Source organism: Hoplias malabaricus, chromosome 8, assembly GCF_029633855.1.
Source record: "Hoplias malabaricus isolate fHopMal1 chromosome 8, fHopMal1.hap1, whole genome shotgun sequence".
Taxonomy (NCBI): domain Eukaryota; kingdom Metazoa; phylum Chordata; class Actinopteri; order Characiformes; family Erythrinidae; genus Hoplias; species Hoplias malabaricus.
This window is the reverse complement of record NC_089807.1, coordinates 9028120-9172298: the sequence shown is the minus strand read 5'-3', so window position 1 is coordinate 9172298 and position 144179 is coordinate 9028120. Positions and strand designations below refer to the sequence as shown.

The 144179-nt window shown below is 38.3% G+C and overlaps 7 protein-coding genes across 10 annotated transcripts; 5 read left to right on the top strand and 2 right to left on the bottom strand.

The window, feature by feature from the left end:
• Positions 1-1715: 1715 nt before the first annotated feature.
• map3k9 (mitogen-activated protein kinase kinase kinase 9) lies at positions 1716-25282 on the top strand. Its single transcript, XM_066678913.1, has 11 exons — positions 1716-1943; positions 6072-6485; positions 9712-9892; positions 11222-11370; positions 11645-11820; positions 11988-12228; positions 14714-14833; positions 15229-15364; positions 15530-15642; positions 18076-18954; positions 22205-25282. Exons 1-11 carry the CDS (start codon positions 1817-1819, stop codon positions 22612-22614), a joined length of 2946 nt encoding a protein of 981 aa, XP_066535010.1. The 5' UTR covers positions 1716-1816; the 3' UTR covers positions 22615-25282.
• A 4557-nt stretch (positions 25283-29839) lies between these two features.
• LOC136705591 (tetratricopeptide repeat protein 9A) lies at positions 29840-35375 on the bottom strand. Its single transcript, XM_066679235.1, has 3 exons — positions 34991-35375; positions 31882-32064; positions 29840-30709 (listed from the first exon to the last, which is right to left on the bottom strand). Exons 1-3 carry the CDS (start codon positions 35301-35303, stop codon positions 30627-30629), a joined length of 579 nt encoding a protein of 192 aa, XP_066535332.1. The 5' UTR covers positions 35304-35375; the 3' UTR covers positions 29840-30626.
• Positions 35376-37917: 2542 nt separating this feature from the next.
• med6 (mediator complex subunit 6) lies at positions 37918-44150 on the top strand. 2 transcript variants are annotated; one of them, XM_066679189.1, is made up of 8 exons: positions 37918-37950; positions 39022-39181; positions 39519-39610; positions 39876-39958; positions 40394-40502; positions 40706-40821; positions 41247-41274; positions 41673-44150. In XM_066679189.1, the coding sequence occupies exons 1-8, from the start codon at positions 37929-37931 to the stop codon at positions 41801-41803; spliced, it is 741 nt and encodes a 246-aa protein (XP_066535286.1). In that variant the 5' UTR covers positions 37918-37928; the 3' UTR covers positions 41804-44150. The 2 variants fall into 2 exon arrangements, with proteins under 2 accessions (XP_066535286.1, XP_066535285.1); XM_066679188.1 differs by having other exon boundaries at positions 40703-40821.
• Positions 44151-46249: 2099 nt separating this feature from the next.
• On the top strand, positions 46250-85279 carry pcnx1 (pecanex 1). Of its 3 annotated transcripts, none has more exons than XM_066678505.1 (38): positions 46250-46502; positions 50774-50985; positions 55279-55384; positions 56210-56246; positions 57364-57432; positions 57712-58707; positions 59247-59810; positions 62200-62329; positions 64572-64765; positions 66092-66185; positions 66408-66465; positions 67278-67504; positions 67947-68100; positions 68777-68809; positions 69154-69328; positions 69995-70105; positions 70297-70388; positions 70819-70928; positions 71454-71559; positions 71932-72024; positions 72172-72322; positions 72464-72599; positions 72753-72930; positions 73585-73693; positions 73988-74117; positions 75420-75478; positions 76115-76330; positions 76835-77088; positions 77338-77568; positions 79097-79197; positions 79556-79706; positions 80546-80776; positions 81759-82033; positions 82263-82453; positions 82609-82935; positions 83152-83273; positions 83929-84069; positions 84283-85279. In XM_066678505.1, exons 1-38 carry the CDS (start codon positions 46350-46352, stop codon positions 84421-84423), a joined length of 6858 nt encoding a protein of 2285 aa, XP_066534602.1. In that variant the 5' UTR covers positions 46250-46349; the 3' UTR covers positions 84424-85279. The 3 variants fall into 3 exon arrangements, with proteins under 3 accessions (XP_066534602.1, XP_066534601.1, XP_066534603.1); XM_066678504.1 differs by having other exon boundaries at positions 67263-67504; XM_066678506.1 differs by lacking the exon at positions 82609-82935 and having other exon boundaries at positions 67263-67504; positions 82263-82363.
• A 5376-nt stretch (positions 85280-90655) lies between these two features.
• Positions 90656-102265, top strand: lgmn (legumain). The gene is made up of 14 exons (XM_066678896.1): positions 90656-90708; positions 92689-92856; positions 94363-94460; positions 95673-95754; positions 95892-95974; positions 96450-96525; positions 96941-97003; positions 97675-97741; positions 98675-98793; positions 98903-98992; positions 99194-99403; positions 99764-99934; positions 100509-100576; positions 100818-102265. The coding sequence occupies exons 2-14, from the start codon at positions 92716-92718 to the stop codon at positions 100858-100860; spliced, it is 1311 nt and encodes a 436-aa protein (XP_066534993.1). The 5' UTR covers positions 90656-90708; positions 92689-92715; the 3' UTR covers positions 100861-102265.
• A 688-nt stretch (positions 102266-102953) lies between these two features.
• LOC136705551 (syncoilin-like) lies at positions 102954-105905 on the bottom strand. The gene is made up of 5 exons (XM_066679186.1): positions 105213-105905; positions 104286-104488; positions 103702-103909; positions 103094-103218; positions 102954-103023 (listed from the first exon to the last, which is right to left on the bottom strand). The coding sequence occupies exons 1-5, from the start codon at positions 105903-105905 to the stop codon at positions 102954-102956; spliced, it is 1299 nt and encodes a 432-aa protein (XP_066535283.1).
• Positions 105906-107487: 1582 nt separating this feature from the next.
• si:dkey-157l19.2 (NHS-like protein 3) lies at positions 107488-139150 on the top strand. Its single transcript, XM_066679898.1, has 8 exons — positions 107488-107654; positions 119659-119904; positions 132805-132936; positions 133031-133074; positions 133747-133888; positions 134091-134201; positions 134301-137655; positions 137848-139150. Exons 2-7 carry the CDS (start codon positions 119667-119669, stop codon positions 137651-137653), a joined length of 4020 nt encoding a protein of 1339 aa, XP_066535995.1. The 5' UTR covers positions 107488-107654; positions 119659-119666; the 3' UTR covers positions 137654-137655; positions 137848-139150.
• Positions 139151-144179: the final 5029 nt, after the last annotated feature.

Genomic DNA, 144179 nt, shown 5'->3' with positions numbered 1-144179 from the left:
AGGATCTTGTTTGAAAAAGAACTACAATTATCTGTGTCTCTTTGTGGTGAGTTGTTATTTGTTGAGTACTCTTTTTATTATCATCCATTCATTGTCGGTAACCACTTATCCAGTTCAGGGTCGTGGTGGCAACACAATCACTCACACACTCACGCCTGTGGACACTTCTGAGCAGCCAACTCACCAGCGTGTGTTTTTGGACCATGGGAGGACACCGGAGTACCTGAAAGAAACCCACATGGACACGTAGAGCACACCAAGCTCTTCAGAGCTCTCTGTGGCCTGACCCTCTGTTCGTGCTTGGACTGTTGATGGTTTTCTGTTTGCATATATTTGCATAAGTCTATATTGAGGTTGATTCATATAAATCTCTTCATAGGGTCATCATAAATCTCATCATCCATCCATCCATCCATCCATCCACTCATTATCTGTAACCGCTTATCCAGTTCAGGGTCGTGGTGGGTCCAGAGCCTACCTGGAATCATTGGGCGCAAAGCGGGAACACACCCTGGAGGGGGCGCCAGTCCTTCACAGGGCAACACAGACACACACATACACATTCACTCACACCTACGGACACTTTTGAGTCGCAAATCCACCTACCAACGTGTGTTTTTGGGCTGTGGGAGGAAACCAGAGCCCCCGGAGTAAACCCACATGGACACAGGGAGAACACACCAACTCCTCACAGACAGTCACCTGGAGCGGGACTCGAACCCACAATCTCCACAATCTCCCTGGAGCTGTGTGACTGCGACACTACCTGCTGCTCCACCGTGCCGCCCTAAATCTCATCATATTTATCATATTAACCATTATTATGAGATGTTATGAAAAGCAAAGTCATTATTGGGTGGCACAGTGGTGCCATAGCTGTCGCTGTCACAGAGCTCCAGGGTTGTGGGTTCAAACCCCCCACTTCAGGTGTGAGGGTGTAATGCCCTGTGATGGACTTGTGCCCTGTCTGGTGCACCCAATGATTCTGGAATCATTATAATGAGATGCCAATTATAAGATGCAAAGTCATTACTGAGATATGCTACATCATTATGAGCAAAGCAGAATAAAACAAGATTCCACACACCTCTACAAACATATAATATAGAATATTATATATTGAAATAGAAAGTTACATTCATACTTAAAACAGTTTGCGAAACAGATAAATAAAAAACACAAAAGTAAAAACAATGTTTTAAGCTCGATCTTGGGGAATCCTCCAGTTGTAGTCAGGCAGTGCAGGTGTGTTCTGGGGCATGACTTTGGATGGAGGACTGAAGCAGATCCAGGTCTCTGGGTTGACGACTGATTCCGAGTCAGATTTTTCTGTTGGTTTCAAACACTTGCTGATTTCTACAAAAATCCCCACTTCAGCTTTAAAGGTGTTTTAATTCATAATATGACACTGATATGTTTAGTCAGTGTAAAGTTAGCCTCCAAAATCTTATATCGGGAAAAATAAGTCCCTGTAATTCGGAATTGAAAGCTTTTATTTTGACCTCTCTTTCTGAAGACATAAGCTGCAAAAGCGTGAGTTTGATTGACGCTTAGCTGCACCTATCAAATTGCAGATCGCTGTTGAAGCCCCGCCCTTTTAGCACTACACAAACGCACACACAACACAAGCACGCGCATCTGAGTCGCTGGCTGCAGTGCGCGTGCGCGTTCAGGTCGCCGCTGAAGGTGCTGCGCGTTCGGCACGGAGCGCCAGCCTCTGCGGCCTGGGCGTCACGGGGCGCGCGCCCCAATCGTGGGGTAAACACGGAGTCGGTTTTCACCTCGTGCCCCCCCGCAGGGTGTGGACTCATCCTCCATGGAGGCATCTGAGCGCGCGGGGGGGTTCCCCAATGCACAAGCACACGTCATCCTGGAGCACGAGGAGGCTGAGGAGGATGAAGGGGAGCACGAGGAGGACGAAGATGACGAGGCGCGAGTACATGGTATGTGACTGCAGCACAACCTCATTCGGCTTTAAACACCGAGCTCGAGACAATTACACAGGCCGGTTGGTTCCTCCTGCGCGCCTTACCGTGACCGAGGCCACACACACACATATGCATGAAAATGTACATATGCATGCATAAGTATGTAAATGCATGTATATTATTGTGTATACACACTCACGCATGCATATGTATTCATATGCATTCACATAAATGTGCTCGCATACATACACTCACACATACACACATGCTAAACACTGAATTCCACTGCATGCTTTTCTGGAGACATTACACAAACAGAGCAAAATGTGCATCTTAAAGTAGCAGAGTAGCACTCGTTATTAGAGGCATCCACTCACATGGACATAAGGACACAGTGTTTTCAGTGAACTAGCCCATAAACATTGGGCAGGCTTTCGAGGCTTTAGTGCTGCAGAGACTGTGTTAGAGAACCGGCACATCAGCAGAAATCCCCTTAGACATAAACACAGGGTGGGATTTTTATTTTCTTGATGTTGCAGTGCTGTGATTTCACTTTTATTGGACAAAATAAAATATAATTTGGGCAAATATATTTATGCTTTAGAGGAAATAAATAAAACAGGAGATTTGAAATGTGCCATGTGTTTTGTGCAGGCCACATTCTATGTAGTGCAGAAGTATTTTCCCCTACTGAGAATGTTTTCACTTATATTCAGTCAGTACATGGGCATCTGGACATGTCTCTTCACACTGGCCCTTTTTAAAATGTCCAGTATTTTCTTGGTCTGTAAACATTCATTTATTTTTAGCTAGCCTTGCCATCAGTGTGTGTGTGAGCCGTCATTTCCAAATGTGTGTCCCATATTTTATTGTTTTTATTGCTTAAAACTTGTAGATGGCACAGGAGACTTAATCAAACACAGGTTACATGATGCACCTCTGTCCAGTTAATAATAATTAAAAGTTATCTACAGCTTTAAAATGGAGAAGCACTGCTGAGAATCTCTGAGAGTTCTTGCATAGGTTCAGCTGCAGATAAACAGGACTGTTATTATCGTAGCAATTCTGAGCTGAGTGTGAAATGTTACTGAGATCTCCACTATTCTAGAAGAGACAATAGAACTGAAGTGGAGACACAGGTGAGATTTCTGGGCCCTTAGCAAACTGTAGCCCACCATGCTGAACTTAAGTCAGTAAGTCAGTATTTTCCAGCATTAACCACAGATTATTCACTGGAGATTGTCTCTATTTTTTGTGAGGATGCACTGAATGATGGCTGTGTAGAACTGGATCGTCAGACTCTGTGGCAGTGAGAATTTCTTAAGCTGTCTGAGGGAGAACATCCTTTGCTGTGATTTCTTGGTAATGGAGACAGTGTTTCTCTTCCACTTCAGATCTCTGGATATTGTCTGGCTGTTCTACTCTGTACTACCACTTATGCTTGCTCATAGTTTCAGTCTCAAGCCCAGTCCAAAATGGTCATTGTCACTGTCCAGCTAGAAGACAGGCATCTTCAAAACAGCAACTTAACTGTGTTTTGTATTGGTTCATTCATCATGAAATATTCACACAAAGTGAAGGACAGCTGCTGTGTTCCAGTGAAATAGATACTTGTTCTTCCTTTAACAGCAACGATATGTGGTCTGTCCCATTTCTCATATTGCCAACCAAAAGGTTGTTCATGATTGCTGTCCATGAGCCCTTAATGTAGTATTTGGTGAGAACTGCAAGGGTGTGGGTTCAGCAGAGTGTTATTACCCAGAATCCCTTTAGATACTTATGAGGACCAATCAGAATGAACAGGGTTTTTATATGGCTGTCTGATCAACATGGAGGGGAGAAAGGTAGAAAGATATATATATGAAGGCATTTGTTTCTTTATTACCTAGTCAGTACAATGCATTATACCTGTATTCTGAATTGAGCCAGTGTGAATTACATGTAGAGTCCATGTCTCATAAGAAATCTTAGTTTGTAACTAATATGTGACTGTCAAAATATGTTTTTGACAACACCCAATTGTAGACTTTGAGGTAAAATTAGTTCTCTCTTTGGGAAAGGGCTTCAGATTCTCTGCATCTTGCCATAATTCTTTCCAATATTCGTCCATGGTTCTGCCCCAGGCAGGTATTCTCACTCCTACAAAACCAGATTCCTATATTTTTGACTTTCGCTTCTGTGTTTACCTTTGTGTGAATGTAGTTTAGTACATGTTTATAGATGACAATGTGTGTCAATGATGTCTTTCAGAAATTACTGAACCACACACAGTCTGAGGAGAGCTGAGGAGTTAGCGGTTGTTAGCATTTGTTCCTTCTTAGCTAAATTAGGCTCCAGTGTAAAACTAAACCAAAATACCAAATATGTCTCAGCTGATTGAGTGCTTAATAGTTAGGATCCTAATAAAAACGAAAGAGAAGTGCACAGGTTGTTATTTCTTTTTATTATTTTTATATTATATTATTTATATTTTTATTACATTTTCTTCTTCTGTTTATTATTGTTATCCTGAAACTCTCATTGTCAGGCTATTAGGACTGTCTGCATTATCTTCTACATAGTTAAATGTTAATTAAACTATACTGTGGGCGGCACAGTGGCGCAACACCTAGTGTTGTTGTCACACAGCTCCCCGTGTCCGCATGTGTTTCCTCCGGGTGGACTGGCTACTCAAGTGTCCATAGGTATGAATGAGTGAGTATTGTGTCACCCTGCGAAGGACTGAAGCCCCCTCCAGGGTGTGTTCCCGCCTTGTGACAAGTGATTCCAGGTAGGCTCTGGACCCATCGGAGCCCTGAATTTGATACGTGGTTACAGACAATGAGTGAGTGAGTGAGTGCTATACTGTGGGACTGAAGCCTTGTACAGAGCTGTGTTTAAGCCTCATTAATGACTCCCGGAGCTCTGCTGCATGTGGTTTAGCTTCAGTTAGCTTCAGTTATTATTTGTTCGGTCACACACTGTTGTTGCATGATTAGTTCTACAACACCACCGTCTCTAGAGAAAAGCAAGAAAGCTCCAAGAACTTTATAGTGGAGCTGTGTCCTCTGGATTGATGAATAGCTGTTGTTTATTCTCAGTATTGTGAAGAAGATGCTGAAAAAGACTTCTACACTGACACCATTCTTTCATTGCAAAATAATCTGGTTTATTACAATAAAAAGCATAGCATGCATATGGTAAATGGTATGGCTTTTGTTTACTTAATTTCCTGTTCTGGTAAAGAAATATAACTTGTAAGGACATTCTGTCCTGCTACCTTCAAGGACGAAGCTTACCCCAACATCCCATTCTCTCAGAGACAAAAACCCCTATATAGGCACAAATTTAGAATAATTACATGTGTCACATATGAATATATTCAATATAATACACTTCATAGCCAATATGTGTGGGATGATTTGGGAACCAGAGTTTATCATCCCACATCTGTATCTGGCCTCACTAATGCTCTTGTGGCCGAATGCCATCAGACATTCACAGGAATGTTCTAACTTCTAATATAAGCCAGTCCAGAAGAGTATAGACGGTAAAGGAAAAAAACACCCTATAAATACCATTCATGTCATTAGAAACATTAGAGGAGCAGGTGTTGACGAATGTTGGCCATATGATGTGTGTGTGTGTGTGTGTGTGTGTTCTTGGTGGCTGCTGGCCTACTTTTGAATCCAGAGGTTCCTCCCAGTTGAAATATTAATTAGAGTGGCAGTCAGATTCAGGCACTCAGTCACGCTGTGACTGCCCTGTTATACATATTATACACTCTACATAGCTGTCTAGATTAATTGACCAAAAATTAATTGTAAAAAAAAATAAATAAATCCTTTATGCATTAAATGGAAATAGCAATAATAATACAGCTTGGTTTTATATATGATACAATAATATTTTAAAAGTATAACAGTACATTGGCAACATCTTTGTATAGGATAGCAGACAGAAATATTCTAGCAACACCTGCGTTCTTAAGACTTAAGTTACCTAGCTTTGTGAAATTCTTTCTGGGTACATTTCTGACTGTGCTGGGGCTTTTATACCTCTAGGTCTCACTTGGCACTGTGAGCTGTGGGCAAGTGGAACTGTGTCAGGAGAGCAGATAAAATATAATCTTTATTAATATAAACATTGTTATTGTTGTTGCAGTGTTGGAGATAAACTTCAGCGAGCTGGTTCTGGAGGAACTGATTGGAGTGGGTGGATTCGGGAAGGTGTACCGTGCTGTGTGGAGGGGTGAGGACGTGGCTGTTAAAGCGGCGCGGAGAGATCCGGACGAGGATGCATCTGAAACATTGAGGAGTGTGTGGCGGGAGGCTCGTCTCTTCTCCATGCTCAGACACCCAAACATCATGGCCCTGCTCGGCGTGTGTGTTCAGGAGCCTAACCTCTGCCTGGTTATGGAGTATGCACGCGGTGGTGCACTGAATCGAGCCCTTGCTGGAAAACGGATCCCTCCAAACACACTGGTCAACTGGGCCGTTCAAATCGCCAGGGCCATGCACTACCTGCACTGCCAAGCTATCGTCCCCATAATACACAGAGATTTGAAATCCAGCAACGGTGAGTATATTATATATATATATATACACATTCAAAGCTCTCCGTAATACACTGACAAATCTAGGCAACACTGTACATGTATACACACAATCCCACGTTTCCCACACTGAGACCTGTACTGTATTTTACTCAGAGCAACAGTAAGTGAGCACACACACACACACACACACACACACACACACACACACATGTCCCCAAAATACACAAGACCTTAAATCTGGTGTGTGTGTGTGTGTGTGTGTTGGGGTGTTAATCCTGCGTTTCTCAGTATGTTTGCTCTGTCAGAGCCGTTAAACCCCAAGCTCATTAGCTGGGATTTACCCTTGTCTTCACTTCCCTCTTTCCTATTGGTTGTTGAGAACAGGCAATCATTTTATATTGGTCAGAACTGTGTCGATTTGTTTGGGACCTTGTGTCTGATTGGCTGGTGTGGTGCTATGCTATGGCTTTGTGATTTCCCTTTTTTCCCCAACTGTGGCACAGACAGGGATATGGCATTGCTTACAGTGGCAGTTTACTGAATAGCACATTTTAACCACTTCATTTTGGACATATACACTCTATGTTCAAAAGTTTGTGGATCTTAGCTCATCCAGCTTCTGAAATAAGGGTAATTAGTATCAAGCTTGTTCCCCATTGTTTCAATAACTTACTCCTCTGGGAAGATGTAGTGGAAACTTGTTGCAAGTATTTTATTATTTTTTGGTGTGGTCATGCACTGATGTTGACTGACTAGGTTTGAAAAGACACCTCAACAGAAGCATTAAATGAAATGGGATGCTCTGGAGCAGCTGCACATGATTACACTGCCCAATGCCAAGAGTCTGCCAGAGGGTTATAATACACAGTATAATTTGTCTGTGTGGAAAATGAAGATTCATCCGATAAATTTGGTATGATTTGCTGTAGTGTTTTTGAATCAAAAGTAATCATACAACACAAGGCTCACCATTGTTTATGTGGCTGAATGCCTGCAAACACTAACAGCAGTGTTCCACCATTTATTGTGAAGACTTCCCAGAGAATCAGAGACTCTAACCAGGGGGGACAAACTCTTTATTAATGTCCTTCCTGTCTGAAGAAATGCTGCATAAGCAGGTATAAGAGTCCTTTCCAAAAAAAAAAAAGTTAATACAGTGTCTAAAAAAGCAACCAAACTTAATGAATTCATTAATTACATTGGACCGTAATTTAACTGAAAAAAGGACAAAGAAAAGATATTCATTGTTTTAAGTGACAATCTTAAAGGAGCAATCTATAATCATGACATCAAGCCTTTAACATTTGAACTGTAATAGAGTTTCAAAACAGTGGAGAGGACTGTCTGCCTCCTCCCCAGATGTGAAGCTTGTCCAGGTTGATCGTTTGAGGAAAACTGAACATATGACTAGTTTAAGAACTAAACTTAAAGAACTAATAGATCAAAAGAATGTACCATAATCAACTGTGCCTACAGCATCTACCAATGCTAGAGAAAAGCAAATAATTGAATGAATGGCTGCCATTAAATATTTAGACAAGACAATCTCTATAATCTTTAACTAGATCATCTATCATGACACATATCCTGGACATGTCATAACTGAGTGCAGTAAATATATTACAAATTGAAAGTGAAATGCAAAAATGGAAACATCTGTCGTAACTTTTCCTGCATTTACAAGCCTTTACCGTCTACTTTCACCTTAAATATGTAATAATGCGGGTGTGTAGAGTAAGGGAAGGAGGTAAGTGCAGGAGGTTTTATTACAATAACTTAAAGGAAACTAGACAAAGGGACGCCAAACAAAAGGGCAAAACACAGAAGCTAAGGAGCTAAACAAAAGGGCTAAATACAGAGGCTAAGGAGCTAAACACAAAAGACTAGGCTAAAATATAAACAGAGCTAAACACAAAACAAGGCTCAATGCTAAACACTAAACACAACTAAACGCTAAACACAGCTAAACAGGAAATCTAAACGTAAAACACAAGAGCTAAACAAGAAGGCTAAACACAAAGCAAGACAAGACAGAATTAAACATAGAACAAGGCTAAACATAGAACAAGGCTAAACATAGAACAATGCTAAGGAACATACATACAAACAATGAAACACTGACAAGGACTATATAAAGACAACACCAACAAGAAACACCTGGGCACTAATTAAGACACATGACACTAGAAACACAAGGGAAGGGTATCACATGACCAGGGAACAAGCAGGAAGCAGACACAAGACGGGGGAAACAGTCACATGACAAGGGGAGCGCAGAACAGAAACAATATAAAACAGAACACAAAACAGCACGTTAGAAAATATGTAGACTAGACAAGGCTGGTGTTATTTTCCCTTCAACCATAAATGTAAATATGTAGGAGACAGATCCATGCTTCTTACTTCACAATTTTCATATTCAACAATTTAGTTCCACCTTAAATTGGTCAGTTTGATTATTATTGGCGCTATTCTCCTGAATACTCTGTTCCGCATTAAATAGACAACTATGCAAAGCTCAAGATGGAGCTAGTCAGTGCTGGATGGCCAGTCAGGATGGTCTTTTCTTTTCCTGTAGGATCTGACAAAGTATAATTTCCAAAAATATGGACTTGTCTGACCACAAAACACTGCCTTATTTTATAATTTTGGACCCAGGGAACTCACCAGCATTTTTCAAACATATTATATGGCTTTTTCTTTGCATTATAAATTTCGTGTTGCATTTCTTGATGCAGTTGAGGACTGTGTTAAGTGACAGTCCTTTTCCAAAGTACTTTCCAAAGTTCCAAAGTTCATATGTCCACCACTGTAAAAATCAAATTAAAAAACATTTTGTACTTTTATCAGTTAAAAATGCACAAGCAATTATTTCTGGGATGTTTTGATTGAATTTTTTTGAATGTGTTTTTTTGGAAATGAGGTTTGAAATATGTAGCGGTAGGTCTCACACTAACTGAATTCTGTACTACTTACAACTAGTTGGTGAAAAGTAACATATTTAACAGTTAGTACATGCTTAATGTCTTATTCTTTTCTTTTCCTTCTGATCGGACTAACATCTTTCCTTCCTTCCTTTTCTCTTTCCCTTTTCTGTCATGTTTACATCCCTTCTATCCTTTGCTCTTTTTGTTTTCCTGCTTGAATCACCTTCTCCTTTTCTATTCTATTCTATTCTATTCTATTCTATTCTATTCTATTCTATTTAACCCTGTGTCCTTTTGTAAAACACCCTCATTGCTCTAGTCCTGATCCTGGAGCGAGTGGAGAGGGAAGATCTAAGTAATAAAACTCTGAAGGTGACAGATTTCGGGTTGGCACGAGAGTGGCACTGTACCACCAAGATGAGCGCAGCGGGCACCTACGCTTGGATGGCCCCTGAGGTCATCCGCTCCTCCACCTTCTCCAAAGGAAGTGATGTCTGGAGGTGGGCTACTCATTTCCTCTTGTATATGAGTCCCTTCCAAAGGTTCACAACCACACAGTACAACATGCAACATTGCTGGTGATAGTGATGCCAGAAGTGTGTGTAATGCCAAATGCTTACATTGGAAACGTAAGTGGTAAATTTGAAGGCGGTAAGGCAGTACATTTTAAAGAAATATAGGGAAGCTACCAAATAAGATAAAATATAAAAAAAATATTAGTAACTAGTAATAAATAAGTTAATAATAAGATGTAAAATAATATATAAATACATGAATACAGCTTATAGCGAGGCTAATATAGAAAACATTTGTAATTTTAGTGTTAACAACTTTCAGTGGACTAAAAATGTGTACATTTTAATATGTTCCTGATTACAGACTAATGTAGATAGTAGTTTTCTTAGGGAAAATGAAAAAGGAATAGGAATAAGGACGCTTTTTTTGTAGATAAATTAGAAGATGTACTGAGTTTGTGAGGAAAAACATTTGTATTACTAGGTTTGTTTAGTGTGTGCTGCTTTGCATCACTGCATTTTTGAAAATTTTCTACCTTTGCCTTCCCTATTGCTGTTTGTTTGTGTGTGTGTGTGCTCTCTACACAAGTGCTTGTCTATTTGTGTCTGAGCTCAGGGGTTTCCCATACAGGGATTACACAGAGATGACTTAGAGAGATACACACCGTCCTTCACTATCACAGCCTCTTAGTGTGTGTGTGTGTGTGTGTGTGTGTGTGTGTGTGTGTTTACCCAGCTGGACCAAAAATATAAAATTTATTTGTCCAAAAGTATAGGACACTTTATGACACTCCTTATAATGAGTGACTTAAGATAAACTTTTAGTTGTGCACGGTTTAAAAAAAATAAAAATAGGCTGAACTGAAATAGGATGCTTGGGGACAGGTCACCATGCCTGATACCAGCTGGGTATCTCTACCATCTCCCCATGATTGGCTTTGGAGCAGTAGAACTGTGTTCTGTGGCATGATTAAGCACCATCCATGATGATCTGAGTAATGATCCACAGCTAATCCTCAAACATAATTTTGTGATCATGGCTGCTATCAAATCCTCACACCTATCAAGTCACCACATACATGTTAGTAATCCACCACTGCAGTACCAGTTCCAAGTGTTATTTCAATACATAATTCCCTAAAACCTTATTTCAGCCCTGCATATTTATATTTCATCTGTTCTCTCTCTCTCTCTCTCTTTCTCTCTCTTTCTCTCTTTCATTCTCCCTCTTTCATTCTCTCTCTCTCTCTCTCTCTCTCTCTCTCTCTCTCTCTCTCTCTCTCTCTCTCTCTCTCTCTTTCTCTCTCTGTGTAGTTATGGGGTGTTATTGTGGGAGTTATTAACTGGAGAGGTTCCGTTTCGTGGGATTGATGGACTGGCTGTAGCATATGGTGTGGCCATGAATAAACTGGCGCTACCCATCCCATCCACATGTCCGGAGCCCTTTACTCGCCTCATGGAAGGTAAAACAATGGCATTTACTCTTTGAGGGTGAGGCATACAGCAGTAATATACCATCATGCTACACTTTGACATTGTTTATGACAGTATATTAAATGATACCATGTTCTGTTGTTTGATTAGTTGGAACATACAGTGCCCCCATTATAAATGGCCTATAACCTGTGTTCTCATTTATAATACTTTGATTTTCTTGACATTTTCCCATATATATGAGCTGCCTGTTTTCTTGTTGTTGTTGTTTATTTTTGTTGTTTTACTCTTTGTGATGGGCAGATTGTTGGAGTGCAGACCCACACTCTCGTCCGTCTTTCTCCTCGATACTGGACCAGCTGACTTGTATTGAGGAGTCAGGTTTTTTTGAGATGCCGGACGAGTCGTTCCACTCCCTGCAGGATGACTGGAAGCTGGAGATTCAGGAAATGTTTGACCAACTCAGAGCCAAAGAAAAGGTCAGAACTCCACAGGCAGGGAGCACAGGCTTCTTCTGAGTTTTCTCATCTCCACATTCTTTTAAACAGCTTCAAATACAGCATCACTGGGGCTCAAGTGTCAGGATGTGTTGAGTTTACCTATCTGATAATATAGTATTTATTTTAATATTATTGTCTCTCTGTAGGAGTTGAGGTCATGGGAGGAGGAGTTATCAAAAGCAGCAATGCAGCAGAAGAGCCAGCAGGAGGCGCTGCGCCGTCGTGAGCAGGAGCTGGCTGAGCGAGAAATCCACATCCTGGAGCGGGAGCTCAACGTCATCATCCAACAGCTTTACCTCGAAAAACCTCGTCTAGAACCTCGCCACGGCATATTCCGCCGCAGCCGCAATAAACTCCGGCCCGGAGACCGCATCAGCCTCCCCTCCGGTAGTACAACAAACGGCATTTCACTGCACCAGGGTCATGCAAACTCCTTTTTAAAAAAAATAAAAATAAAAATAAATAAATAAACTATGTACTGTGTATATGATATATACATTGAATTACATATACATATAATAGCTGGAAAAGCATTCATAAAAACATCCATTTATTTATTTGGTAGCATTTTAGAATAAGACTACACTTATAAAATTTTATTAATGATTTACCATCTGTTTATTAATGGTCAATAATTAGGATGTAAATGCTTTAAAAGCCATTAAAAATCATTTATAAATATTGGACATTAAGTCTGTCATCGTTAGCAAATATTTTATAATACGTTTAACCCTTTCACCAACAAGTTTAATCAATTAACTTCTAATAGATCGTCTTTGAAGACACTGATGATAATGAGGTGTGAGCATTGACAAGTGAAATGACTAAATTCCCTTTCTAAAGTTTTAGCTTATTCTTTACCTGACGCTTTCCCTATGAGACAAAAAAGAGGTCACTCTTTCCCTTTTTATCTCTTGTGTTACAAATGATTATTAACAACTTTTAAGGTGTTTACAACCTAATTAATAACCATGTATGAAGCCATTTATAAACCTGTATAACCGTAGTCGTATTTTAAGGTGGTACCATGATCAGTAAGACATTTCAAATAGATAAAATAAAAACAAAACAAAACACACAGGTAATAATTCCTGTTTGGGTTCAGGCCGAGCCTACACCATCAGACCAGCCAGGCGTTTGAGGTGGTCTAGGGGCATGGGGAATCTCTTGTTCTGTAGAATTGCCATCTCACTTTTTGGCAACAGTTGCAATGACAAATTTTAACCAACCTTTGTTTCTTGAATTATTTCAGACTACAATAAAAAAAACTCACGATGGATAATGATATAGTTGTAGGTAAATGAAATGTCACTTAAATGAAACTACAATTTATGGCCTACAGGTATTCACAACATATTGTCACAAGTACATGTGTCTCTTTTGTTCTTCATAGATCAGCCGTGTTTTTATTTATTTATTTATTTATTTATTTTTATGAAGCCTGTCCTTCTTAGCAACTTTACTTAAAAATGCCAACAATATGTATATACATAAGATTTTGATTTAGCAATTCTATTCAAAATTACTCAGAAAAGCTTTTTCATTGATCTGATGATTTGTCTGTACTTAGGCTGTATGTGGTCCTAGAAAGACCTCCAGTTTAGGCTAAATTTCAACCAGATAAGATTGACCAAACATAGCCCAAGTTTCAAAATGTATTATTGTGCTAAAATAAAAGCCCATGAAAGGTCATTATATGACCTTCTGCTAATGGATGTCACACTACAGCACTATAATCTCAGGTCAAACAAACACTTCATATTCAGCTATAGCCCCCTGCTCTTGTTGAGCAGAGGAGGACAGTCAGTGCAACAACAAATCATGCCTACGTCAGCCAGTCAGTCATGAAAACAGACATGAAACATTATTTGACCATCAAGTTTCACATCAAGGAAAGGAAATGCCAGTTCAGACTCATGTTTGAGGGCTTTAGCAGCTCTTAACGTGCTTTCCCACCTGCTTTATTCAGTCCATACCAAAATGCATTGTACAATATGTGAAAACTTAATATGTTCATAATAATAAAATATGTTCATAAGTCAACAGTGAACATTAATTTATATCAAATTTTCTCAGTGGTTCTACGTGTTTTATGTGTTTTAGATGTCTCACACATCCATTGTCTTGATTTTTATGCTGTGTAACTGTAGTAAACATAAGTAAATTTAATCAAATGCACATTAATTCCAAACTGCACAGTAGCACACTACATAGGGTCATTATCAAAAGGACACTCAGTAGTCTACATAGTAAAATTTAAGCAGGTGTGATATGGGACACACCAGGAGTTCAGCCTATTAAATTGGAACCAATACAACGACTTTGACCGTTTAAACCTTTGACTTTGACCTTTGGAACCAATGTAATGAGTTCACCCATTTAAGGTGAACAGAAAATGCAAAGAATAAACTAACTAACTAATTAAATAAATAAATAAATGTAAATAAATATTCCACAACATGTTTCTCTACTCAGGACTCCTTTACTCTACTGTATCTTTGCAATACATTAGTTGTTTTCTGCTCTTTTAATTATTAAAATGTTAGATATTACATTTAAGGACTACCACTACCACTACTACTACCACTACCACTACACACTAAAAAGACATCGTAAAACTGGAATCTTCTGCACAACACAAAAACTTTGTTTATTGTCAGAGATAAAATTCTTTGGCAGCTTTTGTCTACAGTTTGAGGAGCTGCTGTTTGTTTACAATAGTGTTAAAGTTTAATAGTAAATTGCCTTTAAGTGTCATGTCCATGTGTAATATACACAGAACAGGAAGCATTTTATTTCTGTCACAGAGAGAGGCCTAAAATGGGCCTGGCACCTAATAATGAATGGTGGTTTATATTTGTTTGTGTGTCAGATTTTCAGCATAAGATTACAGTGCAGGCATCACCTTCTTTGGATCGAAAGCGCAGTGTTTTTGGAAGCTCCACCCCCCCAACCAGCCCCCCAATACTGCCCCGCCTCCGAGCTATACAGCGTAAGCATTCATTAGATTTATGCTAGTTCAGCAAAACATCCTTCCTTAGGCCAAATCATAGATGTTTGTAGACTTCATAGAGGTACACAAAGTGATAATAACCACACAATAATTATAATGAAACTGTACTATATTAATTATTAGCTACATTGTTTTATGGAAATAATAATAAATAAAAAACACCATTATTTCTAACACTGTTATTATAGATATGTGGTTTTATTTCAGACAGTGCTGATTTTTTTGTTTATTTTTTTGTCGTCACTGTCATGATGAAACCTCATATCTTAGATTGTAGTTTTATAGAAGAATGTAAAAAATAAATATTCATTATTTTAATAAGATTTTATTTTAAATAATTATTGAGTGTGTTTATTTCTGCTTTTTGACCTCAGTGACCCCTGCAGACAGTCAGAGCTGGAACAGGAATGCAGCCTTTCAGCTGGATGAAGAAGAGGAGAGGAAGAGTTCCCGAAAGAAAGGGAGAACACGTGGAAACGGAACGCACAGAGAACATAGTGCGGATGAGAGGTGTGTGTGTGTGTGTGTGTGTGTTTTGTTCAAATTCAAGCCAAAAAATCCCTGCAATGCCCTGGGGCACTGCAGAGTTGACAGGCTTTAAAGACTTTTGGAATAACATATTTACCTTGTACAATTTGACAAAATGTTATTTTTATCCTGTGTTTCCTTGGTCAGTTTGCAGAGTCCAAAACAGGGCAGTAGACAGCGTTCCTGCAGCGCTCCAAATCTGCGACGTTCCCCCAGACATAGCCCTGCGCTCCCTGCTGTACCCAGTGTTCCTGAGAATGGTAAGACACACACCTTCACATAAAAGTGCATGGTTACATTCGCTTATGCTGTAATTGCTGCCATCAAATTCACATAGAAATAGCCCAAATTCCAGTGTAAATGTTTTCCAGAAGAGTAAAGCCTCTCACTGCGGGTCAGGTCAGGTTCCCTATTAATGGCCCTTATTTAAGAAGAAATATTGGACAAGCAAGTGTCCACAAAACTTTGGGCACATGTGTATAGTGAGTCAGGTGGTTTTCTGTTGTTTTTTTAAGTGTGTAATGGACTGTACATTACCAATACAGCAATAGAAAAAAAACGAAGTAGTCCTTTAATCTGTGCCTGCTGTAGCTGGCAGATTCACCAAGAACAAAATGTTACCGTCTGCAGACTTCAGATCGGCTGCTGCGTTGCTTAGGAACAGCAGAAAAGAAATTCTACCTTCCTCTCGCCCCAATCTCAAAACCTCTACTGGACTCAAGAACAGAAAGGATTTAACTGGACCCCTGTTTTAAACTCGTGTAATTCACTGCATAACACATAATGCCATTAAACATAAACATAAATACGGTAAGTAACAAATTCCAGCTGCTAAACTTTGTACCTGTAGCCACACAATACCCAAAAGTTTGGATACCTCTTTTTCTAAGTACTTTTTTTCAGTAACAGCTTCTACAATGGTGCCACATCAATGTCAAAACTAGAGGGTGTGAAAACACCAGGTGAAAATATAAAGCTGCGGGTTTTATGTGTCTAAATATCCCTCTCGAGTATGAAGGTGAAATTTCCAGTCACAGAGAGAGGATCTGTGTGCTATTCATCGTAATATCTCTCTCACATTGTGTTTTTTTTTTCCTCTTTAATGTTTGTCCCCACTCGATTTTAAAGTGTCCTCAAGTGCTAAGGTCATTGCCCTCGGCTGGGCTTGAGGGGAGTTTCTGTTCTCAGGGTTTGGAATGGGTGGGTTTTGACAGTTTTGTAGGGGGCTCAGGCTGTTTCTATCAGTGAATACGTTGGATGTCTCCTCACCTTCTCATTGTTGTGATCAGGGGCGTCGCTACATTAAGGGCCGGTGATAAGCCTGGCCCCATCAGACGTTATAGTTTTAATAACTAACACTCCCAATACATCCCAATTAATACTACCTAATACACATAAAATATCCTCCTGTACCCATTCGCATTAAGCCCAGCGTGGGGATGGTCCCTCAGAGCTGGTTTATATGAGTGAGCTGAATATTCAACATGCACACATTCAACGTTTTTCCGAAATGAACTGTGGGGCACGATCCTGCTGACCCCACGTTGAGAGCAGCCAATAAGAACTGAAAGATTTACACATGTTAAGCCATTAAGTGAATGTTGTTTAGGGTGTCTGCATTGATCTGCAATTTATCGTAAGATGAACAGAGTCACACAGAGCACCCTAAGGCTCTACACAAGTCACTGGATAATCCACCATTATTAAACTAGATTATGTTTCTGTTTCATTCACATTCTCTCTTCCATTTCCTCTTTAAATCCATTTTAGTCCTCCACACCCAGCACTGAAACAGTGTCAGAAACTACTTCAACATTGTGCATTGTGTACTACATACGCAAATCTTACATTTACTTTTTTAGAGATGTAAAACGTCACTGAAACATGAGGTGAGTTATATTGTGTGAAATTTCATTCAGATGCTGCCCCTACAGATTTTACTCTAGCTCACAATGCATTTCATATCAGACGATATGATGGCAGCCAAAAGAGCATTAATGAGGTCAGGAACTAATGTTGAATGATTAATTCTGGAATCAAAAATACAACTCGAACTTATCCCAGTAGTATATTATAGAGCCAGATTACCTTTTTGATGGGCTTTGCAAGAAGTTCTACTTCACACAGTATAATTAACAGTACATATCTGAGCTTCAACTTTTGTTCTTCTAATCAATTTAGAATGCTTTTACCAGACACTGTGTTAATGACACTTTAAAGTCCTCTGATTTTGCGATTTCTCCTTCCTTTGGTTAGGATCAATTCACTAAAACAGCTGTGTGATAAATGAAACAGCTCATTTTTAATGAATGGTATTCCACTTAACTTTAAATTGCCTGGATAAAAGCCTGGATTTAAAATCTAATTGAGCACCATGCATTGTTATTGGGCAGTCTGAAAGGGGTGATGCAACAATTAGAAATATCTCTCTCTCTCTCTCTCTCTCTCTCTCTCTCTCAAACACACACACACATACACACACAGAGGCAACAACAATCATTAAAACGTTAACAGTTAGTGGACTCTCTTTTTAACCCTTATTAGATGAGAATCTCACTGTTATTAAAGAACTAATAACACTAACAAATATAACTAAATAAAAAATCAGGTATATCAAAAAACAAAGTAGTTTGGGGGGAAAAAAATAATGAATTATAAATATATCATTGTCTTTTTTCTCTTTCTCTCTGCAGATAATGAAGACTGTTGCTGTCCATCTGAGCCCCTGGACTCTCCTGGTCAATCATATCTTTGCATCCCCTTCCACAGGGAGGGTTCAGTTTCTGACGAGTGCGGCTCTGAGAGCACTGTGATTGGCCAAAGTGTTGACTCTTCCCCTGGTTGTTCAAGACGGAGCCCCAGCAGTGGTCGTAGGTCAGATTTGGCACTGTTGGGCTGCGGCACTGTGTTAGCAGCTGTAGGACTTGGCTTTGATTTGCTGGACTTCAGCACTCGCCCAAAGTGTGAGGGGCTTCTCCAGAGAGTGGGTGTTGGCCAGAGGAGGAGTTCCAGTTCCCCTACACGGAAACTGTTTAAACGAGACAGCCCCCTTCGGCCACCGCCCCTCACGCTCTTCTCTCTGTGTTCTGTTTCGGACAGTAACTCAACCCGTTTTCTCCTTCGCTTGGACAGTGAAGAACTATTGATGCTTCACCCACCATCACCTCCCCCCCTGATGCCCCGCCCACTCTCACCCATTCCACCGGTGCCCCACACAATCTCTCCTCATTCAATGCTGCCCCACACCTTTTCCCCACCTCTAGGAATGCCCCACACACCTTCACCCACTCCTCAGGTGCCCCTCCCACTTACCCCCCCTGCTCAGTCGCTGCTGAGGCCACCGCCCTCCAACCCTCTTGTGAATACACACTTGGAGAGTTTTAAGCGTAACCCTCGGCAGTCATTGACGCCCACACATGCCCCTGCAGCGTCCAGCGCTACCCGCAGGCCAAACCGAACACTTCGCCGTACGCCATCTGACGGAGCCATAAAGAACAGTGCAGCAACAAACAACAACAACACACAACACAGTGCTCAACCAACTCCGGCAAAAATGGCACAGGAACAGGCAGGTCAGACACGTGTGTTATACTTCATAAAGATGAATGATTTGTAGAAAATATGTATTTGTTTATTTAATATTGTTTAAGCCTCAGGGTGTTTGGTTGTTTCTGATCTCATTGATTTTATGGTTTAGCACATCTGTAGATGTTTACAAGTTTATTGGGTAAAATCCTAACTTACATTGATCAAATAGAATATCATAATATAATTAAACTGTAGCGAATGTGTGAGTGTGTGTTGCCCTGCAAAGGACAGGCTTCCCTCCAGTATGTGTTCCTGCCTTGCACCCAATGATTCCAGGTAGGCTCTGGACCCACCGCGACCCTGAACTGGACAAGGGTTACAGACAATGAATGAATGAACTAATTAATAAAACTGTAGCTTTTGCATATGACAGTTGCAATATGAAATGTTTAATATTTCAACACTAATTATATACAATGAGTTGCTAGTGTATAAATGTGCTCTTGTGGTAGGTACAATAGCAAATACATAAGCTATGCTAGGTGTAACTTATAAACTAGCAACTCAGTGTATGTAGTTTAACTGCTAACTGGAAGCTACTGATTCCATGAAAAACACTGTATTGTCATTTCTCATACTCGTTATATTCTGTTGTATTTCATAAAAAAACATGTTCTCTAACTCACTCTTCTCTTTTCTCTCTCATTCTTTAACTTTGCTCTCACTCTTCACTCCTCTCTCCCTCTCACTCCACTTACTCCCCACACTCCTCTCTCCCTCTCACTCCTCTTTAAACTTCCATTTCGTTCTCACTCCTTGCTCTTCAATTCTCCCTCTCACACTTCAGATTTCGCTCTCATTCCTCGCTCTTCAATTCTCCCTCTCACACTTCAGATTTCGCTCTCACTCCTCGCTCTTCAATTCTCCCTCTCACTCTTCAGATTTCGCTCTCACTCCTCATTCTTCAATTCTCCCTCTCACTTTTCAGATTTCGCTCTCACTCCTGGCTCTTCAATTCTCCCTCTCACTCTTCAGATTGTGCTCTCACTCCTCGCTCTTCAATTCTCCCTCTCACTCTTCAGATTTTGCTCTCACTCCTCATTCTTCAATTCTCCTTCTCACTCTTCAAATTTCGCTCTCACTCTTCGTTCTTCAATTCTCCCTCTCACTCTTCAGATTTCGCTCTCATTCCTTGCTCTTCAATTCTCCATCTCACACTTCAGATTTCGCTCTCACTCCTCATTCTTCAATTCTCCTTCTCACTCTTCAGATTTCGCTCTCACTCTTCGTTCTTCAATTCTCCTTCTCACTCTTCAGATTTCGCTCTCACTCCTCGTTCTTCAGTTCTCCTTCTCACTCTTCAGATTGTGCTCTCACTCCTCGCTCTTCAATTCTCCCTCTCACTCTTCAGATTTCGCTCTCACTCCTCATTCTTCAATTCTCCTTCTCACTCTTCAGATTTCGCTCTCACTCTTCGTTCTTCAATTCTCCTTCTCACTCTTCAGATTTCGCTCTCACTCCTCGTTCTTCAGTTCTCCTTCTCACTCTTCAGATTTTGCTCTCACTCCTCGTTCTTCAATTTTCCCTCTCACCCTTCAGATTTCGCTCTCATTCCTTGCTCTTCAATTCTCCCTCTCACACTTCAGATTTCGCTCTCACTCTTCAGATTTCGCTCTCACTCCTCATTCTTCAATTCTCCCTCTCACTTTTCAGATTTCGCTCTTACTCCTGGCTCTTCAATTCTCCCTCTCACTCTTCAAATTGCGCTCTCACTCCTCGCTCTTCATTTCTCCCTCTCACTCTTCAGATTTCGCTCTCATACCTCATTCTTCAATTCTCCTTCTCACTCTTCAGATTTCGCTCTCACTCTTCGTTCTTCAATTCTCCTTCTCACTCTTCAGATTTCGCTCTCACTCCTCGTTCTTCAGTTCTCCTTCTCACTCTTCAGATTTCGCTCTCACTCCTCGTTCTTCAATTTTCCCTCTCACCCTTCAGATTTCGCTCTCATTCCTTGCTCTTCAATTCTCCCTCTCACTCTTCAGATTTCACACTCACTCCTCGCTCTTCAATTCTCCCTCTCACTCTTCAGATTTCGCTCTCACTCCTGGCTCTTCAATTCTCCCTCTCACTCTTCAGATTTCGCTCTCACTCCTTGTTCTTCAATTCTCCTTCTCACTCTTCAGATTTCGCTCTCACTCCTCGTTCTTCAATTCTTCCTCTCACTCTTCAGATTTCGCTCTCACTCCTCGTAATTAAATTCTCTCTCTCACTCTTCAGATTTCACTCTCACTCCTCATTCTTCAATTCTCCCTCTCACTCTTCAGATTTTGCTCTCACTCCTTGCTCTTCAATTCTCCTTCTCATGCTTCAGATTTCACTCTCATTCCTCGCTCTTCAATTATCCCTCTCATGCTTCAGATTTCGCTCTCACTCCTCGCTCTTCAATTCTCCCTCTCATGCTTCAGATTTCGCTCTCACACCTCGCTCTTCTCTCTCCCTCTCACGCTTCAGATTTCGCTCTCATTCCTTGCTCTTCTCTCCCCCTCTCATGGTTCAGATTTCGCTCTCACTCCTCGTTCTTCTCTCTCCTTCTCACGCTTCAGATTTTGCTCTCACTTCTCACTCTTCTCTCTCCTTCTTACTTATCACTGTTCCCTTTCTCTCACTCCACTTCATACTTCTTGCTCCATTTCACTCCTCTTCAAGCTTTTCTCTCCCTCTCACTCCTCATTTTTCTCTCCCTCACACTTTTCACTCATTTATGATTCTCCCAAATGTTTTCAAACACCCATGCCTTACACACAAGCGCATGCAAATGCTCGCACACACACACACACACACACACACACACACTTCAGTTTTTTCTAAAGCACTATATATTACCTCCAGGAAAGGTAACTTACGTTGATGATGCTCCACACCCCATACCTCTTCTAACTGATGCTCAACATTGGTATGGTGAATTTAGACACATGCAGCTGTTCCAGAGAATCTTATTTAATGGTTTTCGATATAAGATTATTCATTAGCAGCTGGTTTATTTTAAAGTCCCTGAATTCACTCTTCATAGGGTTTCGATTATGATCAGAATGTGATTAGTTGGTTCAAAATTATGTAAGTACAATGTTTAAAATTGTCCTGATTTAGCATGTACACACAGGCTAATATGTTAACAAAGTTGTCACAATCTACAATAATACTTAGCATGATACAATACAGTATGATGATGTGCTGTAGTGTTAATTAACTAATATAACCAATGGTTTCTGTGTTGGTGTTTACTGTGTCCTGCAGTGAGTCCGTGGACTATAAAAAACGATCTGTTTGAAATTCCTCGTCTTCCTGATCCTAACCTTGTTTACCCACCCACTCCACGCCGGCGCTGCCAACCCGAACGCCCAAAGACTCTGGATTTCCTGTCAAGGCCACGCCCCTCACCCAGAGCCCGCTGTGAGAGCCAATGGGGAGACTCTCCAGCTCGCACATCCAGCACAGACACTCCGCCAACAGCTGAGTCTGGAGGAGGAGTGGCGGTCCTGCCTACTCCAATGGAACAGCCAACCCCATGCACACCTTGGGTGAATGACAGTCTTCTGGACCAATCAGATGAAGGCCAGGGCAGGGATGGAACGAGACCACTGAATTTAGAGCCCATTCTTCCCAGAAACTCACCTTATAGAACGAGGCCTGGATTCTGGTCCTGACTTCCATTAATGGAATTCAAAGCAATTGTTTTCCCCAATGTAGACTATCAGCCAAGACAAGTGAAACAATTAACAAATCATTGTGCATGGCTAAAAGCAGTAATACAAATATTTAAATCTAAAAACAGATTGGCTTGGCTATGTTTGAGATGGCTGTGAAATACTGAATGTAAATACAGGTAAGAGCACAAATTTACGTTTTGATTGATTATTAAACACCCTTGTAATTTTCATGACTTAATGTTTGACTGCAGTCTTGCTTGGCAACAATATTTTACTATTAACAATATTAAACAAATGATAATATGTAAAATAACTTAATGGATAGCTGTATGTAATACATTGGCAAAAACTATTAGTAATTTATCAACTATTTCACCTGATTTGAGACAAGCATATGTTGTGTTTAGCATAATGCTAATGATAATTCATGGGGCATACACTTTTGATGCTTATTACTCTTATTAACCCCGTAGTTCCTGTTTAAAACTAAAGAAGCTACCTTCAGACTTTAAACATGTCTTGGCTGATGAACTACATTTTGGATAAGTGGAGAAAACTGGGTACATTTAACTTTCGATCAAACTATGGCTTTAATCCAAGTCTTGTCTCAGCCCATTTTATTTAAAACAGAAGAGGTTCTCAGAGCAAAAGTTGAAGCTAAATTCAAAATATGAACCAGATTTTACAGAAACAGACTATATCCTGGACCTTTGTTTTAACCCATAGGAGTGACTGTTGATAGCAAAGGCCTGCTGAAATGTAATATTATCTAGTTCAGTCTGGGTCATGGCTCTTCTTTTCATTATAGATGAAAAGCAATGCATTGCCTCATCAGCATCTTTTATTTAAAATGGACATGAACTTTTTCATAGATGAAACTGCAGTGTAAACTGGAAATAATGATGCGTTATTCTTACAACTGGATTATGGAATCATTGTCACCTACAATGTGCTTAACTCTGTAATTAGCATTTCAATTCCAGACCAGAATGAAAGGAATATTCCTAGATTTCTAAATGAGAAAGTGACTACTGTGTGTCATTAAATCCAGATTTTTCTCATTTAAACTGCCGAGAAAGGTTTGGGACAGCAGACCACCTCATTTCACACTTGCACATGAGGACCATGCAACTAGTGCTGAAGTACGTAGTCTTCTTCCTTTAAAGTGATAGTTTGACCCCAAATCAAATATTCTTAAACCCCAAATGGAAACCCCTCTTTGAGGATTTTATTTAAGCCACAAAAGCTGTATTAAGGAAAGTAGTAGATGGAGCTTCAGACAGTTCCACTGCATCACAGGCCAGTGCTGGGTGGGGCTTGGTACCCCACAAGTCCACACTTGGCACTGAGCATAAAACACCTTGGCTTATGTGCAACTGCTTCAGAGTATCCTGTTTCATTTTATGATTTTGTACAATGGGTGCATCTTAAAGTAGCTGTAATTCACTCATTATTAAGGAACATAAACACAATTTCTTGAACATTTAGTGTAAAAAAAAAAACATGGACTAAAGTATGTTGTGATGGTAATTAACATACATTCGCTTTCTTTAATTGCTATACAAGCCTTGTACAATTAAACATGTCTTGGCTGATTGACTACATTTGAGATAAGTAGAAGACCTGGGGAAATTTGACCTTTTGCCGAACTACTGCTTTAAGAATTGTAAAAATCCCTATGCATCATATTACACTATAAGCTATTGATTGATAACGAGGATTGATCCTCAGAAATGTATCTTTCTGTGTTGTTTAAACTTAATCATCTTTGTCATATTTTTGAATTTGAGTTAAAGCTTTAATCCTGTGTGTTGTATCTCACTCATGTTTATGTGGCTGAACGCAGTCAAATCCACACAGAAATGTTCTGACGTAGTATACAGCTTTTTCTTCGAAGGGCACAGGTGGTTGACACCTGCTCCTCCAGTGTTTATTTTTTAAATTAAGGTTACTAATAGGTAGTTTGTTCCACATTCGATGCAATAACACTCTTTAATGCTCGGGGAAGACTAGAATATTGCTGTGAGTATTTGATGGCATTCAGCAATGGATTTCCTGGTCCTGGATTGGAATTATCATTTTAATCTTTTATATTATATAAAGCTAATTCCTGTATGTTTTCCCCCTATAAGCACTGGTGCTGAATATACACTGCACTGCATGTACTGGCTTTGGTTCAGTAACGGTCAAAAGTTTGGAGCAACCTCAATACATGTATATATTTTCATCCTCCTAAATGATCCTTATGAAACAGAAACTTAAAGTCTTTAAATTACTGTGTGAACATTGTCAAGAGTTTAGAACATTTAGAAGTGCTCATCCCCAGTCCCAAGCCCATTTTGAATGTACTCTTTTGTGAAGTCGAATAATGCCAATGCATTAAAATACGTCCATCTACTCTGACTACATCAGTTTAGTCTTGCCTACTCACTGAAGACGTAGGGATAGTTTTACCATGAGCTGCTTTTTGAACAATGGTCTAAGCAGTCAGAACTGTTGTTAAAAAATACTTCATTAACTGTAGAAATAATCTGGACTGTTTTCGGTAAATCAACCTAAGTGTATTTATTTTCAAGGAAGGAGAAGTAATCAAAGCATTTTGCTGCTAGTTGTACCATGTATGACTATGTATGTGACAAACTTTTACTATATTTCAAAAGTAAGAAAAAAAGCTACTTGAGTGTAGATGATTTTCATGATCTAGAAATCAATTTATCATATACAGAAGGGGTAACATTGTAATTTTGCTCACCTTAATGCACTACTTCCTGCATTCTCTCTTAATTATTTCATGCCTTTTAATACCCTAAAATGTGGAAAAATATTATGTCCAAACTTTTGATTGTTACTGAATATATCCAACCTGAACATTTTCCCTAAAAACAGCAGGTCAATTTAACGTGAAACCTACTGTTGAGCACTTTTTGACTTTTTTATTTCAATTTCAACCACTGGAGTCATTCTGTAGCGAGTGTAATGTCCTTTTTAGGAACTCTGGGTCTACACTGATTGCTCTATGATAGAAATGAATCCCTTTATTTCTGTCATAGAGAAATCCACTTAAAACCAAGAATTCCTCAAATGGACAAGACAACAAACTTCAGTGGTCTATGTCTATGGACAGGATGGTGCATATTTTAAAGTGCATTTTTTGTCAGCCTCATGAATGTAAAGCTGATTTATTTATTATTATTATTATTTGTTTTTTAGAAGTTATGCCTTTTAAGGAAGGTGATATGAACTGTTTGTATTGGCCACAGTAGCATGAATGTTGCACTGATTTTTTTCCCCCTCTACATTGTTTCACTGGCCTATAGCCATATTCATAGTGTAAAATAAAAATGTAATGCACTTTTATAATTATTAATATCTATGCTTGTATTGTTTTGTGAATGATTTATAACATATTTCAATTGTGATTAATTGTATTCAAAGAATGAGGGACAATAACTTTATTATAAGCATCCCTTGCTACGTCTGAGATCTGTGCACAGTTGAGGTTTAATATGAAGGTACTGTTATAAAACATGTCATTATTTTTTGTCCTCTGCCTCAAATCAGGTTCGTCTGGAAAACTGACCAAACTGTAACCAAGACCCGTTTCCATGGAGTGTCACCATGGCAACCAGAAGTAATCAGGGATATTGACTATCCAGCAGTAAAGCACTCAAACACATTCAACCTAACATCGTAAATCAACAGTCAGTCAATAGTAATCTGAGTAAATCTGCTCCTTACTAATCAGTGCTAAAAAAAATTGTTGCAGTTGTATAGAGGACACCTGCGCACAGGACTGCCATGTCTACTGGAACATTCTAGATATATTTGGATATATTAGAAAGGAAAGAGATAATCGCAAGGCTTATCTTATATATTTTAATTATACATTTTCCATAATATGCTAAATTATGAAAATACAAATTCAGTGCTACAAGTTTCAATATATTGTAGATATGCAGACAAATATCTATACTTAACACACCTTGTAGACTTTTGTGGTCGTTGTCAGTTCCGCTTATTGCCAAGTTCCCCTCCTTAAACACACAATACAAACTGGGAGAGTGAAGTCTAGGATGATTATTTAAGCTTCACATCTTTTTAAACTGCAGCTAACATTACCGAAGATCAACAGACTTGGAGAATAATACTAATAACCAATAATATTTTTTTAGTTAACATAACTTCAGTACTATCATCATGCAAAGTATAATCGCACAGAAACATTGTTGCATTGCTACACAATTAGCAACACAATGCAAATGCATAACAATGAGGACAGTGTTTCAAATATCAATAGTTTGGCATTGTTTTGCCTCTGCTTAGTAAAACAGTAAAAATGCCTTGCAAAAAAGTGACATTATTGTAACACATTTGTACAATTATACGATTCCATTTACAGTATTTTAGTATAATAATGTAACTCTAAAGAACACACACACACAAAAAATATACCAATAAACACAAACTTTATTTTTCACTCAATATTACAATAGATATTCCACATTTAATTTAGGAAAATGAAATCTTTCCAGCATTTTCAGCCCAGCTCTGTGCTTTCAAATAATTCTGACTTGTTGCTTCCATTTTTTTTGCCAGAGTAGAAAAAAAAATTAAATAATGCATCAAAGTGAGTGGCACAGTGTTTTTTTTTTTTTTGACCTAAGTTTCCCTCTCGTCTCACAGATCACAGATAGCTCTTTAGTTGTATCTGTACACTGGAAAATATGCACTCATATTTTCACTATATTTTTTTCAAAGATGAGTTGGTATACAAATACAAGACGTGTGTTTTGTGAGGCTTACACACATAAACAGTTTTATATTTAATGATGGGGTGGTACACATTAATGTGAGATTATGTGAGAAGTACATCGCTGGGTGATAAACCTGAATGTTATCTGGATTATGTAATTTGTAATAGTAAAATTACTTTTGAAAATACGAGCAAGACATCTTTGAAAATATGCATAATAAGATCACAGTTATCTTCAGGGAATATTTATTTGCCTATTTTATTTATTTTTTATTTTATTATTATTTTTTTTTTTGTAGGGTTTCTGTTTTGGGTGTGTATCATGAAGAATCAGTCTATATATTTTTTTTTATTTATTTTACTGGTTTATAACAGTGCCATACTTGGTTTCGTTACGTTTCCTGCTTTGTGTTTATTCTGTTCCCAGTTCTGTTCACTGTTTTGTTTTCCTATCCAAGTGCCTCATCTCTTTCACATATGTTTGCAGTGTGCTCTTTTTGTCATGCACTTGTGCCTTTCGCTATAAAAATAAATGTGCTACAAAGGGTTCTTTACACGATGCCATGGAAGAACCACTTTTGGTTCCATAAAGAAACATTTTGGTTTAAGAAATGCATGAGTGTGAAGAACCTTTTTAAAAGTTTAAAAATTCATCTCTCAGTCTTAAAGTTCTTTTTTTTTTCAACACATTAGCAAAACTGGTTCTTTATGGAAACTAAAGTGGTTCTTCTATGGCATTTTATAGCACCTTTATTTTTAAGAGTGTATACCCTGTCACTTGTCCTTCTGTTTACTTTCCAGTGTCTCCAGTCCTAATGTGTCAGTTATTATATGTTATATTATAGTATTATAAAATTCCTGTGTTCCACGTGCTGTGCTTATGTTCCATGGTCTATATTTGTGTTCTCTGTGTAGATTCTAGGTGGTGTTTACGCTTTGATTGGAGGATCCCTTTTTTCTTGTTCCTGTGTTCATTTTTTGTCTATGAATGTATCAAAACTCACCATCCTTTGCTTGCACCCATACATTACAAACCGTTACACTGTATGTTCAATAATTTATCTAGCCTTTGGCCCATCTTTGCTGCAGTAGTGGGATGTACTCTTCTAGGAAGTTGGATAATTGCTGAGAAGATCTCTTTACAGCCACAAAGGTTTTTGAGGACGGGGCTGATGTTAGTTGATGTGTTCATGAACACAACTGAAACTCCATCTCATCTTAAAGTGGATGAAGCTTCACTCCAGAAAACAGTCTGACAGCTCCACACCCCTCTACTAGGGGCTTTATACCCTTCTGATATACTCTTGGCACTGGGCATAGCGACCTCATCGACCTTTCTATTGGTTAATGCTTTTCTGCAAAGTTTATAAAAGCTGTGTGCAAAACTGAATGTCTGCGTCCACAGTAAGCCCACCTTAAAGTAGCTGAATTTACTCATTATCAGGAGTGTCTACAAACATTTGGACATACACTGTAAGTAAACATGCATAATACATTGTGTGCAATCTGCCAAAAACTGGAGATGTGGTTTAATTTTGGCAACATTTGACACAATCTAGTTAACTGCAAATTGTGTGGGTCACAGTTTACATCTGACTCTAACTTGACATCTGCCAAACAGCCACACAACAGTTTGTGTGTGTAAACAAATTGAGCACACAGTTGACGAGGTTTAAAACAGTGATGAATGTTTAGCTTTTGAATGGAGTTCAAGTCATGTCATTAGAAAATTATTATTTAAAAGCAATATGAAATCTGAATGATTTTAATTTTGTTATACTGCAATGAATGTATTTTAAGGAGTGGTGACCTGAAAAATAATTTTAGAATTTGTGGTGTAAAATTGATGTACAAACAAATTTCAAATAGAGTAAAATAGATTAATAATTGAATATAGATTAAATACATTAATTATTAAACTAAATATTCATTTAGAGAAGGTTTTCAGCTGCTTTTGCTTGTAATATACAAATATAATTTTGAATGTGTCTGAAAGTTCTGTTCAGTTCTGAAATTTCAGTTCTAGATTTTATATCACTCTCTTACACACCATATAATTCAAATTAAGTGGATTTTAATGGCATGATCCTGACTCCATATTTTTGGCCCTAACAAACTATTCACACTTTACGGCTTGCCCAGGGGTCCCTGAACTATGTGGCACTATATTATGAAATTGATTAGCTTTAGTTTTATTTTATTCATTAGTTTTGTTTTATTATTATTAATCAAGTGTTAGATCGGTGCAAAATTATTTAGTTGTTAGATGTCACTTATCTTAAATGTTACTGAAATACAGTAAACTAAATGTTAAAAAATATATTTTAAAATAATGTCCATTTCTAGCAAGATTTGTAACAGTGTATATGTATGTGAACAGACTAACAGGTAGTGGAATGAACAAATGTGTCCCCACAGTGTGTGCAGTGCAGTTATCAACCATGCTAATGCTAACAATGTTTTTAACAATGTTTTAGCGCTTGGGATGGACAACAGCAAGTAAGATAAGAAGCAAGATAAACTCTGGCAGTAGAATGACTTACTGAATAGCTCAGTGATGTGGCATTGACTTTGATTGTCACTTTTGGAAATCAGTTGTTAGAAATAAAGTTAGAAATAACAATCAACTCACTGCAAAGTTCCATCTAACTCTGAAAGCATTATCAGCACAAGAACCGTGCATTAGGAACTTCATAAAATGGGTTCCAGCTTCCCGCTGCACACAAGCCTAAGATCACTTTGTGCAATACCAAGTGACAATTAGAATGGTTTGTCACATTTGGTCTGGGAGGAAAAACAGTGTTTTACACAGAGCCCTGACCTCAACACAGTTAAAAGGTTTGGGATGAATTGGAGCATCAGGTGTGAGCCAGGACTTTATTACCTGAGCTCACTATGTGGCTAAATGCTCGCAATTCCTCACAGCACAATCCAACATCTAGAGTAATGCGTTCCCAGAAGAGTAGCGAGAACTGTTACTGCAACAAAGGGAGTATAAACTCCATTATAATGCCCTTCATTTCGTAACAAACACGGGAGGGGCAGGTATCCACAAACATTTGACCTTATAGTGTAAATGTGATCATGAAAAAGACTTAGAACTAATGTAGTAATGTAAGAAACTATTTTTAGGTGGAAACATCAGATTTGGCTGTAGAGATATTTCAGTACTGATCAACTCTGTCCAGGTTGGCGACCAGTGTATGAAGACGTGAGTAGGAACATCAGCCAATATTAAGCAGCAGGATAAAAAAGACTATGCTGAATCATTCTTCTCTCTCTGCGCCAGGCGACGGATCTTCATCTCAGTTAACTGGATGTACCGGATCACATTGGTATCTGTTATACACAAACACGGAGATAAATTTGCAGCTTCACCGCAGAAAACCGTGGTCAGAAAACAAGTGCGTCTATTCTGTGTATATTAACATCAGTGCATAGCAACCCATTTGTACTGCATAGCAGCATTTTGTTCTAAAGCAAGGCTGATTTACATGTTTGTCTATACATTGATATGCACAACATTGTTATTATAGCTTAACATTGACATTGAGTATGAAAATAATATATGGCGTATATTATTAATATACTACAGCATATAGAAAAGGTGCAGTAACAGAGTGGCAAATGTAGGTTTGTAAACAGTAATTAGAGTTATGCTGTAGTCTTGCATACTTTGACATTGGAATTGTTAAGTTTTACAGTGGCAGCATAATGACATCAAATAAGACAGTGGCGCAAGATGACGTAGTGTCTTTATAGCAACCCATTGTCATGGCGTAGTAAAAATTGGCACATGTCCACCCAAACTGGAACAAGGCCCACCCACTCAGCCATAGATAATTCGCTGGCACAGACACACTCTCCTTCCTGAATGTTCTGTGCACATTTCACTTGGAGCTGGAGCACAACAGGATGTGAGGGGGCTCAGGACACATCAGACGCTTCCGCTACTATTGGTGAACTCTGTGGTTTACAGCAACACAGTGGCACTAAATACAATAACACCTCATAGCAACCCAGTGGCACTAAATAGCAACACAGCAGCTTATAGCAATACAGCAGCCCTAAGTATCAACACAGTGCTGTAAGCAACACAGTGGCTCCTTGCTACACAAATGCACTACATAGCTGCACAATTGCTTACAGCAACACAATAGCACTTCTTACTAAGATAGTGTCATACAGCAGTAGTGGCACTGAATGACTATAAAGGGACTTTATCATCACTGTTGGAACAAAACCTTGCATATTTAGAAACTTTAGAGGAGATGGAAAATCTTTCTAAACCTTTAATGTAAGTTAATTTAAGAAGATTTAATTTAATTTGGGTCATTCCTAATGGTCCATTTCTCATTAAACCTCTGATGGTGTAAGTGGCCAATTGTATTTATAAATTATGTTAGAAAGGGAATATTAAAAAAAGAAGGTTTTTTTATTGCACCATAGTGGCCACAAAACAAACCATCAGAATGGAATGTAAATACCCCACAGATGTAATCGGCTTGTACCTGACGGCTGTTGTTTGTGTGACTCCTGTAGATAGTGCAGGGCCTTGTGATAATCTCCCAGGTGATAATATGCCACTCCTGAGCGATAGAGAGCTTTAAAATTCTCCCCTTCTTTCCTCAGGACTTTCAGGCAGTACTCTTTCACCCGCTCGTAATTCACCAGCTCCATCTGTAACAGACATGCTACACACACACACACATGCCATAAAAAATATCCACACCTTCAATTACAAAGCCCAGTTTCAAAAAACCTGAGACACTATGTAAAATACTGGAAAAGAAAGCAGTGAGAAGTAAATACCATTTAAAAAACACTTGATATTTTACCTTATTGTCTTATTGCAAAGTATTTTAAGGAATATAAAAAGCATTCTGAAATAATTTAATTTTAAAAGGATTTTATTCATTCAAAGTAATTTTCAGACATTGTTATGGCTCAAATCGGGCTGGTATTTTTAATAATGTAAAAAAATAAAAGTGATATAAAATGGTGATATACATAGTGTAAAATCTTTTAAAACCATTTAATGGTTACAGTATTTGGCAGCACTTCTTTATGTGTATGCTTTTTTAGGTAATTATATTGAGGCTCAGTAGTGTATCGTGACTGAACACACATCTGGTTTAGATGACGTCATGCTGCATGACTGACTCAGAGTGTGTTTACTGACTGCAGCTTTTTTAGTTCAAACCCAATGATTCCATGCTTTACACTAAAGCCTGTGTGATATATTGTTTGTTAAATGTGCAAATGAGTCTTTCAAAATGATCAGTTTAGTTTTACACAGATGGTCTAAATGAGAGTCCAGAATATATCAAGGCATTAGCATCGAATAATTTAGCATGAAATAATGCAGACCATATGTTTGTGTTACAAGGTACACTATACATTCGAAAGGTTATAGACACTAAAGATGGGGTACTTTAAACTGCACCTTTGTGGACACAGTTGTCCTACTGCACTCTCTCTCTCACTCTCTCTCTTTCTCTCTCTCTCACTCACACACACACACACACACACAAAGCTTGTACAATCTCCATAGAAAGCCATGGACTTAATTTGACATGATGCACATGAATCACCATGCTTCATACCAAGCATCCACCAAAGGTGTATACGGCCCCAGCACGGCCTGTGGAGCAGAGGAGATTTGTTCACATCAGTGAACTCCATCCAGCACCATTGAGATAATTTTGGATCCAGAATTGATCATCCAACATCAAAAACCAATCACATTAATACTTATGTGGCTGAATGCCATCATCTTCTCACAGCAATGTTCCAACATGTATTCTAAATAGTATTAGTGCAGCGAGTACAAAAACCCAGATCAATACATTTCATTTCACATGTAATGTTGGATGAGCAGGTGTTTGAACACTTTTGTACATATAGTACATGTAGTTTTTTGAAAATGTGATGCAAATTAATACTGTATTACCATTGTTATCCATACACTCTCAGAAAAAACTATGGTAGAGGTACGTTATTGATCACTAATAGTACAAACAATGTAAATGTACATTTAAATGCACAACAGTGGTGTTTAAATCTAGTTTGGTTCCTTAAAGGTACATTAGATTCTCATCTTCTTGAGGAGAGGTGAATATTTGTAATATTTTAATATAAAACTATGTAAAATAATAATAATATAAGTCCTGGAGATGAAATTTGGCACATGACATCAACACAATTTTAAAATCTACAATTATAACAGAATTAGGTACTCTTATGGTCCATGATATACACACTTGAGCGTACCACCACAGTGATATTTATGTGAATTATTACATAAATATTTCACTGTTGTAGCACCCTGTGTGTTAGTAAATATGTGCAAAACTTATCAAAACTATGACATTTATTGAAATCATATTGATATATGACCCCATTTCTGAAACATTTGGTCATATTTAAAAATGCAGTAAATCTGTAATCTGTGACTTGAGAATTCTCTTTAACCTTAACATAGCTGGACATTGACACAAGAAATATTTTTCTAATGGTGTCACTAACAAACTTGATTGTATTGTGTAAATGACAAAATCCACTGGAATTAAAATTAAAATTTAAAATTTGACACCTGCAACACATTCAAAGATGTTTTGGCAGAGGTCTTTCCTTTTAATTACAAATTTTAAAATTTCCTTTTAATTACAGATTTTCAACTGGGATCTGAGGATATTAGTCGTTGCAGTGTACATGTGGTATTTTTGACTACACAAGCACTTGCACTCTGTCTGTATTTTTTATGTGTTGAGAATGAACATATCACAGTTGTTTGTTTTTGTTACGTTTTACAAAATATCCAGAATACTCTGGAAATGGGGTTCATAATTTGTACCCACACCCCAGGGCCCTAGATTCAACTGAGCTATGAGCACCATATGAATAATCAATAATGAGGGGTTGACTACATTTTTGTTGTATCTCCCATTTTTTCTATGGAACAATAGAACTGTGTTTCTGCAGCGATGAAGCAGGAGTCTGTGCTTTTGGGATGAGCTGTAGTAGAGTTCAAAGAGATCCAAAACTAATCGTCCAGCATGAGTATCCGGCTTCATTTATGCCCTCGTGTCTGAATGTCATCAAATCTTCACATTCATTCCTTCATACATTATCTTTAACCGCTTATCCAGTTCAGGGTCGTGGAAGTCCTCACATATGTTTTTATATGTTTTTACTACGTGGAGGGAGTTTAGGAAATCCTATTGATTTTCAGTTCATTTCTGAAGAAACCCTGGATGAGCAGATGTCTACAAACCTGTGGCCATATTGTGTCTACTGCTACAGTTATATTGTATCTCTAAGCTGTATACTGAACAAAATGCATGATGCACGATGTATTGTGTGTGTGTGTGTGTGTGTGTGCGCGTGCGTGAGAGAGAGTGTGTGTGTTTGGACCAGGAATATATCACATTTTGGGGACCATACCTGTTTACACACTCTCATTGTGGTGGCTTGTTTTCCATGTGGGCACCAGCTGGTGGTACCTTTACATTTTAATGATATCTCTCCAGAAAATGTAGCAGTACTATGAAATGTCCTTACAATTCACAGTCACGGGATTTGTCTGTGTGTGTGTGTGTGTGTGTGTGTGTTATGTACCCGCGAGGCTGTTGTAGCACTCGAGCTCCGCGCTCTCCACCGCGCCCTTCTGCTCCTCCGTCAGGTTGCACGGGCTCCTCGCAGACGCCGCGGTCCTCGCGCCCACATCCGGGTCCCCGAGCGTGCGCCACAGGCCCTTCATCTCCAGTAGTGCGCGGTGGTACTTGCCGATGGCCTCGCGGTACTTCTTGTCCCTGTAACATTGTGTGCCCTGCGTTTTGAAATCGAGCGCGCGCCGCACAGCGTCGGCCTCGCGCTGATGATGCTGCTGCGGCTGCTGCCTCATGAGCCCTCCGCCGCGGTCCGCGCTCATCGCCTTCTGCTTTACAGTCGACGGCGAGCAGCACGCATCCCCGCAGCGCGCACAGCCCTCTCACTACGCGCGAGAACGTGAGCGTGAGAGCGAGCGTGCGTGTGTGTGTCGAGTGAGAGAGACGGAGATGGAGGTGGGCGCGCGCTCGCAGAGGGAGGGGAGAATGCTTGCACGCATCCCCATACACACCATCTGAAAATGACTGCTCGTAATTGATGTTAATGATTTTTCTAATAAAGTCAGAAATAAGGATTTTGAAATGATTAAAATTATAATGTGATTATAAGAGTTGATTATTGTCATTATGATGGTGATGATAACTGTGGTGAAAATGATGATTAAGGTGATGGTACGAGTGGTGAATATTATAGTGACTTTTCTGATAAATGTAGAAATAAGGACTATGGAATTATGAAAATTGTAATGTGATTATAACAGTTGATTATTGTCATTGTGGTGGTGATGATAACAGTTGTGAAGATAAAGGTGATAGTGTTGGTGATGATAACACTGGTTATGGTGAATATGTTGACAATAATGGTGAAGAAAACGGTGGCGATTATGTTGTTTGTGATAGTGATTGTGATCATGATATTATTGGTGATCATGTTGGTGATTATTATTATGGTGATAATAATGGGGATGATAACAGTGGTGAGGATGATGGTGATTATTATTATGATGAAAACAGCACCATCATGGTGATTATGGATATTATGTTGATTGTGATGTTAGTGTTAAATGTGGTGAGTATGATGATAATGGTGGAGTTAATAGTTATTTATGATTATGATGGTGATGTTGGTGGGAATGATGATGATAGTGATGAAGATGACATAAATGTGATGATTGCAACTAATGATTATAATGGTGATGGGGATTATAAGATAAACGTGAGGGTGATTATAGTGAGGATGATGTGGTACCACTGCAGTGGTAGTTGGTGATGATGATGAACATTACAGTAATTTATGGATATATATGATAATTGCGAATGGCTTTAATAGCAATAGTAGTCTTAACAATAGAAATTATAATAATATGTTATTTTAATGTTGGTAATGATGGTAAAGATAATAAACCTAATCATAGCGATGGTAATGAAACTGAAGGACAATCATGGTGATATAGCAGTGGCAATAATAATGATAATGACAGCAATACCAACTGTGATAAGAGTGGTAATGGTCTTAATAAAAGTGATATCAGAGATGGTGATATGGAAAAAGCTATGGTATGAATGTTAAAGACAATAATCGTGATGTTAATAGCAATGGCAATGATGGTGATCATGACAATAATAGTAATGATGATATTAATGATATGATTGGGTCATAGTAAAGATAATCATACTACTATTCTAAAAAATCTAAAAGTCAACTTATTTAATTCATTTGTCAAACAGCTGAGACAGAATTTGTTATAGTTCAACACTATAATGCATATATGGTACAGAGGTGGTTTTAAGGGTGATGAAAGTCTTAATACAAGTCTGAACTTGTTCCATGAATCCAGACAAGCTCTCTCTCTCTCTCTCTCTCTCTCTCTCTCTCTCTCTCTCTCTCTCTCTCTCTCTCTCTCTCTCCTGTGTGTGTGTGTGTGTGTGTGTGTGTGTGTGTGTGTGTGTGTGTGTGTGAGTGAGTCTGTGGGCGTGCGAGCAGATGGCAGTGTTTTGATGTTTTGGTTTTTGAGCCATACACCACTCCACCCTGTTTCTAATTTTGAAAGCACAAACCACTTACGCACTCAATCACTCACAATTCACTCCCTCATTTATTGATTAACCCACTCACACGATTTTTATCATTTTCATTTTCTCAATCACTCATTCATTATCACTCATAGATTTACTCATTTATTTACTGACTGACTGTTTTTCTCTCTCTCATTTTATTATTTATTTCTCATTCATTCACTTACACACTCAATGTTTATTTATTCATAGACTGGTTACTTGTTCATATATTCATTCACTCATTCTTTAACCCACTTGCTATATATATATGACATCACTGAACTTAACTAAAACAGAGGGGATTAACCTAAGTGTGTTTGTATGTGTATGTGTGTGTGTGTTATTTTTGTGGTGTTTATACTCCATCACATAAACCTTGCTTCAACACAAATAATAACAGTTATACATATTATGAATGTAATATTTAAAAATCTGACCAATTATAATTGTGACTATAGTAATTCACATAGTGATAAACATGAAGTTTAGTAAATGTCTCAGGATAATATTGATATTCTTCTAAAAATATATCAGATTTGTAATTAATATAATTTTGTAAAAATAAATATACGAATATGAAAGGTATACATTTAATTATTAAACAAATTATTTGAATATGTTTTATAAATATAATTAATACAATTCATTATAATTTAAATTAGCGTTAATATGAATTTGATTATATAGTCGACCATATTGGTAAATAAATGATATTTTTACAATATATTCGTGCATAACTGGCTTAATGTAATATCTGAATATGATTATGAACTTGAGTTTAAATGTAGCTATGAGGGAAATTAAAGAAATAAGATCGTAGTTCAAAATGTAAAAAATATAAACGTGGGACTTTTATTATATACACTCCCGTCACCCGATTCCCGGGGAAGATGGCGGCCGCTGATCTGAGAGGTAAATTGTGTGAATTAAACGGGTTTTTCAGTTTTAAAAAAGCGGTACATGCTGTTGTTATCTTAACAAAATTTCACATTATACCGTAAATAAGTGTCTTATCAATCTGGAATCAGGGTAATTGGCTATAATAATTCTAATTCAGTTAATTGTCTCATGAGCTAAATGTGCAGTGGATCAGTGAGAACACGGGGAAATATTTTTTCTTGTTTGTGTTATATATGTGGATATGAAAAGGGCATTGATACCCGCCGTGCTGAAGTGTAACTACAGTTACTGTCTACATATGTAAATGTTTTCCTCAGCAATTTTTTAGTGAAGTACCCGATTGTGTTTATGTAAAATGTGCAATACGAATAGTTAATTTACAATAAAAATAATAGAATGTTCTGGGAAAGCCTTAAAGTGTTCTGAACAAACCTGTCGGAAAATGGTTTAATTGTTAAAATCCCCCTTCAGTCATCAATTTAACCCTGCAACACTTATCTCTGTTCTCCAAGAATTACAGAGTTAGATGTCATTTCCATGAAAAATCCCATAATTTGAAAGTTTAAAAAACACCACGCGAGTTTATGACATAAGAAACCCTGGGAACTACTGGATATAGCCATGGCATCGACTGTTTAGTTTGTTCATGATACATCCAGGAAATAAATAACACTTTAGTTTTTAAAAAGTAGATTTCCACTAGAGAGGTTTGTTAATTAAGGTATGTATTGATTAAATCTGCAGTTTTGTTATTCTAGACTTTTGCCTTTGATGTAGGCATATTGCCTTTTGTTTACCAGTTATAAGTATTATACATTTTTGGCATTTGTTTTATTTTGATTATTTTTATCATTCAGTTTTTCTCCCTCTAAAGCATTTTCAAGCTTTTCAAAATTGTGTTGCATCGATTAAGTGTATTATTTATTACTGTTAATGTTTTTATTAGTAGGTGATGTGGAATTTTACATTTCTATTGTTTTTAAAGAATCACAAATGTAATTATCTTTTTTCGGGCTGGGATTTTCTGTAAAATGTTCTGCCTGCTAAAAATGGAGATCTTTTTCATTGTTGCTTGTTTTGCAGATAATTTGCTGGGTATTTCGTGGGTGGACAGTGGGTGGGTGCCTATCCTAAACCCAGGCAATGTTCTTGACTACTTCTCTGAACGCAGCAACCCATTTTATGACAGAACATGTAACAACGAAGTAGTGAAGATGCAGAGGCTTACTCTGGACCACCTGAAGTAGGTGTATTTTTTTATAGAGCTATAAATAATTTTTTTTTTTTTCATTAAAGTTGCAATCAGTATTCATTAAATATGTTTACTGTGTACGCAAGTAAAGAAGATTAAGAAACAAATTGCTTTGCAGTTCCTGAATGAATTAGTTTGCATCCCACAGTGGATCTTCCATAGCCATGTTAAAAACATCTGTTTATATCACTTTGGTGGTTCTCAGAAATGTATATTCATGTTGTCACATTTGCTTTGTGTGGATATATTTATTTATTAGTATTATTATTTATTATTATGTGTTTGTTTTTTTTTTTTTTTTTTTTTTTTTTTTTTGTTTTTTTTTTAGTCAGATGGTTGGAGTGGAGTATATTCTGCTCCATGCTCAAGAGCCCATCCTTTACATCATCAGAAAACAACAAAGGCAGTCACCCACACAAGGTAAACAAAAATCATTATAATAAGCAAAATCAGAGAGCAGTCTCTTGCATGAGTTATTAGCATGGTGCTAAACTTGACATTTACAATTCAAAATTTGATAAAAAAAAATTGATTAAAAAAATTATTCTTGCAGACATTTAAAGCCTGAATTTTGTACATATGCTTGTTCCTATTTACAGATGACAGTATCAGAAACAATAACATGAAGTCTAAGATAGCTAAGGCAGGATTTATGGTGCTGTAATGTGTTTGCATTTGTGTGCAGTTATTCCCCTTGCTGATTATTACATTATCGCTGGAGTGGTTTATCAGGCCCCAGACCTGGGCTCAGTCATCAGCTCAAGAGTGGTGAGTGATTTATTTATTTATTTTTTATTTTTTTGTAAAATAAACACACACCTACACAGAATTGACTTAAATGCTGGCGTGTTCTGGATCTCTCATTGAATGGAGCTTCATCATTCCAGAGAATGTAGTTCCACTGCTCCAAAATCCAGTGCTGTAAGGCTTAATACTTGTTTAGCTGACATTTGGCATTGACCATAGAGGCGTTTGGCTCATTTGTAGCTGTTCAGGGGAATCCCATATCATTTTATTTCTATGTTTATTATACCAACTGGAAATCAATGGTTTTATCTTAAGGTAGCTATATTCACTTATTAATAGGGTGTTTGTCTATTAATAGAATTGTTTGTGTATATTAATAGAATTGAACTAGCTTTACTATTCTGTATGCCTGTGTGGAAAAATCATGACAGTAAATGTGAATTGTGTGCTGTTTAGTTATCTGCGGTGCATGGCATCCAGTCTGCATTTGACGAGGCCATGTCCTTCTGTCGTTATCATCCGTCTAAAGGCTACTGGTGGCATTTTAAAGACCAGGAGGAACGAGGTGATCATGCTATTCACTATAAACGCTTATAATATAAACAATAAATTTATTAATAATTTTTTTGGTCTAAAAACTTCATAAATATTAGTTAACATGAGTTAGCACATTATCAGTTGTTTTTACTGAATAATAAATCTTAAGATTTTTAAGCAAATTAAAACACAAGGTTGAACACTCTTTTCTGTCTATTTCTGTCTAAGCAGAGAAAGTGAAGCCCAAATCTAAGAAAAAAGAGGAGCCTAGTTCTCTTTTTCAGAGGCAGCGCGTGGATGCATTACTCTTGGATTTACGAAACAAATTCCCGCCAATGTTTTATCAGGTAAAAGCACAAACACACGTACACACACACCCCATCTTATACACAGGGCTAGAGTTGAGGAGTCAGAAAAATATGACAAAGGTTGATATATGTTGTCATAGTGTTATAATACAGGTGTTTTTTTGAGTTATGACTTTGATGTCAAAGCACATGGGGGAACTTAATCATAAATGTTATGCTAAAACCTGTTAAAACCATATGGTTGAAGTCTGCTTGAATATATGAATATATATATATATAATGTGTGCTTGTGTGTGTGTGTATTTATACAATTTTTGGGCAATTTGATTGCAGTTTCTAAACAATGAATCTTTTCAATCCAATGAAGCAAAAAAACGTAACCTATTTCTCTGGGCGACATGTTTTAGTAATTTATTTATTTAATTATTTATTTCCCCCCCTCTGTTGTTTTGTTTTATTTTTAGCCCAAACCAGGGGAGAAGCCCATTCCAGGTAATTTTTTAAAACTACTTTTCTATATTGCTGATCAGCCATGACATTATGACCAGCTCCACTGACCATACACTAGCACTTTGCAGTTCTACAGTTACAAATTTTCCCATACGTTGTCCTGTATACCCCCTCCCCCTTTTCATCTTGTTCTTCTGTAGTCAGAACCAACACAAAGCAGGTATTTGGCTGTTGGATCTTCTAGTCCCAAGCCCACTTTTCTAAACATTCAACCACTGTTTCTGATAAGTCAATTAATATCAAGAACCACAGTGTTATATTCACATTTGAAACAAAACACTTTTTTATTTCAAGTGGTTAAGGATGATTATTTATGTATTTAGTTATTTATTTTTTATAATAATTGAAAATTCTCTGTTTTGCTCTTGGTCTCTCTGTAGTGGAGGTAAAGAAAGAACCTGAGCTGCCAGCTGAAGCTGCTAAACAAGAAGAGCGTGAAACGGCCACAAAAACTCCAGCACCATCTGCACCCAGCAAACCACCACCTGAGAAAAGAGCCCGGCTTCAATAACACACACACACACACACACACACACTAGTAATACCAACAATATTTTTTTTTTGGTGACATGGCCCACAACTCACAACCTTCTGATGATAGAGCAAACCATAAACAGCTACATCACTACAGCAGCTCAGTATGTTTCACTCTGAATAGAGGTGGGCATTTGGTACTTAATACTTCAATCCATCATAAAAGTCCACTTCAGTCCAGCCATAAAACACAAACCTGCCTACCTACCAGACAAAACTGTGGACTCCTGGAGCTGATTGTGATGGATTAGCACATACACCCATCCTACATCTACCTATCGGACAATAACTGTGACACACAAACATAGACAACCTAACCGTGGACTCTTGGAGCTGTTTGTGATGGAAGTGTCTGCAGCCTCAATCTTAATTACAAAGACTCATTAATGATCATTGTATGGGGTTTATGATCCCAAAACAACATTTATATACTGTTCCTTTTTTGTTTAGATTTTTTGTTTTTACCTGAAGAGAGGTACATTGACCCTGCTCAAAATGAGTTGATTTTCTAAGTAAAAATAAGTGAACACATCCTCTAGAAAGAATACATATTATAACTTAAAGCAACACGTACTCTTTGCATAGGCCATAATTTGAGTTGATTTGTTGTGAGAAAGTCTCCACGTGGTTTAGGAACTGCCCAAATGAGGGAGCAATTTAGTGCTTTGCATCAAGACAATTTATGACATTAATACTATACAATTTATGAAAATCAATACATGCCACTTGGCAAGGGGTGTCAAATTGTAATTATTATTTAGCATGTATATCATGTAAATATGTAGTAATGTTTGTTTTTCATTTAGTCCAATGTGATTGATACATTTCAGTATATAAAATATATAAAAAAATTTAGAAAAAGGTGAATTAATTGTATAATTGAACATGAATGTATATCTACTGTATGACTCAATCTCAGAGACATTTGGGTTTCAGCAATGTTCCCTGCTTAGGGGCTGTCCCAGGATTTGCCTTAAAACCCTGATGTCACTTTGAAGTGCACACTTTTATGATATTGTCAAAGGGAGACTAGCAGGGGCACAAGTGTTTGAAGCGACCAAAGACTTGATTGGGGACATGATTTCTTTAACTTTGTGAGTGAAGTCTATTATAGCCTAAGAGCTCCTTTTTTTTTTTACTGTTTTCAAATATGTGACCATCAAAGACATTTGTACTCAGTCTTGAAAAAGACCCTGGCTCTGATCCCATTAGCCCTAATATAAAGTACATACTTTCATGTTTTCTCAGTGGCATTCAAAGTATCATGCACTTATCTTTTCAACAAAAGCGTGACAGCGTGTCTTTTGTGCTGATATTGCTAGGCTTGTATTAATATAGTATACAATGTAACACCATTTTATATTTCATTCTTATTGTCTTATCCAGTGGTTAAGAAGCTCTGAATAGCTCACTATTGTTGGCATAGAACCTTGAAAGCCAATAGTCACAGAGTGTACTATGTGTAGGGAGGAGGCCAGCTTTTGGGCTTGAGCCATCATTACTGTGGAAGCAGCAGATTTTTTTTCTGCTCTTCAGCTCCGTCTTGTGGTCAAAAGGGGAAGCCTTAGATTTCCAGCTGGGGGTTATTTGCCGTGTAACTGAGTCTGCACTATAATTAGAGTACAAGTTATAATTAGTGCGCTGGTTATAATTTTTGTGCTAAAATTAAGGGCCCTGACCTTAAATTATATCATGGCTGAAGAAAGGAGTAAAGTTCAGAAAATCTTTGTGTGAAAGAGGATAAGTTTTTTTTATTTAATTATAGTTTTACTTAAAATGGCTAAAGTCTTGTTCTTGCAATCACTGATTATAAATATGTCAACCCTGCTAAATACAATAATAACAATGTATAGAAATCCCACGTAATTTACTGCATGTACTCACATTTCTACTGCCATTATAATAAACATAGCTGCATTAGAATCCACTACAATTGCATTATAATTAGATGCAGTAACATGTCACTGAATAGTCATGTTTAGAATTTGACTACTGAACGGATGCCTATAAAAAATATAAAGGCACAATTTAAGGTTTTGGAGTGAAAGGGTAATGAGTGACCTACTAAAGAAATAGGGCAGTATTTGGAGATGTTGCTGCAGGTGTTTATTGTACAGTAAAAACCTGCTTCACCCTCCACTGGAGGAGCAAACGAGCTCAGAACTCAGAATCATTATAAACGATTCATTAACCTGATCCGATTCTGTTATTCCTTTGCACTAATCTGAATCGATTCCTTCACTCGTTGATCCCTTTTGCTCCATATCTGGTCGGGGGATTAGCATACATTGTGTGTGTGTGTGTATGTAAATGTAATTGTGTGCATAGCCATATACAGTGTACAGTCGAAATTCATTGACTGAATTTAATTTTAAATAAAAAACAATTAAACCAATTTAAGTATATATACAAATATTCTTATTTGTACATTTGTGAAAAAAGCTTCTTATTGATCTTTTTTAGGTTGATACTGACGATGGTAGAGTGCCTAAGCCCATCAAGGTCACATGTCGTAGTGGACTGTGTACATGCTGGTCATTTTAAATGGTGCTAGCCTATTGTTTATGTTAGAAGTTGTATACAATTTCTATTGTAATATTGGTAAAATTATATAGAAATTGGTACTTCTACAACCCCCTGAGTTTACTACATAGATCTCTCACTTATATTGTTTTATAAATTTATTTTTACTTTCCTTAAAATATTATAGAATTAATAACCCTTATGAAGTACAACATCTTCCTGAATCTTATAGATTATATTCATTCATTCATTCATTATCTGTAACTGTTTATCCAGTTCAGGGTCACAGTGGGCCCAGAGCCTACCTGGAATCATTGGGCGTAAGGCAGGAATACACTCTGGAGGGGGCGCCAGTCCTTCACAGGGCAACACACACATATTCACTCACACCTACAGACACTTTTGAGTCACCAATCCACCTACCAACATGTGTTTTTGGACTGTGGGAGGAAACCGGAGCACCCGGAGGAAACCCACGCAGACATGGGAAGAACACACCCACTCCTCACAGACAGTCACCCGGAGTGGGAATCAAACACACAACCCATCGAACCCAATCCCTGGAGCTGTGTGACACTACTTGCTGCGCCACCGTGCCGCCCTTATAGATTATAATATAGTTTTAATTTTCTTGTTTTCTTCCTATAATAGGTTTTCTTCATGTTAAAGATTTCGATTTTTCATGCATTGTGAGTGTTATGTGGTAAAGTTTGCAATTTATCAATTCAGCGCACAATGAGAAAATTAATAGTAGCTTTAAAATAAAATACAAACCTCATGTCTAGAAAATTTGGTAGACAATCTAAAAATGCAATAAAAACAGAAATCTGTAATTTGTTAATTTTGTCTCAACAAAAGCACCAAGAACATTTTTCCAGTGTTTTTAATGACAAACGATTGTTTGTTAAATATATGTAAAATTACAATCGAAAAAGCTGCAACAGAGACGTGTTTACCACTGGGTAACATCACCTTTCTTTTTAATTTTACTTTTTCATTGTTTATTTTGTGTGTATTTTTCCTGTTCTTGCTCTAGACTTGAGCTAAGTGAATGGAACACTCTGGTTGCCATTGTCTGATTCTCCTCCTCATGATGTACCATGTATTTTCAGAAGGAGACAGATCTGGATGCAAACAGGCCAGTCAAGCACACACATTCTATGTCCACAAAGCCATTGTAGACACATTGCTGTGACTTGTACAAAATTATGACTGACATTTTCCTGCTGAAATAGACATTGCCTTGACGGCAACATGTGTTTTTCCAAAACATCAGTATAAGCTTCTGCATCAATGGCACATTCACATATATGCAGATCACAAAGGCCATGGGGACTGATGTACACAGATGCTGGTTTTTGCACTTTTTTTTTTATTGATAACAGTTTTAATGGCCTTTTTCACCATTTGACCGTAGAAATATGATTTTTAGCTTTTAAATTACAATTTAAAACAGTTTTTAACAGTATCCAAAGTTCTGGAAACTGGGTTTTCAATATAATATTTTGCACGTATTAGCTTGTATTAGCTTACACTGTAGATATTTTAGAGGTGAAATACTGTTTGATTCGTACAGACTGAAAAACCTCTGTTCATTTAATCTGTTCATTGCTTTGCCTCAAACAACAATAAAATAATAATACTAAAATAAAGGGAATTACTATAGAAGTTACAAACCAATAACATAACTGTATGATCATAATATTACATAATAATACATAATACATCGAAGCATATATTTTAGAGGTATATCAAAAATCATTGAAAACGGGGGCGTGTCAGTGAGCAGCCAATCTACGCGGCCGTTTTATTTGCATAAGTGGGAGGGGCGACGACGGTTCATTTCAATGATTCATTTGAACCGGTACAATCTGAAGATTCATTTAAAACAGAGAAAAGGGATTCAGTTGGTAGTTGCATATCGCTTTAAAAGGCGAAATGGTGAAAGAGAGGAAAAGAGATTCATAATCTCGTTTTTTGGGATTATTCTAGAGGCAAAAATGGGCTCCCAAACCCTTCAGATCCTCAGACAAGGAGTATGGGCTTCTATTACCGGAGGATGGTACTACGACCCCCATCAAAACACATTTGTCAACGCTCTTCATCTGTATATCTGGCTCTTTTTGCTCTGTTTTCCCTTCACCCTTTACATGGTGAGTGTTTTTAGTAGTCATACTTTAATACGGTACCTTTTGGTGAGCTTTTTCCAAGTCCGTTATTCATTTTCCTCTTCTTCTCGTTTGAATTTTCGGTTCCACCTTAAATGGTGCAGCAGTTACAGACGTCTCAGGCGCCTGAATGTAACCACTGCACCATTTAAGGTGGAATGGACAGTTCCAATGGAAAGCCAGTGTTGTTCGCAGCTGGCCTCATTTTCCAGAGCCACCATCCTTTGTTTACATTTATACTCATATTTTAGAAATTGTACGAGGAATTAACGTTCATTTTCTTATTTTTTTCCCCACATTTTTTCTCATGTTTTTCTTTTCTTTATAAATACTAGCTGTTCATTCAGGGATGACAGCCACAGGCCTTGACCTAGTGTACAAGTGTTGATGTGACCCAGACTTTATAAAAAAAAAATATCATCATCATTAAAATCTGTGCAAACATACACACTTAACGACCTCATACCCTGCATTATCTGTGCGTCTGTGTGAGATTATACATCAAAACAACCACAATTCAACTCTACACAACCATTTTTCTAACCTCTTTATCCTTCACACTTTAACAGTCCGTGACTTTAAGACTTGGGTATGTAAATAGACTCCGTTATGATTGGGCGTATATATTCCAATAGTCTCCGCAATTAAAACACTCCAAATTCCAGTCTTTGAAATGGTGTAATATAACAAACTTTTCTGTCCATGGAAAGTGAAGAAAATTAAGTTTTCTTTCTTATATATCATTTAATTATTAATAGAATGTTGGTCTCTGAACTGAGTGAACATTTGGATAAATAATTACTGTAAGACTAAATTGGAATAAACTTTTTGTTATTGTGGAGTAGATGATCTTTAGATTTCATTGTTGGAATACTGATTTTTTTTTTTTTTTTTTTTTTTTTAACATGGTTTAAAATCACCCAGTGCCTGAAATCTACTCAGGACCACTATTTTATGATGAATGCACCAATAAATACAGTCTAAAATTAGGTGGAAAATAATCTCATTATATTAACCTATAAAAATTAAGATAGAATTATTTATTTTTTAAAATTCTAATTTTAATAGTGTGTCTAGTCCAAATCAGACGATATTCCTTTTGGATTTGTGTTCACCCAGTAAGAATTACCATATCAGTTTAATACATCACAATAGCATCCCTTAGATTTATAATAATGGCGTTTTGCTACATTCGTGTTACATGACAGTTAAATAAGTACTTCCATAATTAAAGATATGGATATGCAGTGAAATGTTAACAAGAAAATAACTCACCTGTGACTGAAACATACATAATATTGTGTAATAATTTGTAACCGTTTCTGGATGTAGGCAAAATCAGTCACATTTGTAGCCCTGTTAAAGCGAGAAAATTGATGGAAATTATATGTTCCGGTTGTCTAGAGCTCAGTTTGGGCATTGTGGTTCAAATTTACTGTCAACCAAAGGACCAATTTCCACATAATTAAAACACCCCTTTACCATCACAGAGCCTCCTCTAGCTTGAACCACACCTTGCACACAGTCCTTATTGAAGCCTTCATGAGGTCTACATCATTCACATACAGGCAGAATTGAGATTAATCTGACCAGCTAACATGTTTTCGGTCTTAAAACGTCCATTTTTTTTGTCTCTTAGCCCACTGTAACACAGCAACTTCATGAGCAGAAGTGAACAAAGACTCCTTGCATGCCATTCTGCTCCATGTTCATGGTATACAGTTCCTTGCAGAGGTCTCTTTCAAAGACTGGTAGTGAAGGACCTGCGTTGACTTCTAGAAGCAATACTTGCTTCTAGAATCAGCTGTGAATCACACTGACAGTCTCTGTCTTTTGGTCACAACACAGAGGAAAGTTTCTTGTAGACAGGAATTTTAGCCATAGCTGGTTAACCTAAATGATCTTATCCTTCGATACACTGTATGGCCTTTGGCACACACAAATGCAGTCACTCCTTTTCTGCCAATTATTAACATCTGCTTTGCAACACATTTGCACACTTCGATTGAGACATTCCCTGCACTGTACCACCACTTCTAAGTCTATGGATCCTGCCACACACCTTGCAATATATAGCCCAATCATCCTCATGCATCCTTGTGAGAATTGTTTTGTTCAGGGAACTTATTTATGCCCTTGGCCTTGAGTGTTCAAAAATCTCATCTGTGGTATTCAATGTAGGTATAGCATGTCCTAAATTTGTTCTCTCTTAAAAGTATTGATAAAAGTAAGAGTAAATTCCCAGGAGAATATAGGCCCTCACTTGAGAAGAAGGACAAAAGTAACAGCAAAAATCTATGCACTGAGACGTACTACTACTAAATTGTACTTTAGTACAGGTACTGAAGAGTTTAGCACTGTATTTCTCCATTTTATCATTTTTGTTTAGTCTAAAACAAAGTTCTGAAGTCAGTGCTGATCCATCACAAACGTAGGTTGAAAATGAAATGAAAGGGTATACCAGATTTTAAACTATTCACTTGACAGCGAAAAGTTGTTAGCTAAGCTACAAAAAATAAAACGCAGATGGTCTACCTTAACAGTTTCTGCGATGTCATAAATCCCAAACACGTTACATATACTCATATAGATAATTCCTACATATCCTACGCCAGTTTGGCCCCACCAATTCAGGCTGAAATTAAAAGGAGTGTTTCAGCTTCGACTGATTCACTTCCTGCATGATCCAATCAGAGCCCATTTACATAAATCAGCTGCCTTCATATCAGGTTGAAGAGAACTGGTCCATTCTTGGAGGTATTGACTGCGTGTCAGGTGGCAGCGTCTGCTGCAGCTGACTTTTTCCCCAGTTGTCCCTTTGCTCTAAATCTGGAGCGGAAGCTCACAGTCTATTTTCAGTGTCTATGTATATGTATTTATACTGTATGTCCAAAGGTTTGTGGACACAGTGTTTCTTTTAAAATGAAAGGAATTATTCAGGAGTTTGTTACCCCTTTGCAGCAGTAGGAATCCGCACTCCTTTGTGAATACTTTGCACCACTTTTCGAAACATCAATGTAAGAATTTCATGGCATTTAGCCTTAAGGGCATCAGTGAGGTCAGGTGCTAATATTGGATGATTCGTTTTCACAAACACCCCTCCAACTCATCCCAAAAGTACTGGCTGACCTCTATCAGGCCATATGATAAAGTTATATGGCTCCAGATGGAAATGTCTACAAACATCTGGTCATAGTGTGTAGATCCAATAGCTGGTTTTAGTGAAATATCAAGGCCTAAGCCACTGGCGTATATGGCGTGTACAGAAACACAAACCCCAGAAATGTTTCTCTGAAGGCTTCAAATCCTGCCTGTTTGGGTTTATTAGACCAGACTTAAAAAGCCACAAAGTGTGTTTTATATCCCTTGATCCAGAAAGTGATCAAATGGCCTCTTACATGTGGCTTAACTTCTGTTTGATCCGACTGGAATAGTCCCTCCTCTGCCAGAGCAGCCTGTGTACAACAGAGAGCAAAATAAAAGGAACCCTCACCAGGAAATAAATGTAAATGCCCTTCTCACGCTACATTTAATTGATCAGTCAAGACATGTTTGGAGTGTGAAGGCTGCTTGCTTGTGGTGCTGAAGTTACAAGGATATTATGGTAAAAAGGGATATGAGTTTTGTCAATGTAAACATGTGCAGAAAATACAGACATCCATCTGATGAAGTAATTCAGTCCCAATAGCTTTCCACAAAAGTGCAAGATAATACAGCATTAGACCACAGTGTGTCACACAATAAGACTACATGTTTGGTAAGAGTAGAAACTGAGTAAAGCATCTATGAACTTAAAGCTTTTAAAGCAGAAATAAATGTTGCCATCTCTCTGTGTTAATGTGGATATGAGTAATGTGTCTCTCTCTCTCTCTCTCTCTCTCTCTCTCAACCTTGTCCTTGAAAACTCCACTCATTCCAGTGCACCTTTTGAACAGTTCAAATCACAATTTAATTTTTAAAACCATGTTTTTAAATGTCATTCATGAAATTATGTCAAAATTATATTTATCACTTATCTCTCTTTCACTCTTTTGTCTATTTCAAATGTGTTCTTTAGTTTCTATTTATTTTTCTTTAAATTTATCTCTCTACTTTTTTGTTAGTATCTTACATGTCCTATATTTGTCACTCAGATGTTGACAGTTTTCTTCCATGTGTAATATACTTGGCATCTGATTGATTTAGATTCAGTTCTAATTCTGATTGTGTTCTGATTTCAGTTCTAATTATGTTTCTAATTGTGTTTCTTTTTGAAGGCCCTTCCTCCCTCTATGGTGATAGTGGGTGTTTACTGTGGGGTGATAGCAGCGATGTTTGTTTTGCTGAAGGCAGTAAATTATCGTCTGCATACAGCGCTGGATGAGGGTGAGGTCATTGAGCTTCGGGCCAAGGGGGAACCAGGCAGAGTGGCTGCTGGGGAACGACACAGAGACACACACCCTCAACAGGAGGACTCTAATGGACCAGGGTATGACTAAGATATATATATATATATATATATATATATATATATATATAATCAAGTAGTGCTGTCGCAATGACCACAGTATAGTAATACCGCTCTATTGACCAGCCAACTGCAGGGAATAGCAAGCTCCCATCACAACTGTTATGTACAAATTTTTCACTTTTTTTGCAAGTTCTTTATTTTGTGTTTATTCATTCATTATCTGTAACCGCTTATCCAATTCAGGGTCGCGGTGGGTCCAGAGCCTACCTGGAATCATTGGGCGCAAGGAGGGAATACACCCTGGAGGGGGCGCCAGTCCTTCACAGGGCAACACAGACACACACACACACACACACATACACTCACACCTACGGACACTTTTGAGTCGCCAATTCACCTACCAATGTGTGTTTTTGGACTGTGGGAGGAAACCGGAGCACCCGGAGGAAACCCACGCGGACACGGGGAGAACACACCAACTCCTCACAGACAGTCACCTGGAGCAGGAATCGAACCCACAACCTCCAGGCCCCTGGAGCTGTGTCACTGCGACACTACCTGCTGTGCCACCGTGCCGCCCTATTTTGTGTTTAATGCATGTTAAATAAATTAAAAAAAAAAGGCAGAGCCAGCCAATTTAGACAAGGAACTATACAAAATCTGTGCCATAAAAGTCACTGTGAAACAGGGAAATACATCATATTTGGCATCTCATAGCTACCCATCATCCTGCTATCAAAGCCAAACTGCCTTCACCTGCACCCAAAAAAAGTTGTGGAGCACTCAAAAAAGAATAGCGCAAGCTGGTTGGACCATTCCAATTGATCATTTCATCGTGATTTGTGTACGTTTATGGCAGTGGTACTCAGTAAGCAGACTCTGGTGCAGTTCTGGACCTAAGCACAGGTTATTACACACCAACATTAAGACACTGGAGAGGGAATTGCATCTGTCTGATTTGTGAATGAGCCTCTTTCATTTCTTGCGCTCCAGTCATGGAGCTTGTAAAACATTTTCAATGATAATGACATCTTTCAGCAGGCAGTTAATTTTTCCACTTGTGTTAATCAAAACAGTGCTGGAACTACACTTTTAAACAGTTATTTTTAGCATATAGAAAAAATGCAAAAGGGGCGGCACGGTGGTGCAGCAGGTAGTGTCGCAGTCACACAGCTCCAGGGACCTGGAGGTTGTGGGTTTGATTCCCGCTCCGAGTGACTGTGAGGAGTTTGGTGTGTTCTCCCCTGTGTCCACGTTGGTTTCCTCCCATAGCCCAAAAACACACGTTGGTAGGTGAATTGGCGACTCAAAATTGTCTGTAGGTGTTTGTGTGAGTGTGTGAGTGAATGTGTGTGTGTTGCCCTGTGAAGGACTGGCACCCCCTCCAGGGTGTATTTCCGCCTTGCGCCCAATGATTCCAGGTAGGCTCTGGACCCACCGCGACCCTGAACTGGATAAGCGGTTACAGATAATGAATGAATGAAAAAATGCAAAAGAAATGTGAGAAATTTATAGACGTGTTCAAGTCTGTGCTAGCGACTGTGCACTGTTAGGCGTGTGACCCAATTACAGCTGTATCACAGTCACAATCACTGCCTCCTTATACCTCATTAGCAATGGCCAGCTTTCAGATCTGTTAACAAATCAACATAAGTAGGCTAATATTGTATCAACAAATTAAAATGACATCTTAAAATTAAAATGGCAAGGCAAAGTGGATAGTGAAAAGCTTTCATTTAGGGAGAAACTGACTAAAAAATATTTAATAAAGATTTGGTGCTGACCTCTTAGATTTATATTTGAGAACCCCCCTAACTAGGGTTAAAAATGTGCCAGCCACAATATGCAATATACAAAATACTTATGTAGTCATTTGTAATATTTAAATGTGTGTATTGGAATATAATCTTGTGCGCGCACACACACACACACAAATGCCTGAACACCCAGAAAACATACTTTTAATGTGCCTTGGTAAGAAGAAATGTGACTGTAGAAATATTTCTAATTTGGTTACTTGATGACATTTAGAATTTCTTATAGCTTCATGTTACTGAGTTTAAAATTATGCATGGCCCCTGAGATCTGTGTTAGGACACTGGGTGAAATATAAAAATAATTACTTCAATGCTTAAATTCAAGCAATAAACTTTCGCAGTCACACGTGTAAATTTGGGACTATGGATTTAATTCATTAGTAAATGAGCGTATTTGATCTACTTTAGTTGGTGATGGTTGTGGGTGATGTAACAGGGTGAGTGTTGGATTAGTACTGTTGTTAAATCCCTGATATGACAATGGTAGGGTCTCCATCAAAAGCAGAAAATGCCCTACTGCATTTTGACCCTCATTTATATTAAATATAATTTGTGGCTGAAATGAATCTGACTGAGAAACAGTACTAATACTGCTGTTGAGTCTCAGACTAGTCTTAATTTGATAAGTATATAAGAGGGTAAAAGCAAACACGGTCTTCCTTCAAGGCACATGAGGACAGTCCCCCGCTTACAACAGCTAAAACCACTTTGTCTAGAAATATCACATTAGTTGACATATGCCCTTACTAGCTAGCATGGTGGTCAGAGATGGAGAGAGAGGGCCATTCTACTCACCTTGAAAGTAAGGCCCATGGTGCTCTTCTAGAATTTCTAAAAACACACAGCTAAGATTTAGCCTCAGATTTTCACCTAGGGATTAAGGCTAAATCTAGACTAAAAAAGATTTAGATTTCTGCATTTTAAGTGGAATCAGAATGCTAAATTATGGTTTCTTCTGCATATTTAAAAGACGATGTTTGAAAAACATTCATGTAAACAAAGAACAAAGACCATCTCTTGGGTTTTGATATTTTTGATGCAATTGATTTATGCATTGTGCTGTATTTGATGAATAATTAACTCTAAGACATGCTCAGCAGTTTCTGTTTTTAGTATTTAATCAGTAAAAACAAACTCCTCTGGGGTTGTGTAATCCAGCTGTGATGGTGATTTATTTATTATTTACAACAATAAACCAGCAGCACCGTGTATTTTGACTATAATTCTTGCATGATGAGATGAGACATAAAGTGAAACACAATTAAATCACTGGCATCCAGCCATCAGTTGCTTAATGCATTTATAGAATAGCAAAAGCCAAAATAATGTACAGTATAGTGATGTTGTATAAAGAATATCGATAAACTGAGATTAATGATCTTTAGTAGCTTGGTACAGTTTGTCCACAGCCAATTAGAAATATTATTTGAATTGTAATGCTTATGTTTTTAGTTTATAGTCCATGGACTCAGGAATGTACAGAAAGTGTTCTGAGATCCCATTTAATGTTAAAGGGAATCAGAAAAAGAACCCCATTAATTACATTGCTAAAGCACCAAAAAAACCTGAGGTCATTTGTCACTGGTTCATTTCTACGTTTATTTTCACAGAACTGAGTTTGGTTCTTTCAGAAAAGAGTGTACAGGAAAACATTTGTTATAATATCTCTTCTTGTAAGTATAAAATGATCCAAATTCATCTTAACCAGATATAGAATTTTACCTTTTTCAGTTTTATCATTAGAGTTATGAGAATAATGTAAGCTAATGTGAAAAAGCTTGCTTTACCATCAGCATTTATATGTGAATCATAACACACCTGTCTCAGCAATCTCTAATCAACTTGTTTGATTTCTGACACTGTATTACACTCTGTTCTCTACTGTGTTAGTACAAACACATTTTCTGTGCACACCTTTGTCAGTTTCTTTAAATGGAAACAGCATTAAAGCACATTTAGAGCTGGAAATGTGAGCCAGTTCCACATTCCTGTACTTTCTGGAATGGTGGTGGGTTTGGGGATCTGGTCAGTGAGCAGTTTGGCTCAGAAATAAAAGACTAGATACAGAGACACACACATTGCATTTTTTTCCTGGTTTGGGCGTGTATGTGGTGAGACGGTTGTGATTGTGCAACAGATTTCTGTGGAACTTTTTTCTTTTTCTTTTTTTTGGTCAGTCTTGGAGCTCATATGAAAGCAGAATTTTGTTCAAACAGATAGTTTACACACAGTGGTCAGGCACCAATGCTTGAGTGTTATTTCTGAATCACAAACACCATTCTAGACACAAGCTGTCTATCTATCCATGTCTGTATCCCACCATGCATCCTTCATTCTTCTATATTATTTGTATGTGTGTGTGTGTATTTTGCAGGAAGATAAATGGTATCATTAACTCCCTCTTCTTAAAGAAGGCTAGTTTGTGTAGTTGCTAGGTAACCATAACCATATGCCTGTGTGTTTGGTCATGTGTGTTTGTGTGTGGATGTTGCAGCGATCCTGGAGGGGGAATAGAGATGGCTGATTTTGTTAGAGAGGAAACTCCACCAGTTGACTGCAGCTCACGGAACTCCTACACAGGAATGGACTCCAACCACCAGGTGAGAGGGAGCGAGCAAGAGAGAGAGAGAAAGAGACAGATGAAGAGATAAAGGAAAGGCAATGAATTAGAAAGACTGATAGAGGGACAGATGCTGGAAAAGAAAAAGAATGAAAAGAGACCCTTCCCTACAGTGGTTTTGCTCTGCCCATTCTTGCTAGAGTAGAGTGAAGTTTCTGCAGACAATTGTTTGCAGAGTTCTTGGACAAAGGTGCGGAAAAAGGAATAATACATTGTTTTTTTTCTGGGTGTCAGAATAGAGACAGATTACTGCAATATTTCAAAGGATTCACAGCATCAGAAACTATACTTTTTCACCACACCTAGATGATTTCAGCCTAAATATACTTTAGTTTGTTCCATATTTTAGTTCTGTCTACAGTAAGGCAAGATTGTTGCAGTCTCAGTAGTCATAATGAGGAAGGATGACGATGCCCTCTCAACTCTCTCTCCACACTGCTGTTCTGTCTCTTCAGTGTTTAAATCTGGAGCCTGTGCTTTTTACTGAGGCCATTTTAATGGCCCTGATCTCAGGAGTGCTGTGTTCTAGGCCACTGTATCTGCAGCAGTGTGTGTATGGGGGGGTGTATGTGCTGTGATCCCTCTGCTGGAGAACAGAGCAATTTTAGCTATCAAAATACACACACACACCTATCAGAACCAAAGTCTCTGAGCAAAATGAAAAATGTAGTCATCCACTGTATATATAATATAAATACTCTTCAGCAGTTTGAGAGTGTGTCTAGAGTGTGTTTTTTCAGATTAAAAAACAGAAAACATCCCTTTTGATGATGTCTCTCTCTCCCTCTTTGTTACACTGTTGCAGATTGCTTCTTCTCGTGGGGGTCCTGATGCAGCCAAAGGTGAGATTAACACATGACACACAGCTAAATTGAGTGGCACTTTTTAAACACTCTACCTATTAGGACTAGCACATGCATATAATTCTGTCAAGCTTCCTCTGAGGTATCAGTTCTTTTCAGTCCTTGACTAAGGCCCTGTTCACACTTGGCTTTTGTCAGCGAATTTTCACATGAGAAATTCCATGAATTTCAGTGAGTTTTGCAGCAACAGGCAAATTTAATATGTTAGGTTTTGCGTCTAATTCAACTTTGGTGAACTTCCACAGGCGAATTAATCTCCTTGACCAATAGCTTTGGTTGCTGTGTGAACTAGGAGGCCTTCTGTACCATCTCTGCTTTGTCTGAGCCATCATGGAGAAAGTGCTTACTGCTGTTGTGGTTTCAAAACAGGAGATTTTATACAACGCATTTTTGTGGATTATAAGAGACAACACAAGTGATAGTAAAACAGAAACTAAACAAACTCCTCTTTGAGAGCTCTTGATGTTCGCCGCTGTTGATACAATACTAGCATTCTTCAGATGTGAAGCGGCTGAGAGGAGTTTCTTTCTGAGTTGGGGTTATTCACATCAGTCTCTCTCTGTGCAGTGTTTACTAAATGTTTGACTGTTGAGCCTGTGGAATGTGTGTGAACAAATAAAATGATGTTGACTACAGGATAAAAGATATTGCTCATAACTGTAACACTGGTGGTACTCTAGCCATTCAAATACAGCAACGGACAGAATAATTGATCAGACATGGCAAATCAGATGAACTCCAAATATACGTAACACGCCTCTCACTGCTGAGACATTTGAAACACAGTTTGAATGGCTCTGATTGAGCAGTAGGGCTGTATTAATTGTAGGAAACTGGAGAAGATGATGTAAGAAGTAGTATTTAGAATAACAATGTTGTACTTTCTAAGCACTACAATTACAAATAGAGCCAACATAATTAAACTGAAAAGATGTTAAGTTATATGCAATTAAAATTAAACCTGATTCATGTGTTATTTAAATTTTATAAGACTGATGAAGCAGCGTCAGCCTGTATGTGGGTGTGTGAGGTAGAGGTTAAATAAATAATGAAATCTCACCTTCCTCCTCTTTCTCTTTTTTCCCTCTTTTTCCAGGTGATATAGGGAAGACTTCTGATGACCTCAGTTTGAGTCTGGCTCAGAGCTGCTGTAGTCAGGACCAAGGTGAGAATGATTTTATTTAGTTTTTTTTTTTTTTTCTTAAATTTTGTTTAAACATTATGTTTAATATATTTCCATGTTAAATAATTTTCTCCATCATACACATTAAACTAAAGCTTTTCTATGGGCTTATTTCATTTTTTAATATTGGTCCTATTAAAAATTAAATGAGCAAGTCAGTAGTGTAATATGTATTGAAATAATTCTTTTTTCCAGGAAACTAAATGGTCAAATTTGTTTTTACATTCTCTGCATTTTGTTTTTTTTCCTCCTCATCCCCAGATTTGATGTCAGACCCAAAGATGTACTGCCTCATATCCAATGGTTCATTTGCATCCATGCAGCCCTCCACTTCACTGGCTCAGGATCTTTACAGTTCCACCCCTCATCCGTTCAGCCAATCGCTGTCCTCCTGTGACACTGAAATCACTGCCCATGTCCCTGCCCACTCTCAATCCTTCCGTAAGGACCCATCTCGTCCTCGTGGTCTCCCTCGGACCTCCAGTTCTGCCGGCTCTGCATTTCCAGACTCTTCTGTGCCAGAGTTCAGCCTGTATCCCCCTCCACGGAGGGGGGGGCTGGATCCTGTGTGTGAATTGGACACCTCCAAACCACAGAGGAAGCTAGAGGGTAGGGAACAACAGCAAGATTCACCCATGCCATCTACGTCAGGGACAGAATGCTATAAACATAATAAACGAGAACGGCGAAAATTGGCACGGTCTATTTCCAGAGAGACGGGGGAAGGGGAATATGAGGTTGGAAGTGGGGCTGGACTGTACCAAGGTGAGAGTTTTCGAGGGAGGGGTTCAGGAAGCACCGTTTTAAGGGAAAAAGGAGGAGAACCAAGCATGGACAGTCTGAGGAGTTTGAGCACTCGGAGCAGCGGCTCGACGGAAAGCTACTGCAGTGGAACAGACAGAGACACTAACAGCACGTTGAGTAGTTTACACAGTGAGCAAACAAGCTCAACACATGTTGAAAGCCTCCTCTCACTTTCAGGTGATGAAAGAGGGGCATCAGGACCCAGTGTAGCCTCGGGGGAGGCCAATAAAAACCCCCATGCCAATGAACTCAGCACCAAACCAGCCACTGACGAACCTTCCACTCCTGCAAATGCATCACACACCAGCCAAGAAGGGGTGGAGCCTCATAGTGAAGGAGGAGGGACCAAGACTAATGACCCCTCCCAGGAGAGAGACGACGTTCAGCCCAAATCGTCTGATCTTGTCCAGCGGGCAGCATCATCCGCAGGCCGGAGTGGACGTCGTCGTAATGGTAATAAAGTCTTATACAGTTGTCAAAATTAAACATGTTTTCCAATACCTTTCTCATGCAGGTTATGTAAGGATTAATTAGGATTCTGTCAGCTGAATATTTATAATTGTTTATTTGTCATGTATTTCTTGTAAATGCAATTTTATATTTTATTGTACCCTAATAATTAACAGTAATTCTCTATCAATTGATGATAAAATTTTGACCAGCCCAAAATTAGAACAGTTCATAAGCAAGAATTTTGTTGTGCTCTAAAATTATCGAGTGTAATTATTTTTACTAACATTACAAATGTATTGCAGTTTATTTGACTCCTTCAAATTTGAGCCATTATTAAACATTTGGTATTTGATACATTTGGTATATGGTAAGACAACCTCAACATATCATTATCAATTTCAGTATAAATATTCTTGATTTTCAAACATTACAAGAAAAATCTGCATTTAGACTGCGTTGAATTTGCAATGTTATATTCGTCTTAAGTGCAGTTATCAATTTTGAACGACATAATGTGAATAGACTTATGTTTTTCCCAGCCCTAGGTAAGAAGCGTGCAAACAGTTTTGACGCTAGCCGTCACCGTGACTACGCGAACCTGCGGGGGTTAGCAAAGCCTCGCTCTGCTGTCTTTGTTAAAGGAGACGAGGACTCCAGTGACCAGAGTGAACTGAGCCATGCTTCCAGCCTCCGTTCTGCACACCAGCTGAGCACAGACTCATCAACCTGCCCTTCACCACCTGGTGCCCCTTGCTGTTCTCTCCAGGCCAAGGCCCGTGGTGAGAGGGCAAAAGATAGGGACAAGGACCGGGCAAAGAGACGCTCGTCCAGGCGTACAGCTAGTGCTAAAACCCATGCTCGTGTCCTCAGCTTAGACAGCAGCACGGTCACCACAGACCCCCATCACCTAGGGGCTCCTTCCTGCCCTCGCCCACCACTCACCACCTCAAAATCCGATCTGGAGGCCAAGGAAGGAGAGGTTCTGGATGCAGCATCACTGCTGGGCCGGGCTTGCCACCTAGAGTCTGTCACTCGCTCCCGAAACAGCCTCCCCTGCCCCATAATGCTCAGCGACACTCATGACAACAATGCTACTGCCAGAGGTGAGTGTGCACATTTTTATTTATATATCCCATTTCACATCTTAGCCCTACCACTTAGTCTTACTCCTCAGTTTAGGGGGTCTCACTTCTTGTTGGGAAAGATGAGGAGAGGGAGGGCTGTGTACACCTTCAGGGGCACACTTTAAACAAAGGACTATGAATTCCTTGTGAATTGCTGGTAAGATGGTGGTGCAAGTGACCAAAGAAAGCCAAAAATATTAGTACATTTTCTGTTTTAAAAGCTATAATAACTTGTTTTATTCTTAGATTTAGTGTAGTTTCAATGGATGATCAATCCCATCAGTCAATCAAGAATTTTATATATAGCGCTTTTTACAACTAAAGTTGTCACAAAGCAGCTTTACATAAATAGTATCAGAACAGATATCATTCATAACAAGCATAAAACATCTTGTTATAATAGTTTGCAGCTATTTCAGAATTTCCAGTTCCACCTTAAATGGTGACAATTATGTTCTATGGCATGTGCCTACTCTAAAATCTAAGGTGGAACTGGATGTTTTGAACAGAAATGCCTCAGAATAAGCAGCTGAATTCAGCTTCTCATCACAGAGAGTTGGAGTGTTTGATAATATATGATTGTGGAACACTTTTGAAGGTCTGATGCCCTAAATTTAACTACATTAATGTCCAGAAGCTCTGATATCACTTTTTTACATTCTGAATATGTATCTGTCATACTGTTTCATAGGATTTTAACGACTACACATTATAACTCATTTCCAAGGGGCAAGAAAACACTTGAAAATTAGGGGTAGGGGTAAACTTAAATGGGATTCATCTATAACATGATTTTTGCCTTCCATTAAACTTTTTCTGATGAACTTACTCAGTTAGTCACCAGTCAACTTTGAAATCTTGGTTTCAAGTTTCTCTCTCTTTCTCTCTCTTTCTCTCTCTCTCTCTCTCACACACACACACACACTCACGCTCATCACATGTTGTTTATGCATTTTTCAAGTGCATTTGGAATGTTAGGATGTTTGTTATAGGTTGGGTGTTTTTATTTGTCCCCCCCCCCCCCCCCCACTTTATAGCTTTTCTAGAAAAGGTTTGTGGACTTTATTTGTGGGTAAACACCCTCGATACTATAATGGAAACCCCTCTTGCTGATTAAAGGCTGTAGCTGGTGTGATTTTTGGACAGTATGTTATGTCCATCCTCTAGCTCTAAAACACATGCGCAACAAAGTGCAGTGTCAGTGTCACTGCTGATCCACCACACCAATAATAGCAGGACAACAGTGGATGTGTGGTCAGAGACTGTCTAGTAATGATATGTTTGTGGTGTTATTTCTGTTCTCTCTCTAGATGATAATGATGGATGTTTATTTAGGACATCAGGCCGAGGAAGCATTTTTGTGTGTGCTTGTGTGTGTGCGTGTGTAAGAGAGAGAAAGAAAGAGATTGTAACTGTGTGTGTGCATAGTCTCTTAGAATTTAATTACAAAACTATATGCTGAGGGAGTAGTTCTTGTTTTTGTGTTTTGAAGCACATTTCTCTTTTCCTCTGTCAAAGATGTTGAAAAGACTCAGACACACACACTGTCATTTTTGTTTTTCATAACCCAGAATTATCAGGGGAAGATTTTGAACTTAATTTGATGGATCATACAAACTAACACATCACCTCATTAACCCAATGTTCCACTGTGGTCATGTGATCACCCTTAGCCCCTCATAATATTAGTCCCCTATAGTTATATATCATGTGTCACACTATAACATCTAGCTGCAGAGAGGAGAGATCAAGCCCCCTCTCTAGCCACTGCTTAGATGAGTATAAACTGTACCGTTAAAATAAAAGACTTATCGTTACAGTTAGCTGTCTCAGCAAGCACATTAGAAATATTACTCGTTCACTTTGACTTGGAAAAGATATCTAGAAGCATTTTCTTGAGGTTTCCTTAGGTCAACAGCAGGTTGAGATAATGGTGATGATTGTTGATTTCTTGACGATTGGTGAGGGGAGGTGGGAGGAAAAATGCTGTGATATTATTAGTTCATTGATTTTTTTTTTTTTTTTCTGGCCTCTTTTATAAAGCAATACCGTAATGTTTGTCACACATGAAAATTAATCTTCAAAATTATTCAGTTAAGGACAGGGCTAGGTGTTAAATCATTTTACATTGGTGTTTGTTACCCAACTTTATGCCTGCGGAATGTAATTGGGAAACTGAGGCTGACAAAGCTCAACAGCAATTTACCTAGCTAGCTAACATTACTCACCAGCACTGTAGCTAGCTAGCCAATCTGGATTTTCTTCCAAGCCTGGGGCTTGATCTGCAAGGCTGCCATTTGATGTCACTACCGCTGCACCAAAGAGGGTGTTTCCATAACAACAGCCCCTCTCTCTCCTCTGTGGGCAGCGGCGGGTGGCGAGGACAGCGTAACGTTCCGGCGAGAGCGTAGCACGTTCCGTCGGCAGGCCGTCAGGAGACGGCACAACGCCGGGAGTAACCCAACCCCCCCCACCTCACTCATCGGATCGCCACTCAGGTAAACTCCCCAACCCTCTCTCACCCATTTGATCTCAGCTAAGGTAGGCCTTACCTGGTACTGCACCACCCCCAACACCTACCACCGGTGATGATGTTCCTAATAATCTTCATCAGTGTCTTCCTCTCTTTTTTGTCTTCCAGAGGTCACTGCGTTGTCTTTTACTTGTCTTTGAAACTTTCTCACTTTACCCAATGTTCTTAAAAGCCCAAAATATTTTTGATGTCTGTTTTTGATTTTATCTGGACTATGTATCAAGATATAAAACTACTCCGTGGTTCATTTTGCATGAACATGTCTGGCATGGCATTTTATGTCTGATTTTATTTTATATTTAAATTTTTTTTGTTTGTTTATTAGCTCCACTGAGAGATTTGGACCGTTTCAATTTGTCCAATTTTGTGATTGAGCTTCCAACAGGTTTTATGTTCTCCTCAGTGTGGCCCCAGAGCTTCTTCCAAGAACAAATCTGCAGTTTTCAGAGCACTCCACTGAGACTAGGACTATTGATCATATTGACATTTCTTTAAGTCTGCACGCAGGTTTGTTCCTTGCACTCTCACAGCTGGAGAGGGAAAGAGATGTTATGTAGAGAAGGGAAAAAATCAAGATTAAAGAACTTTTCTGCTCTGCTTTCTGTGCCAAAAAACACAGATCACACTGGAGACAAGATGAACATATCCTCTCAGATTTTCAAAATTCACTTATTTACCACTTCGAAAGTGATCCCCAGTTTTTGGGTGAAATCTGTAAATAGTCAGAGTTCACAATTCACCCCAAGTACATCTTCATCCCTGACAGAGTTGTTTTCATCGTCATGTGCCTTCCATTATGCTACACCTGTGTTCATGGTGACATAACACTTATATCCATGCTTGTGATGCACCCATTTTGATACAACACCTAATCATGACCCATTTCCAGTGTTACTTACTTGTTTCTGTGATCAGGCTTTTCACAGGGCTCAATCCACAAGTGGATTTGTTTGTGTCTTAGTCAAAAACTGCAGGCGTTAATTTCTAGAACTCAAAGTCACAAGGTTGATCTGAAACTAGAAGCATTCACCTCTACACTTGTGAACGCATTACCTGCTGCTACCTTCATTTCTGAAGGACATTTCTGTTGGTTCCATTTTCTCCTTTATGCACAAAGAAGTGCTTAATCTTTAGTTTGAAAAAGTAATTCCCACTTTTCAGCATTGGGAACAGAAATCCACTGAAGGTCGTGGTGTTTTTTTAATAAACAGCCTGAACTTGGCTGAGTGCAGAAATGCTAAGCTAAGCGTTTGGCTGGACTGAGGGTAGGTCAGTCAAACCTACTCTCAGTAAATAATCGCTGTATTGCACTAATGTGCTAATCCCACTTTGTTTTTGCATGTGTTTTCCTTGGCACGGAATTTTATTTATTCTTTGATGTGTAGTCCCAGTCAAAGTTTTGGACCCTCTGGCACATGAAGATTTTTTTAATATAATAGTAATAATAATTGCTTAGTAAAAGTCATGATCAACGCTAGACTAGCATAAATAGACAGTCAAACTGAGCCTCATGCACTTCACACCATCTCATTAGCTCAAATGCAACTTTTGCTTCCTACAAATTTGTCAAACTTTCTACAGTGAAATTGACTTAAACAACCTTCATGCCAAATGATTCTTGTAGGAATAATGTTTTGTGGGTGTGTAGGTTCATGTCCACTGTTACTAATGATCACATACAGTGAAGTTTCTAACATTTATCCGCAGGCTTTTCACATTTAAAAACAACAACAGACAAACCTCATGCAGTCAGTGGGTCAACATTAGTTTTTTCACTGTTTAAACTTGCAGCGTATCTATGGTAACCAGCCTATCTTCCTCCTCTGTTCTGGAGGGATGTTTTTTTTACATATCCTTATCCACCCTCTTCAGCATACACCTCCTCATTTTCAGTATCTCTCTAGCTTGCTCTTTGCTCTTTCTCTTGTTCTTTAATTATTTCTTTTTCCTTTTTATTTTCACCTCTGTGTATTTCTCTAATTTACTGTCTTCTACTTTCACCAACTCTCTCAATTTCTTTTTTACTCTTTCTTTTGCTTACTGTCCCTCACTCATTTCATCCTGCTTTTTTCCCCTCATTATTTCGCCCACTGTTTATTTCTCTCTTCTTCCCTTTTCTCCATCTCTCTCTCTCTCCCTTCCTCCCTCCCTCCCTCTGCCTCACTATATGTGTCACTCTCCCTCTGTCTCTCTCTTGTTCACCCCAGTCTGCAGGAGGCTCTGAGTCAGGCATCTCAGGTGTGTGTGTCAGGGATCAGAGGTCATCCATCTCGTACTCCGTCTCAGGTGACGGTTCTGAGTGCTAGTGCCTCCCTGCTGGTCAGGAACGGAAGTGTGCAGCTCGAGTGCTCTCAGGACAAAGCCTCCACAGTGGGCATGGCCAGTCTACAGGAGGACTTCGGTACGGAAAAACAAGAACCGCACATTATACACGGCTCTTCATGCCTTTTCACTCTGCTAAATTAATTAATAGACACACACACACACACCCCACACTTTTTGCATGTTTTAAAACATTATTGCCATTTATTCACACTGTGTCTACACAATGTACAATCTTCTTAAACATCCTCTGCATTCTTTCACACTTTTATTTATTTTTTTTTCTAATTCTTTGGCTTGATTTTACCCTCTACATTCAGACTGCTTATTGTAACTGCATTGGTATTCTGTTTCAATCCATCTGCAAGGTTTTTAAACGTTGCCTACACTGTATACACTTATTTTATACTGCTTTCACACTCTGTCTCAATGCTTCGACAGAGTTTTTACACTTTATATATAGCCTTTCATGCTTGTGCTGCATACTTTATATCTTTTCTCTGTCCTATATACTATTTTTTTTTTTATTTATTTTTTTTACATTTTGACATCTGCCTTTTGACTAAGTTACAGCTGTAATCTCAGAGTTAGCCTTCTGTAGGGGGGGGGCTACCTCCAAATTAATTTTGGGTCAGTTCTCATCAGGAGCCTTGAGAGATAGTTTGGTGAATTAAACATATAAAAGGCTTTATATGTGCAATGTGGCTTTATTATTGTTGTTGGGTTTTTTCTTTATTTTGTTTGTATCTTTGCTGTTTGCTGATAGTGGATTTTACTCTGCTGCTGATGGGAGCCTATTGTTTGTTTGGGCATGTCTTTGTTTTTGACTTAACAATAATTCTCTGAAAAATGAAAATGGGTCAATAGGAATAATTCGGTACATATATGCCTGCTTACCCTGAATATAACACTGAATTTGTGTTACTGTGTTGTGGGGGGCATGTCAATTTGTAGATTTCTATATTCAAACAGATAATTTTACAAATAATTATTTGATCATTTTGATACTTAATTTCAGTGTGTTGCAAGTGGAAGCTTGTGGCACCATGTATGTAACAACCCTTTAATTTAGAGAGTCCAATGGCGTTAAAAGAAAAATACTGCAGAACAAGGACAAAATTAGTTTTCTCAATTTTTCATTCACCACAGTATGCTATAACGCCTGATTCCAAAAATCATATTAAATTTTCTTATAGAGAAATCCACTGTTTACTGGTGAAAAATTGTTTATCAGTGGTGACAGATGCTTAACTTTTAAAAAATATGCATCTAAACTATAGGCTATAAAAGGTTTTCAGAGCGCTCAGGTTATTACATGGACGTTTTTACTTTTGTGCGCCGGACAGTTACACCTGGTCACCTCTGTTCTCCTGACTCTTTGTATATTTATTTGTTTTTGTTGTAGGAAAGCTCACCCCTCCTCTGTATGAAGTTGGAGGTTGCGACATGTCTCTTGTCAACTTCGAACCGGCAACGAGACGAGCTTCCAACAACATTTGGTGAGTTTATAGAGCTGCTGTATACAGTAGTGTGTGTAAGTTTGAAGCCCAAACCCTGATCTATCTATCCATCCATCCATCCATCCATCCATCTATATAGAAAAGAACTAGAAAAGATAGTTTATTTATATGTTTTTGAGACAATATGTTAAATTCAGCATTTAACAATACATGGTAATGTACATTTCAGGGATTAAACAATTCATCTCTCTTTCTCTGTAGGGACACTGATTCTCACCTCTCTAGTTCTACCTCAGTTCGCTTCTACCCTCATGACTTGGTGAGTGCTACTGTCATACTCTTTATATAAATACACACACACACACACACAAAATGTGTGTTCAACTCTGAGCTGCCATGGGAATCTGCTTTCTTCAGTTCCCTGCAGTGTGAAAATCAGCTTAGTCAGCAGGGAGTTTATGAGAATATGTGTGTACTGTGTGATCTCTTGTGTTAGTCATAATGATGTCAGTGTTGTAGAAAGTTAGTCAGTGTGTGAAGCACGTATACAGCTGTGTCTGTGTGTACATACTAGAAAAGACAGTTAAACAGTTTTATGTAAAATTGAATACTTGATATAAATGTGTGTGTCCCCCCCATGCCCCATCCTGGAAAATCAAACCCATTGAGTTTGATACCGTATGAATCTGTGTTCAGATTTTGAAACACATTGTTTTTTTTTCAGAAGCATAGCCAATCAGAACCTATCTAAGTTGCACGTTGATCTTAATTTTGCAGTGAGAAAAACACAGTTTTACTGTAATTAAAGGGTTAAGTGAGGTAAGAATATGATTAATTAAAGCTGTCTTTTAAACATACAAATATTTGTGCAATATTACATAAAACCTGTGAATTCCTGTTCATGAGAAGGTTTTCCACTGGCATGTGTCACTGAATTCCATGCTCTATGAAGCATCAACCACTATATAAGATCTAATTGTGCCCCCTTGTGGAAAATTTAGTTTTTATGTCTGAACAAAAAAAAAAGCAAGAAGCAGTTTTAATTATAGTCAGGAAAATTCTTCAGAAGCACCTCACATAGATGGAGATCTGTTTTTGAAGCTGACCCCTGCTCAGTTTTCTTTTCCTCAGATCCGACTGAATCGTCTGTTGTCGATGGACCCGGAGCTGCTGGAGCAGCAGGATGCTGATGTCAGTCCTGACCTGCAGGAGGCACCACATGGCCCCCAGGACACAGCACACACACATGCACACCCTAATGTGCACAAAGCCAAGCAGTACTACAGACTGTGGCTGCTACCGTACCTCTGGATCGGCCTTCACTTCGACAGGCTTACGCTACTTGCACTGTTCGACAGGTAACACACATACACATACACAGAGTTAAGCCTTGTGTGTGTGTCTCTGTGCGGCCAATTACAACATTTACCATTTATGCAAAAACAGTCACCCATTATAAAGTAATACACCTATTCTGGACACAAATGTTCAATTGTGCACATATAGTTTAATGAATTGAGATTATCTAATAGGAAATTGGAATGGAATTGCTGTTTTTAATGAAGTTGTATTCAGAATTTAGCTAATTAAAGCCAGATTTCTATACAGCAGTTTGCAAAGACAGAGATTGTGAGACTTTAATATAAACTCAGACAGAAAACCAGGCATGTTCCAGGGGCATGTTTACATTAAGGACAATTAGAAAAAAGAGTTTTCTGTATTTGACAGCTCTTAGTAAATGAGTTAATTGCTTTGAGTGAATAAAATAACAGCCTCTTTAATTTCTTTTTGTTTTTTCAGGAACCGTGAGGTTCTGGAGAATGTTCTGGCCGTGATATTAGCAGTTCTGGTGGCCTTCCTGGGCTCTGTTCTGCTGGTCCATGGGTTTTTCACTGATATCTGGGTCTTTCAGTTCTGCCTTGTTATCGCCAGCTGCCAGTATTCACTCCTGAAGGTGGGTCTTACTCAAATGCATATATGTACACACACACACACACCCCTCAGACCATGGTCATATATGTGTATGTATTATATATGGAAGAACTTGCAGGTAACCGTATGCTCTATGTGTATAGATCAACCATAACCTTAAAGCCACCCCTTTGTTTTTACACTTATTGTGCATTTTCAACTCCATCTTTTACAATTATAGGCTGTAATCCCCCTGTTGCTCTGCATACTTTGTTAGCTCCCTTTATTCTCCTCTTTAATGGTCGGAGCTTCCACAGGACCACCACAGAGCAGATATTATTTGGGTGATGTATATTTCTCAGCACTACAGTGGTATGATGTAGTAGCATTGTATCATTGAGTGAGTTTAATGTTTAGAGACTCATACCAATTCAACACAGATTAACATGCCGCCACCATGTCAGGAACAGTGCAGTGCTAAGAATTATCCACCACTCAACTAATAACTGATCTAAAACTGATGTAATATGCTAGTATGTATTATTTATATATGGTATCCTTCACTATGAAAGGTGAAATAAAATGCACTCCTTTTCAATATGCAACACACTGCCATCTCCAGTTGTCAGTGAAGCCTAAGATCAAATGCTGTCTCACATATACATAAATATGCACAAACACACAGCCAGACAATATTTCTGTTTCTGTTTTTCCCTCAGAGTGTTCAACCAGACTCCTCTTCACCTCGACATGTAAGTTCTCCATCACACATTGAATGGTGGGAATGAACGGAGCCAGCTCATATTAGACAAATATTCTTAAAGTTTAATATGCCATGATGATGTAGTACTGTTTCAGTGCAATGATAATAAGAATGTTTGTAGTTGGATCTGGAAGTTTAGGCATACCACTTCTTATATATAAGGAGATGAAAACATGATATCTCCCGTAAGTGGGAATATTATTTATTTATTTATTTGTTTTTTATTTTTTATTTATTTAGTTTTTGAGTGTAATAAATAATAAAAACTAATTTTTATAATCTCTGTAAAATGTGAATGAGTAATGTCTGTGTCCTTTCTTTCTTTCTTTGCAGGGTCATAACCGTATTATAGCATACAGTAGGCCTGTGTATTTCTGTTTGTGCTGTGCTCTGATCTGGGCTCTTCATTACGGTAGTGTGAGGTCTAACAGCTCCGGCAGGGTCAGTCTGTATGGGCTCAAACTGACCGGATCAGTACTACTCACCTCAGCACGGGACCTCATAATTGGTAACCACACCCACACACACACACACTCGTCATTATTCATTATTCATGTATAGTCAAATTTGACTGTGAAGTGCATATATGCAGATTGCAAAGCAACTGCATGTATATTTTAGCATAACAGTTTTAAAACCCCAAAAATTCTTGATTTGCTGTTAATAGTCAAAAATATTAACCTTGCCTGATTATATCAACAATATACCGTTTTTGCTCATGGCAGTCTAGAACAAAAGTTAATGTAGGGTTTTTTTTTTTTTTAAATAAAGCATTTACACAGCAATTTCAGTAAAAAATAATTTATTACACTGCCATTTTAAAACATAATTCTACCTTCTTATGAATTCCACCAGTGAACAAATCCATCAGCCGTGACACAAGCCTCAGACTTCCATCACTTTTAATTTGCTCACTACCAAAACATCTGCATAAAAAGGGCATGGTTCATGTAAATTATATGTAATTAAAGCAGTAATTATCAGCTGTGCCCAAACTCAGCTTTTTTCCATGTCATAGCGATGTTTCAGACATCAGACGAGGAATAATTTGTGTCTTTCAGTGTGTTCAAATCTCTGCTAATTATAATGCTACTTTGAACAATGAACATAGTAAACATTTTAATATCTCTCTCTCATTCTCTCACTCCCTCTCCCTCTCCCTCTCTCCCCTTAGTCTTTACTCTGTGTTTTCCTGTGATTTTCTTCGTCGGGCTTCTTCCTCAGGTCAACACTTTCCTCATGTACCTGTTTGAGCAGCTTGATATTCACGTCTTCGGAGGAAATGGTAATGCATGCACACGTTTAATATAAAAAGATATATATATATATATATATATATATATGATGAAATACTTTATTGACCAATCTAGTGTGTACTGTAATAACATTCCACATTCATCATTCACTAACAAGTGGCTAAGTTTGCCAAACAAATGAAATATTGCTTTACAGCACATGTTTCTCCCCCTCTCTCAGCTTGCAGCAGTCTTCCCTCGGCTCTGTACAGTGTTGTGCGGAGCGTTGTTACTGTGGCGATGTTGTACGGATTCTGCTATGGAGCGCTAGAGGTGCCCATGTTTGTTTATTCTGCTCCAGTTCATGAACATAAATCTAATACAAACAAACAAAAAGCAAATTAATAGATCATTAACATAAGACATGAGGAGTCTAGATCCACACGACTGAATGTATGTGCAGATATTTTCAGAAGGCTTTTTCATATGGATTTTAAATTAAATTATTAAAGAGAAATGAACATGTTTCCTAAATGTTGAGATAAATTTACACATTTTAAACATGTCATTCTAAAATATGGAAAAAGCACAAACAGTATTATAGGTGTACAACCATTTTTCTATGTCATTTACATTTTGTAAAGAAAACAAATGAGTAAATGCATGAGAGGCTTTAGTTATATTACAGCATACTTAATTTTTTGTAGTGTGTGTGTGTGTGTTTTTGATTTCTTTATTTATATATATATTTTTTCTCTCCTAGGAGTCATGGGATCCACAACATATCCCGGTTCTGTTCTCTGTGTTCTGTGGACTGCTGGTAGCTGTGTCGTATCATCTCAGTCGTCAGAGCAGTGACCCCTCTGTCCTCATGTAAAGAACCACTCAGTCTTAGTTTAACTCAGTTTCAGGGTTTTTTTTTTTTTTTCAGGTTAACAGAGAATGTAGGTTTTAATAAGCCATTCAGATTAGGCTTCACTTATCACATTAAGTGAAAGCTCATTAGAATTTCACAGACCTCCATATATGGCTTGTAGAAATGTCAAAGCTAAGAGTTAAGTACAGGACCTGCTCTGTTGTTCTCTGCACAGACTAGCTCACACTGCTACATAGATTCATGTAGGGTGAAGGAAAAGAGTGGTGGGTGAGCTCATTATCATTTAAAGAAACTGGTGGTGAAACAGATGGAAGTGAATAGGGAAGTTTAGATAGGGTGACAATTAAGGTGCTGTGTTTTTAATCCTTTTTGTTATTTTGACCAAAGTATGTCACAAAACATTCATTAAGACTCCAGAAAATTGTGTTAACTTACAGAAAGGGAATAAACTGTCAAATTATTTTTCAACACAACTACGTCATAATTTTTGTAAACATCAGTTTTCCTCCATGTGTTTATAGGTCTTTGATTCAGTCTAAAGTTTTTCCAAATGTGAAGGAACAGAACCCTGAAGATCCACTGGCTGAGGTTCAGGACCCTCTACCAGACAAACTCAGGAGCTCTGTGGTGAGATGGAGAACTCTTAAAAAATAGATTTGCATGTGATTTCCATGTAATCTAATCTGCAATGATCTCTTGTGTCTTATTTTCTTATCCTCCCTTCCTTTTTCTGTACCTCTCTATCTACTTATCTACAATTTTTTTCTTTCCCCTTTTCATCACTTCTTTTTGTGTTTCTTTTCCTGTCTTTTTATACTCTTCTCTAATCTTCTCCTTGTCTCTTCTCATAATGTTTGTACCTTTTTTGCTCCCATCCATGTCTTTGTTTCTCTTAATCCCACTTGCCATTTTTCCACTCTTTCTCTAATTCTTTCTTTCTCTTTCTGTCACTTGCTCTGACCCTCTCCTCTTCTCTCTACCACCCCCACCCCTTTTTAGAATGAGCGACTACAGTCTGATCTGATAGTATGTTTGCTGATTGCTGTACTTTACTTCGCTATTCACGTCAGCACGGTCTTCCTTGCCCTGCAGGTAAACACATGACACTCATGTTTTATGAACAGATGATATATAATTGTTATAGTCTCACATACTCACATGAAATATATCTCATGTACTGGTTAGCAGTTTTCAAAGGTGATGATGATGGATCTATCTCACGTTTTCTCTCTCTCTCAGCCTTTCCTGAGTTATGTTCTGTATGGATTGGTGGGGGCCGTAGGCTTTTTTACCCACTATCTTCTGCCCCAGATGAGGAAACAGCTGCCATGGTACTGTTTCTCACATCCATTGCTCAAAACCAAAGAGTATTACCAGTTTGAGGTCCGGGGTGAGTCCAGAACCTCTTCTTTTTCTTAAAGCAGTAGTTTAGTTGGTTGACAGTGTGTAAATTTTCTTGATGTAGCCTACAATAAAAAAAATGTAGCATGCCGAAATGGATTTGAGTAGAAGTGTGTGTGTGTGCGCACAGGTGCAGCACATGTGATGTGGTTTGAGCGTCTTCATGTTTGGCTGCTGTTTGTGGAGAAGAATATTCTATATCCTCTCGTCATTCTCAATGAACTCAGTGGCAGTGCACAGGAACTTGCCACTCAGCTCAACTCAGAGTCAGTATCATACTCAACACAGACAGTATTTTCATATCTCCCAAACAGCAGTTTTGGACCATGTTTGCTAGTACAACACTATGAACTTTTGAGTCCACGTTAACCTCTCTCTCTCCCTCTGCTCCCAACATCTCCACCCCCGTCCCCTCTCAGAGTTGGAGCGTTAGTGATAACTGTAGCTGGATTGAAGTTGTTGCGGTCATCCTACAGTAGTCCAACGTATCAGTACGTCACTGTGCTTTTCACCGTCCTTTTTTTCACCTTCGACTATCACCAGCTCTCCGAGACACTGCTGCTCGACCTCTTCATCATGTCCATCATCTTCAGCAAGGTCTCTCTCTCACACACACACTTTATTGTGTTTTACCCAGAATAGAGTTCCCTCCAACTTAAGTTAATATTTTCATTAGTTACAACATAACAAATATTTACTAGTTTTTCAAATCTAAGATTGAACCGGAAATAAGCTGTAAATAACAACCCCACTGTAGCTTTGTAGGTAACTGTGTAGATAACACCTTCGCTTGCCAGACTGATTATGAAAGTGTAAGTTAATGGAGAAGCTGAATGCTTTTGTATTTTTTTTTGTATTGAATTTCAGACAGAGTTGTATGTCATCATCCATGAATTCCAGTTTCATATTTAGAATCAGTCTTTTACACACTTTAAAATACTAATTTAGTTCAGAATTTGGTTTTATATTTCCAATGGTTTGTAGATACCCTGATAAAAAATGAATTCAGCTACTCTGAAAATCTGAAAAAGGGCCATGTCTATTGCCAAGTGTGTGTTTTTTTTTTTTTTTTTTGGTTTTTTTTTTTTTTTTTTTTCCTGGAGTGATGGTGCTCGACTATCTGATACCGGTGAGATGTGTTTTTAATTTGTTGGAATGCCATTAAATCCTCACAGCAAAGGTCAAGTGTACAGCTGTCCCAGAAGAGTTTAGACAGTTAATGCAGCAAAGTGTGCGTTTGTTTTCTTTTAGTTGTGGGAGTTGCTGTATAAGCTGCGTTTTGTTTACACCTACATCGCTCCGTGGCAGATCACATGGGGCTCCGCCTTCCATGCCTTCGCTCAACCATTTGCTGTTCCTCGTATCCTTTAGTGTGTGAAAAATACAGAGAAGCAACAGGAGTGTAATAAATAAGTGTAAACATGTATGTTTTTAATATTTTTTTTTATTTATTTATTTTTTTTTAATTATGAACTTTTACGATTGCTTTGGTACAGTATTCATGTTAATAAAGCTTTGAATAATTGACAGAATTAGACAGAGAACAACTACAGTGCTGAGGTAGAGGAGAGATATCCTATAAACAGAGAGAGATGCACTGTTGCTGATTTGTGAACAGTTTTAAGTGCATTTTATCCTTAGCCCCACAATCCAGACTCTGCCATGTTGTTTGTGCAAGCAATAGTTTCAGCAGTTTTCTCCACTCCTCTCAACCCATTCCTCGGCAGTGCGATCTTCATCACCTCCTATGTACGACCTGTCAAGTTCTGGGAGAGAGACTACAAGTAAGAATTTCTATTTTGGTCAGAACTACAGAGATCACTCTGAGAGTCCTGTTCTTACGAGACAGAGAGAGTAACAAAAACAGGAGGGCACAGTCTTATTTCTTTCATTCTCTCTGATCTCTCTGTCTCTCTCTCTCTGTTTCTGTAATTATATGTGTATGATATGACATATGATACTGTAAAAAAGAAACAACAAACCAGAATTAATGCAAATACAAATATTACAGGGAAACTTAACAATAAGATCATTGTATGTGTTTCCTCCATAGGATATTTTAAATGGTTAAAATCTGCACTCTCTACAATGTGAATAATGATAACAATATTAATAATTATTAGTAAAAAATAATATTCAGGGAAACTTTACAGCCATGGGAGGGGGAAGAAAAAAAACAATAAGGACCAAAATAATAATAAATAAATATATATATATATATGAGTTGGGGCTGTACTGGAGATGACTGATCATTTTAATTGGTAGACTGTAAAAAAAAAATAAAAAAAAAAAAAAAAAAAAAAAGTGAATTACTATAGTCATTACTGGAAAAGATGAAGAGAAAATGGTGTACTCATACAATATTAAATGCAAAGTAAAATGCAGTTTTGCTGACTAACTTAATGTGTGAGTCAGGAAAGTGTTGAGTCAAGAAGGCAGCCAAGGTTCTTAATAACTTTGGCTGGCTTGATAGCAACAACACTAGTGTATGCAGAGAAATTTGATACTGAGGGGAGTGCAGATTTTGGAATAAGTTTTAGATCATTTGCAGTGCATGAACTTAGCGGAGGCCGTGGGAGTTGTAGTTCTGACCTAGATCTGAATATCAGCAGCGTAGCAGTGAATTTTAAAACCATGACTTTGATCTAATTAAGTGGTGGAAAATATGTGATAAAGAGGAGAGGTCCAAGAACAGGTCCCTGGGGCACACCATGAGCTGCAGGAGCAGTAGAAGATTTATGATAGCCAGTGTTTATGAACAGACATTCAATCAGCAAGGTATGATCTAAGCCACTGGAGGGCTAGGTCAGTAATGCCAATAGACAATTCTCTAGAAATAAGAAGTTCTTGGCTAACAGTGTTGAAGGCTGGGCTTGGCTCAAGGAGGTTCAGGGCGTTAAGAGTACAGATAACAGCAAGTCTTTCACAACTTGTACAAAGGCAGACTCTGTACTGTGAAGATTGTGAAACCCAGGTTTTAAAAAAAAAAAATGAATTATGCAAAAGTATGTGGAATAATAGTCAATAAAATATTTTGGACAATATTTTTAAGCTGTTATCACAAGTCGTGTGTTTGTGTGTTGCAGCACAAAGCGAGTAGATCACTCCAACACAAGACTGGCCTCTCAACTGGACAGAAACCCAGGTACCTATGAATTACACATCATACTCTACATTCATTTGTTCTATCTATAACCAATTATTCATTTCACGGTCACTGTAAGTCCAGTGCCTACCCGGAATCACTGGGCACAAGGCAGGAACACGCCCTGGATGGGGGGACAGTCTATCTATCACTATCCACACTCACATTCTCCTACTCTATAAATATAAATATAACAACAATAAATAATAAAACCTTCGTTCAGTAAGGTGTGGTAATAATGATACTCGTCTTATTTTAACAACACAGTTTTTTAGCTTTAAGCTATTGATATTTCTTCCCACTTGCAGTTGCTTTTTACTCACAAGATAAATATAATAGCATAGGCAATTAATCATCTTTCGAAGACTTGTTGTATCATTTAATCAAGTTTGGTGGCCTGTACATTCCCAAATCTGTCAGCACAATGTTGGCTGCTTTGGGCATTTATTAACTTTTCCAGCATGCTGAGAACCCTTTATATTCTGTTAGTAACTGTTTGAAAATGTGAGGTGGAGTTTTGATTGTTTCTGAATTATTTGATAAGGTAAAAACTTAAACAAGTGAGACAATAACATAAAAATAACAAAATAACAATAACATAAAAATAACGTGATATTCTTGTCCTGTCTCTTTCAGGTTCTGATGATAACAACCTGAACTCTATTTTCTACGAGCACCTGACCCGTTCTCTGCAGACATCTCTGTGTGGAGATCTAATGTTGGGTCGGTGGGGTAACTATAGCACTGGAGACTGTTTTATTCTGGCATCTGATTACCTCAACGCCCTCGTTCACCTGGTGGAGATTGGAAATGGACTCATCACCTTCCAGCTCCGCGGTTTAGAGTTCAGAGGTCAGTCAAAATGTTCACTAGTGTAGGAAAGTCCTACAGGTTAACACTTATTATTAATGTTGTTTTAGAAATTGAAGTACTACAGAAACACAAATTGATAACCAAAATATAGGCCTTCCTTTTTGATGACCATATCCTCCTGCCTTAAAATTACACAGGAACTAGTTTAGGTACTGTTTCTTTCAGACTGTGGGGTCGGTACTGTCAGCCCACTTTTCCCAATCGAGTCAGATCCTAGTTGATAAAATCATGTTCTCTAGCCTGTTTCACTCAGCAGTCCATCATGTTAAGAAAGAAAGTGGTTCCTGCTACCCATTTAAATTCAGAAAAAGCAAGACACTCCCACACTTTCCTTCCCACCTGGCCTTGGGGGTACACTTTGTTCCAATTAATTGTATGTATTTATTTTCCTCTCCACGAAAATTAGCGTAGGGGGCTGATTTCTTAGATTTTCATGTTGATTTTAAGTTCCCAGCACCTGTGTTTGTGCTGTTTTCTCTTCAGGTACCTACTGTCAGCAGAGGGAGGTGGAGGCGATAACAGAGGGGGTGGAGGAGGACGAGGGCTGCTGCTGCTGTGAGCCGGGTCACCTGCCCCACCTGCTCTCCTTCAATGCTGCCTTTGCTCAGCGCTGGCTCGCCTGGGAAGTGCTCGTCACCAAGTACGTCCTGGAGGGCTACAGCATCACTGACAACAGTGCGGCATCGATGCTGCAGGTGTTTGATCTCCGCCGCATCCTCACAACTTACTATGTCAAGGTGAGTAAAGAAAAATAAACACAGCAAATGATAACACTTTCCTATAGTTGTGTAAGTACCATGAAAATGATATGATAGTAAAATGAAAAAACTTTATTTGTAGAGCAATTTTTATACCAGTAGGACTTTAAAGGACTTACCAGACAGGTTAAAATTACTAGAAAAAAATTAATTTGATATTTGTATCAGTTCTGTAACCACACTAAATGTGTGTAATAATTTAAATGTATTTCTATTCTCTGTCTGTAGGGAATAATTTACTATGTCATTGCATCGCCGAAGTTGGAGGAGTGGCTGGCGAATGACGTGATGCTGGATGGTTTGAGGAGCTGCAGGGAGAGAAACTACGTGGACCTGGACCCGACATTTAACCCCAACATCGACGAGGACTATGACCACAGATTGGCGGGAATCTCCAGAGACAGCTTCTGCTCAGTGTATCTCAGCTGGATACAGTACTGCAACAACCGGAGACAGAAGGTACGGCAGTCATTAGAGTAAATATAAAACATATTCACCCCACTTGGATGGCTTTTATTAGTGGAACCATGTTCAGTGATTGCCTAAATGGCAGTATGGTGGCGCAGCATGTAGTGTCGCAGTCACACAACTCCAGGGACTTGGAGGTTGTGGGTTCAAGTCCCACTCTGGATGACTGTCTGTGAGGAGTTTTGTCTTTTGTCCTTGTGTCTGCATGGGTTTCCTCCAGGTGCTCCAGTTTCCTCCCACGGTCCAAAAACACACATTGGTAGGTGGATTGGTGACTCAAAAAGTCGTGTGTGTGTGTCAGTCGCTCTGTGAGGACCTCCCATGGCCTACTCTGCCAAATGATGCTTCACAGTGGGGATGATGTGCAGTGTTTGGTGGCTGCCAAACATAGCATCTCGTTGGATGGCCAAAGAGCTTCAGTTTGGACTCATCACCAAAGACTCTTGGAGTCTTTTTGTGAACTGTAGACGAGATTTAATTTAAGCTTTCTTGAAAAGTGGCTTTCTCTGTGCCACACTCAAGAACCTGGCCAACTGTTGTCGTATGCAGGTGTCTCTCCCATTTCAGTTGCTAAAGCTTTAAACTCAGAGTAGTCATACATTTGGCCTCCCTCACCAGTCTCTTTCACTTAATTTTAGAGGATCACCTGCTCTAGGCAAATTGATGGATTTAACCAAACTCAAGGGGATGTTCGTTCGTTCGTTCATTCGTTCATTGTCTGTGACCATTTATCCAGGTCAGGGTCGCAGTTGGTCCAGAGCCTACACATAGTCACTGGGTGCAAGGCAGGAGCACACCCTGGAGGGGCCCTTCACTGGGCGACACACGCACTCACACCTATGGACACTTATTGAGTCACCAATCCACCTACCAACGTGTGTTTTTAGACTGTGGGAGGAAACCGGAGCACCCGGAGACAGGGAGAACACACCATATTCCTCAAAGTCACACAGATTGGGACTTAAACCCACAACCTTCAGGTCCCTGGAGCTGTGTGACTGCAACACTACCTGCTGTGCCACCATGCCTTGGAATTTTTTTGTGAATTCATTCGCTGACTTGTCAGTTTTTTTGGTCATAATGGTGTAATTGTAGCCAGGAATACTGATCAACCTGTGACTCAACCTTCCATAAACGGGTGTCTTTATACTCCATTCACTGCACTCAGAATCTTCATTTCACTAACTGATTACCTTCTCTTCTGTTAAATTAGGCCTGGCACTTAAAAAGCTGTGAATATTTTATATGATATACTTTTATTCAATTTACATTTAAAGAAATTGGTTTCACTCTGACATATATATGAATCTCTGTTCATAATGACAAAATGTTGCATATGGATTAACTACTGCATTCTCTTTAGTACCAAATAACAGCTTGATACCAATGATAATAAATATTAACATTTAGCGATAATATGTCCTTCATATATGTTTATATACACACACAAGTATCTATGTGTAACAATCATGATGCTATAACTCTCTCTCTCTCTCTCTCTCTTCATCTCTCTCTGTAGCCATTGGATAGTGAGAAGGACTCTGTGCTTGTGTTACTGTGTTATGGTCTGTGTGTCCTGGGCAGGAGAGCACTGGGCACTGCAGCACACCACATGTCCAGGTGGGGTCACTATGAATACGAAATGTACACAGCATTTATACAAGCACTTAAGCTCAAAATACTTGAAGGGGACCGTTGACTGGTAACTGTTTCATCAGTTTAATATTTGGAAGGAAATTCAGTTACATCCTTAACATGAAACTTGAGCAAAGGTTGTTAATAATCTCTATTATATATTTTAGACCCTGTAAACATATTTGACCCACAGTTTAAATGTTTTTAAAAAATGTTAAAATATAAATGTTAGTCAGTTCTTCTAGCACTTCTTAAAAGTGTGTTTCACAGCACCTCATGCTATAAATACACCTCATGCCAGGATTCTGTAAAGTGAAATTCTCTTTTCTTTGTCTCTGTGCAGTAACCTGGAGTCGTTCCTGTATGGGCTGCATGCTCTGTTTAAGGGGGATTTCCGGATATCTTCCGTGAGAGATGAATGGATATTTGCTGATATGGAGCTGCTGAGGAAAGTGGTGGTGCCTGGAATTCGCATGTCTCTGAAATTGCACCAGGTGAGAATATTAACATCATAAAGGTTTGTTCGTATCATTGTGACACTTCTCAGCTTATTTATCTTATGTGATAAGTTATTGGAGGTGGGTGGGGAGGGTCAGTTTCAGCTGCGTCAGCTGACCTGAACCTGCCGTTTAGTCTCTCAGTGGATCTATTTTCTTTCAAAATTCTTTCTTTCCTTTTCTGGCATCAATGCTCTCCCCCCTGAGGAAGCAACAAATACAAACAAGGACAAATCAGCACCCAGTATGATATTACCAAAAGTTATAGCTTGCTTTTAGTCATTCAATTTTCTTTGTATTCAAGGATTTACCATTTATAAACTTGTATTTCCAAATGTCAACAGACTTTTCACATCGGAGTCCATGTCTTTTTTTTTAAAAGACACTTTGACTGTAACCCCGCCCTCCTCAGTTAGCTAAAACTATCTATAAACCCCAGAGTTAAAACTGAAACACTGTACCACCACATGATTGTCACATGCTGGGGGAGGGGAAAATGCTAAAACTTGTACCTGAAAGTCCACTGGGTGACTCTTGCATTTCACTTCAGATATCTCTGCATCAAAAAACAAAAACTTTGAGATTCTCATAAAATCAGAGTTTTACCTCTTTGTGCATGCAGGTGTTTATGTTCAGTGTCCTTAATTCACTGGAAGCAATGTAACCTGTGTAACTGCATTCTCTTTTACCCCTCTCTCTCTCTCTATCTCCCATGACTCTAAAGATATTTAATATCCTATAAAATAACATCTTTTCTAAAGTGACAACGATGATGATGTCAGTGTTTTTCCGTTTCTTTTATTTCTCTGTACCCTCCCCCTCTTCTCTAATTATAGGACCACTTTACCTCTCCTGATGAGTATGATGACCCCTCCGTGTTGTTTGAAGCAATTTCGTCTCATGAGCAGACACTGGTGATCGCCCACGAAGGAGACCCTGCTTGGCGTAGTGCCGTTCTCTCAAACTCGCCTTCGCTACTTGCCCTCCGTCATGTTCTAGATGAGGGAACCAACGAATACAAGATCATCATGCTCAACCGCAGATACCTCAGCTTCAGGGTCATCAAGGTAAAAGAGAAAAGGAGACATTTTGGTTTTTTTTTCTGTTTTTCTCCTTGAGTGTTTATGGATGGTACACTCTGAAGGTTTTTTACTGTACGCTTTGCACACATTTATGGTAATCCTGGAGTTTACTGGGTGGAGCTGAATGCATCAATGCAGATACCCCCTAGTACACAGTCCAGGGGATGTCAGAGTGAGCGCATGTGTACATAGAGCAGGTAATGTTCTGGAGAATCATGCTGTATCTCCTGCATGCCCTACGCAGGAACCCTCCCCCCCCCCACATCCAATGCCTAAAGCACACAGAATATTTGTGAGGATGTGTCTGACATGGTAAATCTCTGTAGCTGTAGGCTAGATGTGTGTAAGGGCAAAGGGAGTTCATGTGTGTTGTTATGGTAACCTAGTATGAAATAATCACTCTACCATGGAATTAATTGTCCATTTATTAAGAGACAAAAACAAATGGTGAAAATTTAAAGTAAAAGTTTATTAAGAAATATGTACAAAAGCCTCTGCATATTTGTATATGTAAAAAAACATAAAGTTTAAATCCCACAATTGTTGTTTCTTGAAACTACAGAAAGGTTGCTGTGCTTAAGGTGGAGCAGGTTCATATTTTTTGTGCTTAATTAGTTTGAACAATCAAAAGAACATGGGCAGTAAATTGTTTATGACAAATACGAAAAATGGCAAAAATTTAAATTATTTCATATATTGTCACTTTTCAATGAAAAACACATCTCCATTTTGTGTAATACACATTTGAACACATCTTTTAACATTGACTTCCAGTGAAAGTTTTATTCCTTCTCCTGTAACGTTACTTTTGTGGCAGTACATAATTGTCTTTGGCCAAAATGGCTCCCTTTGTTGTTGTTGTTTTTCTTTTCAAAGGTTCTTATTTCTATTTCTAATCCCTGCACATGTGTTTGCATTGGTATTATTATTGGATATTTACAGTATGATTGTGTGTCTGTGTGTGTAGGTGAATAAGGAATGTGTTCGTGGTCTTTGGGCAGGACAGCAGCAGGAGCTAGTGTTTTTACGGAACCGGAACCCAGAGCGCGGAAGCATCCAGAACGCTAAACAGGCGCTCCGTAACATGATTAACTCTTCATGTGATCAGCCGATTGGATATCCAATCTATGTCTCTCCACTCACCACCTCCTACTGCAACACACACGCCCAGCTTGGACACATCCTCGGGGGTCCGATCAGCATCGCCAACATCAGACACTTTATTGTCAACACGTGGCACAGGTCTCTTAGCATGGACTTATTTAAATCACAACATTTACTGGAAATAATGGCACTTTATAATTTTAAACATTTATAATCAAAGTTATTCCATTTGTTCTTATAAGTTTTATATTTTCAGATTTTTTTATACCATGGTCTGATACTTAAATTGTGTTACATTGACATGCAATAAGAAATTTGTGATGTATATTCCTTTCATGTTGTTGCTAATACATATCTGTGTTGTTAGGCTGCGTAAGGGCTGTGGGGCTGGCTGTAACAGTGGAGGCAATATGGAGGAATGTGATGGTGGTGCACTGTCCTGTGGCAGCGGCAATTCTGGGAATACAGGTGGAGTCAGTGAATCACAGCACAGCTCCATATCCAACAGCAGAGTAAACGCAAACAATGGCCAGCACTCTCACACTCCACACTCACTCGGTAAATTCTCGCTCTGTCTCGCTGTTTCTCTCTGTTTCTGTCTAAGATGCACAATTCCAGTGTATGCAGTTAACATTATACAGGTAATTGTGTATCATAATATATACCTTGCTCTCTCTGCCTCTCTATCTGTATCTGTTTTGGTCTGTCTGTAGGGACAAGTCACAGTTCTCAATCAGTTCACTCAGGAGTGATCCGTCAATCTCCTGCGCGTGGTTCTGTGGTCAGTCAGTCGTCATCATTTCGTTTCAGTCGTCACTCATCCCTGCGGACATCTGTCACAGGTCTGGAGCCGTGTCGCTCGTCCAGCAGTCAGCTTTCTCTCCGTACACTCCAGCTCCGCCTTGGCTCAGGCCCTGCCTCTGGCTCTGGCACAGGCTCCGCCTCTGGCCCAGGCCCCACCCCTGACACACCTCAACCGTCCAACTCGCTCTCCACACACTCCATTCCTCCCTGCAAACGGCACACACACACACTAGCAGGTATGGGTACCAGTGCAGACACATGCATGCATGCGCGCATACACACACACAAAAGTATACAAACAAGTGACTAACTCATGTATAATGCAAGTAATGTATATGTATGTTTGTTGGGGGGACTGGCAGAAATTGAATTTAAATCCTACTACAGTTGACTTTGTGTTACACTTTGTGACAAGTGTAAAATGCTTAAGTCTCTGAATCAAATACTTGCAGGCCTTTTGGGCAGTGAGGGTGGCGGTATGGAGCTTCATCACCTGCACCACCATCATCATCACCACCACCATAATGCTTCACTGTCTGGTGTAAGGAGAGATGATATCTTCTGCAGAGTACAGGTAATGTTCACAGGAATGGTTCAGTATCTGGGTTAAGGCCTTCCTAGCACACCACACACTCCAATTATTCATTCATTCATGGTCTGTAACCGCTTATCCAGTTCAATGTCGAGATGGGTCCTGAGCCTATCGGGAATCACTGGGCACAAGGCATGAACATTCAGTCCTTCATAGGGCGACACACACACACACACACACTTACCTATGGACACTTGAGTTGCCAATCCACCTGTCAACGTGTGTTTTTGGACCGTGGGAGGAAACCAGAGCACCCGGAGGAAACCCACACAGACACAGGGAGAACACACCAAACTCCTCACAGACAGTAACCCGGAGCGGGACTCAAACCCACAACCTTCAGGTCCCTGGAGCTGTGTGACTGTGACATTACCTGCTACACCACTGTGCCACCCTACCCCCCCCAATTAACCTGCTTTATTTCACAGGAAATGCTGAAAAAGCAGATATTCAGAGTTTTGGAGAAATTATTTAGAAATATAGGTGTTATGGAAATCCATTTTGATTTTAGGGCAATTAAACCAATGGGCAGTAGATCTGCATATGATCTATTTATAATATAATAAAGCTTGATTTTGAAATATAAGAAATCATTGATTGGCAGATTTAGTCCTTACATTTTTCTGGCATGTTTCAGATTGTAGATGTGAGCCAGGTGCTGGATATGATAAACCTGTCGAAGAGGAAGGAGTTGGTTTGGCCAGATGAATCTTTGCGTTTGCGAGCAGGCCGGAGCTACTGGAGGGATTGGAGCCCTGTAGAAGGCATGGAAGGACACGTGAGTTAAAGAACAATAACAACAGCAATCCATGTAACTGCATAAAACTGAATAGTAACAAGGAGGTTATCGGACAGTAGTGTCATGATTTCAGTTATTTATTACCACGTTACGCTCTAACTTCTGTTCTTGAAAAAAATTCAAGATCCTCCCTTTCCTGCCTCTCCCTTCCTTCCCCTTTTCTTCTCTCTCTTTCTCTCTCCTCATTCTCAGGTGATTCACAGATGGTCGCCTTGTGCCCGTGAGCTGGTCAGTCGTTCTCATATGGATAAGGCCATCCTGCTGGTTCAGGTGGATGACAAACTTGTGCCAATCATAGAAACAGGAGTCATAGAGCTGGGAGCTGAGGTTTGAGGGGAGGAAAAAGACACAAAAGGCTTACATAGATATATATACAGTTTTGCTGTCAGAAAACCTGCATTCAAAATTTATTACAAATTTGAAAATATCAGCTGCTCTTTAGGTAAGTTTAATTTTGAATGTTCGACATTTTAAAAAATAAATAAATAAACAAAAAACCTGTAAAGCTTTTGCTCTTACAGCCACACACACACACGGTTTCCAGAAATTGGGATTTAAAAAAAAATGCAATAAAAACAGTGATCTGTGACGTTAATTCCCTTGAGGCTTTAAAGTAGGTGAGTTTGCCACTCCTTTAAAACTTGGTGAAAACACAGAGAGAGAGGAGAATTTGAATTTAACACCTCCAACACTCTTCCAAAAATAAGTTAGCACAGTGGCAAAATAAAAGTCAAATGTTTGTAGAATATTCAGTTTACAGTGTTTTAAAATATTACACAATCATCAGGAGGATATCAGAGGGTATAAAACAGTATTCACCTGGCTTTAAAAATGTTGTCAGAATGTCCAAATAGAACATTTTTCAGCAAATACTTTTGATCTTGCACCATCCTTAATATTGTGAATATACTGAGAAGTGTCAGTCTGTGTAAGATCATTTGCAAGTGATTTTGGAAACATTCAGGGAATCCAAAGACAAATCTGTTTAGAACATGGTGACACCACTGAACCCTCAGACAGCACTTCATGAGAAACTGTCATGCTACTGTCATAAATGTGTCCGCATGCCTGCAAGGAGTGCTGAAAACCTTTGTCATTTAAAGCAGTCCACTGCTGCATGAAGAAATGTAAACTGAAATTACCATGCTGGTGGAGTACGTTTCAGCTATTTTTTTTTTTTTTTTTTTTTTTTTTAAGTAAAATGATGTTGATTTCTGTGTGCCAAAGACAAGAGACCATCCAGAATGTTATAAATAACAATTTGCGAAACACCTGTTTTAGTCTGAGGGAGAATCTGTGCCCATGGCATGATTTACTTGAATGTTCAAGATGGTTTTATTGATACGCAAGTCTATATTGGAATTTTAGAGAAAAATTGGTTGCCTTCAAGGTGTTTCTTTTCACCAGAACGTCGTGGTTATTTCAACAAGACAGTGCCAGGTCTCATTCTGCACATGCTGTACCAGCATGACTTAATAGAGAATGTGCATGTGCTTAACTGGCCTGCTGCAGTCCAGCTCTATCTCCTATGGCACATCATGAAGAGGACAATGAGACAGCGGCAACCACGGACTGTTGAGCAACTGATGTCTTGTATCAAACTAGAGTGGGCAAAACGACCTGTACCAATAAGTTTAATCAGTTCTCAAGTGTCAGGCGCTGTATCACACTGGTAAACATGACTCTGCCCAAAATTTCTTTGATTGTGTTTTAGACATCAAATATTAAATTTGTTTATATTTACAAAATACAATCGGGTTTGGTCTGTGAAATCATTAGAAATCTTTTCTTTGTAAATTGCTCTTTTAAATTATTTTCAAGAAAATTTAAAAATAAAAATCACAAATTCTTGTTTTTATTGCATTTGACAAAATGTTCCAAACTTTCATGGAAGCTGTGTTTGTGTTTGTGTTTGTGTGCACACATGCCCTTGTATGAGTGTGTGTGTGTGCTGTTAAGACAAAAACTTATTTCTGAGATATGTAATTTACAGAAGAAAATGTGTTTCTAATGTAAGTCAAAGTAACAAATGGGCCGTTTCTTTTGATTTAATTTGGTCACAGTTCAAATGGCAGCCAGTGTTGTAAATTGAACTCAACAAATGAAAAATATAAACAGTGGAGGTATATGGTTGTGTGAATACACCCATACATAGAATGATATGCAGTATTTTGAGTGGCCCCCCCACCCCAAAAAAATGTTTTTGTCATAGTTCTAATGTTAATACACCTTCACTGTTTGCTGAAATGTGAAATGTGACCCAAGGGTACTGAACATGATTGTACATAAGCATCCCTTTCCAAAATGCTGGTGGTAGATACTGAAATCCAGGGAATTATTGTACTAGAGATGGTGACACACACACACACAAAGTAAATAAGTAGACTCCTGCCTTGCCTGCATCGCTCAGATATGCTGCATGACGGACAGTCCCCAGTTGAAACCATCCTTTCTTTTTATTTTTTAAATTTTTTAGAATTGATGAAAGTTTTCCTTTCCCATTTCTATGCATCTCATGAGAACTGAACCAGATCATAAACCTGAACACAGCACACAGTAATAAACAAAGTAACGCAGTAAACTGAGCTTTGATATCGACAGAGAAATTATTTTAAACATCTTGCTGCTTTTGTTGCATTTTCTTTTGCCAAATATTTCCCAGAGCAGAGGGATGCCCATAAACATCTCAGATGAGAGATTTTATGAACAGTTTAAAACAGTTCTATCCAGGCTCCGCCCACAAATACATTCTTTCGTAGCTACTGTTGCTAGGTTTGTCATGCTTTACAGAACACTGGTAAACTACAGTTCAGAATAATAAACTGTAGAACCCAGTGTAACATCACCCTTCTTTAGTGTCAGGCATTGATCGAAAGTAATGAGATGCTGTAGAACTATAGAGTGTTTTATTCATTGCAAAAAAAAAATATTGTGTATATGGTATTATTTTGTATATAAAACCTTAAACTATAAAAATAGCTAACTTCTAGCTACATGACATGGTGATTAACAATTTATGTAATGCATAAAATCATACATTCACTTTCAGTTATTTCAACTATCCTCATGACCAGGCTCCCGTCACTTTGAATGGGTAAAGGTATATTACCCCTGGTCAAATGGCGTATTTATTGATTTTCTGAGTGAAAATAAAATACAAGAATCAAATTTGTGACCATGTGGATTTTAGAGCAGGGATTTTAGAGGCAAAAAAAAAAAACAATCAATTTTGTGACCACACACAAAACACAGTGAACACTCTAAATAGAGGTCGTTTCTCATTATGTTCAATGGGATTTTGGCCTAGAAGCCTAGCAACAATGAACTGGCCAAGAGAGTGTGCATTTCTGGGCGGGGGAAGTACGTAGAGCTAGGGTTGGTGATGGTGGTGAGGTTTGTGTATAATTTCAGGTTAGCAGTGGAGCAGGTGCTTCACTCAATTCTGAATGAATTTTTCTGCTTTTATTTTCTGGCTAAAATAATAACTAAAGGAACACTATGAGAGAAATGTGGACTTGCACTACAATGTTGTTTTCTTTTGTACTGTTTGTGTTTAATTTACAGCAATGCACTACAATCCTTAGGTGATATCACAGTTTTATTTATTAAACCGTTTCAATCGCCATGCCTTGGGAATGAAAAATGCAATCATTCTGTCTTTTTTTTTTTTTTTCTTGCTTTTCTCTTAAACTTGAAGGCAGAAATGGTTTTTACAGAATATAGTTATATATATATATAAATAATTATATTATGTCACTGTACAATAAAAGGGTTTTGCTTTGAATATTTATTACTGTGGGTATTTACATTTTGTTATATCTTTTTCATTTATGGGACAAAAAAAAAAATTAAAGGTTATATAAATAAATGTATCAAAAACCATCCGTTTTAAATGGAGCCGCGCTTCTGATGGACTGTTCCTCTGTTTAACAAATTCTTTTATAAGGTGGAAAAATAAAAGCCTTTGATTTACCAAAAATCTGTCATGTTTTCTTTCATTACCCCAAATGTAGAGGGGAATGAGACAATTTTGGTTGTTGTACTGGAAACATGAGGCTGATAGCAAACAGATAATGGAGGTTTGTATTGATTTAGCACTAGACTATGGTATTCTCTGGTTTATAAGGAGTGGGAATGCGATTTCAGAAGGGTTTGAGTTGGTTTAGTCAGTCAAGTTTCTTACAAATACAGTGGACTTGGCTCCCTCATTAAACTACACCTTCCATTTCCACTACACCATCACACAGTTCTGTTTCTCCACATGATTCAACACTCACAAAGCTGCTTTCTGCCTCTATGATTTTCCATCGCAGTGGAGCAGAATCATAGAGCCAGCTGATATCTTCTCTGTCTTTAATAAAGCATGCAAAAATGTGAGTGCAGGTCCACTGTGGAATTATTAGGTAATGTTCAATGCTGCAAGAGCTGAAATAATAAAGCCAGCACATGAGCTAGCATTGTGGGCTAGCATTTCCAAACAATGCCTCTACTGTGAGGTTTCATATGGATACACAAGTATGTATTATTTTTAAAACATGACCACCTTGAAAACAACAATAAAACAGCTCAGAAAATAAAATAATGAAGTTACTTCCAAACCCTATTCAAGATATAAATGTGTGAATATTTTGTAGTGGTTAAAGGTATGTGTTTGATAAAGGAACTGAAAATCGAGAAAGGTTTGTTTCAGTAAAAATGTAACCATTTGTGCTTAAAATATAAATATTGGTAATAAATTTTATTACTGTGACTTCTCTTAAAGTTGTAGATGTTAGACGTTTTGTGAGAACAGTGAGATAAATTTTCCTTATTTTTGATGTTTTCATTGTCTTAATTTCTTGTTCTGGTGCTGTCTTTTATTCTTAAATAAGTTAATGCCAAAGGTTAAATGTCTTTCACAAGGTCAGCTTACCCGGTGGCTTTTAATTGATTAGCTGATCAGAAAGTTGCTCTATTGACTGTTCGTATGATAAGGGATACTTTTGAAATGGTTTAGAAAATGTTATTCATGACTATACACAACAACTGACTATTTTGGGGTTTAGCTATATAATCAGCCACTTCATGTTGTGGATTGTTGAATCATCATTCTGTAACACAAACCCAACTCCAAATCTTGCCAAGGATGTTGGATGGAGCTCTGTCACTAGGAGGACAGCCTTGGCCAAATGGTTAGAGAAGGTTTCCAGTTTGATCCCCTGGACTAGCAGGAATATCCATGGCTGAAGTGCCCTTGAGCAAGGCACTGAACCCTCAACTGCTCCCTGGGCGCCGGGGTTGGCTGCCCCCTACTCTAGGGGTGTGTTCACAGCCCCTAGTGCACTAGTGTGTGTGTGTGTGTGTTCACTGCTAAAGATGGGTTAAATGCGGAAGACACATTTCGTTGTACATTGTACAATAATGAATAATCGCACTTTTTGTGCGATTATTCGTGAGGATGGTGAGGAGCCCATTATTGTTTTCACATAATGACTGGTGTCTAAATCCATTTGTGCATACTGTGTATATAAGCTAGACTTATTTGCTGAACTGTTCCTTTAAGGGCGAATGGCAGTCATGTGATTTACCTGCATAGGTGTGAGACAGCTTGTGATAAATCAAGACTCAGCCTGTGTGCAGGGCAGAAACTGGGCCAAAAAACATCTGACTGCTTTGTTTTTTGGGGCAATAAACGCCCAGCATGTGATGATCATCCCTGGACTTAATCATTAATCAAGTTTAAGTCTAAAGTAACAAATTTGTGGCTCAGGGTGAAGAATTAAAAAATATATATAATGTGAGTAAGTGGCAGTATTTACTTCTCTTGGAAAAAAACAGAAGAGCTGTGATCTTATCTACAGTAATTTTCTTCTAAACAGGTTCCCCGCTCACGGAAGACATATACTTCCATCAGGGCATTATCTTCTCCTGGGAATTCGATGGTTTTACCAGAAAGAAAATGGCAGGCCTCATACTGCCTGTTCAACAGCCTGACTTTGCAGGCAGAGTGTAGACATGTTTAAACTGCTCTTCAAAGAGCACATATTTTGCATATTTTAACACATAATTTTTTTCTTTGTAGAGTTCATCATGTTTGGAGAAATTAAATTGTGGCTTGTACCAAAGTGGTATTCCATATTTTGAAGTCTTAGATTTTTTTCCACAAAATATCAACAGCAAATGGGCATTGCTTTGTAAAGCTTAAAGAAAAATTCTATGTTAGTTTTGTGTTACATTTAGAAAAGCTGTTATTTTATTTAGAAAATCAACAAAATGTGTACATCTGAAAATAAATTGGACACGACTGTATATGAGAATACCTCTTTGCTTAAACATCTATTTATGCCTCTATTTGCGGATAAAAAATGCGTGAATAAAACTAACTTTATGGCTTTTGATGACAGTAAAGGCACATGATCTGTTGGTCATGTGCTTGTTTTTACTCAGGCTCCGCCCGAACGTGAGGTGTGCTGATTGGTCCACAGTAGATCCATCAAGATGTCAGTGGTCAGAGGGTGTTTTTTGCCTCGCGCTACGACCAAAGCTCTATTTTGATTGGACAGTGTTCCTCCCGCCCCCAAAGACCCGTATTAAACAATCGGTGTCTGCTGGGGTTTCCACACGGAGAACGAGCAGAAGGTAAGTGCCTCAGTAAATTCGTGTTTATTTTTTTTACATTTCATATTCAATTACAGACATAAATTTTATAGTTGTCACTTTATTTGGATAAAATCGACTGTTTTATTTTATCGGGGCGTTTTAATGTCCACTAACTGTGTTAAAGTGTTTCTACCAACATTACACAGCATTTAATTCAACGGTCACATTTATCTTTTTATTATTTTAGGAGCAGATTAAACGTAAAGTTTTGTCGTGCTGTATACGCAGTCCCCAGCGTGTTAACTAGGGAGGTTTGTAAGCTAGAACATAACACTTGTTTTGAACGAAACAATATGTGTACGGAGCCCCAGAGGCGCAGGGGCAAGGGAAGAAAAAATGCTTTTCTGAAGCCGTATTTGCATATGATTCTTAATTTGTGGCCACTGTTTCTTAATTGCTTTCGATAATTTAAAGGTAATTTAAATAAATATATATTTTGTAAATCATAGGACAGCATTTCCACAAAAACATAAAATGTGCATGTAACATTTTAAGAGTTAAAGAATGATACATTTGTAAATTTTGGGAACAAATGAAAGAGACCTCTAGTAAAAGCCTTGTTAACATGTCCAACCCAGTAAACAAGGAACGTCCCTGGACGTTCAAAATAGCTCTAAAAGTAGTCTGTCCGTCAAGGACATATTTTAAACGTCAATGGACGTCCAAAATCCATCTTAATAAGTTAGTTAAGTGGTGACCAATCGATAACGTCAGTGGACGTCCAAAACGCGTTTTATACAAGTACTTTATTTCGGGACCAATTAATAACGTCAATCGACGTCCAAAATACGTCTAATAGTCGTCTTTTCAATGTTTGTGTTTGGACGTCTTTTCAACTTTCATTTTCAACCTTAAGAGAACGTTGATTAGACGGCAGTCATTACGTTATTTCAACGTTGAATCAACGGCTAAATGTTTACTGTGAAGTGGTCTTGTTTAAATGCTGGAAGACACAACTTAAGACAACATCATGAAGCTCATGAATATAAAGTATCTGAACATTTCTGCTTTGAATCTGCTGTGTTCTACAGATGGCAAACTGGCAGATTCAGACTGCTGGGGGTTTCTTATGTCAGAAAGGGGTGGGGCTTTTGAGCTGCAGGTGAGAGGTTGAGGGGTATTGGAGACAGAGGTGGGGAATAAGAGCATATCCATGATCTGAGCGTACTCAGTGAATGTGAACATGTAGTTATAACAAAGCTAATTTTTAAGATATGGGTGTTTTTTTATGTACTTAATTTCGTTTTATTAATATGTTAATGCCAAAACAGTTGCTACAAGATGAAAGCAGTATCATTATTGATGTTAATGTACACAACAACAAAACAATCAATGAATATTGTATTAAAAAACGATGGAGATGTGAATACAGACGATTCAGATGCATTAAATACACACAAATCTGCTCTGAGATATTGTTAGCTCTAATTTATAGCAAATAAAAAATTTGCTGTTATTTTCTGTCAGTAATTATCCACTGTTTCTCCCTGAAATGCAGAATAATCAGAAAAGGATATTCAGTGTCTGAAGGTCATGATTCAACCTTGATTTTCAGAGTGTATTATAGTAATACTCAATAATCATCGTTGTGGTTAAGGGCTGTATTTCTCTTCTGTATAATTATAACTTCAGGTACAATTATTAACTGTGTCAAAAAATGTCCAACGTACACAAAAAAATGGTGGAATGGTGGCTCATGATGCGGTGAATCATTTCCTTTGAGGGCAGACATTTACTGTTACTGAAACTGGTGAAAATATGAATGGACAATAAAGAACACTAGAAGCATACACTAAATGTAAAAATCAGAATCCCATTAGTACATGTGGAGTTTAAACTGGGCATACAGCACACATATATCTCTTTGAATTTATAGCAGTACAGTAATGTGCAAAATCTCTCTCTCATTCTGTCTGTCTGTCTGTCTGTCTGTCTGTCTGTCTGTCTTTGTGTGTGCAGTTCTCAGGGAGTGTGTGGTACATAGAAATGGAGTGGAGGTCAGTAGCAGTGTTGGGTCTGGTGTGTGTGGTGTGTGTGAGCGGGTTCCCAGGGGAATTCTCTAAGAATGGAAAGAACTGGGCTGTGATCGTGGCTGGTTCCAACGGCTGGTACAACTACCGCCACCAGGTCAGACACCAATATACACAATACACAATCTGTATCTTCATCTTCATTCATGCTCTGTTACATTACTCCGTCAACACCATTATACAGACTTTGAGATTTTCACTTGTGCACCTTGTATCATCTTCGTAAAAGAATCTAAGCACAATTCCAAACTGGATAACAATTAAAAGTTGAAGAATTGTTCTGTGTAGAAGTGGAAGTGTGTTCTGTGGCGTGATGGTACTCCACCCAGTACATTTGGGATGATCTGTACTGTTTGTCACTCAGATCTAATTATAAAACATAAGCATATGTCCTCACTGATGCTCTTGTGGCTGCATTTTAATACCATCCTCTGCAACCTGGGAGCAGTTGGGGGTTAGGTCACTTGCTTGAGGGCACCTTAAGGGCCTTAAATTGATGGAGGAGGACAGCGCTGTTACTTCACTCCCACTGGGGAACCAGTGGCCATCTAGTTCCAATAAGTTCCCTTCTTTAACCATTTAGGATTTGGCTGCCCTCTGCTTTCTCCTGACTGTACACCGCCTTCAGCCAGTCAGCTTCCCCTAAGGAGAATAAGTTGAAAGTGCTGTCTATCCAGAGTTCTAGTAATTTGATTACACACCCTATTTAAACCCCATTTAAACCCCACCCATTTAAAATCCTGTTGGTTCTGGAAGGTTTTCCCAAGAATATAATTGTATGTGTTTCCTTTATCTTCTTTACACCTGTTATAAAAGACTCACACTGATATCCTCAAAAGTAAATCTAAATGAAAACCAAGGGAAACATATTCCTGAATTGCCAGCCTTTGTTGCTCTACAAGGGAATTGCTCCATGTTAAAAATAATGTTCCTGAATTACTGAAAGCAATAAAAACATTCTGATGAATCTGATTTTCTCCACTGTTGGTCTGTAACTAAATGCTCTCACTTGAGCAAATACATGACTATGTATAACTACACAGACTGATGTGATTAATTGCAATCGGTTTGGCTGTGAATGTTATCAGAACTGTGTGTTTGAATAAGTAAAGTGACCTTTTCCTGTGATAAGACTGCAATCAGAAAAACAACCTAGTCTAACCAAGTCTACCATAATAAATACAATTTATAAATATATCAAATTAAAGTATCATTAGAGAGGAAACAGCCTGTTATTGCTACTTTGGAATTTTTCAAATATGTTTTTTTACACTGAGGCAAAATGTCACAATAAATAAAACACTACAAATGTTGTGAAATTGTTATATAATAAATTGGGTACATTTCATTGAAAATTAATAATAAATGATTTCCCTTCCGTGTAAATCTGCTCATTTGGATAAAGTTTTTATATATTATATACATCATTTTATTAAAAATCTTTCTCAAAAGCTATTGAAAAAATGTTGTATTGTTTATTGTTACCCACTGATCCACTGAGATGTTTTATTATCTGAAGTAACTGTGTCTGGTGTGAGGTTTTTATCTCATACATCACCATAGTGTATTAATCTACTTGTGTGTTTTTATTTGTTTGTTTTAGGCTGATGTTTGTCACGCGTATCAGATACTTCATAAGAATGGAATTCCGGATGAGCAGATTGTGGTGATGATGTATGATGATCTGGCTCAGAATGAGGCGTGAGTAACAAACACAATATTGTGGATGTAAAATAATTTAATGTTGGAACTATAAATAACATTCATGTGTATGTATGTTATATATGTATGCTCCATATGTATTGAACGTATGTACTAACCTTTATATAATAATACTTCTTTACAAGAGAATGAAAAACTGTATGTAATAATGTAATATAAGACATTGGTCTTACATTGTGTCTTTAATAACAGTGTATTTACACATTTAAAAATGCATGTAACAACTATGTAACTACTGCTGATGTATCTACTGTTACAGATGAATTGCAGTAATTCCGCTTTGGTTAATACAAATCAAGTTTTATATGTAATTACGTTGTAACTATCAATGTACATATGTGTTCCTACATGAGTATAAGTCTGTACTTGTGTATTTACAGAAGCTCTACTATGGCAATTCATGTGTAACAGTGGATACATCAGCAGTAGTTACAGTTATTACATGCATTGTTAGTGTGTAACTACACCCTTATTAAAGAGACTTAATGCAAAATGGGTCCAAGACGTTTATTTAAAGTACTTCAGAATTGTTTTTAACACTGTGTATGCAACATCTTGAATTTTATTCATGTTTAAAAATAAAAAATGGACAAAGTAATTGTGGTATACATGTTTGAGCAACATTGTGAGAATAATAAGAAAACAATGATTATTATCCACTACTCATTAAATATTTTTCACTAAACCAAATATATTTATAATATATGTTGATGTGAGTGTAAATTATTAGACGTGTGTGTGTGTGTGTGTGTGTGCGTGTCAAACAGAGATATTTTCATTCTGATTGATGATAAGGTTCATATTTAAGAGGTCAGTGTAAGACTGTATCTGAAGGAATGCTGTGTAACTGTGACACTTTTGATTTTATTAGGAGCAGCAGTCTTAGAATGTGTGCGTGTGTCCGTGTGTGTGTTAGTCATGTTGTTAATATTTAATCTGAGCTGGAACATCAGAGGAAAAGCAAAATGTTTGAGTGTCCATTGGAAGTTCTACTGTACTGAGCTATTATCAGTTTGATCAGTTTACATAACTGATTGTTAAGTAAACAAAGTTTTATCGCCTTCTCGCCCTAAAATTAGTATTAGCCACATTTTAACTATAAATAAATAAATAAATAATAAAAATAACAAATGGAATCTTTCAGGGTTTATGAATACCACATACATGACAAAATGTATGCGTGTGTTTCAGAAACCCAACTCCAGGGATCGTCATTAACAGACCGAATGGTACTGATGTTTATAAAGGAGTGCTGAAGGACTACATTGGTGATGTGAGTTTCATAAAGGAGATCATTCTGACAGTGTCAAAATCATCATGCACTATTTTTTTTACCTCAGCTGATTGAGTGCTGTGCTCTTTGCCAGCTAATTTCTTGTTCTTCTTTTGTGTGTGTGTGTGTGTTTGCAGGATGTGACCCCTAAGAATTTCCTCGCTGTTTTGAAGGGAGATGCAGCGAATGTAAAAGGAGGATCTGGAAAAGTGCTTAAAAGGCAAGTAGAAAGAGAAGAACGAATGGAGGAATAAGGAGAAATGTTTTGTTTTCTTTTGTGAAATGATTCCTAAAGAGAAAAAGAGTTTTGCATTCAAAAAATGATATGGATTTTCCCTGGTTATTTCTTACACTTCAACATTAATGGCAATAGGCTTAATTTTCTGATATTTCAAACATTGTTAACATGTTCTTCTAGCTTCCCCTTGACCCCCATTTATATTTTTAGTTGCTGTTCATTATTTATTCATTTATTTTTTTGTTTTTCTGATAGTTTTGAAGAAATATTGTTTTCTGACTTTAACGTATATGACATGTATGGTGTATAAACCTCATTAGAGTTGTCTTATTCTGTGTGGGGTACACTGACGTTTCCTGCCAAACGTGTCTGTCTGGTTGTTCTCTTGTTTTTTTTTTAATGTTTCCTTGTAAACTCATCTCTGCTTTTCTCTATTTTTTTTCTTTGATATCGGCAGTGGTCCTGACGATCACGTGTTTGTTTATTTCACTGATCACGGAGCTCCTGGACTCCTGGCCTTCCCCAATGATGATGTAAGAGCTGTACCCTTACTCACTTTGTTTGTACATTGGATTCTTATTATTCATTATGTTTTTATTCAGGTCTTGTTCACACCAATCCGGACTTTATCAGAATAATGATAATTGTCCAAAAATAATGAATGCTGTTATTAATGCTGCAACTAACAAGACAAAACTGGTTTCACACTCGGTTGTACAAAATAGTTTCTCTATAAGTGTTTTTTTTTTCAACTTTGTGACAAGGATGATTTGCATTTCATTATATGTTTAGGGACGGCTTTGAGTCTGATGACTGAAACTGAGTCAGCGTAGCTCTGTCTTGTGATATAGTTAACAGTGAGCCAGTTTCCTGATGAGAGTATTTCACTTCATGTTTTGTGGTTTGTGTTCAGCACTGGAGTAAAACCTGCTCTTTTTCTCTCCTCAGCTACTCGTCAATGACCTTATGGATGCCATTCAGTACATGCACAAAAACAAGAAGTACAAGAAGGTGCAGTTTTTTCCCCCCTGTACTTTCCTTTACCGTTTTTTCCACAGTGTTTTGTATCGGTAATTGTATCATCTTTATGTGGCCAAAGGTCTGTAGACACTCACCCAGTGCTGCTTCTAAAATGAATGGTTTGAATCAGAGGTGTGTTCCCTCTTTCTGGCAGCAACAGGCTCTACTCTTCTGTGAAGGCTTTACACAGGAAAATGGAACAGTGTGTTTTTCTGTGGAGATTATTATGCTTTTTATTTTTAGATTTAATTTTGTGTTAAGGACTAAAAATGATCAAATAAGAGTAAATATGAAAAATGTCCTATTATTGTTTAACACTAATAAATATATTGTGTGGCTCTGTAATTTAACAAAAGTTTTAATTAGTATTGAAATCCCATTGTAGCACAACTTTTTTTTATTTATTTTTTTTTATGTGTCACTAATATCGGCAGATATTATCAGCAAACCAATGTATCACTCCAACCTTTATATATGATCCATATGTGCATATTACCCATTAGATGTTTACATGATGATAATTACTCTTACTTTATTTAGTAATAATTAACTCATAAAGGTTCAGAGCCTGCAGTTGCTCTGTGTTTTAGATCATTTACAAAAATGTAAATCATTCATTCTCTCTCTCTCTCTCTCTCTCTCTCTCTCTCACACACACCCAGATGGTGTTTTATATCGAGGCGTGTGAGTCTGGTTCTATGATGAAGCCTCTGCCTGTGGATATTGATGGTGAGTTTAACAGTGGATCTATTAATGTAATGCGTCAAATCAAATCTATATGCCCTGTGTCCACTGTGTTACAGTTGGTTTGTTCCCCATTGCTGTTCATTGTTCCTGGCTGTTTTTGCACAATTATTTCCTGGTGGTTTTATATTGTTTTGTGCTGACGATCCACTGAGCCTGGTCACTTCTGGCGTAGTCAGCACATTGTGTCCACAGTGTCTTTTGACAATCATGTGACTGCTGGTTAAGAATTGAAGCAATGATACATGTCTCCTACCGGTCTCTGAAGCGCTTATTGGACCCTCTGTTACTGATCTGGAGCAGGGAGTGCGTGATAGAAGCTGCGTTTTAAATTTATTAAATGTTCACACGATCTAACCCATCAGCTGAGCTTTACATGGAGTTTAAATATCATGGAATTAGTTTTACCCAGAGCATTTTTCCCACATACACCCGGAGCAGCAGACAGCCATGCCCGCACCTGGGGAACAGGGAGTTTTGCGTGTCTTGCTCAAGGGCACTTCGGCTATGGGTTGAGGGGGAAGGACAACAATGTTCCTCCACTCCCCAACCCCCAGTTTTCCATTAGGCTGTGACTGCCCACAAATAAACAGAAGTTAAACATTGAGCAATAGCGTTCGCCGTTGACAATATTTTACTCATATTATTGGGGTGGTTATAAAAAAAAGACTTCTAGAAACTAGAGAAGCATGTAAATGTGGAGTTTAGAGCATCAATTTGCATTGGATAGTTTAAGTAGATCCATTCTCTTGACCCCAAGGAGATTGTGCCCTCCAGGTTAGTAACCCCCTGCCCAAAAGGAATAGTCGAGGTACAATGGCATGCCAAGATACAATCATTTAAAATTTATACCTGAACAGAACTTGCTGTAAGCGGCCCTGTGAGTGTTTTTAATGCATTTAATATTTTTTTTCTCAGTTTATGCCACAACTGCAGCAAATGCTCACGAGTCATCATATGCTTGTTACTACGATGAGGCCAGAGACACGTATCTGGGGGATTGGTACAGTGTGAACTGGATGGAGGATTCAGACAAGGTGAGACAAAATATCATACTACTACAGCCGGGAACCTGTAGTCACTTCACCCACCGGGTTTTACCCATTGTTTTGACATCTTAAAAATTTGTGTGTGTGTGTCCTGCAGGAGGATTTGACTAAGGAGACGCTGGCAAAACAGTTTAAAATCGTTAAAAGCCTCACCAACACCAGCCATGTCATGCAGTATGGAAACAAGGTAAAATATGATTTGTAAACACAGTCATGTGCAACGGTTTGGGCACCCTTGGTCAAATGACATGTGGAGTTACTTGTGAAGCAAAAGTGAAGCATCTTTTACGGAAAGCATATTCTACACAATTGTATACACAGTTACTTTTTGTTTTGCTTCCTGATTTGTCAGTGCTAACAAAGTGTTGCTTTTGTGTGTGTGTGTTAGACTCTGTCACATATGAAGGTGATCGAGTTCCAGGGTAACTCTCTGGGTAGAGTTCCTATTGTCAATTCTGTGGAATTGCCCCCGGTGAAGGAGCGTGACCTCACACCCAGCCCAGACGTCTACCTGTCCGTCCTGAAGAGGAAACTGATGAAGAGCAATGACATCAGGCTTGCCCGGGGATACCTGATGGAGATCAATGCCCATCTAAAGGTACAAGACCTTTATCAATGAAAACTTTTTTTAATTACAGAGGAACTAATATGAAAATAAAACATTTTAACAACAAAAGTGATTATTCTTTGAAAAATTAAATATAAGTGCATGCAACTAAGTGAATATGTGAGCTAAAGTCATCAATCAAATGCAAAGCCCTTAGAAAGATCATCCCAAACAATGAACTGCATTCTGAAACAAAGCTAAACTTTAATATTGTTTTGCATTTCACATTGTACCTTAAATGTTGCAACAATTGCATGTAGTATAGACATCCATGGGTGGTCTTAATGATTTGTGTTATTAGTGTACTTGTGTTTCTGCTGACACTTTGTGTGTGTGTTTGTGTGCGTGTAGGTGCGTAAGCTGCTGACAGACACTGTGCGGATGGTGGCTGAGCAAGTGGTGGACAAGCAGCTGGATGTTCAAAACATTATGGACGAACGTAGAGAGATCACACAGCACGAGTGTTACAGACTCACTCTTACACACTTCAAAACACACTGTTTCAACTGGCACAACCCTCAGGTACACGCACATTTCTTGGCAATAATTTAAGTAAAAACATTTCATTGACCATCAAAAGACACTGTTGCCTAACATGAAAATAACCATGCTTCTGGCGATAGGGCTCTATGAACATCTAAAAATAACATCGAATCTCAGATTCTCACTTTGGCCACTTTCTTATGTAATACATAAGATGATCATGTGATAAATAAGAATACGTTGAGATCAGAATTCAAGTGACTGGTGCATCAAACCAGCTCAGCTTTAGAGCTGTTGTTGGCTGTCTGTATGTTGCTGCTAGGAGACAGTGAGAGGAAAGAACGACATGAGAGAAAAATGAATTACTGCCATCAGTTCATGTCCTTCACGACCCCATGACTTGGATAAACAATTTCAGACAATGAATGAATGAATGAGCTCATGTCCAGAACATTTTTTACTTTATAATAAAGAACAGCAACAGTTTTTCTGTTAAACTGTTAAAATTTGATGAGATTTCTTCCACTAAGGCAAATTGTTGATGAATACCAAACATTTTAAAACATGTGATTTGTATTAAAAGTGTGTGTGTGTGTGTGTTTGTGTTTTACAGTATGAATACGCTCTGAGACATCTCTACGTGTTTGTCAATCTGTGTGAGACAGGACATGATGCCCAGAGGTATTCGCTCTTCTCTCTTCTTCTTGTCTTTTCTTTTCTCATGGTTTATTAGTTCTCCTTCTGCTCTACTTTTTTCCCTTCCCTTTCCATCCATTCTTTTTCATTCCCCACATTTCTTCTTTTCTCTTATTATTTCTTCTTCTGTCTGTCTGCTGTCTTCCTCTTTCCATTCTCTGTTCTTTGAATTCATTTAAGGAAGGATTGAGTTTCCGTGTTTAATAAAAGGTTTCTCTTGTTTTAGGATCATGGAGGTCATGGATAAGGTCTGCAACGTCCAGCAGTAAACACACACACTCGGCTCACACACAGCAAGTGAAGCCTGCTAGAGCTCTACTGAATCGTGTTGCTTTTTGCACAAAATAATCAAACCTGAGAGAAATCTTTTTTTTTTTAAATCAATCACTATTTTTTTTTTTTTTTTGCTTTTTATATTTTTGGTTTCATTGAGCAATTGTTTTAAAGAGAATTGCACCTTAAAGTGTTTTTATTTTTGCTTTGTTTTTTGTGAATGTAAATAATTTTAGTAGTTTGAAACTGAAGAATATGAAGATTTTCTGGGAGTGGATTGCACCAACAGAGATTAATTTTAACCTTGGATTAAGTCAGGGTTTATCTTTTAATCCACTTGCACCAAATTTTAAACCTAGTTTTAAAATATTTATAGTTAATCCTAATAAACTTGGATTAAATTAAAAAGAAAATTGATGGTGGGTTGAGGTTTTAATCCCCAGCTTCATAAATCCATGTTTAATACATATTGTTGTGACTTAATCTTTATTAACAAATGCTTGATTAGGCCTAAAGTGTCTTATTTAATCCTTGTTGGTGCAATGTGACACCTGTGACCAAAAAACTGTCTTTAGACGCTGGAGTGGACGTAGTTGGCACTGAATTAAGCCTGTGATAAAGATGTGAACTGACTTTCTGATGAGCGTTTATTAACTCTGCTTCTTAAGGGATTTAGACACCAAAGCTCCACAGCCCCCTAGTGGTTATACATCTGCATCTAAAGCCACTGTGACAGCAGATTGTTTTAAGGTTAAAACCTTTCTTTTCTTTGTTTTTCTTACACATTACATACATTGTGAATTGCATTACAAAGAGAGCAGTACAAAAGATAAAAACACAAACTCTTATCAAACTGATTGCGTTCAAATTTAAGGATGTTTTTCCTTCTGTAAAGTTATATTTCAGAGATGCAAATGTTTGTCTCTTGCTACATTTTTCATACATTAACCAGGAGATTTATTCATGTGGATCATGTGACCTTGTCAAAGAACACTATCCTTGTTTTAATGCAGACTTTGATTTCATAGCTTTTTTAAAGTGTCCTTAATTGATTTAGAATTCGTTTCAGTGTGAATATATTGTTTGGTGTTTAAACTTGTTTTCTTGGGGGATGAATTTAAATGCTGCTGAAAACTGGGGTCTGATTTTATTACACATTTGGACAGAAACCGCATGTTTATGTGATTATTCCACAAGTGTTAAAGAAGCTGTGTGAGAGTGACATGGTTGAAAGCCACAGGGGGTTGTGAATTATATATATAAAAAAAAAAAACTCTATGTACCAACAGACGTTCTTCATTATATTCCGTACATAATGGGGTCCTAAACCAAAGTGTGACCTTCATGTGCAACTCTCCGTTCAGTTTTGAGCCTTAATGATTAAAGGGTTAAATTTGAAAACTGATGTATGTGTGATTATTAAAAGTTATTAAAACTCATTCATCCATTAATTCATTCATTATCTGTAAGCGCTTATCTAGTTCAGGGTCACGGTGAGTCCAGAGCCTACCTGGAATCACAGGAAATACACCCTGGAGGGGGTGCCAGTCCTTCAAAGGGCAACACACACACTCACACCTACGGACACTTTTGAGTCGCCAATCCACCTACCAACGTGTGTTTTTGGACCGTGGGAGGAAACCGGAGCAACCGGAGGAAACCCATGTGGACACGGAGAACACACAACACTCCTCACAGGTTATTAATACTTAACAAATTAATATTAATAGCTGGTGTTAATTGAATTCATTACATGTCAAAAGACAGATATAAAATATAATATGAGTAAAGGTAATAGGAGTAAATCTTCATGTTCACTGTGAGTACGCAAGTATGGCAGTTGAGTGTAAATGTGCGCACTCCTCGTCAAATTAACTAATTAAATCTATTATAAATAATTTTCAATAAATTTCAGTGCATAATTTTAGTGCACAAATACAGTTATTTTTAAACTTATCTACATATTTATTTGTACATTACTATTGCACACAATGATCAAACAGAAATGAGCATAAATACAATGTTTAATTCTCATATTGTATCACTGACACTGATCGGCCGAAGACGAGTTTAAAAATAAATAACAAGCTTAAACATCTGAGATGGTTTCTGTGCCTTCATCTGCAGTTTCTAATCCATCACTGAAACCTAAACACCTCCTGAAAACACACACACACTGTTACTGTTAAATACCAAACAGTATGATTTTGTGTGTCTGTGTGTATGTACCTGTACACACTCGTCTGTGCAGTGAGGTAGTTGTTGATCTCAGTCAGTTGGCTGTTGGTGTTGAGCTGAATCTGGAGATCTGTCTTCAGCTTTCTCACACACTCCTCTAATGAACACGCACACTCCTGAAGAAGAGTTCATCGCCATCATCTTCAATACCATTATTACTGTCATCAACATAATCATCATCATCATTAATCACTCACCTCCACCACCTTGATCATCATCATTGATAATCACCACCTTCATCATCTTCATTTCCATCATTACTACAATGGTCATGATCATCACTACAATCATCACCATCATCATTGCATATATATAATCACCACCAGTCTGATTACTGGAAGTGAGGAATCATTCTCACCACTTCTACAGTCATCTTCATTACATCACCACAATCACCATCATGACCAATAATATCATCATCATCATCATCATCATCTGCATTACCATCGATCGCCATTGCCTCCTCCTTAATTTATCAATCATTCTCTGCACCAAACTTATTACCGTCCCCACCATCTTCATCCCCATCAATCTCCATCATAATCACCACCATTGTCCTGACTGTCACCTGTCTGTCTGTCTCTCTCTCTCTCACTCACCCTGTATTGTGACGCTCTCTTTGATCTCTCCTCCTCCATCAGGTTAATCTTCTGCTGGAGTTGCTCTCTCTGAAGTTCCATTTTGCGGTTCTCCTCTCTCAGAGGTTCTAAATATTTTTTTAGATCACATCCAAGCTCTTTGCTCTTCCTCAGAGAGTCTTCACTGGCCTGCTTCCTCCTCAACAAGACCAGCAACTTTGGCTCATACCTACAGCACATTTACAGTCACTTACATACAGCACGGGCTAAAGTTTTTGAAGGCCAGCTCCTCTAGTGTTTCTTCTAAAATTCATCTAAAATGAACAGCATTTGACATCGAGTTTAATCCTCCTTTGCAGCAGACTCTACTCTTCTGTGAGGATTTGATGGCATGTAACCTTGTTAAAAACTAGTGAAGTTAAGTATTGATATGGGATGATTAGTTCTGGACCATGAATTCATGCAGAGCATACAAGCGGGATATGAGTACACCTTCACTCACATACAGTGTATATTCAACACTATTTTATTGTGGCTGTCAAACAAACAGATAAAACACAACTTTGAGTTGTTCAAACTGTGTAAATGTCTTGCAGTGCCCTCACCACTGCTCCAGGTTCTGAATGCTGGCCCGTGTGTACTGGGAGAAGTCAGCTGACACCCGGCGGCAGTGTGTAAGGTCACTCATGGTCCGTGGACGGTTCTGACCCAGCAGCTGTTTCCTCACAAGCAGAAGCCTGCTCTGCTGATTCTCACGCATCTGTGCTAACTCCTGCAAACGCTGCAAAATGTCATCCTGTAATTCCTCCTGAATGACACACACACACACACACACACACACACACATACACAGAATAACTCCTTGAGCTTGGCGTTATATTATATACCCACCATGACAGTATAATGAGCACACACCCAAAAGTTTGAATGAATTACATTAAAGTGAAATCATTGTGGGTACAGTATATGTCCAAAGACAAACAACTGAAATGGAACAGTGCAGCAGCTGCACATGAGCCTAATGTCACCATGTTCAATGTCAAGTGTGGACTAAAAAGGTATAATGTCCAGTAGGGCATAGTATATATATGTGCAGCAGCAGAACACTTTCTCTGGGCTCAGCACTACAGAAACTGCACTGTGTATCTTTGCTGTATATATAAATTGGTCAGAACAGTGGCGCAAAGGGGTGTGTGTGTTCTCTCCGTGTGTGTGTGGCGCCCACCCAGAGTGTGTTCCTTGCACTGATTCCAGGATTCCTGAACTGGATAAGTGGTTAAAGACAATGAATGAATCAATGAATGCTGTAAACACTAGGGGGAGCCCCAGCGCAAAACTAAACCTTACCTAGTGTTCCTTTAAAGCCTTAGGCGCACAAATGCCAGAACTATTCATTACCTGACTTCACTAATGTTCTCATGGCATATAAATCCTCAGAGATGAGTGGTTGGGGAGCAAGCTCCTTCATGTCAAAAGAAATGTTGGGTGAGCAGGTGTTTGTTCTTCAAATGTTTGGACACATGCTACATTACCTGTACGAAGGTGAACTGCTCCACCTCGTACTTCTGAGCTGCGAGAGTGATCTGGTTTTGCATGCACTCCCTCATTACTGTGAAGAGTTTCCTCTTCACATGCATCACTTCCTGCTGCAGTTTGTGTTTTTGTAGCTCTGTGTGTGAGAGGCGACTCCGAGTGTGTGTGAGCTGTAGTCGCAGGTCCTGTAGCTGTGCCTGCAGGGGGTGCTCTAAAGCCAGCAGATCCTGGACCAGGACGTCCCGCCTGAGCTGAAGACGCTCCACTTCCTCCAAACAGCTCTCAAACATGATAACCACATCATCTCCAACGCTCCACTGTTCTGGAAAAACAGAAGAACTCTGAAACTGACCTCCTCCAGAAACCTCCTTCAACAAACATCCTTTGGAATCTCTCTTTTTCTCCTTTGATGTTTTGGTACCATCTTCATGAATCTTCCCCTTGTCATCACCGATGCTCCACTGCTCTGTGAGAACTTGACAATTAGGAAAGACGCCATCTGCAGAACCACCCTCCAGCAAATAAACTCTGGCATCATCATTGTGCCCCTCTAAACACCTCCTTTCTGCCTCCTCTTCTTCTCTTTCCTGTTCTTTTCTCCTCAGTTTGGAGCATATATCGTCCTCATTTGCCATCTCTTTCTGGCTCTCCATCTGGTGTCTCTTCTGTTCTTCCTCCACTTTCTCTGACATTGTCTCTAAATCTATGTTAATAATAACAATAGATAATTTTATTAAAGCACATATTCACAGAAACATTCATAAACCTTCATGAACCTCTATAAAGGCTTAGGGCTCAGAGGTCTAAGAGTGGTGTGACCCAATCACAGAGCGGCACAGCAGCAAATCACAGTGAAATTAAACACAGACAAGAATTAGTAACTAAATATGAATGGCTAAAACAGAACAGTGGGAAAAAAGATGATGCAATTATTCACAGAAACACTTGAATAAAAATGTTAGCAAATACAGTTCTGTCTGAATAAAATTATTGTCTACACACCTCTTCCTCCAGAAATTTCGAGAAAATGTTGCCCGGACAAAACAAGAGCCTTAGTAGTCGTCTGTGAGTAAACACTGGCTGTGTCTGCACCGTTTGTGTTTATAAATAATCACTGCACTTCGGGTGGTGGGGTAGGGGGCTGTTAAGATGAGATCTTCCTCAGAATACACACATACACACACACACACACACACACACACATAGAGAGAGAGAGAGAGAGAGAGAGAGAGAGATTTAAGAGTCATATTCTCTTAAACCTTGGCATAAGGCGACTGTACTCAGTTATATTTAGGCTTGTGTTACTCTGCGTGTGTGTGTGTGTGTGACAGGAATATATTATGCTGTAAGGACCAAAACCTTTCACACACTCATATCTGGGGACATCCTTTTGGGAAATAAAAGCTGGTTCAGTCAAAAATCACTGAATGTGAAGATATTTTTAATGTGAGGTTAGGGTAAGTGTGTGTGTGTGTGTGTTTGTGTGTGTGTGTGTGTGTGTGTGTGTGTGTGTGTGTGTGTGTGTGTGTGTGCGCGCGTGCGTGCGTTTGCTTGTGTGTGTGTGTGTGTATTTATGTTTGTCTGTGTGAAGTGAAAATCATTGCTCTCTCATGGAATGGAAAACTAAATGTGTCTGAGTAGGTAAGAGAGATAGATAGATAGATAGATAGATAGATAGATAGATAGATAGATAGATAGAAGCAGTTGGGTTATAATTTTGGAAATGAAACCTGCGCAGCAACATATAAAACTGAACTAAATACAATAAGCCATTTTCTAATAATCCTTTTTTGATCATTTTGCTTCTTTATATTGTTGTTGTTAGTAATGTGATGTGATCAGAAGCTGCAGTTCACACTTGTCATTGATCCATTCAGTTACTGGAGATTGAGTGATTGAAGAGTTGAACTCTCTCTCTCTCACACTCTCTCTCTCTCTCTCTCTCTCTCTCCATGTAGCTGTTTTTGATCAGTATGTTCGTTAGAAAATATTTGAGAATATAAATAAACTGTTGATCATCTGTTGTAGAAGTGTAACCTATTAAGATTTCTATACCTCATCAATATTCATTTCTGAGATATTTGTTCCCCAGATCCTGGTTGTGCTTTCTTTTTTAGACATATTGGGGATTGTCCTGCCAGCAGGTGGAGCCACAGAGCAGCAGCAGTGATTAAAGGGCTAAGGCTCCGCCCACCTTTTCACACCTGGAGGAGCAGCAGGTAACAGAGCACTGGGTTTGATCACACACTGATTGCTGGAACTGAGACAGTGAGTGCGTGTCAGTGTGTGTGTGTGTGTCAGGATGTAAAAAGCTGAACGGTGGTTCTCAGAGTGTTCAGAGTGTGCGCGAACATGGATCACCTGCATATTTCTCTAGGACAGTAGGACTTTAACTGGACATTAAAAACAGCCCAACAGGATTATCCACAAACACAGACACGGTAAGAGTTTAAATTTGTTTTATTCGGGATTATACAAGTTCAAACATAATGTTTGTGTGGCTCTCTAACAGGAAGAAACTTTGTTTGAGTAGTTAGGTTTGGGTTCTGTTATTACAAAGGAGTTTGAGTTTCAATGCCTAAAGCAGTTTTTTTTTTACTGTACACTGTGGAATGGAGCTCTCGACAGAATAAATTAGGGTGTGTATTTAGATAAAACATATAAATGAATTACAAATACAAATAGATGAATTCAGTGCAGTTTAAGTCAGTTTTGTTTAAATCTGTTCAGTTCGGATCCAGTTGAATCTGTTGGTTCTGTTGAATGCTGATCATGTCATTAGTTTAGTTACAGTCATCTTCTTCAATTCAGTTTAAAGCGTTTCTGTACATTTACATTCTGGTCCATTCCAGTTGAATGCAGTCCCTTGTTGTTGTACTGGATTAACAACTACTAAAAAGACAAAGAAAACTTTTAGATGTAGTGAAAGACTGAACTGTCGACAAAAACCTTGCAACACCACAGAGATAAAGCGAGACATGAGTAAGACTGGTGCTGAAACTCTGAGAAAGCCTGAGGTGTGTTGTTTGTGGAGTATGACTGGCTGTATGTCCTAAGGGGATTACACATTAACCTGAATGGAAGGGTTGCTTTTATACAAGAAGGGGGTCTTGTCGCTATCTAATTCATTGGAGCTGTCTGTCAGCTTTGGACTTTAACCTTCTGTCTATAAAATTGAATACTATAGCTATAGAATATAAAACTATAATATAACTTTTGCTGTCATTAAAATGAAAGTAAAAGTCTTAATATTAAAATACCAGAATCATCGCATTCTTGCAAGTTTGAACAGCATCCAAAGAATTATGGTTTGTTTACTCATATTTGGCAACCTCAAAGAGCAGCAGCTGCAGTTTTCTTTGTTGATAAAAAGCCCACCAATTTGACATCATGGTCCACGTTGCAATGAGAAGAATGAGGACAATTACAGTAATTATGCATGTGTTGGTTAGTGGAGAAGCCACAAGAGATTTGGGTCTTTTGAGAAAAGCTGAAGTTTTATGGGGAATAAAAGTAAATCCAGAGTAGATATTATTATCATTTCAATGTTAAAATTCTGTTGAAAAACATCAAGGATGATTATTTTAAGATGCCCATTTGAAAACTGTCCAATCAGGAATGTTTACTCTGTGGTATCTTAGCAGATTCTGTCAAGCTCCTCTCCCATTGGTTAGGACTTCAGGTGCAGGACTGAAAGCCACTTACACTTTAAATTAACAACCTAGAATAATTCGGAAGAGACAAAGGAATGTATCAACCACATTTTGAATTACAGTTTGAGTAAGAAAATGACACTCTACAACATTTGTATTATATATATATATATATATATATATATATACACTTTTTGCTGTATGCTCAGCAGCAAATAATTTACTAAATTATGTGTATATGAATGTTATGAATTGTTTATCTGCGTAAAGACTGACAATCAAATATTTATGGACATGGTTTAAGTTTCTTGAGAATGACCCGTGTGTGTGTGAGGGATTGTGAGAGTATTGTTGTGAAAGGGTGTGTCTGTACCCGTCTCTGGGCTGTGTATGGGCTTGTTTCCGTGGAGATTCCAGGTGAGTTGCGCAACTTACAGGTGTGTGTGTGTGTAGAGTTAGGTAAGGAGTCTCCCCTGAAGCTGTGTGTGTGTCTGTGTGCTTGCACCATTGTGTACCTATGGCTTTTTGTGCAAGCCTCATCCGTCACTGAAAGTAAAGAAACAGTCCTGAAAATATCCAATCTGTTTAAACATGTTTAATTTTAGTTTAGTTTTACATTGGAGCTGTGAGGCTCAAGTAGAAGCCAAGTGAAGGAATGCTATGCTAATACTGGTTAGCATGGTTTTAACTCCATCTCTTAAACTGCTTTTAATTGTGTGGAATTTTTCAGTAATCTTCATTACGTGGTTTCTGGCACTGTGTGATAAATTATAAATGTTTTACAGTGAATCCTTCGTGAAAGCTCCAATTGGCAAAAATTCACTGATATTGGTTACACAGTGGTTGGTAATCGCTCTGAAGTGACTGATTCTTGTGTCATTTCCTGATGATGTTCATGGGAATCTAATGGCCTTCAGTTCTGCTCCTGATGTCCTAACCAGTGGGAGTGGAGTTACCTGAATCTACCTAGATACCACAGAAAAATCCTGATTGGCCACTTTCATGTTGGAAGTTTCAAAGATTTAACCTTTTGTTTCCAACCAAAACTGAGCAATAGCTGTCAATAAAACTACAGAACATTAAGAGAACATTAAGAAGTCTTTGCCCTTTTTGTTTTTTCTTTTATTTCCAATCCTACTGCTTTTATATTAGTGTTTATACTTTGCAGTTTGGGCATTCACCTACATTCGCAGTAAGGTTAACTACTGTGTAAAGAGTTTTTTTTTGTTCCCCAAACTTTTGCTTTAATCAGCTATTCAAAAACAAATGCAAATGGTGTAATTCTAGTTCCATGTGAAACCTGGCAGCAAACAGCAGGTGGGTTTGAATCCAGAGGGATATAATTGCTCACGCTGCTGAATACTGTAATATTTTCCCTCTGGCTGATACGAGAAGAACAAGAAATTTTTAGAAGTCAAAATCTTCAGGGTGTGGTTTGCACCACAGAATAAAAGTGTTGTTTTTAATAATGTGTAATACACTAGTGCACGTATGAACTTTAATAACAAATTTCCCAAAGGATTTCTGTTACACCAGTAGTTTCATGGAGCCCAACCCATTGAACAGTTGTGATTAATTTATACCATATGACTGCATATTTGCTGAGCTCACGTCTGTGTGTCTGTACTGTACACACAGTCCTGGAGTAAGACCTGGGAAATGCAGTGACCAGGAGTTTGTGGACGCCGGCTCACCCAGTGTTTGTTCTGAAATAAAGGGCATTAGGCGTTTTTTTCCCCTCTTTGCTGCAGTAACAGTTTTTAATCCTCTAAATTTACACTATATGTTAGAACCTGGCTGTGAGGATTTGACAGCATTCAGAAATCTTGAAAGCATTAGTGAGGTCAAGAAACACCACTCCAACTCATCCCACAGAGGTATTCCTATGCTTGGAATTGAGCCTACTGACCCTAAACTGTGCTTGCTCAAATGACCTTCTGTATCCACAATGGATGAACCTTAAAGTACCTAAATCTGCTCATTTTTATGGTTGTCCTATAACCCATCAGAGAGATCTATCTTGGTAAACATGTGTTTCTTGGGATTTATATTGTTTTAATCCCTCAACCTGATCATGTGCTCTTGAAACCTTTAAGATAAGCCCTGGAGTTAATTAATTAATACCACTGAGTGATACTCTCATTATCAGCTGCTAAAGACAAATCGAACAGCAAATCAGCCGTGTGTAACTCAGCATGCTTTTTTAACAGCCCTCTGGCTCTCAAGTTTTTTTTTTCTTTTCTTTGAACTCAAACTTATTACAGCTGCACAGCTGAATGGTCTTAACATGACAGCTAATTCACCGCTCAGTGCTGCATATACAATATTAGGTTTAGTAATGTATGTTATTGCTCAACACATTCAGTATCAGACACTAATCCCAAAGACTTTTAATCAAAGAAAATGGCCCCAATTCTAGTGAATGGTCTCAGATCCATCCCATAATACAATCACAGTGACTCAGTCCAGTTCAAGAAATTATTCTTATTTCCTGAAAACAATCCCAGTTTAAGACTCTTATCCCAATCCCAGTTTGTGAAGTCGAATCCAGTAATGTACAAGTTATAAACAATTACACAGCTACTGCAGAGATGAAAGAGCTGCAATAATAATTTTTCATTAATCTCATTGCTTTGTTAACTGGGCTTTGTGTTATTGTCTTTCTCTCTTTCTCTTTCTCTTTCTCTCTCTCTCTTTCTCTCTCTCTCTCAAATATAATTTGGTCTTTTACAGAGAGCAAATATTAACCTGAACAAGTTTTCACATGTCACAGAATGTGGTGATTGAGTGGGAGGAAGATGAGTGCTGGTATTTTATATGGAAGTTATCATTACTCAGGCCCTTTGAAGTGTTGTTGCTTTATATGGATGTATTGACCGTTTAATTTCTGATTTAGGCTTCACTGAGGGCTTATATTGGGGACAGATTGGTCAGAGTTGGTGAAGGACTATTGTAGACCTTCTGGGCACAAGAACGTAAAAAGGAAGATGAAGTGAGGAGGAGGGCTAAACCAGGGATAAATTACAGAATTATTATTCTGTCTCTCTGGAATGCAGCTTCTGTCCTCAAAGGGCAAGTTGCTGCATGGCTCTGAATGTATTGGATGGCAGGTAAACAGTAACCTATATCACATTACCTGTTCACCTTTGACCTGGATTTTAGAGCTTTCGTTATTTTTTTTCTAAAGAACTGTTGCAATGTATTGATTATTGAGTTCACCTCAGTAAACAGGATGTAACAGGCCTCAGTAAGCCATGCAAAAGCCAAGCACAAATCACGTGTGCACACCATCCTGTTATTGCATCTGCAAATAATTCACTTTAGGTGGAAAATGGTGATGCCATTTCATAAACCTCAAAGTGGCAAGAAGGAAACACCTTTCCCCTCGGGAGCTTTTTTATTCACACGGATATCACACACATTCTTTTAAAATGGCGCATGTTTTCCTTCCAACATCAGACAGAATTGTACGTTTGATGCCTCAGAAGTTCATTCACTTTCATTCTTTTTGTACCCCATAAATAAATTGTATGTACAGACATCCTTAGCAGTTCAGGCCTGTGTCTTAATGTCTTATGTTTAAAACTGGTTCATGCTCCTGCATTGACTCGGATTGGAGCCTCCACCATAGCATGTGCAAGTGCCCTAGCTCATTGTAAGCTTTTATACTTGTGCTTTGTGTCTCCACGCCCTGCAGCAACCAGCCAAATCACTAGCGCTGAATCTCAAACATCTTCCTTAACCCTATGCAGTTATAATAGGTGAAGTGCACTATTTAGGGAGTAGGGTGCTATTTGAATCAGTGCACAGTTTTCATTCAGCGCCAGGAAAGAAATAAATACAATTCTGCCACTTTTTCCCAACTGGTTCCCGCTCCTTGAAATTTCCTCTTGTTGTTGCTCTGTGCACCGTGCAGTCTCTGTAGTGTGGAGTGGTGGAGTTCACATTTCCAGACTTCCTTGTTTCAATTTGATCAATGTTCAGCCAACTGCAGACCAATCACCATCATTGCAGTCTGCGTTGTGGTGGCACATAGTTACATTTCTGGGGAGGTGTGCATCAGACTTTGGCAAAGGGTATGTGTCTAAACAGGACCTGCGCATTTGCATATTGAGTAGGCTTTATGCAGGAGCATAAATTAGACTCAAAGTTGTGAAACTTGTGTAGATTTAGAAACCTCTTTGGTGGAAATATGTAACAGCATGCAACCTGTGTAAGAGCATTTGTGTAGTAATGAAATAAACTCTAGATGTGTATGTAGGTTTGTCACTTGTCATAAAAAGCTTATGTAGATGTTATGTAGCCTTATGAATACTGACATACAGTAAAGTGACGCGGAACTTATTATTCTGTAATATGACCCTTATGTCCTTGATCATGTAGAAGTAAGATATGCATGCGTATGAAAGTGTGCTGGGAGCATGGATGAATACCTATGTAACTCTGTAAGTGTTTTTTTCCTGTTGCCTTTGTTTGATACTGCTGAAGGGAAATAAGACACACCCCATGATAGCTGTTGAATATGTGGTTTAAAGTTATTCAACTCTTTCCCACTTCGTCCAGAAAGGAATGAGATTTTTATGGGGTTTTGGTCACTAAACATTTCTTAGTTTTAATGTGAAAATTGCTTAATTACCAAAATTACACATTGTGTCATTCCAAAAACTTCAAGTGATTTTGAGCGATGTTGTGTGTCTTTTTTGCTTGCAGTGTGTATTCTGATTAAATAAGATAGTTGAGAATTCTTAGTGTTAATGAATGATGATTCGGTTAATAGTGTAATGAAAACATATACTGGGCTGTAAAACCACCCTTTAGTGAATGAACCAAAATTTACCATACAGCTTTGGAAGCTTAATCAATCTACAACATCTCCTCAACATAACACTGCCAAAATCACATGAAGTGAAGATTGTGACAGAGATTATATTGGCGTACATTCCATGCTACATTTTGCAGTTTTACAGTGAATCCTTAGGTAAACTCTCAGCTTTATTAGAAGAGCCTGTTGACCTGATAGCTGTTCTGAATGTACTGCTACTTCATAATCGTTGTTTGGTTTCTGGTGGTGCTCTGTACCTTTTCGGTAGCATGTTATCTGACATAAAGAACAAACTCTATTGTGAGACTTACGTGAGTGAAAACAACTCTGTTGGAGTTGCAGCTCTAGCATGTGACCGAAAAAAGATGCAAACATACTATGACTCACAACTGTTATATAAGCCATATTCACATGCTTGTTGGAGGCTCATATTTCAAGCATGTCAAAACATCACAGTAAATTTGGAATATTTGATTTCTATTTAGATTTGATTGTTTCTACAAAATGGAAAAACATTGTGGCATAGCTAAAAAAAAGCAGTTTTCCTTAGTGCAGCAATACAGTAAAAATCATTTCCAACACACTGACCCAACTGTACAAAAACAGTGGATTTGTGGGTTTATTTTTGTCTTTTGTTTTGTTTTGTTTTGTTTTGAGCTTTCGTGTCATGTATCTTGTGTGTTTGTATGTGTATATATATATATATGTGTGTGTGTGTGTGTGTGTGTGTCTTCTCTTCATTAAAATGACTATTTCCTCTAAACCTTGAGCCATGCACAGATCTTTTGGTGAGATAACCTGAGAGATGGAAAACACTGCTATAGTTAAACCAATTATTTGCAACACAACATTTCAGTTGACTGCCAAAAGGTTTTAGTTTATAAATGTACAGTAAAAAAGGTCTCAATAGTATTTGAAAATGATTAGTTTTGGTTTAGATCTCTTAAAAGTTTATGACTCCATGCTGGTGATTATTTTCTTTCTTCCCCTACATGGTGTTCCTCAGTGCTTTTATCCTGGGCCGGCTACTGCTGCCTTTCAGTACAATGTAGAGTGTTATTATTCTAGGGGATTTTCTTTCAGTATGTAGTTCTAGTAATCTGTAGCATGTCGTCATTCATAGAGAAGAAATTTAAGATTGCAGGGTTTTTTCCCTCATCTTCGAAAAGATTATGATGAATGGATCAAAAATGATCCAACATGATTAAGATTTGTTCTATCAATGTCCATTTAAAGGAAATGTTTTTATTCCTTGTTATAGTGTACCCCTGGGGTAAATGTGATCATGGCCTGTGTTGAACTTCAGCACAGATACAGTTCACTCACCTTGAGAACTGTGTAACACTGTTCCTCTCTCTAGTTGATAAGCTGTTAGACTTACTGGAGACTTTATAATAGCCTTTGTGTCGTAGTGTGTGTGAGTGTTTGAGTATGTGTGTGTTTGAGTTAATGTGGGTGGGTGTTCTGCTGTGTTATTTGTGCATCAACAGCAGTAATTTGAAAAGTGGTCTTTAGGTACAACAATTATCAGGAGAGCAACACTATAATTTAAACATAAACACAACTGACATAGAGAGGGAGATGGGTAGAAGGAGAGAGTGAGTGTGTGTCTTTTTTGTTTCTTTACACCTCAGTGCACACTTTTATTCTTTATTCTTTATCTACATCTCTAATTTTAAATATACAATACTAATCCCCACAGTATGATCAATGCAGAGTTGGACATTTGATTATGCCCCATCAGAAGAGACAACTATGCAAAAGTTAAGACATGTTCAGGTCTAGTAATATTCAAACGCAGCTGAAGTTAAATAAAAATTTAACATGTTTGCTTTTGCATTTATTTGTTTTATCCTTGGCAAGGGATATGGTTTTTAAGGATTGGAATTGAAGGGGATTACTCAGGTGTTTGTCAACCCTTTACTGCAGTTACACCCTCTAATATTCTATTAAATATGTTGTAGTGTAGATCAGGATCATGAATGCCGGTCCAATTGATCCTAAATCTACTGGATGGCGTTCGGTCAGTCCAGATAATACAGTTCCACAGTTCTTCAACCCAAATGGGGGGCTGGAGGGTTTGCTAAGCCTGGCATTGTCTTAAACCATTTGGAAACGATGTGCTTCCATTTAAAAAAAGGGCAGAATTTAAAATGGTGATAAGCACATAGAGCAGTGGAAAAATGAATTTGGCCACCTCTAGACTGTGTGTAATGACGGCTGCAGTGGGAAATCTAATCTGAACCATACTGTGGTGGCCTTCTATTTGTTTTGATTTGTTTCCATGGTGACTGAGTGAGTCAGAGTCCTGTGCTGTGATTGGTCAGCGTGACTGTGTGGTGGAGTCCAAAGCATCCAGCTGCAAATGGCTTAATTCAGATTAACAAAGAACACCAACAGCTGTTTTAAATTTAATACATAAGCTAACAGCTGTTTCTGAAAAGATGACCTTAAAACTAATTTAAGAATAACTAATGGCTAATAAAACATGCTTAACAACAATAAACCTAACTGGTCTAAATTGGTTTATGCTGGTCCTGACTCCTGGTTTAAAACAGTGAATCCTTGTCTAAGCCTAAAATGATTTACAGTATGCTAAACTCGTTTATGCTAATCTTAGCTCTCCAACCTGATTTATGCTGGTTAATGTTTCAGCCTTGTACATTAGCCTTGTAGCATAAATACAGAAGCAAACGGCACACACCAAATACATATTTTAGGTAATCCTCTACATCTGTGATTAAAATGTAGAATAGAAATATAGCATAGTGTTGTAGGTAACACCACTGTTTCCATGTGGCAGGCAATGGTTCTGTTCTGTTTTGCAGCTAAGGTTTCTGTTTTAACAATTAAACTCATATTAAGTAAAATCCTGAACAGTGGGTAGGCGAAGACCCTAGCTGTAGATTATGTACAGGGGTTGGCACACTGAAACATATTCTATCTGCTTGTAAGGTTAGTTTTTCACAGGGTCAGTATACATGGAGACATAATCAGGTGTTTATCGTTTGTTGGACAGAAAACGGCTAGAGGTTAACGCATAGCCAAGTGGTTAGGTTTGTGTGTGAGTAGGAATATAGTCCGGAGCATGTACAGGCTTTAAATTTAGGTAAATGGGGTGAAGCATGTGACTGAAAATTGCTGGTGTATTTAGGTAAAAGTCTGCTACGTCCCTGCTTGTGCAGTTCAGCATCATTGGCCGAAAGGGCAGCTATGAAGGAGTTATTAGAAGTATCTGAAAGGTCTAGTCAATGATTGTGGATAAGGAAAGTACAGACTGGCTGGGGACATATACTGTAAATGTGTTATAGGTAGGCCAACATGGAGCACAGGACAGATGTGTAAGGTGTTGTGTTGTGTTATTGAGGCTGCTGGTGATGTATTACATAAAGTCCACATGGAACTGATGGCAATGAGCTTGCATTAACGGTGCCAGTGGGGCTATGTGCAGCCATATGCAACAGGGAGGTCAGTGTGGATTTATGGTTATTGATGCTTAAGGGTATGGTAGGGCTAAAACTCGTTTGGAGGTGGGTGGATCTGAGAAGCCAGACTTTCTGGAGGTATCATGGGCTTAGTTCAGCGAAACACAGGAGGTGCCTACCTGATGACCCCTGTGAAGAGCTAGTGATGTAGTAGCTGAAGTGGGTACACATGGGCTGGGCACAATGAAGTAACCTTCTGTGTTAGAAGGAGCTTGCTGCTTATTGGACCATAAACTGCAACAGCAACTCTATTGGGTGGGTTAAGCTTTAAATGGCCAAACATTGATGATTACAGGAATATTGTGTGTGCAGATAGGAAGAGAATAAGGAGTGCCCTGTGGGAAGCTTGAATGGATTGGCATAGGATATTTTACATCTAATTGCATATAATTACAATAAATACTTGCACAGAATCAGGGACCTTGGAACTTGAACCGGAAATCACTGATTTAGTTTTTTTGTCTTTATTTCAGCTGTGTTTCATCTGTGAAGGCTGTTGTTGAGTAGTTTCTGGTGGGAAAGTGGATGTTTTCTCAAAATGAACACCCTCTGTATGACTGGAGTGGGAGCAAGAGTAGAGGATGAAAACTTCCTCAGAGCAAAAACACATCCAGATGTTTAAAAAACTATTTGAGACTCATCAGTGTCAACTCAGTGTGGTGCTGTAATCCATTAGTTTTGTGCTCATTGCAGGATTTGCATTAAACTAAGACAGCAGTTATGTGTAGATCGCAAATTATTGTGAAGCTAATATGCAGACCTCTGTTTGGACTCAACTAAATAATATGGCGCCCCCTCCAGGGTGTATTCCCGCCTTGCGCCCAATGATTCCAGGTAGGCTCTGGACCCACCGCGACCCTGAACTGGATAAGGGTTACAGATAATGAATGAATGAATGAACAAATAAGGTGGTGACATGGCATTTGCAAGTAGGTCTTACTATCTGTGTTCAAGTTCTGTCAGGAACTATACAGGACACAGGATAGAATTGTTAATAAAGAAGAGGACAAAATATCATAACATACATAAACATTATAAAATATATTTATTCCCAGTTAAATTACAATTTGTGATTTATTTTTTGGCCAATTACAAAATCTGTCAAAATGAGTATGTAAACATTTGTAAAGCGTAATAGTGCTGTTTTTATCTAAACAGCTTAATGTGTAAAAATACACTCAGCTCACCATTCAATTTACAATGTTGCGTAATGACTAAGTAATCTCACAGTATTTTAAATATTAATGACCATAATTATGGTGTCACTAATCCTAATGCAGTGTCTGGATGTTACTCTGTGAGTGTGTGTGTGTGTGAGTGTGTGTGTGTGTGTGTGTGTGTGTGAGAGAGAATTGTTTGGATAAAGGGTGTGGGGAGGTACAGAAATCTTGAACAGGATTAAAGTCTCTCTCTCTCTCTCTCTAACACACACACATACACTCCAACAGACACGAACAAACAAACACTCACACTTTTTTCTCTCTACTTTCCTCCATCCTATAACTCTCTTCTCCTATCTTCTCTCTTCTTTTCACTTTTTCTAAGCCTACCACATACTTCTCCTCTTTTCTCACTTTCCTCTGTTCTATTTCTTCTCAACTTTTCTCTACACCCCCCCTACCCACACACACACACACACATACTTCTGCCCTTCTATCACATTCCCCTAACCTCCACCCCCTTGTCCTAAGATGGTGTTAAAAGAGGATTAAAGAATATTAGTGTAATCTGTGTGTTTGTGTTGACATTGTGTTTATTCGATTTATCATATGCATAGGTATATTCGCCGGGGTGTGTTAATGTCTGTTTATTCTGAGTGTGTGTTTGAGGGTGGAGTTGTGTGATTTATGACTGTGTGTTCAGGAATGAAGGGAGAGGCTGCCTGGTGCACACTGAGCAAGTTCGGTCAGCATTGAAAACTCTAAAAACTCAAACACCATGAATAAAGGCAAGGAAGTGCCAATCAGAACCAGAGCCAGTCCACAATGGGCTTTATAAACACATGTTAGAAGAAAAAAAAGGAAGTAACAGAAAAGAAAACAGTCCCCTTTTCAAACCTTTGGAGCTACAAGGCTTATGTACCTAACACGTATTGGAAGTTTCTCCTTATACCTTTAGCATGCCTAAAGCATGAGTGGTGTTGGTCAGCCCTCTCTAACAAAATTGACTATGGTTGTTCTGACTGTATACATGGACAAACACTTTAGCAAAAGCTAAAAATATGGCAACCGCCATCTTGAGGTTTGTATGAAGCTGGAGTTTGGTCCATGTTTATGGATAACAAACAACAAATACCAATCTCAAGCTTTCTTAACAACCTAATAACAGGATTAGGACCATGCTAAGATGCTAATCATCATTGGTTCATGATATTGCCAGTGTTAAAAATTGAAGTAAACCCCTGGTGCACTATGAAATGCACTATGTATTTTCTATTATTGGGGTGCATGTAAACACACTCTGTATGCTCTTTCTCCATTTGCAGGTGGTGTGATGTCCAGCAATCGTGAATCTATTGGGGATTTAATTCCCCACGATGTTCTGGAGGTGTTTTCCCAGGAACGACAAGGAAAGAAGGGCAAGAGGAGTCGGAGGCGGAGCTCCATCAGAAGAGCATTCAGCTGGATCAAAGGCAAACGCAGGAAAACCCACCGAGCCAACAAAGACCTACACATAGACCTGCTCACACCTGGAACACCTGTACCTATACCACTGCCTACACCTCACACAGGTAACAGCCCCTGAAACACCTGTACCTGTATTATTTCTTACACCTAACACAGGTAGCAACATCTGTTCCTATACCACTGCCTACAGGTAACAGCTCCTCTGTGTTTATAAAATGTCTACATCTAATATGCATACAATAATCTAACTTCAGATTATCATGTTTTGGCAGATTACAGATTAATAATCTGGTTATAAGATTCAAATTTCTGTTTAAATACAACATATGCAACTTTTACATTTGCTTTATAATGTGCATGTAGCAAAAGAGATCTACTCAGCACAGTTTTCTTATTAACGTAGAGCCTTTACGGGTTAATATTTATTTATGAGTTTATATGACCATTGTGCAATTTGAAGTCGTATAACTGAATACATATTAACAAGTAAAGGAAGGTCATTTTCCTTTCTTTTCATGGTTGTAGTGTTGACATAAGTATTTACTGTTTGCTTATTTTAGACCAACTCATCTTTATCGGGTTCTTTCTCTGCATATTTTCTAAATGATAAAATCGAAGTAAGGGTAAACTTGTGCTCAAAACACAGTTAGCACCACCTCTGTTTATTTATTGTATTTACTAAAATGACAGCTTTAATTTGATATAAGGAATCAGTGTATGCTGTCTATATATTACAGTACAGATTACTGACAGTATCTAATAATGACCTATTACAGGTGTAAATACAAGCACATTCCCTTTTGATTTCTACTGAAGTGTGCAGGCTTCATGCTGATGATTACAGCTGAAGGTTTTGGATCAGCTCCAGAATGTTTCAGCATTGTAAAGAATGCAGGTTTCTGTTTGTGTTTAGCTATCAGACAACACACAGCTTTTCCCCACAGTAACTGGCAGTGATGTGTGGTTTCTGCCTGTTTGAAGTCCCTGACTCATTTTTGTGACCATTACTTCACACACACACACTTGTCTAGTTGCTGAGTTTTTTTTTCTTTTGACAACTCTATTTATTGGGTAGGTAAGATGGAAAGGTTGACATAATCGAAACAAGATGACCGGTTTTCCGTATTTTATCTAACGACAAAAAAGCCATCCAGGGCCACCCACTAGAATTACCCCCTCCTATTCACCCTCGCCCACTTTCACCCACCCGACACTTGGTATGAACCTAAAACAAACTATATATAGAAATATATAATATAAAGATGAACAATTAGATTTATTGTGCTAAATTTAGAAGATCAAACTGCTGAGTCTCTAAAAAAAGGCAAAAGGGTGTTCCATATACAAAGATATTGTTGTGTATTGCCTTTAAATATGTGTCTTAAATATGTGCAAGGTCTTTAAGCCAGCGTTCTGTAAGGTTTGACCTCTGCTGGTGGCAATGCAAAGCTTGAGAGCCTGTAAGGTATTTCTTCCTTTACCTAGGTGTGTGTGTGTAATGTGTAAATGAACATGTACAACACACTTATAATAGAAACAATTGGGGAAGTGTTCTAGTACATAACATAAGCCTGACTGACTCCTCTTATATGACTTTGATCAGTGTGTCTTCAGAGTTCTGGGAAATTGGGTGTATGTGTTAATTGAGTGTATGCTGCAGATCCATCCGATAAATATTTGAAAAAAATACTGGATTATTCCTCTAAAGTACTAATGTACTTCTTTTCTTAAATTTTTTAAATTAGAAATATATGTGTGCATCAGAAATGTATTGGAATGTATAGTTTATGACGACTGTTGTGATGTTATGATGTCATGTTTGTCTTCACAAAGCAAATATGCAGACATGAATAGTGGATTTTATTCATGTGGAAAGTATTCAAAGTCTATGTGAATGCACACTACAGCTTTAATCATGATCACTGTGTTTTTATCAGATCCTTCCACACTTTAGGGATAGAATACAGCTTTATTCAGCTTTTGAAGACCACACCTTGTATTGCTTCATGAAGAAGGCACACACAGTCCTTACACACCCTCCCACACACACACACTAACACACACGGCAAAGTGCAGTCTTTAATCAGTATACTGTAATCCTAGTAATAGCTCAAACACCTCTCAGCTCATATTACTATGTGTGTTTATGTGTATGCATCTGTGTAGGCCGCTGGCTTTGATGTTGTACCGCAGCAGAAAATTTGCCATCTTACTAACACTTACCATATTTATACAAATCCCATCCAGAGCCATATATGTGTGTGTTTTGTCCTCGCTAATGTTTTAAGGCAGGGCTAGAAGAAATTTAGCATAAATCACTATCGTTACATATAGTCACTGTATTCACTTTGAAGTGAGTTATTCATTCATTATTAATATTCAGTTAATGAATGAAATGTTGCTGTAAGTATAGGATTGTTTTATTGAAAAATTAATATATCACTCTTAATGCGGAAGAACCACTTTTGATTCCATGTACACTCACAAAACAAACATGGTTCTTTATGGAACCAAAAGTAGTTCTTCAATGGCATGGCACAGAAAAACCATTTGAAGCACCTTTGTTTTTAAGAGAGATGGACGATGGTTAAACAAGTAGATGGAGAGTGAATGGATGGATGGGTGGTAGATGGAGAAATAATTGAATGTTTGAATGATGAATGATTGGATAGAAAGTGGATGGATAGATGGGTGTTCCCAGGGAAAAATGGGTAGGTCCCTCTGACAGGGGAATAGTTGCCAAACAGCTAGAGAGATAGATTAATGGATGGAATCACTGGATGGTGGAATAGGAATGTGAAAAGTTATAAGGGTAGATGTTAGATGTATCCTGAATCCACGTATGTTTGAAGTTATAGTAGCCAGAGAGAGAAAAACTTTTACTGGCATTCAAATTTACACCATACAGTGCACATTAGAATGTAATTACATTGCATTGTATTATGACACACACAACAGATGTGAAGGTCGTTAATCTGACTTTAATGAGCAGTGTTACCTCCCAGTGTCTAGTGTATGATATTGTTTCCTGTGGAACAGAGTTCCTTCCTTTAGGAAGTGACCACTGCTGAGTGGACAAAGGCCTGGCCTGTGTTCAGTTGAGCATGTTTTCCATTCTAAACAAGATGTGCTCTTATTTTTTAACCTTTAAACCTAAGCTAATTTGTTTTCCCCTGAAACGCTGACATCGATCCATTTACCAGGCAAAAGAATCCCAGCATCCAGTTCCTCTCTGTCTCCCTCTCTGTCTCCCTCTCTCGCTCCCTCTCTCGCTCTCTCTCTCCCTCTCTCTCAAAAATACATTTGGAACCTACTACAAAATTATTACCAAAACACAATACTTCATATTTTTTTATATTAAAAAACATAAATATTTTGTTTCTTGTTCATATTCTTACTTCCTATACAACCTTTAAACACATCTGGCATCTCAGCAGCAATGACAATGATCCTCCACCCCTAAACAGGATGAATCAGGGATAACAAGGATGTAGAGTATCAGATGCACTACAGTCTCATTGTAAAACTAAAAAAAGCTCCTGTGGAGCTGATAAATTGGACAGTAAAAGGTAGAAAGGCTACACTTAGTGTTAGGTCTGTATTTCAAGGAGGGGAAGCTGAATTTCGGCCTACATCATAAAATGTGTCGGTTTATTTATACGTAAATTCTACCCTCCGTTCCTTTTCAAGAAAATGATCTGTGACCCTGTCGTACCAACAAGGCGTCTTTTCCAGGGACTTGACTAGTGTCCTCTCAATGGCCAGCAGAGCTAGGCTGCTTAAACGGCCTTGGCCCATGTGAAGTGTGTCCGCCTGTGAGTGCTTTGTGACGGTGGGGGGGCTCAGCAGCACCCGCTGTACAGAAACTGCGATAGAAGTCAGAAAGAGTGATAGAAGTCAGTCTCCAAACTCAAGCAGCTACAAAAAACCCACCAGAAATAGAAGCTCGATTTGTCGCTAGTCGTTTTTAACAAAGAAAATGCCGCTAAGATGATTAAGAAAGTCTCCGGTTCAACTCAGAACAGAATGAAAATGTAATGCTCCCTCAGATCTTTACACCAAAGGGTCGCTGATTCGCTCATTTCGCTGTCAATCAAAAAGGGATTCAGCATCAGACAGATCATCCAATCATCATGCAGAAGCTGAGCGTCCGGGCCAGCCGAGGCCAGCCCACTGCCCCATAGACCCCCAGAGACGCTGAGCGTCCGATGGGCGGGACAAAGCCCAGCATTTATCCAATCACTCGTCTCGTTTGGCTGCACTTCGCTGCTTCTCCATTGAACTCTGTGGACGCTCAGCGTCCGCACTGTTTAAATCACTGTTAATCTGCGCGAATGATTGAGAGGAAAGCAGCGTCTTTACCAGTGATAAGAAGCTGATTCTGAACAAAAGTTGAGCGCGTTGTAGTGCATATTTATTCAATGACATGTACACACAACAGTATATATTTGATCACTTATTTTTTGACATTTTAGGGGAAGCTGAGCTTCCCTTGCAGTCTTAGAGCAATCGCCACTGATTTGAGTATATATTTTTTTGACATAAATTCATCCAAATCTAGTAATAATTTTAATCCAGGAAAATGACTTTTCATTACTGTCTGTGTTTAAATATATTTACATATATTTGTATAGTTTGTTTGTGTATGTATATACATGTGTATGAGTTATGCCAGGGTGTGTTTGTGTATGTGACATTATTTGAGTCTTCCCATGCTTTTCCCTGCAGATTCTCACACTCAGTGTGTGTGTGTGTGTGTGTGTGTGTGTGTTTGCGCACGCGCGTGTATGTGTTTGAAGTCGGGAAACTGGTTCCTCCAAACCAGGACACACACTTTGGTAGAATTTTCAGTTTTCAATATGGTGCAGTACAATGCAAGACATTAACAGCCTGCCAACTGATGTAAGCAATGCTTGCCCCGTACTAAGTATAGACCTTTTTAGTCTTTTTTAGTGACTGTCTGTCACAGTAGTTTTAAAGATCCATTGTTAAACTAAAGTGACATATTTTAGATACATTAGATATCTTTATATATTTTGGGAATATGGCAGAGACATCCTACACACACAGATAGAGAAACAACAATTATCATTTCTTAGATGGCTATGGCATCACAGGAATTAATCTCACAATCTGTCACTTTCAAAATTAAACTTACTGTACAAATACAGCAATAAAACACACTGAAAAAGAGTGTGTGCTTCACGTCCTCAGCCCTGTGATTGATTGTGAGATAAAATGAAAGGTTGTGGATATTACAGAGAGTTTTATTTTGACTGGACCAGGCCCAGGTCCAGATTGGCCTGTGGGCTTCAGGGTTTACTACAATAGCATTGTACAATAGCAAACGTGCTATATTTCATCAGCTGATATTTTATTAACGGTAAGATTCAGGGTTTAGCTCCAGTTGTGTCACCTTTCCCCTGTGGGTAATTATTAACAGCCATTATCTATGAAAATAAATATGATGTCTGTGTAATATGAAACAGGTGTTTCATGAGGTGGTGTGTGTGTTTGGGGGAAGGGGGGGGGGGAAGGAGTGGGACAGAGAGAAAGGTGAAATAGAATGGGAGGGGAAAGGGGGAAAGAGTGAAATGAAGGCAGAAGTGAATTAAAAAAAGATGAAAAGAAAGAGGGAAATGGGAAAGATGGTAGAAAAATTATTTCTAGGGTAATCAAAAAAAAAAAGGAACTCAAAACAGTTGATTAGATTAGACTGGGTTGGTTTTGTGTTAGAGTTTGGAAATTCTGTGACCATACGACCTTACTAACTGTGGTTAACTGGTTTTATTTATATATATATATATATACAGCATTGTTCCACAAATTACACTGCTCTCAAACACACACATACACACTTGTGTCTTGACTCCTGCTCCACTGTTGGCTCACAGCAGGTCTGAGCAGGTCTGAATACTTTTTCTTCTCCTGTATGAGTTTGGGATTTTTTTTGGAGAAGCAGCTGATGCTGCAGGTATGTTCCCCAGAACTTTGGAGAGGAACTCGGCTCAAAAACAGGACAGATACAGGGACTGATAACAAGAATAAAGACAAATAAAGACATACACAGGAACAGGAGGATGTGTTTAAAATCTGATAGAGGTTTTCTTCTGAAGAGTTTTTATACATAATGTGGAACTGAGATGTGCCTGAAATACATCAACATTGCTGTCTTTCTTTCTTCTTTCTCTCTCTCACACACACACATCTACATTATGTTCAATATTTTAGAAGCATCATTTAATGAGTCCTTTCCATAACTTTAAGGCACACACATTGCAGACACTAACAAGCCATGACATGAAATGGGGCACTCTGAAGCAGCTGCACATGAGCCCAGCGTCCCCCAGAAGGCTAGAGTAGTTTAAAGCCCCCAGCATTGCACTGTGGATAGGGGAAGTAAGTTTTGAGGAGGGAGGGAAATTCCTTTGGGATGAGTTGGAGTGGTGTTTTTGCGAAACAGAACTAATCGTCAAGTACCAGTACCTGATCACACAATTATTACATGCCTGAATCCAATTAAATATAAAGTGTCATGGCAATTTTAGATGTTTTATATTCTACACAAATAAACAGAAAAAGGCATTACTGATTGTAAAATGTTTAATTTTTTTAAGAAACATCTTTGTATAAACTTTATACGTCTATATTATAGACTTATTTTTTATGGTTGCATCACTGTATTTTAATATTGTGGAGTATAGAAAATGCTTTGCATAATCTTTTATAGTTCATTTAACTATGATCATTCAGTTAATTATCAAAAGAGTGCAGATGAATAGATTAATATTACGTTTCCTTTAACCCATTTTGTCCCCCTCTGATTGTTTGGATAGTGCCAGATTGCTGATGGGGTCATTAACACTTGCCTTTCAGAATGTTTCCAAAAATACTGACGTCACCTGTGGTGCTTTAACGGTGATGTAAGCTTTTGATTTTTCTCTCTTTTCAGGTTCTGATCTCTTTGTGCTTCTGGGTTTGGTTTTCTCACCTTTTTGTATTTTACTTTTCATAACTTCCATATCTTTCCCCTTCTAGTTTTCATTATCTCCACCAAAACAAACACCTGCACTCAGAGAGAGAGAGAGAGCAAGAGAGAGAGAGAGAAAGAAAGAAAGAAAGAAAGAAAAAAAGAGGGCATGTCAGGACAAAATGTAGTTTCCCAGATTGTGTGTCTGTCTGTGTTTGCATGTGCATGCATGTGTTTAAGTTAGAATTTTTTGTTTCTCTCTCTCTCTCTCTCTCTCTCTCTCTCTCTCTCTCTCTCTCTCACTCACTCACTCACTCACTCACACACGTGCAAACAATGGTGTTTGTGACCCTGAACTAATCGTCCAAATCAGAGGGAAACTCATATTTAATACTTCTTGATTTAGCACATTGAAGTCTGCATACATCTGTTTATGTCCAGTGCGTCTCTTTCTCTAGGATGGTTTGGTGTAAAATGCTCTGTTTTAGTGAAAACTCAATCAGTAAATGTTCGAAAAATGGGTGGAGATTCCCTTTTCAATAAAATCTGATTGTAGATCACTGCTATGACTCTGAGCTGTATTCTGAATGCGGTATTGTGTTGTATTTCCCAGCTCTCTCACGGTGTGTGTGTGTGATGGGGTGTGGCTCTGGTTTGCAGCACATAGGTGTGTGTGTGTGTGTGTGGCTGCTCTGTCTGTGACCTGCAGTAACCCGTGAGGTTTAAAAACAAGGCTGAGCCTGTGGAGCCGGGTCAAAGAACTAATCACCTAAAGCTTTTGAAGTTTTTATTTTACTTTACATATTTTACTTATTTTATGCATTCAATTTTCATATTTTAAAACAATGATTATTTATTGGCTGTAATTTGGAGCATTTCTATTGGTCTGTTCATTGTGAAATATAAACATGTAATGAGTAAACAGCAACAAAATAATTATCGTCATACATCAGGGCAAAATACCAGAAGATAATATTGTAAGTCATAACTTTATATTATTAATGCTTATTACATTAAAAGTACAAGACAAATATAATATATGGCTGGGTCAAACTATCTTCCAATGATTATGAACACAAGGTAATCAAGATGATTACTGTATATACATACTATCATCGCTATATAAACAGCTGTTCTTCTGTGCTCTAATTTACACATTTTATCCTAACTCATGTATATGTTCAGCATTTGATTTTAAACACTTTACGTTCTTCTTTTTATTTCACTTTTGGATTATTCCATTTCCTTTTAATATATTTATTTTGTAAGTTGTCCACCAACACCTTAATAGCAACCCACTATATAATGAGCATTGAGTGAACATCTGCTCTAAACATGACAATTATTATAGAAACAGTCTTGAAGCAGGTGGTATTTAGGTGTGAACCTGTTTTTTTCCCTGTGCTGTGTGTATTAAAGGATTAAAATAAATGTCAAACTTTGCTGTCCTGATATTTGGGAGCACTGACTGGTCTGGACCTGCTGCATCTGTAGAAACTGATACAGAGCACTCAACACTGCTGGAGGACTTACTGCTCTAATTATGATTAGAGTGAAGAATGTGTAACTGTGTTCACTCAGGAAATTCTGTATGCTGGTCATTACTAAACATTTATATGGTCATACTGCTATACACAGCCCTCCAGGTGGATGGATGGATGGATAGATGGATATATATGGTCCTAATACACGCCTGAAATCCACCACAAAATGCAAACACAATTTCAGAGACCTAGGAATGAACTTAGAATCTACAAAATTGCCTAAAGTTGTGGCCCCTACATCTTCTACAACTTAGCGTCAGCTTAAAGTGGTTTAATCTGTTCTGAGACATGAGTCAGGTTTTCTTCACATACACATGGCTTCAGAGCTAATCAAAAATGGTTCTAGTTCCTATTCAGACTCTAGAACGTTTTCTGATAACCTCCTGATTGGGTCTCTTCATGTCACATGATTCATTGTTCTTTGATTAACTTTCCACAACTGAAGGTTCTTCTTGTTCTAGAGGTTGAGCAACAGGTTTTATCTTATTAAAAAAAAAAAAAAAATCAAACACTTGAACACACTCATGCCTCCTGCTGGAGAGAGAAGTAGAAACAATTGAATTAGATTAGAAATAATTACTTTTGTTTTAAGATATTTATAGTGGTACAGTTGTGCATTATTTATTTCATTATTTTAAAACTCAATACTTATTTAGAGTGGCAAGGTGGCAATACAGCTCTAGGGTTAGTGCATCAATCCCAGCCTTAGGTCACTGTCTGTGAGGAGTTCCTCCCACAGTCCAAATAAACAAACAACAACAACAAAAAAATGTGGATTGGCTTTGCAAGTGTCCATAAATGTGAGTGTGTGAATGATGTGTGTATGTGTGGTGCCCTGTGATGGACTGGTGCCCTGACCAGAGTGTGTTCCTGACTTGCACCCAATGATTCCAAACTCTGATGAAGCAGCTACACAAAAAAGAGTGAAATTATATTTAATATGCAGACTATATTTAATAATAATAATATTTAAAAACACACACTGGAGGGGGCAATAATCCTTCACAGGCTAATACACACTCATTCACTCACGCTCGAACCTATGGACACTTTTGAGTTGGCAATCCACCTACCAATGTGTGTTTTTGGACCGTGGGAGGAAACCGGAGCACCCGGAGGAAACCCACGCAGACACAGGGAGAACACACCAATCTCCTAAGTATAGTCTGATTTAACTAATAATTATTTTGCCTTGTGGATGGAGGGTGTATACATAGTGCAGTTAGTATTTTAATTGTAATTAGTATTTTACCAAAAAAAAGGGCAGAAACCACAGTGTGCTAAATATAAACAAATGTATGTTTTACTATGATCTGGATTATTCTGTTTTTTGTTAATGTTGGGTGTGGTGTTGTTTTTTAATTACTGACTGCAATGACAAGCTCATAAAAGTGGGTACAGGAGGATTTGGGGTAAATGGAGTAGTGAAAGCAGTGGAATTAACACATGGATTAGTGTTCGTATTTAGTCATATGAGAAAGAGAGAGCTGTGATTAGTTCCAGACATTTAGCCTGCTTAGCAACAGACACCACTGCTAGCAAAACAACAAAAATCTGCAAAACAACAGCAGGCCACACACACGTCATCTGCTAAACAGTATTTTCCATGTGCTTCAGGGCTATATATACTGATTACAGAGTGATTACACTGTGCTCTGTTCAGTAGAGTTTGAGTGATTCAGAAGAGATTTCAGGGACATTTCTCTGCTTTGTTTGACTTTTTTGTGCAATGTTTGCACTGTCATGGTGATTTTATTGACCCACAGTGTGTCTTCGCTGCTTTCAGTCTTAAAGACAAAAGGTATGTGGTGGTTTACTTACTGTGTTCACTATGCTAATATGAAATTAAATGCGACTTTTTGCATTTTATTTCCTGTAACCCTGCTTTTATTTTCACTTTTACTTTTACTCTTTAGGTTTACTCTTAAATGAGCCACTGACTGTATTAAAAAGATCTGACTTGCATTCCTGTAAACAGACATTCAAAGCCAGTGTTTATGAATCGTCATGTGTACTACTCTGGGCACCCCAGGTCAAAGTCCCTGTTTATTTTCTAAGTGAAAATATGTTAACACACATTCTTGACAGTTAAATAAAAAATATGTTTCTCATTTATTAGGAAATGAACATCAAAACAAACACTTTACAAAAGTGTTATGCTTCATTTGTCTCCAATCAATTAAACTCAGCACATAGTGCACAACATTTTTGGATTTATGTGTGTTCTCTGAAGAGGATGGGTTTATTCAATGTTTTTTCACTTAGAAAATCAATAAAACATGTTCTTTGTCTAGGGGTGCCCAAACATATGCATACATCTGTGAGAGAACAGAAAACAGGAAAAAGAGACCAAACTGAATTGATGAATTATTACTTACATCATTAGTTGTGGAAACATTTGTTCCACAGTTTTTAAAAGAAAAAAATAAAATTCTTACAACCCCAACACCAACCATGAAAATAATGGATTAACATATACATACAAATATTTAAAAAATAACAGCAATAAACAGTTCTATAATTAATTTAAAAATATATACGTACTATTCCATTTTTGAAACTATTATTCAGGTTCTGAAATTAAAAACTGAAATAACAGACTGAATAAATTTTGGATTTTCAAAACCAAAACTCAACTGTTTTTTTTCTTTCTATTTTTAAAGCACACATTAATTGCACACATAAAAAAGAACAATAGTAATGACCAAACAAACTCTTAGATACAACTTGATCATGGCATTTGGTGTATTTAGTTTAAAGGCACAGCTTCTGTTTTATTAACCTTCTGGTGTATCTGTAAGTTTCAGCAAACAAAAGTATGCTTCCCTGAATTTGGATAAAAAAACAGAAACCAGAAAGTTAACACAAGTATTGCAGAAGGCAATGAGCAGATGCTTCAGGATGAGCTCATGTAAATGTATAACCACTGGAACATACTTTGTGCTGTGATGATGTGACAGCAGCTGGATCTGACTCCTGGATGATTAAACAGGATGTGATTCCAATGTAGTTAGCACACTTAGCTTTTGTCCTCTGAGAGAGAGAGAGAGAGAGAGAGAGAGAGAGAGAGCTAACAAAATTACTTGACAATTTTTACCATTTGTAGTTACCAAGTACTGTAGTTACTTTATAAAGTAAATTTTAAACTTATATATATAAGTGAAACATAATTATCTATTTCTCTGGGGAATAAAATTCACTGAATTGTCAAAAAAGTACAAAAATTCTGGAAAGATATTACAATCTGAAATTCACCAAAAGAAACATCATGTGAAATAATAATTGAACAGTTGGTTTATTTCCTGACACAAAGGACTTGTTAGCTACAACTTTTTAATGGTAAATGCTCTACTACTGTATAAATGTGCTTTGATTTGATTTGTGTTTATCATTTTATGATTTTTTTTCTTTTTTTTTAATAATAAAAAACTCTCCATTTACTGGTGACTTAAGTTTTTTAAAAAGGGGGAAACACTGTTGTCTCTGTAAGTGTGCTGGAGGGCTGAGATTCCTCACCTAGCCTGTCCACTCTTTAAATTGTTGGACCAGAATTTCAGTAGAATTCCCACCAAAACAAATAACTTACACGAATATAAAATGTACATAGATTGGCTAGAATTAAACAATTCTATCTGCTAGTCCTCAGTTCTGGAACTACATTGCTAATGTTGTTAAAAAGTAGAAGATTATGCTAATATTAGCTAATTAGCATTGTGCTAGTGCTGGTATGTGAAATCGTTGGGAATAATATTAATAATACAACATGTAGTATTTTAACTTACTAAGATAGGGAATTTAATCGTTATTATTATTTTCTAAGATTGTAGTTTTCGTTTTGAATTAGACCTTCACAGAACTGCTTTTCTACACTTTTGTCTTTGATTTCTGAAACAGAGGCTAGTCTGTCCACCACAAGTCACTAAAGCCTCTGGCGCCATCTCCTGTTAGAAAAAGCATAGAGATTCTAGAAAAATCAGTTAATTCCGCCATAATGTGGCAGTCCAGATCAGTAATTTTACCAGAGAATCTGAATATTTATTTTTTATTTTTTTTTGCTTTATTTCACTAAATTTTGAAACTATGTAAAACATGTCTTTTATAAATGAAAGATATCAGCTGACATTTGACATTTTCCCCAACATTTTAAGTAAAGACTGGATGATGTATTGACTTTTTCCAAAAGAGCAAAAAGTGACAGGGGTTACTGTCATACAATGCATTATCCATTTTATGCACAAATATACATTAATTAATTTAATTTTCTACATTTTATTAGCATTTATGTTTTGTCAATGGTAGATGTCACCATGGTTACCATATGGGCTGGGGCAAGTTTTGACAAATCTATAAGGACACTAAAATGTTTTTAGAACATTAATTTGGGGCCTTTTCTAGGGGCACCCTTGGAAATGTATCAGATATTGACATTGCTCCAAAAATCCAATACTGGTGCATTCTTAATATACATCTCTCTTTCTCCCTTTCCTTAGGAACAGAAAGTGATAAACCCCTGCGTCCTCAGCATGTCCAAACCAACGTTTTTTTGGAGGACACTAGACCAAAATTCATTGAGGATTTGCACACACAGGCTCAGCAGGGTCTAAAACTGATGCAGCAGGATGGTGAATATTTATCTTCTGAATACAACACATTAAAGAGTTCAGTGCACTCCACATGCAGATCCATTGTAATATGGTCTTGATTTGTCTGTTCCAGAAAACAAAAATGGAGTGGACTATCAGGACAATCAGAGTGTCATTGTAAGTATTTGTCACTGAATGTCACCAACCACCATTTTTTTTTTATTTAAACAAGAAACAATTGTAATCCTTAATGTTATTAAAAATAAAGCAAGGATTTGGACAAAAAAGGTTGAAATTATTGATCTAAGCCACTGAGCCTCTGAGCCACAGGTTGATGTTGAATCAGACTAGACATTTGGATGTGTTCACAGTGCCCTGTTCAACCAATAAAAATGAAGAGCCACAGAAAGAAATTTCACTTGTCAAAATCCATAATCCATGGCAGTGAAATACCTACACCCAACCCAGCCCTCACACCCACCCCTAAACTCTCTATAAAAGTCTTGTGAGGGGTATTAATATTTGTGTAGCGTTCAAATTTACAACCTCTATTGCAAAGACTTTTTAGTGAAATGCAAAGAAAACAGAAAGCAGAGATTATGAAAATCTGCTGAATCACACAAACACGACAATCTACATTGCACTTTTGTAACACGCTCCAAATTTGTGGTATATTTTGAAATTGTCCTTGTCTTTTTGTCTTGAATTTCAGAATGAGTTCAAATATAAAATATCTTTGTTTTAGTTTAAAATGAAATTGGGGTGGAGTTTTTTTTTGTTTGTTTGTTTCTTTTGCAGTGTTTTACATAAGTTTCTTATTTGGCATTTCATTGTCTCTTTCCCCTGTAGTCATCTGTGACAGTCCGTACTGATGATGATATGAGCTTCAGTGAGCTGAGAGTATCTGAGTCTGAGAGCACAGCGGCTGACACAATCTCAACACGATCTACCATCTCTTACCTGTCATCACGTTCTGGACTCACACGCCAAGGTACCCCTTTAATCTCACACTGATACACCTTTGTACCTGGGAGCGTAGTGTACTGGATTTCAAAAGCTGATTTAAAGAAGCAATAAGTAATTTTTATCACCAAAATGCACTTATATTGCTGTATAAAATACATTTGGTTATCTGATCTGAATTGTCGTTTTAAATCTTTTTACAAAGTGCATAATCATTTACTGTTTTATAGGCTCAACTTTCAGACCCCTGGAACAGGAAAAGAAACCAAAGAAGAGCAGGTCCAAAGGAAGAAACAGATGCACAGTCACAGGAATACCTCGACATGTACAGAAAGAATTAGGTACATATTACTATTATATATTTTTTAACTTTTCATAAAACAAAAAAATTAAATACATGACTGTTACAGCTTTGTATGTATTTACTTTTGCCATTGTAGGGCTTGACCGAGCTGCATGGACAACCTCTGAGTTCTCTGACACTCAACTCTCCAATGGAGGTGTGATCACACCAACTGTTCCCACTGTGGATAGCGTATCAATCACCTCAGAACATGGAGCCCATATTCCTCTCTGGAACCCAGAGAACCTCCAGGTTGTCAGAGAAGATGAACCAGTGCTCCCTCCAGTGGATAGACCTAAGGATGACCTTTCCCTCATCCAGCATCTTTTACCCCAGTCTTTGGATCCTCAGAGGCCAAGATCACTCGCGGTCCCCGGCATGACCACAGCAGGCAGCCATCCACCTAGCCCAGTGATGTATGTGTCCCCCCAGGCCACATATCTTTCCAAAATCATTCCCAATGCGGTACTGCCTCCTTCTGTAGATGTGGTAGAGCTCAGTCGTAACAGAAGTCGCAGTAGTGTACGTATGGTGAGCAAAAGCAGCCTCGTGTCAGCCAGCCCTGCTTCAACACGGGCTTCTTCCCGAGCCTCTTCCAGAGCTGCCTCACGGATATCTTCCCGAGCCTCTTCTAGAGCTTCCTCCCGTCTCACAGGACCCCTCACAGATTGCTCCGGCTGGAGCCGCTCAGGATCGTCCGAAACTCTGGTTTCTGATTCCTCCACGATTTCTAGCAGCAGCACTCCACGTGTGGCCAGCAGATCAAGTCAGGAAGATGACACGGATGACCTTCCAAAGGACAGTGTCAGGGATAATATTGAAGCACAGACTGTGTCCATTCATTCTAAGGCTGCTCCAGTGATTGATGACACTGCAAAAGCGAACAACTGGAAAAGTATGACACATTTCAACCGCAGCCTGTCTGTAATGAAAAAAAGCACAAAACCTCCACCCCCACCTAATCGTTCATACTCGCTGCACAAGAGGCAGTTTGGTAACCCTCAGATGAACACCACAGCTAATAACGAGAGTTGGAGAGCAGTGCTACCTGAGCTGAAGAACCTTCACACAAATGCATCAAAGACCCTCCATTCACACACCAATGGGAAGAGTCACATTCTCAAGGATTTTCCAGATTCTGCCAAAATGAAATCTTCCCACTCCCCAGCTGTTATGGCCCTCAGGAGTCTCTTCAACATTCCAGCTCCTCCCATCGTTGTAGCCCCCCCACCGCCTCCTCCAGAGACATGGGCGCACAACCAGCGCACCTTTGAGCTACTGTGTGGTCCAGGGCCTGTCAACTTGGAGCGCTGGGCCAAAAAGAGAGGTTTGAAATTCGAATCGCCAGTCAAGGAGGCTCCAGTAAAAGTGGCAGAGTCCACAGACATAAACAGTAAAGTTGTGTCTTCAGTTACAGAGAATTTCCTGGAAAGTCCGTCAACAAACAAGATGAAGGATAACAGTTTATCACCCGATAAACCAACACTAACTCAAAATCAGAAAGACATGCAATCCAGGACGTCCGCAAAGATGCCCACCGATGTTCAGCCTACTTATGGAAACAGTCTATCTGTAGGCAGGCTAGCTAATATCAATCCGTCCCCTTCTCCTTCACCACCCCCTGAACACTTACCTCCCCTGCCTCCTGTAAATACAGTTCAACCATCAACAGAAGATGTCTCTCCCTCTAAAGCTCAGTTCAGAACTGCCTTTGATGAAATCATATGCCCTCCTCCACATCCTATGTTTCCACCACCTCCTCCTCCTCTTAATGTATCTGCTTCACGTCCTCCGGTTGTAAAGGATGAGAAGGACTTCCGTCCTCCACCTCCGCCATTTTCTCCCAATACCATATTAAACATGCCACCTTTACCACAGGTTTCTCAACCTCCACTGGTAGAGGTAGCTAATTATTCTAAACAAAAGACGCCAACTCCTCCAGTGGAAATCCCACCTTCACCACAGTCTCCTGCACCGCCTCCACAGGCTCCTCCACAAGCTGTACCACCTCCTCCACAGGCACCTCCAGCTCCCCCACAAGCTCCAGCAGCTCCCCCTCCTCCAAAGGCTCCTCCACCTCCCCCACAAGCTCCTGCACCTCCTCCACAGGCTCCTGCACCTCCGGTTCCTCCACCTCCTCCAAAAGCTCCACCTCCTCCACTAATTGCTAAAACTTTCCAGGCTCCTGCATCTCCCCCACAGGCTCCTCCAACTCCTCAAGCTCCAGTAGCTCCTCCAAAAGCTCCATGTCCTCCACAGGCTCCCCCACCACCTCAAATGGAATTATCCTCAACACAAGTTCGAACCACAGCACCACTGCAGGTTAATACTCCTCCACAGGAGAAGCCACAGCCTCCCAAGACCAACAACCCTGCTGCAAACAAAGATGAAACCCCTTCACCTATGGTCACACAGTCACTGTTACAGATGGTTCGTCTCAGGTCAGTCAGGTCCAACGTGAGCAAAGCAGAAGCTCCTGCTGATGGTCTTTCCAAACCCAAGCAACCAGAGAACACTGTGGTCAGTCATGAGGCACCTCAAAAGCCAGTCAGAAGATCTCTGATTATGATTGCACCACCTCCTGAAGTTGCCTCGCTATCTTCAACAGATCCTAAGGATGAAACACAACCCACTGTAAAGGAGAGTCAGGGGACATCCCAAGAACCTATAGTGGGACCGACAGATACACCGCAAAAGACACCACAAGAAGCAACACTCTTGCCTGACACTGCTGACAAAACAGCCCAACAGGAGTCAATGCCTAGTGCAACAGTAACCCAGCTACCTTCCAACAGAGTAGAGCCTGGCCCAAAGCCTGCGCAAGATCCTCAGAATAAAGCACTTGAATCATCAGCTGAAGCAGAGGATCAACCAGTCTGCAATGGAGCAAAGACCACTACTACTGAGGAGAACGAAGACAAATCAAGCAGTACCTCATCACCATCCAAGCTAGAGGTCACCCTGCCCAAGTCCCAAACAGTCCCTCCTAAAATATCTCCAACACGGAAGTTACCTCCGGCAACCATTCCTTCTTCCATGCGCCTCCAGGAGGCAATCCGTCTCAAGACTGCTGCTATGTCGTCCAAAGATAGCCAAGCGAAACACTTTGGCCTGCTATCTCCCCCTCCATCAGCAGGGGCCCTCCTCTCACCTTCATCCACTGCAAACTTCATTTTCTCCAAGAATCCAAAGAAGGTTGTCATAGAAACCCCCACGTCCCCAGAAAAGCAAGCAGATTTGAGAAAGACTCTTGTGTCAGAGATTGCATCTGTTTCTCAGACCCCCAAAACAAATGACTCCCACAATAAATGCGTAAAAGTCCCACCTCCTATTGCTAAGAAACCCAACAGCAGGGCTGAGAATACTGTCCAGAATTCTGCAGAGACTGACACTAAGATTGAAACTGAACATGTGCAAACTGCTGGTCAGCAAGCGCAGCCAGAGGAGTGAGGGTAAGGAACTTGTTCATTTTATTTTAAGTTTGACTTAGAATAGCGCTAGGTCATACTTATAATAGCTTAATATAAGTTCACGTATGCTACAAAAGTCAAATGCATATCATTCCTTGATTATAAAGCAAAGCACATGTCACATTCAGCAGTACAAAATATGCTCTTCCTGAATTTCTCTCTGTCCTCCCTTAGGTGATGGAAAATGCACCTAAACTTCATGTAAGCAGTTCCAGCCACTGGGTGGCCATGTACACCACATGAAAATCAAGAAGAGGGACCAGACCAGGCTTTCAGGACCAGGACTGTGTAGAAAGTGGAACAAAAGTATAAAAGAAAAGAAAGAAAATATGATCTAAACGAAGGACAGAGTGAGGAATTAGAAGAGAAATGGAAAGATGGATAGGAGGCTGAAGTGACCGGTGTTCCACCTTAAAATATGCAGCAGTTACATTCTGCAACATTTAAGGTGGAATTGAATGAAACATCTGAGAAAGAAGCTGATGAATAGACAGCCAACCTTAAAGAAAGTAAATTGTAAATTGTAAAATCGCTCGTGTAAGTCGTGGAACTTGATTATGAAACTGAAACTCAAATTTCAATTGACCACAAATTGAGAATGTGTACAGGCTCGAGCCTCTAGGTGGCGCCCTACACTACGCGGAAAACAAAAATCTATGACCAAATAAAGAAAAGAAAAAATTTAATTATTCAGAAACAAAAAATTAAATGGTGGAAAGGGAAGAATGGAAGTGATGGAGAGAATGTTTGAATGATAAATAAACTGTGGAGGACTGGTGAGGATACTGTAATGTATTCAGTAAAAGTCACCATTATATGTTGCTGTGGAAAGGTATTGGTACGTTTCTGACTCATTTAGAGGATGTGTTTAAGTTTTGTAAATAATCTGAGATGCATGTACAGCTCTAGAAATACTGCCCAGAACAACAGGTCTATTGAATGGACCTTTCCTTATGTTCCTTTATGTTTTTATTTTAATATATGACATTTCTTTTATGCACTAATGTCCTGTATCTGGGGTATCACTGATTGAATGCAAATACTTATGGTTTCATTCATCTCTGATGTATAACAAATCTTTATTTGTCTAACTTATTGTTTCTAAGAGAAATCCAATGCTGCAAGCTGTTGTGTTCTAAAAACATATAATATTTTTTGTTTGTTTTTCTTTGCTTAATGATCGATTGTTTGATTTGATGCAGTTATGGTTTATTAATAACTTGTGTTGTTCCCTCTGAGGTATTTGTGCTTCACTGTGGTGGAAAAGCTGAAATAATCAGTTTAATTGTACAGATGAAAGACCTGTAATGAAAAACACAATATAAATTTAGCTTTCAGTCTGGGTTTGAGTTTTATAAGAGTGAGCATCTTATAATCAGCACTCCATCGTAAACATGGACACTGGATTATAGTCTCTGCTTTTAAACTACTGTATGACACCACATCATTCATTATCTACATTAAACATGTAAATATAAACCACCGTTACATTTCCGACTCTTATTTACTCTTAATTATTTAAAGGGGACTTCAATGGATATTCCAAAATTTCAGTATTGAAAGAAATTTGTTTGAAGCAACTGATCGTAGAGAAACTTGAAGATTGAGCAGATCATAGTAGTGAGTGGAAGCGAGATATCTGCACTTAAACAGAGTATAACACAAGTAAAATTGCATAAAACAAACTCATGTAGTTCCCTGCTAGTTGTGGAGAGTGAATAAAATGCTATATTTCGTTTTGATGCATGGAGACTCGTGGTTCCCTTCAATACCATTATAACAAATCTGAAGGGATGTTTTTTTCTGCCAACATTTCATACCAAAACACTCCTGGCTTATATTAAATAACTTTATTTACATAACATTAAATGGGGGGATTAGAATAAAAAGAGCAAGAGTAAGGATTAGAGTAAAAAGTGTAGTCAAAAACCTTATCTTTATGGTTTTAATGCTTTTAGAAATTAATCGTGTGTGAGTGAGAGAGAAAGAGAGACCCTGTGAGGGACTGGTGTGTTCCTGCCTTGCAACCAGTGATTCCAGTTATGCTCTGGACTGGACCCAACGCGGCCCTGAAATGAATAAGCAGTTTCAGACAATGAATGAATGATAGTCCTTCTACAAATTCACATGCAAAATCCAGGTAAGAAGAAAGGGAGGTTTTCTGACAGTCTAAGCTAGTATTATCCAATTCTGATCCTATTCTACCTGTTCAAACAAACTTGATTCAACCAATTTTGTGAGTAGGGTGTTCCAGGACCTGGTTTTGATGCCAAATCAAAGCACTTGCTGGTTTCCGCCCACTTGCTGCGTATGCCCCTCCCTGCGTACGCCCCTCCGGCCTCCAGTGGTTATTCCAGGTCAGCAGCTCTCAACTACATACCTCTGCACCAGTGGCGATTGCTCTAAGACTGCAAGGGAAGCTCAGCTTTCCCTAAAATGTAAAAAATAAGTGATCAAATATATACTGTTGTGTGTACATGTCATTGAATAAATATACACTACAACGCGCTCAACTTTTGTTCAGAATCTTCTTCTTATCGCTGGTAAAGATGCGGCTTTCCTCTCAATCATTCCCGCAGCTTCACAGTGCTTTAAACAGTGAGGACGCTGAGCGTCTACAGAGTTCAATAGCGAAGCGGCAAAGTGCAGCGAAACGAGACGAGTCATTGGATAAATGCTGGGCTTTGTCCCGCCCATCGGACGCTCAGCGTCTCTGGGGGTCTATGGGGCAGTGGGCTGGCCTCGGCTGGCCCGGACGCTCAGCTTCTGCATGATGATTTGTCTGAGGCTGAATCCCTTTTTGATTGACAGCGAAATGAGCGAATCAGCGATCCTTTGGTGTAAAGATCCGTGGGAGCACAGGCGGACACACTTCACGTGGGCCAAGGCCGTTTAAGCAGCCTAGCTCTGCTGGCCATTGAGAGGACACTAGTCAAGTCCCTGGAAAAGACGCCTTGTTGGTACGACAGGGTACAGATCATTTTCTTGAAAAGGAACGGAGGGTAGAATTTACGTATAAATAAACCGACACATGTTATGATGTAGGCCGAAATTGAGCTTCCCCTCCTTGAAAGACCAGCATCCGCCACTGATCTGAGAATCTCAACTACATACCTCTGCACATATCTACAGATATATCTGTGTAGACCTCTGCACATAAGTACACAGATTACATCACCGCGGTCACACCATCTGCACTTCGCGAAAACGCAGTCACGCCCTCTACACTAGGATTTCTTGTGCGCGTCTAAATCACGGTTTACGGTAGAACGTGTGCGAGCGAGAAGGGGGACTCGCAGAAAACCGCAGATATTGAAAATTCATATTGAAGATCCATAAAATGGAGGGAATACAGTTTCACTGAAATTAAAATTAAAAATCAAATTGTTACCAGAAAATCTCACTGTTGTATTGAAAAACATGTCCTCAGCTACACAGAGTATAATATTTATTATGTGTATTTACTGTAAGAATTGAAAGTAATAGGCTTGAAAAAAACTTCAAAAAACTCTATGGATATTAAATTCCATAAAATGGTTAAATCAAACTGTTACCAGACCACTCCACTGCATTCTTGAAGAGCATGTTCTCAGGCACTCATGGTATAATTTTCATAAATTTTTACTGTAGGAATATGAAGTAATATTATTTGATGATGTTTAATTGACATATATGGACAATTTTGAGTTCTATTAAAGGGTTAAATCAAACTGTTACCAAACCACTCCACACCAGCCTTGAAGAACATGTTCTAGAGTACCCAGAGAATAATTGTCATACATTTTTACTGTAGGAATTTGGAGTAATATCATTTCAAACTCATAAATTTCCTGTTTAATTTACAAATATTGCAAAATTTTGAGAGCTATTAAAGGATTAAATCAAACTGTTACCAAACAATTCCACTGCAGCCTTGAAGGACATGTTCTCAGGTACCCAGAGAATAATTCTTATACATTTTTACTGTAGGAATCTGGAGTAATAGCATTACAAACTTCATAAGAATAACAACACAATTCCACAAATTGCAGAATGCTGAAGGCCATAAAATGGTTAAATCGAACTGTTACCAGACTACTCCACTGCAGCCTTGAAGAACATGTTCTAGAGTACCCAGAGAATAATTTTTACTGTAGGAATTTGGAGTAATAGCATTGCAAAATTCACTAAAATATTATGTTTAATTTGCACATATTGCAAAATTGAGTGCTAATAATGGGTTAAATCAAAATGTTACCAGATAATTTACCAGAAATTGTCCACTGTAGTCTTGAAGTACATATTTTCAGTTTCCCTGGGTATTATTCTCATAACATTTTACTCTAGAAATTTGGAGGAATAGTATGGTAAAATTCAGAAAAAATTATAATTTAATTTTATGAATCTTGTAATGTTTAAGACCATAAAAAGTTTATAGTACTAGGTACTGATTACCAGGGATATGTACTGCATTTACAAAGAACATGGTCTCAGGTAAGTATATGGTTTTTTTTTGTGTGTGTGTTCGGAATAGTAATATTTAAAATTTCTCTAAAAATTATGGTTAAATACAATTGCAGTGCTACCTTGAAAACAATAAGACAATAATTTTCAAACTTTAAAAACTCTTTTCAAGACTACAGACATGATCTCTAGCATTTTTTGAATTTAACATTTTTAAACATTTTTAAAATACCACAATACCAAAACTAAACGATAATGAAATCGTATGCACATTGTACCTAAGAAAAATGGTTTTAAAGACTGCACTTGGCTCCCTGGTAACACTGCAATTGTATTTAACCATAATTTTTAGGGAAATTTTAAATATTACTATTCCGAACACACAAAAAAAACAAACAAACAAAAAAAAACCATATACTTACCTGAGACCATGTTCTTTGAAAATGCAGTACATATCCCTGGTAATCAGTACCTAGTACTATAAACTTTTTATGGTCTTAAACATTACAAGATTCATAAAATTAAATTATAATTTTTTCTGAATTTTACCATACTATTCCTCCAAATTTCTAGAGTAAAATGTTATGAGAATTATACCCAGGGAAACTGAAAATATGTACTTCAAGACTACAGTGGACAGTTTCTGGTAAATTATCTGGTAACATTTTGATTTAACCCATTATTAGCACTCAATTTTGCAATATGTGCAAATTAAACATAATATTTTAGTGAATTTTGCAATGCTATTACTCCAAATTCCTACAGTAAAAATTATTCTCTGGGTACTCTAGAACATGTTCTTCAAGGCTGCAGTGGAGTAGTCTGGTAACAGTTCGATTTAACCCTTTAATAGCATTCACAATATTGCAATTTGCAATGCTATTACTCCAAATTCCTACAGTAAAAATGTATAAAAATTATTCTCTGGGTACCTGAGAATATGTTCTTCAAGACTGCAGTGGAGTGGTCTGGTAACAGTTTGATTTAACCATTTTATGGCCTTCAGCATTCTGCAATTTGTGGAATTGTCTTGTTATTCTTATGAAGTTTGTAATGCTATTACTCCAAATTCCTACTGTAAAAATGTATAAAAATTATTCTCTGGGTACCTGAGAACATAGTCTTTAAGGCTGCAGTGGAGTGGTTTGGTAACAATTTGATTTAACCCTTTAATAGCTCTCAGAATTATGCAATATTGGCAAATTAAACAATTTTTACTGACATTTGAAATGTTCTTACTCCAAATTCCTACAGTAAAAATGCATGAACATTATTCTCTGAGTACCTGAGAACATATTCTTTAAGTCTGCAGTGAAGTGGTCTGGAAACAGTTTGATTTAACCCTTTAATAGCTCTCAGAATTATGCAATATTGGCAAATTAAACAAATTTCACTGAATTTTGAAATGCTCTTACTCCAAATTCCTACAGTAAAAATGTATGACAATTATACCTTGAGTACCCGAGAACATGCTCTTCAAGACTGCAGTGGAGTGGTCTGGTAACAGTTTGATTTAACCCTTTAATAGGCCTCGATTTTGCCATATATGCAAATTAAACAAAATTCTTATAAAGTTTGTAATGCTATTACTCCAAATTCCTACAGTAAAAATATATAAAAAATATTCTCTGGGTACCTTGAAACATGTTCTTCAAGGCTGGAGTGGAATGGTTTGGTAACAATTTGATTTAACCCTTTAATAGGACTCACAATTTTGCCATATATGTAAATTAAACAATTTTTATGAGATTTGAAATATTATTACTCCAAATTCCTACAGTAAAAATGTACGACAATTATTCTCTGGGTACCTTGGAACATGTTCTTCAAGTTCTTCAAGATTTGGTAACAATTTGATTTAACCCTTTAATAGCTCTCAGAATTTTGCAATATTTGTAAAATAAACAGCATATTTATAAGTTTGAAATGCTTTTACTCCAAATTCCTACAGTAAAAATGTATAAAAATTATTCTCTGAGTACCTGAGAACATATTCTTTAAGGCTGCAGTGGAGTGGTCTGGTAACAATTTGATTTAACCCTTTAATAGCTCTCAGAATTATG

Bases quoted from the DNA above. Each gene is read 5' to 3' on its own strand.
- map3k9 (XM_066678913.1), top strand. From the start codon at position 1,817: ATGGAGGCATCTGAGCGCGCGGGGGGGTTCCCCAATGCACAAGCACAC. The intron at 14,834-15,228 runs GTAAGCATTCAT...TTTTGACCTCAG, and splicing joins CCGCCTCCGAGCTATACAGC to TGACCCCTGCAGACAGTCAG. The intron at 15,643-18,075 runs GTAAGACACACA...TTCTCTCTGCAG, and splicing joins ACCCAGTGTTCCTGAGAATG to ATAATGAAGACTGTTGCTGT.
- LOC136705591 (XM_066679235.1), bottom strand. From the start codon at position 35,303: ATGAGCGCGGACCGCGGCGGAGGGCTCATGAGGCAGCAGCCGCAGCAG. The intron at 32,065-34,990 runs GTACATAACACA...GTGTGTGTGTAG, and splicing joins GTGCTACAACAGCCTCGCGG to CATGTCTGTTACAGATGGAG. The intron at 30,710-31,881 runs GTACAAGCCGAT...TGTGTATAACAG, and splicing joins ACACAAACAACAGCCGTCAG to ATACCAATGTGATCCGGTAC.
- med6 (XM_066679188.1), top strand. From the start codon at position 37,929: ATGGCGGCCGCTGATCTGAGAG. The intron at 37,951-39,021 runs GTAAATTGTGTG...CTTGTTTTGCAG, and splicing joins GGCGGCCGCTGATCTGAGAG to ATAATTTGCTGGGTATTTCG. The intron at 39,611-39,875 runs GTAAACAAAAAT...ATTTGTGTGCAG, and splicing joins AAGGCAGTCACCCACACAAG to TTATTCCCCTTGCTGATTAT.
- pcnx1 (XM_066678504.1), top strand. From the start codon at position 46,350: ATGGGCTCCCAAACCCTTCAGATCCTCAGACAAGGAGTATGGGCTTCT. The intron at 72,323-72,463 runs GTGAGTCCAGAA...GTGTGCGCACAG, and splicing joins TTACCAGTTTGAGGTCCGGG to GTGCAGCACATGTGATGTGG. The intron at 82,454-82,608 runs GTAAATTCTCGC...GTCTGTCTGTAG, and splicing joins TCACACTCCACACTCACTCG to GGACAAGTCACAGTTCTCAA.
- lgmn (XM_066678896.1), top strand. From the start codon at position 92,716: ATGGAGTGGAGGTCAGTAGCAGTGTTGGGTCTGGTGTGTGTGGTGTGT. The intron at 95,755-95,891 runs GTGAGTTTCATA...GTGTGTTTGCAG, and splicing joins TGAAGGACTACATTGGTGAT to GATGTGACCCCTAAGAATTT. The intron at 97,742-98,674 runs GTGAGTTTAACA...TTTTTTTCTCAG, and splicing joins TCTGCCTGTGGATATTGATG to TTTATGCCACAACTGCAGCA.
- LOC136705551 (XM_066679186.1), bottom strand. From the start codon at position 105,905: ATGTCAGAGAAAGTGGAGGAAGAACAGAAGAGACACCAGATGGAGAGC. The intron at 104,489-105,212 runs GTAATGTAGCAT...TGTGTCATTCAG, and splicing joins AGCAGTTCACCTTCGTACAG to GAGGAATTACAGGATGACAT. The intron at 103,024-103,093 runs GTACATACACAC...GTGTGTTTTCAG, and splicing joins GCACAGACGAGTGTGTACAG to GAGGTGTTTAGGTTTCAGTG.
- si:dkey-157l19.2 (XM_066679898.1), top strand. From the start codon at position 119,667: ATGTCCAGCAATCGTGAATCTATTGGGGATTTAATTCCCCACGATGTT. The intron at 132,937-133,030 runs GTGAATATTTAT...TGTCTGTTCCAG, and splicing joins AAAACTGATGCAGCAGGATG to AAAACAAAAATGGAGTGGAC. The intron at 133,075-133,746 runs GTAAGTATTTGT...TTTCCCCTGTAG, and splicing joins AGGACAATCAGAGTGTCATT to TCATCTGTGACAGTCCGTAC.